The sequence below is a fragment of the Dendropsophus ebraccatus genome, chromosome 6, assembly GCF_027789765.1.
Source record: "Dendropsophus ebraccatus isolate aDenEbr1 chromosome 6, aDenEbr1.pat, whole genome shotgun sequence".
NCBI lineage: Eukaryota > Metazoa > Chordata > Amphibia > Anura > Hylidae > Dendropsophus > Dendropsophus ebraccatus.
The window spans coordinates 77,269,418-77,374,944 of NC_091459.1; the positions used below are offsets into that span (position 1 = coordinate 77,269,418).

Below are 105,527 nucleotides of genomic sequence, written 5' to 3' on the forward strand. Positions count from 1 at the left end.
AATGATATCATATAGATACAGAACCTGATCCACAACAGACTAAAGATGGGGTTTCCACAGGTCCCACTAGACTATATTAATTATGTAACCGACGGCTGATGATTGTAGTATAAAATAATAAAGTATTTGCTTACCTCACCTCCTTCCCTTTAATCTCGGGCCTTTTCCCATCTCTGCAGCTGCAGCTCAGCCTTCTGTTCCTGTCTGGTTCAGTCTCTGCACTGACAGGCCACTCAACCAATCAATGGTCAAGACAGGGCCGCAACCAGTGATTGGCTGAGCAGCCTGTCAGTGTAGAGACTTGACCAGACAGGAAAAGAAGGCTGGGCTGCAGCCTCAGGGACCAGGGAAAGCCTGAGGACACTGGGTAACATGGTAAAGTAAGTAAATATTATTTTACACTAAAGGCCCTTGCTGACCTTTAGTCGGCCCATGTAGTTGCTCAGTAAACGAGGGCTGATCTAGCAGATCGTTTATACTTTATGATCGGGTCGTGTAATAGGACCCTTAGGATAGTAGAAAAAGGAAAGGTTTCAAGCACCAAGTGGTTAGTAGTGTTGTTAATGTATATCTGCTATAAATCCCGGTCACTTCTAGGTAAGCCCCTGGCGCCATCCTTGTTTGTGTAGTAGATTGGATGACTAAGAAGCTTGGCACAGCGGGAGCAGTCAGGAATCAGTGTAGTCCCCCACAGGCTGGAGAGATTATATTTGAGTGCTATCTGGGAAATTGAACACATACAGTAGGGAATATAAGGACTCACTCTTAAATGATTGAAATGAGAAATTGTAGATTATACTTACTTTTTCTTTCACTAACAATTCAAATCACCAGGTAATATACAGATGAAAATCTCCTCTGCTGGGTAGGTTATATTGCTTCTCACAAACAGTCTGTGAACCTGAGTCTTAATAAAGTGTTACAAATCATCCTGGGTATAAAACTCATCATGACTGCTCTTGTATCTGACTCATTCATCATTGTAACAAGGTTCTTGTCAACCTTTACGTTATGTTTTATATGACAATAAATGTGTATACATCTGGCCTGTTTGGTTGACTTCAATATTCATTTTTAGGACAGCTGGTAAATAGTGTACATAAATAAAGAAAACGACTTCCAAACCTTTGGCAACCTGTGACTACCTGTGCTATATAACAGCATGTCTGCTCTTTCCTTACAATCCCTGCTGATCTATCAATATTCTTGTTTTTGAGAAGACGACTGTATTTTTCCATCATCCTTTATCTACTAGTCCCTGCAAGAGACTTTACAGCAATAATGCCTTAATGTCTTACCTCACAGTATAGATCTATCTATTAAGAAGATGATTTCCTAAATGTATAGGTTCTGTTAGGTTTTCTGCACACTATATAATACACAATGCGAGATTATTATTCTCTGAATCATCCCAGAGTGGCAAAATTGTACAAATCATTTGCACAAGCCCAGTTTTGAGCAAAACTATTATGCAACCCCTAACAATATCTGCACCTAAGGAACCTTGCACAAAAAGGTGGGGCATTTTTGCCACTATACGCTGACGCAGAGGATAGAAAAAAACCCCTCTCAAAACTAACAGAACTTACTTTGATGTCCTCTCATGGAGATGTTACTTGAAACATTGTACAATATATGGCCAGCTTTAAAACATTAAAGAGGATGTACCACCAGGTACATCCTCTTTAACCCCTTGCCTCTAAAGCCTGTTTTGGCCTTAATGACCAGGCTCATTTTTCAAATTCTGACCTGTCTCACTTTATGCGCTCATAGCTCAGTGATGCTGTAACGTATGCTAGCGATTCTGAGATTGTTTTTTCGTCACATATGGCACTTTATATTAGTAGCAAAATTTGGTCACTACTTTGTGTATTTTTTGTGAAAAACATCAAAATATCATGAAAAATTTGAAAATTTTGCATTTTATGAACTTCTGAAATTCTCTGCTTCTAAAAAAGCAAGTCATAGCACATAAATTAGTTGCTAAATCACATTATCAATATGTCCTCTTTATTCTGGCATAATTTTGGAAACATATTTTACTTTTTTAGGGTGTTATGGGGCTTAGAAAATTTATTAGCAAATTATCACATTTTGTGAAAATTTCCAAAACTGATTTTTTTTAGGGACCAGTTCTTTTTTTAAATGGATTTAGAAGGCTTGTATACTGGAAACCCCCATAAGTGACCCCATTTTGGAAACTAGACACCTTAAAGAATTAATCTAGGGGAATAATGAGCATTTTAACCCTACAGGGGCTGGAGGAAAGTATTCACAATTAGGCCGTAAAAAAATCGAAAATTTAAATTTTCAAATAATATAAACGTTTAGAATATAGTTTCTCATTTTCAAAAGGAAAATGAGAAAAAAAGCATGCCAAAATTTGTAACGAAGGTTCTCCTGAATACAACGGTACCCCAGATGTGGGCGTAAACCACTGTATGGGCACACAGCCGGTCTCAGAAGGGAATTAGCCAATTAGCTTTTTTAATGCAGATTTTGCTGAAGAAGTTTCTGAGCGCCAGGTGCGTTTGCAGAGCCCCTGTAGTGTCCGCAGAATAGAATCCCCCCAAAAGTCACCCAATTTTCGAAAGTACACCCCTCAAAGAATTCATCTTTGGGTAGGATGAGCACTTTGACCCCACAGGTATTAGAGGAAAGTATTCAGAATTAGACAGTAATAATTAAAAACACGAATTTTTCCAATAATATGTTTGTTTAGTTTGAAATTTCTCAATTTCACGAGGAACAAGAGAAAAAAAGTACCCCAAAATTTGTAACGCAGGTTCTCCTGAATACAACGGTATCCCATATGTGGGCGTAAACCACTGTATGGCCACACAGCCGGGCTCAGAAGGGAAGGAGCGCCAATTAGCTTTTTCAATGCAGATTTTTCTGAAGAAGTTTCTGAGCGCCAGGAGCGTTTGCAGCGCCCCTGTTGTGTCCGCAGATGAGAAACCCCCCAAAAGTCACCCCATTTTGGAAAGTACACCCCTCAAGGAATTCATCTTTGGGTGTGGTGACCATTTTGACCCCACAGGTATTAGAGGAAAGTATTCAAAATAAGACAGTAAAATTGAAAAACTAGAATTTTTCCAATAATATGTTCGTTTAGTTTGAAATTTCTCAATTTCACTAGGAACAGGGGAGAAGCTGCATGCCAAAATCTGTAACGCAGGTTCTCCTGAGTAGAATGGTACCCCATATGTGGGCATAAACCACTGTATGGGCACCCAGCCGGGCTCAGAAGGGAAGGAGCGCCAATTAGCATTTTCAGTGCAGATTTTTCCGAAGAAGTTTCTGAGCGCCAGGTGCGTTTGCAGCGCCCTTGTAGTGTCAGCAGAATAGAACCCCTACAAAAGTCACCCCATTTAGGAAAGTACACCCCTCAAAGAATTCATCTTGGGGTGTGGTGACCATTTTGACCCCACAGGTATTAGAGGAAAGTATTTAAAAGTAGAGAGTAAAAAAGAAAAACTAAAATTTTTCCAATAATATGTTTGTTTAGTTTGAAATTTCTCAATTTCACGAGGAACAGGAGAGAAAATGTACCCAAAAATTTATAATGCAGGTTCTCATGAGTAGAACGGTACCCCATATGTGGGCATAAACCACTCTATGGGCACACAGCAGGGATCAGAAGGAAGGGAGCGCCAATTAGCATTTTCAGTACAGATTTTGCTGAAGAAGTTTCTGAGCGCCAGGTGCAATTTTTAGTGCCCCTGTAGTGCCAGCGGAGTAAAATCCCGCCATAAGTCATCCCATTTTGGAAAGTACACCCCTCAAAGAATTCATCTTGGGGTGTGGTGACCATTTTGACCCCACAGGTATTAGAGGAAAGTATTCAAAAGTAGACAGTAAAAATGAAAAACTCGAATTTTTCCAGTAATATGTTCCTTTACTTGGAAATTTCTAAATTTCACGAGGAACAGGAAAGAAAATGTACCCCAAAATCTGTAACGCAGGTTCTCCTGAATAGAACGGTACCCCATATGTGGGCATAAACCACTGTATGGGCACACAGCCGGGCTCAGAAGGAAGGGAGCACCAATTTACTGGAGCAAAACCGCAGCTAGAAACAGTTATTAGAATAGCGCAGTTACTAAAATACAATAAAAAAATTAGATTACAGGTAATGTGGGGTGGTTACGGGTAATCTGGAGGTGGTTACGGGTAATCTGCGGTGGTTACAGACAATCTGGGGTGGCTACAGGTAACCTGCTGTGGTTTTGGCCAACGTGGGGTGGTTACGGACAATTTGGGTTGGTTACGGATAAACTGAAGTGCTTATATGTAATTTGGGTTGGTTACGGCAATCTGGAGGGGGTCTTTGGCAATTTGGGGTGGTTAGAGGCAGTGTGCGGTGGTTAGAGGCAACGTGCGGCCGTCAGTGGCAACGTGCGGCCGTCAGTGGCAACGTGAGGCCGTCAGTGGCAGCGTGCGGCCGTCAGTGGCAACGTGCGGTGGTTACGTGTAATCTGGCGTGATTACGGGCAACCTGGGGCGATTAGGGGCAACGTGCAGTGGTTACGGGTAATCTGGTGTGATTACAGGCAACCTGGGGCGGTTAGGGGCAACGTGCGGTGGTTACGTGCAATCTGGCGTGATTACGGGCAACGTGCGGTGGTTACGGGCAATGTGCGGTGGTTACGGGCAACATGCGGTGGTTACGAGCAACGTGCGGTGGTTAAGTGTAATCTGGCGTGATTACGGGCAACCTGGGGTGGTTACGGGTAATCTGTTGTGATTACATGCAACCTGGGGTGGTTAGAGGCAACGTGCGGCCGTCAGTGGCAACGTGCGGCCGTCAGTGGCAACATGCGGCCGTCAGTGGCAACGTGCGGTGGTTATGTGTAATCTGGTGTGATTACGGGCAACCTGGGGCGATTAGGGGCAACGAGCAGTGGTTACGGGTAATCTGGTGTGATTACAGGCAACCTGGGGCGGTTAGGGGCAACGTGCGGTGGTTACGTGCAATCTGGCGTGATTACGGGCAATGTGCGGTGGTTACGGGCAATGTGCGGTGGTTACGGACAACGTGCGGTGGTTACTGGCAACGTGCGGTGGTTAAGTGTAATCTGGCGTGATTACGGGCAACCTGGGGTGGTTACGGGTAATCTGTTGTGATTACATGCAACCTGGAGTGGTTAGGGGCAACGTGCGGTGGTTAGGGGCAACGTGTGGTTGTTACGGGAAATCTGGCATGATTACGGGCAACGTGCGGTGGTTACGGGCAACGTGCGGTGGTTACGGGCAATATGCGGTTGTTACGGGCAACGTGCGGTGGTTACGGGCAATGTGCGGTTGTTACGGGCAACGTGCGGTGGTTACGTGCAATCTGGCGTGATTTTGGCCAACCTGGGGCGGTTATGGGCAACGTGCGGTGGTTACGGGTAATCTGGGGGGGTTAGGGGTAATTTGGGAGTAAACTGCAATTATTACTATAATAAAAAGTGTGTGTTTTATTTTTTTGTGTGTTTTTCACTTTTTGTACTTTATCCAGTCATTTTCACTGTAATACTATGATTACTGTGATATTTTCTATCACAGTAATCATAGTTTAGTGACAGAGACCAAATTGGTCTCTGTCACTTTACATTTTCAGAGCTGGATGCTTCTGGCGCGCATGCGCACATCAGAAGCAGCCAGGACACCGAAGAGGAAGGAGCTCCAGGATCAGGTAACGTATAATGGGAAGGGGGGGTGACACCCCCCAGCAGGAAGTGTCCTGACTCACACAGACCTGATTACTGTCGTCACCGTCACCAAGCTCTTCTCTCAGCTCCTTCTCCTGTTACACTAGCCTCCCCCTCCCCTGCCTTGTCAGGTGACAGGCTTGCTCAGCTCCTATTGTCTGAACAACTGCAAGCCATCACTTGTCACATGTCACTTGCTTATCTTCCCTCAGACTGACTCCAGCACTTAGGCAGCTCCCCCCTCCCCTCATAACCTCTCTCCTGCTGCCGTGGACTCAGTGAAGGAGTCATGTCACTAGAGAAGATAAGCTGAGCAAGCTGAGTCACCTGACAAGGCAGGGGAGGGGAGGGGGAGGCTAGTGTAACAGAAGAAGGAGCTGAGAGAAGAGCTTGGTGACGGTGACGACAGTAATCAGGTCTGTGTGAGTCAGGACACTTCCTGCTGGGGGGTGGAGGGGGGAAAAGACAGGGAAGGGAGGCAGATAGGTGATTGAAGCATATTACAGAGTTATATAACTTTGTAATGTGCTTCAATTACTGGGAAAAAGTTTTTCATGGCACTTGTCCTTTAAGGACAGGGACAATTGTCACTTTTGCATTTTCGTTTTTTCCTCCTCTCCTTCTAAGACCAATAACGCTTTCATTTTTCCACCAACTGGGCCATGTGAGGGCTTGTTTTTTTCAGGAGTAGGTGTACTTTGTAATGGAATCTTTCAATCTGCCATTAAATGAATGAAGGAACCCACAAAATATCATTTATGGGGTGAACTTGGGTCAAAAAATGCGATTCAGCTAATTTTGGGGGGCTTCCACGTTTACATAATCCACTTTGCGGTAAAACTGGCATTTTTCCTTTATTCTATAGGTCCATCTGAACATGGTGATATGCAGGTTTACTAGGTTTTCTTACGTTGCACTATTTTTATTAGCAGTAAAACTTTTTTTTTAGCAAATAGGCATATTTAAAATGGTCATATTGTGACTCCTATAGCGCATTTATTTTTTCACCTACGGGGTCGTATTGGGTGTAATTTTTTGTGTCATGATCTCTAGTTTTTATTAGTAACATTTTTTTCTAGATCAAATGTATTGATCGCTTTTTATTAAATTTTTTATACATAAAATGTCATTAAAAAAGCAATCTCTGCGTATTTTTACCGCTCTTTTTCCACGCCGTTCACTGTGCGGGAAAAGTTATATTTTATTTTAATAGATCGGACGATTACGCACGCTACAGTGTATAATATGTTTATTACCTTTATTACTTTTTATGTGTTTTATGTATGCAATGGGAAGGGGGGGTGATTTACACTTTTATTGGGGGAGGGGCTTCGGGGCACTTTGTAAAACTTTTATTTATTTATTTTTTTATACTTTTATAGTTCCCTTAGGGAACTATCACTTACATATATTAGATCAGTAACACTGATCCCTGCTATGCCATAGCATTGCAGGGATCAGTGTTATCTGTGATCTTCTGAATCAGAGAACCGATCCGAGGACTGCACGGAGGTAAGGAGAAGACCTCCGGCAGTCAGTAAAAGCGATCGGGACCCCCGCAGACACGCTGCGGGGGTCCCGGTCGTTAAGTGACCAGAGATGCTCTGGTCACTTATACTTAAATGCTGTGGTCTCGGCGCGATCGCGGCGTTAAAGGGGTTAATGGCAGGCTGCCGCGCGATCCAGGCAGCCCGCCATTGAGGGTAAGGGCCTGGCTGCAGATAGCAGCCGGCCCTCAACCGTTATGGGGCGGGCTCAGCTCGTGAGCCCGCTCCATAGCCCGGGACCGCACCAGGGCGTACATTTACGTCCTCCTGCGTTAAGTCCCAGGCAGTGAGGGCGTAAATGTACGCCCATTATCGTTGAGGAGTTAAATACTTATTTCATGCAAGAAAATGCTGAATAATTATTCACAAATCATACATGGGATTTTCTGCAATTTATTTTGTGTGCAGGACGGGTGCCTTTCTACAGTTCACCTCCGGTAGCAGAGAAGCTAGAATCATCTGTAGCTTTCTTGCTCTACCCAGCAGAAAAGAAAAAACCCAAACCTGACAAGATTCTCTTTGAGTCAACAGCAGTGTGTTACCTTCCTTATCATCTGTTCAAATATTGTCTGTAATGGTTTAGAAACAATGGTCAGTCAAGTAAAACATTCTCATGGAGGAGGCTGCAGGTTAGAGCGCAACAACCTGATCCTGCTAACAGTGGCTTACAGACAACCCACTCCTTGGCGTATATGCTATTTCTCTGTGTTTCTCTGACTGTGTGGTTCTACCGCTGTGTTGTTATTTTGTTAAAACAAAAACTCATGTCTAAAGATCCAAACATTTTATTTTGTAGCTGTTGCCGCGATCCTGTGTGGTTTTGATGTAAAAAATTTGGAGGAATCATGGATTAACAGAAAACATATCAGTAGTGTAAATGGACCCTAAATATGTGTGCAGAGGCATCCAGTACAGATGGTGCTGCTGGTTAGACTTCAGGCAATTACAGACCCAAATTAACAGGGGTACTCTAGCAAAAAAAATTCTTTCAAATCAACTGGTGCCAGAAAGAGCTAGAGAGTTGTAATTTACATCTTTTAAAAAAAAAAATTAGGTCCTTCACAACTTATCAGCTGCTGTATATTCTACAGGAAGCGATGCATCCTTTCCAGTCTGGAAAGCAGGAGAGGATTTCTATGGGCATTTGCTACTGCTCTTGACAGTTCCTATCATAGAAAAAGGTGGCAGCAGAGAGCAATGTGTCAGAATAGAAAGAATACACCTCTTCCTGCAGGACATGCAACAGCTGATACATACTGGAAGACTTTAGATTTTTTAATAGAAGTAAATTACAAATCTCTGGCTCTTTCTGATACCAGTTAATGTAAAAGATTGTTTTCCTCTGGAGTAACACTTTAATCTAAATGCATTGGGCATTTGGGTATTAGGATATTAGTTTTTCCTATCTGTAGACATTATTCCCTAAAAACAGAATAAGGGGCTACAACTGGGGGGGGGAGGGACCAATCATGAGACCCTGAGAACAGGGACAAATCTGAGTATGACAGAGAACACAGAGTACATCACGCATGTGCAGCCTGCATTACATTCATTGTCCATCCTCTATGGGGCCATTGAATGTTGCCAAGTGTTGTAGTCCACAATGTTCAGTGGCATCAGAGCACAAGAACAGAGAGCTGATGATGCACACAAAGCTCTGCACTCTGTTCATTCTGGGAACAATTTTATACAAATTGTCTGGATTGGTGAGGGTGCAATGATGTACACTGTCATCTTGTTTTCTGGTCTGGGTTTGAGCAGGAGTCACCTGTCTGAACTTTTGCTGTGAAAGTCAGGTCTGACTTTGCCGGGGAGTTTAAGCAGCTCGGGCGGCAGCATGGTACATTTACTAAGCCTCACCACATCATAGAAATCAGAAAGAAGCTGAAGGGCACTCACCATAAAATCTTCAAACTTTATTGTAGATAAATTAAAAGTGCATTCACAATGAAGCAAACGCCTGGACACAGCGTGACAGCTGTTTCACACACGTGAGTGTACTTCTACAGACATTTACTCAGCTTGCAGCAGGGTAAGAGTTTGCTGAGGAGTCTTTGCAACTTGTGATGGAGATTTCCTTCCGGCCCTTAGAGACTTCCTGCCAGTTGAAGGAGTTTTCTTTAGCGACATTGTTAAAGGGGAACTCCGGGTAGAGGGAAAAAAATCAAACTTCTGCAGAAGCATATAACAATACTTACCTATCTATCCCAGTTTTGAAACTACCAAAAATCCATTTGTTTTGGGGGGATTTGCTCTGTTTTGTGTTTTTCTGTATTTCCTGGTTGAGAGGATGTACTCAGTACTACAGGTTCCAGAATGCAATGCTTTCCCTAAGCTGTTCCATCACAGCCCCCCACCCTGCCCATTCCCCACCCAAAGCTGTTGCAGAACATCTAGGCTGTGTTCACACATTGCAGTTTCATTGTGTTACTGAATTATTTGAAGTACTTTATAATTTCATTGTGGTCCCACCCGCACAGCGCACTGTATTCTCTACCTGTAATACCACACAGCACACAGTTACTACCTGTAACACCACACAGCACGCTGTATTCTCTACCTGTAACCCCACACAGCACACTGTATTCTCTACCTGTAACACCACACTGCACACTGTATCCTCTACCTGTAACACCACACAGCACACTGTATTCTCTACCTGTAACACCCGCACAGTGCACTGTATTCTCTACCTGTAACACCACACAGCACACTGTATTCTCTAACTGCAACACCACACAGCACACTGTATTCTCTATCTGTAACATCACACAGCACGCTGTATTCTCTACCTGTAACACCACACAGCACACTGTATTCTCTTCCTGCAACACCACACAGCGCGCTGTATTCTCTACCTGTAACACCACACAGCACACTGTATTCTCTATCTGTAACACCACACAGCACACTGTATTCTCTAACTGCAACACCACACAGCACACTGTATTCTCTATCTGTAACATCACACAGCACACTGTATTCTCTACCTGTAACACCACACAGCACACTGTATTCTCTACCTGTAACACCACACAGCACACTATATTCTCTACCTGTAACACCACACAGCACGCTGTATTCTCTACCTGTAACACCACATAGCACGCTGTATTCTCTACCTGTAACACCACACAGCACTCTGTATTCTCTACCTGTAACATCACACAGCACACTGTATTCTCTACCTGTAACATCACACAGCACACTGTATTCTCTACCTGTAACACCACACAGCACGCTGTATTCTCTACCTGTAACACCACACAGCACTGTATTCTCTACCTGTAACACCACACAGCACACTGTATTCTCTACCTGTAATGCTGATATAGGAATAAAGCAAAGAACTTTTTAAATAATTTTTTTTTCTTTTCATCTCCACGCACATATTATGATCAAGCATCTTTTATCTTTGAAGTTGATTCCCACAATAAGGAAATTATCCGATATTATCTTACATGGGATATACTGTTTATGCCTTGTTTTTTGTGCAGGTGGGATTGGCAGTGCTGGCTCTGATCCTCTCTGCTGTTTAGCATTATTTATTTGTCTTACTGCATAATTTTTGTGCAGATGCTGCAGTACTGCAATGACACTCCAACATGTGTGAACCCAGCCCTAATTTCTCTGTAGACTTTTGCACAATCAGCAAAGTTGAAACACCTGCTTCTGGCCAGTCTGACATGGCCTGCCCCCTGTCTGCATCATCAGCCTGTGCCTAGCAAACACACACAATGTGAGACAGAGGCATGGAATATTTGTCTCCTAAGGGGGGAGAACAGTGGGAGCAGAAGACAATGTGGATCCGCACAGAGGCCATATTTTTTCACTTCCAGGATTTCTATCAGCTACCACTGTGGCAGAACCGTCCAGATACGGTAATACATTGTATAGACACATCTATATAACTTTTAATGTACTTTTAATAGAAAACAAGTTTTTCTTATCCAGAGTTCCCCTTTAACCACAATTTGCTAAGTTTAGATCCTGAACATTCAATGGCTGGCTTAGAAGCCAAGTCCCGGAGTGGCTTTAAGCCTCCACTAGACTGGTTTTTAATGTTCTTCTTAGTGTGTCTAAAGAATCCCACTAAAGTCAGAAAAGTCTGCCATCCCTCTTCAAGAGTCATGACTGAAAACTAATATGTGCCCGAAAACCTCTAAACCAGTGTTTCTCAACCTTTCCACCTCGGGGCACTCCTTGGAGAAACCTTTTAGCTCAGGACACCCCTACCAAATCATGTTCTAAAAAATACAAAAAAGCACCATTTAGTGACTTACAGGTGACATCCTTTTTGATCTGAGTTGTTTACCTTTTCTTCTCTGTCTGGCCCAGACTACCATGATGATTTCCTCCAGCTACAATTCATCTATTTAGAATCTGCTAGACAAATATCTTAGGCTCTGCACAGTTCCTGTGCCTACATTTTTTTCTCTTTAAAGGAGAAGTCCGGCGAAAATTTTAATTTAAGTATTGTATTGCCCCCCAAAAGTTATGGGAGCTGTGGGAGTTGGGTCGTGACGCCATTTTATCCAGGAAGTGAAGCCTTGATGCAGTAGTAAGTGCAGGGAAAAAAGCACTTTATAAGCATTTCCCGTAATAAGTGTATTTTGGTGATTTGTATAACTTTTCGGGGGCAATACAATACTTTAATAACAATTTTTTGTCGGACGTCTCCTTTAATGTTTAGCCTGCTCACCCTGCTTTACAGTAAACGGCCGTAACATTAATGTGAATGGTGCATCATTAGAAGATGTGCCGCTGCAGTTTCTAGGGATGCTTAAAGTGACAGTGTCACAATCCAACCAGGATCCCGCGGGACCCCAGTTGGAAACTGCACCAAACTGAAGCAAGCTTTTGTACCCTGCCAGATAGGCGCATGTCTACAAAGCCTATTTCATGGCTCCGTGGTCATGCAGCCAGGGCTAGCAATGTTTGTGCAAATCTTTCCTATTACCATCTGTTAGCTGCACATCCACCATTATAGAAATGTGCAACCCATGGCGGATTTTTTCACAGCCATGTTCACATAATGTATTTTTTGATTAAGTTTGCAACAATGGCCATTGTTTAATCACAGTCGCCAATCGCATTAGCCCCTATGGAATCCTGGCCGAAGTGTATACACACAGTATACACTCCGGCCAGGATTCCATGTGGCCTCACAGAAAATTCAGATGCATATTTTGTGCAGCCTCTATTCATTGAACAGTGGCCGCACAAAATAGACTGCGCAGACAATGTAAAGTACAGCTCCCATCTGTACTTTACATTGTCTGCAATGGCTAATTGGAGTGTGTTCACACCTGAATGTGCCCATATTCCAATTAAAAAGAGGTTAACCCAGCCAGTACAGGCCGTGTTGAACATCTCGGTCGTTCTGTGGTGCAGCTGTGTCACAGAACAGCCATTGTTTTACCCTATCTGAAAATAGCCTGAACAAGCAGCCAAAGAAGCAAGCATTTAATAGCATCATGGATCACTACAATCAGAATAGATTAGTTCTGATAAGAACTGAGAATAGAGAACAGTGTATTTATTATACAATCTTCTGATAATGGCTAATAATAGAGAATAAAGGTAAACAAGTGCTGTATACATCAAACAAGGTTGAGACCTTTATAAAAATCTTCCCAGACACCCAATAATAATACTGTATGTCAAATGGCTCGGGCATTTTGATGCCTATAAAGGACAGACTGTTATAATGGCTGATAACAGAGAAAAACACTGAGCAAGTGCTGTGTACATCCAGTAGGGTCTGAACCTTTTCAAAAGCCTTCCCTGTGCTTATGTACCCCTGTGCCAAATTCAGGGTCAAATGGTCTGAGATTCCTATGGAGAAGAGACTGTTAATTACTGATAACAGAGAACAATAGTGAGTAGGTGCTGTATATGTCCGGCAAAGACTGGACCTTTACAAAGATACCCAATGTACCTGCAAAATTTACTTAAGTTAAATCACTCTGGCGTTTGGACGTCTATAGAGGACAGACTGTGAGAACTGCTGATAACAGAGAACAATCTACCAAATTGGAGATGTAAATACTTGCCAGACAAACAGTTGAGGTGCTTGGATGATGTTTGGTAATAACAGAGAACAACACTGAGCAAGCACTGTATACACCCGGCATAGTCAGACCTTTATGAAAACCTTCCTGGAAACCCATTGTACCTTCTTGCCAAATTTGAAAACAACCAGTTCATGTGTTTGAATGCCTATAGAGGACAGACAAACAGACATTGCCTTTTATAACCTAGATATGTGTCAGCTCCTTAACCCTGTGCTGCCTGCAGTAGACATGCCTGGCCCTCTCTGGAGCACTCTGCTGCTGATGCATTATGCATGTGGGGGAGGTCACGTGACGCAGGTTGAGTGTGAATGATTCAGGAGCTGTATGTACGTGTGCTGCAGACTCCGCCCCCTCCTCAGCTGCCTTGTCCACAGACTGGAGCAGAGATGGAGCCCAGCACAGCCTGCTGATTCCTGGTCCTGGTGAGTGTATAGCCAGTGCTCATCCCTCAGCCCTGTGTGTGGTGGGAGACCATCATTTAACCCTCTCCTCCTGCTCACCCTCTGCATTTCCCATCAGTGCAACCTTCCCTATAGCAGATGCTACTACTACTGTACATGGTGCTGTATACCAGGCTGTGAGCATGTCTGTTCATACAGTCTAGCTGTAATACTAGGGACTGGAAGGGCGTTTACTCTGTATACTGTCTACTTACAGTTCAGTAAGTCCTGAGATCCTTTCCTCCTCCCCCCAGTCCCATGGAGCATGTAAAGGAAAGTGTAACCTACCTGGGGTCATCTAGTCAGCTGCAGAAACCTACACTGGGGTATCAATGTCTTAGTGTAAACTGGAACGGATGCATCTGCAGCGGTGATACAGATATGAGAACAGGAAATGTAAGAATGTCATAGGCATGGATGTAAATCATAGTACTCTGTAATAATAGTGACCTATATTCCAGATAGACAGATATGTACATATTGTAGCATATCATGCTTATATAGTAGAGTTGACGATATATAAACTGCAGTCAATGTGTAATTTATCACTCTAATAAAAAGGATTATTGCTATTAATTTTACCTGGAAGTAAAAGTTCTTTGAAGCCTTCAGTTTAGCCATCAGGATGGTTTTCAGTATGCATATGTGATCATGTACACGTAACAGGTGCCAGGGGATGCTCGCCAGTCTGTTTAGTTACAATCAATAAACCCTGTAACGCCTCAGATATGCAATTTGGTGACTATGGGGTTAATTGAACAATTAGATACATGAGCCAAAACAGGATAAATTGCTATTTTCCTGATCCCAGAGTCATTTTGTACTGAAAAGAGCTCCCCCCATGTGGCATAGAAGTGGTTATTAAGCCTGATACTTAAATGACAAGGCAACATGCTTTCTGCCAGAGGGGGTTAATTTTATTTAACATGGAAATGATTTGTCGGCTTCCATGCACACCTATTTCTAGGAAGACTTGATATTTTATCCGTCTGGTGCAGCTCATAGTATGTCAGTCTATGGGCGTTTTCTGGAGCTCTCCAAGGTCCTGAATTTCCAGCACTTCCTGGTAATAGAGCCAAATGATTTGTATGTCTGTTATAATGGGAAGCCATCCAGTCACAGACACAGACAAGAAAGCTTTAGTGGGTTTTGTTACCCGATTCTCTAATCTTTTAATAAAATACTTCCTGCCTTGTCATTTGACAGAAATTATCTTAGATTGTGGTGATTAGTGTATCAGGACAGTTGCTTTTAACCCTTTCCATCTGTGTATATGTTGATGTTGTCTCACAGCTTTACAATTAGTCATGGTTTATTTGGCAAGCATCCTTTATATAGTCACGCATATAATTCTGTAAGGACTACTGCCTTTGTTAACACGTTGATCAGGCTGAGAGAAATAGCCAGGTAATGTAGACGTGTTTCATGTAGTGAGTAGTGTCTAGAACTAGAGAGCTTTGGCTTCAGTTACACATACAAAAAGCTCTGGCAGACATTAATCTATGCTGATTCTTACAGTCTATACTACACTCCTTTAAGTACAGCAGTTTGGCATTATAATGTATTAAGAGCTCTGTTTTATTACACTCCTTAAGTTAGCTATTCATTTACAATAGATACTAAACCCTCATGGGTTTCACTGCATTATAAAATGAATAAAAACAAAACAGAGTAGTTAGTCATGACATGTTACTTAAAGGGGTTAGCCAACCAAATATGTTTTTTTCATAATCATATTTTTTGAGATAGAAGAGGCAATAGGTGAAACTAATAGATGTAACTAAAACCACAAAGGTTCAACAATGACAGATGAACCACATGTATTAATGCCTTTTAAGGGTCAGATAGATTTGAATTGGATCATGTTAAGGCCTTGTGGTTACATTGCTTTTGCAGGGAACCCCAAAGAAATGATCCTGTTCTCCATTTTAGGCCATTGAAATCCTAAAGGGAACTGTTTAACAAAAAGTATAGAAACAATTTCAGTTTTTGAAGAGTTTGTGTGGGAGGGACAGGAATGTGTAAGGGCCCTATTCCACGGGACGATTATCGTTCAGATTATCGTTAAATCGTTCGAATCTGAACGATAATCGTTCGGTTGAAATGCAGTTAACGATTAACGACCGAACGAGAAATCGTTGATCGTTTAATAAGACCTGGACCTATTTTTATCGTTGCTCGTTCGCAAATCGTTCGCATTGAATAAGACATCGTTCGGTCGTTCTCAATAGATACGAACGCAATAGCGAATAAATAGCGAAGAGAAACGATCGCAATTACGATCATAAGTAACGATTATCGTTCCATGGAAATGAGTGAACGTTTTCAGGTCTTTCGCAATAGCGGTCGTTTGAGATCGTTAATCGTTAACGATTATCCAAACGATAATCGTCCCGTGGAATAGGGCCCTTAGTCTTTTAGCTGAGGCGACATGATAGGTGATAACTTCAACTGCCTTTTGAAAGAAAAGGAGTTCTTTAGGTTGTCCACCAAGGTAGTAATTTAATCTTTAAGGCAATTTAATTTGAGGTTACTTACTTGGCATTACTTGGCATTTACTCATTGGCATTTAATGTTGTTTCTGACTTATATGTATATTGGAGATTTCAGGATGATATAAGTTGGCCACATACATATGATATCTGTCAAAGTGGCAGATTCGACTTACATATATCTAATGTGGGGGCCTTTACTTAGGGCATCCGCTAGACGCTCCTTTGCAATATCATATGGTAGGATTGATAGAGGGTAACCCTGTTTTGCCCCATTTAAAATGACATGAAAGAGAACATACCATTGACCCTGATCCAGGCCATAGAGAGAAAGATTTTACAGAACTTGAAAGATCTAATGCCTATCCATATTAAGACAGAGTCTGTGGATCAAGCTGGATATCTTTTTGGCATAGAGACAAATCACATATTGTATGATGAATCGTTTATTTATATTTACAGAGTTTTGTTTGTGCTGTCCAATGCTTCCCTTTTTCCAATTCTGTATTTTATTGCCATTATAAGTGCAAAAGTACAGCTATAAATTTTTACATTTTTGTATCCAAATGTGCAATGACATAAGGAGAAAGGTAAGGTACAATGCTTCCCTTTTTAAGACCTACTTGGTCCTTGTCTTTTACATTGGGGAGCTGGGGGGCAAATTAATTAGCTGTTCACTTCAACATTGATCAGAAAACGTAGCCAGATAATTAGCTCCTATGTGATGCGTCCTTGTCATCTATTGGTATCGCAGTAAATGTTACCATTCATGTTTGTGGTGTAAGGAAAACCCATCTGAAACAGAATTAATCATTATTGTTACGAACAGTAAAAGCTAAGAAGAAAAATGTGTCATAAGTGAGCTGTAAACCCATCAGGGCCAGGGCATTTCCCTCTTGTGGAGGTTATAAGATCTTCTTCTATTGAAATGTGTTCTGCATGTCATTGGATAGGCCTCTGAGGTTGTAGTGGAACCATTTCTTCAGATCTGTGTTCTGTTTTATCTAATGCCAGCTCGACCAAATAAACAAAAGTTCTGGAGATAGGTAAAGGAAATAACAAGGGTACTGCTGTATTTGCTTGAATACTCATTGAACAAAAGGTGCTGTCGCTACAACATTCTTGTGCCTGGTACTGGAACCCTCTAAGCATATTTCATTTCTCACGATATCTGCTAAGACCTAAATACTAGTTCAATAAAGGGAAATTATTCTTCTCATTTAAGTGCAAATCTTATCCAAGCAAAGACTCTGATGGCATATTGCAAGGATTGATAGCTGGGACCCCCACCACTAAAAGAATTCTGTTATGGAAGTCAACAATATAAGAAAGAGACAATGACATTGGTGGTTCATTCCTTAGAATGTTGTGCCAGATTCCTGGTAACATAAATCTCTTGGGTATATTTAAATTGTGTATTCTGACCCTAGAAATCACATATAGCATGAGATCACAGAATCCTTCAATGTGACCCTCTCACACTTATTTATATCATCTATGAAGATCATGATAATGTTAATATCCACATGAAAAAAACAACTCCAGGTCTTGACCATAACTTCCTTTTTTACACAGCCGATTATTAAAGGGGTAGTGCGGCACTCAGCAATTATTCACAGAATAACACACATTACAAAGTTATGCAACTTAGTAATGTATATTATGTCTGTGAATCGCACCCTTACCGTGTCCCCCCACCCCCGCACGTGTACCCGGAAGTGTGGTGCGATATACATACCTGACGCGTGTCGACCCCCATCTTCTGTCGATGCAATCTTCGGGAGGCCGGCCGACTCGCTGCAGCCGTCCCGCATGCCGCCCCCCCCTCTGCAGGGTCATGAGCTGCTCAGCCGCGATTGGCTGAGCATAACTGAGCGTGTGTCGCGTCATGAGCTGCTCAGCTGCGAGTGGCTGAGCATAACTGTGCTCAGCCAATCGTGGCTGAGCACAGTTATGACGCGGCAGAGGGGGGCCGGCAGGAGTCGGCTGGCCTCCCGAAGATGACGTCTTTGAAGAAGATGGCGGACGGGGTCGGTCGACACGGATCAGGTATGTATAGCACACCACACTTACGGGTACACATGCGGGGGTGCGGGGACACGGGAAGGGGGCGATTCACAGACATAACATACATTAAAAAGTTGTAAAACTTTGTAATGTGTGTTATTCTGTGAATAATTGCTAACGGCGCACTACCCCTAATAATGAGCACTCATGTACCCAATAATCAACCTGTGTAAAAGAGTTGGCAATCAGCCAATGAACAAGCTGATTTGCAAATTGTATCTTTTTTTGTGGCCCTATAAATTAAGTTACGGATAAAACTGTGTAAACAGGGGATGTGTGGCAAATAACAAAGCATATAAATGGCCGCACAATTCAACAAGCCTTGTAAAGGTTCTGCACACCAGTGTCAGTCTCACTGATCAGCACTTATTTGTTGTGTACTATCTGCCTGTGTAAAAAAGGCTTTTATTTTACTGAAAGAGTAGTAGATGACAAATATCCAACAGAGGTGGTTTGTAAATCCCCAGTAACTGAATGTAAACATGCCCGAAATAAACATATGTCTGCCCTGAGATTAAAAAATAATATATAGCAGGCAAGATGGACAATGTGGTTGTTGTTTTTTTGCCAATTTTGATGATTGTTTTTATGATTCTATGGGGGAAATGTATCAAAGGGTGTAAAATTTTATCTGGTGTAAACTGCCAACAACAACCAATCACAGCTATTCTTTTATTTTACCAGAGCTGAAAGCTGAGCTGTGATTGGTTGCTGGGGGCAGTTTCCACCAGTCTATATGTTACACCCATTGATAAATCTCCCCCTATGGTTCTATAATTGTTATGTGTAATCTCAATCACTTACTTTGTGAAATATTCATATTTTTCTGAGTCCAGTAGCCATGTTTTTGCACTGACTTTTCTATCTGTAAGTTCCTTTTTATGTTGCTTAATGGTTTTGTGAATGAATGAGAAAGACTGCAGCATGACTCACCATTCAGGGAGGGACAGGCACCATGGCAGTTTGCCTGGTATTATAATAAGGAGGAAGGCATATCTCCATTTTTCTTTCAACCTATGTTTGTACTGGTGTCATGACCGAATTGGTTTTATAACAGAACCCAGTTAAGACCAATGGATTCCAGTGACTTTCAAGATTTTATCAACATGACAAAATCCCACTAAAACACCTACTGTATGAAGGCCTGTATCATGTACACAGAGTTATGCACTGTATTGCACAGAAAGATTTATTTATTACAGGCTGCCATTGATCACCTTAATGCATCTTCAATATTTGTACCATGTAAAGTGAATATTTATCAAATGTGTATATAATGTGCATATAAAATCATTAGAATACAGAAATGCAATCCCACAAAAGAGTCCCCTAAATGTGTATAATAACTAATCATATGTGTTGTCCCTTGACCAATATCACAGAGGATAAACCATGCAATACAGATCAATAACATAAACAGTGGTATGCCCAGGGATGTAAAAATAATCCATACAGAATACCACCTGAAAACATACAATAAACATGCCAATATCCAAAAGGATGGCCAGTGGGAGACCCTGCAGCCCGATGTACATTTTACCCATTATCTTGTATATAAGAAGCAGAAGCATCAGCGCAATGGCCATTGTGGATTACTGGAACTTACACAGCCACTGCTCACTTGTGCATTGGGATAGACTGTTAATAAACAAGTCCCAAAAACACTTTAAGGGCAAATATGGAATTGGTAGACTAAGTATGTCCCACCTGTCAAATTCTGTATAGCCTTTCACAACCACTGACATAATATCCCTGAACCACAAGCTACCATGTTGACTTTTTTTTTTAAGTTTTGGCTCTATAAAATATATTGGTTAGGATAATGGCCTGCCTGCCAAGATGTGCCAATACACTCTCTTCTAGATAGCCATATACAATATTTTACTATAGTTTCATAGGGGTACTTCATAGTTTTTAAAACAGCTGGTGTCAGAACATTATACAGATTTGTAAGTTACTTATATTTAATAATCTCAATTCTGTCAGTACTTATCAGCTGCTGTATGCTCTGCAAGAAACAGAGCTTCATTCTAGTCTGACAGTGCTCTCTGCTCTTACCCTGACAGGAACTGTCCAGGACAATTGTTACAAGAAGACTAGAGATGAGCGAACCGGGTTCGGGTTCGAGTCCATCCGAACCCGAACGATCGGCATTTGATTAGCGGGGGCTGCTGAACTTGGATAAAATTCTAAGGTTGTTTGGAAAACATGGATACAGCCAATGACTATATCCATGTTTTCCACATAGCCTTAGGGCTTTATCCAACTTCAGCACCACCGCTAATCAAATGCCGAAAGTTCGGGTTCGGATGGACTCGAGCATGCTCGAGGTTTGCTCATCTCTAAAGAAGACCATTTCAATATTTTGCTTTAGTTTGTTAAAGTAGACATTGTGAGTGGTGAACATTAGCTATATATTGTGTTTGTGTGTGCATGTGTGTGCGTGTGTGTATGTATAGAGAGAGAAACAGAGAGATCAAAAGATTCTTCTTTAGTGATCTTTTTTTTTACCTTGTGTTAAGTCTGATAAAAGCCCATTGCATTGACCAGGATACATTTTTAATATACAATGAAAGGTGCTATTGTTTACATAGCAAAAAAATTGACAAAGAATTATGTTCGCTAAAATGTCAAGCTGCAGAAGTAACCTGCTTATTACATAACAGGAGATTTCCATATTCCAACATTTTTGAGTTAGGCTCCATACAGACAGGTGTATGGTAATGGCGTGCTAAACTGTACATATTGGAAAGTTATACTTAGACCCCCCTATGATCCTAGTGAACTAAACTTACAGAGCCTAATATGGTCGTAAGGCCCTATTACATGAAACGATTATTGGCCGTATTCGATCGTTTCAGCCAATAATCGTTCCGTGTAATAGATGGCAATGATCAGCTGACATGAACGATGTTGGCTTATTGTTGCAATCGCTTGTCTTTCAACATTGTTCGCTGCTCGCTGCTGCCGCGTGTAATAGCTGACAGCGCTCGTTTGCTCCTCATAGTCACCCCGTGTAATAGGGGCTTAAGTGTTACTTCCAATATTTAGATATCTTGACAAGCACTCCAACTCTTCAAAAATGGTGGTGTTTATTTACCCAACATGTAGGAATAACCATCAGTTGGGTCTTTATCAAGTCCTTTTATCAAGGTTATTAAAGATAACAAAAAAACACAAAAAAATGAAAATAACGTTTGACACTTGATGCCAGGGTGCTGAGCAAATTATAAGCATTAACCCCTTAAGGTCAAAGCCTATTTTCGTTTTTGCGCTTTTGCTTATTCCATTTTAAGTTTAAAAGTCCATAGCGCTTGCATTTTTTCACCTAGAGACGTATATGAGCGCTTATTTTTTGCTAAACCAATTGTACTTTGCAATGACAGGCATTATTTTTCCATAACATATGCTGCGAAACCGGAAAAAAATGCGCTGTCAAATTGAAAAAAAAAATGAATTTGTTTTGATTTCGGGGAGTTTTGCATTTACGCCGTCCGTCCTATGGTAAAACTGACTTGTTATGCATGTTCCTCAAGTCGTTACGATTACTATGATATATAACATGTATAACTTATATTGTATCGGATGGCCTGTAAAAAATTCAAACCATTGTTAACAAATATACGTTCCTTAAAATCGCTCCATTCCCAGGCTTATAGCGCTTTTATCCTTTGGTCTATGGGGCTGTGTGAGGTGTCAGTTTTTGCGCCATGATGTGTTCTTTCTATCGGTACTTTGATTGCGCATATACGACTTTTTGATAGTTTTTTATTACATTTTTTCTGGATTTGATGCGACCAAAAATGTGCAATTTTGCACTTTGGAATTTTTTTGCGCTGACGCCGTTTACCGTGCGAGATCAGGAATGTGATTAATTAATAGTTCGGGCGATTACGCGCGCGGCGATACTAAATATGTTTATTTATTTATTTATTTATTAATTTATATTTATAAAATGGGAAAAGGGGGGTGATTTGGACTTTTATTAGGGGAGGGGATTTTTTATTAATAAAAACACTTTTTTACTTTTTTTTTTACTGTAACTAGAAGCCCCCCTGGGGGGCTTGTATATACACAGCAATGATCTCTCATAGAGATCAATGCTGTGTATATACACAGCAAAGATCGATTAGATCGGTCATAGATTACTATGGCCTGCTGCAGGCCATAGCAATCTATTGCCGAGCCGGGATCAGCGTCATTCCGACGCTGAGGCCCGGCACGGGCAGAAGAACGGATCTCCCCCCCGCGATCGCATCGTGGGGGGGGAGATCCGTCCCACTAGACACCAGGGACGTGAGGTCTGAAGCCTCTAAGTGCAGCTGTCAGGTTTGACAGCTGCACTTAGAGGCTTAATTAGCTGGCGCGGCAATGGGACCCGCGCCGGCTAATAGAGGCGCTCCCGGATGCACATGTCAGCCGGGATCAGTGCCGTTCAGAGAGGGGTCCCGGCGGGACCCCGCTCTGAACACCCCGAGCGGCACCATGACGTATCAGATACGTCATGGGTCGCTAAGGGGTTAATGCTGCGTTTACACGGAATGATTTTACACGTAGCGATTTTTTTTAATAACGATCAGCGTATAGACGGAACGATATATCGTACGTAAAATTCGTTTTGCGATCGTTTTGCGATCGCTTAAGCCTATCTTGCACATAGGTAATATAGGTGAACGACTGTTTACACGGAACAATCTGCAAATTTTTTGCGAACGATGATTTAAGAACATGTTCAAAGATCAAAATGAACGATTTCTCGTTCGTTGTTCGAGCGTTCGCTGCGTTTACACGTATGATTATCCTTCGGATTCGATCGTTATCGTACAAAATCGCACGATAATCGTTCCGTGTAAACGTAGCATAACATCCAGAATTTAACAAAAACAAGAACACACTGCATGAAAATAGTAATGGGGTACTCTGGCCATTCGCCACTGCAGAACCAGTGCCATCTTCAGGCAGTTTCAGTGGTAGAAAAAAAAAGACCAGCAACCATTAATCTTTTGCAATACAAGAAGATCCAGGAGGTACCTCTGGCACGGTTCAGTCTATGTCTCAAATGTATATATTTGTTTCGCAGTAGACTACACTTTTGGTAAATAGACTGGATACTCCACAGTATACATGCTTTTTACCAGTATCTTGAAATATACCTCAAACATAGGTCCAACATGTGAATGGAGCTGTAGAGACAAAGGAAATCCACCCCCAACCATTAATACAATGGTCAAATTATTTCACCAATTGTTTTCTACAGTATTTTATTTTTGAGCCTTGCATTGCAAGTCTTGCATTGTGGCGAGTTGTATATCGATCTAAGAACAGTGAATCAGCTGCATCAGTTTCCTCTTCTCCAGCAGCCATTGTTTTCTGGTAAGGCTTGTGTAATGCAGATTTAAGTTTTGCCTTTTTATTGCCTTGCTACAACAAGCACAGACAACAGATGCTTAAGGAACAAACAGGGACATTTGCATGACCCAGAAGCCATAGTGACAGTTTTCATTAGTATACAAATACATATTGGCCTAATTGTATTTATCCCCCTCACTCTATTGTCTTCCCTTGTTAAACATTGCTGAAGTAATGTCTTATTGCACAGATATTACGTTCTTTGGTAAACACTGAAATGCATTTTTTATTAGTTGATGTAGATAGGTAAACATTGTGCACCTGCGATTTTATAATCCCTGCGATAGAAATATGATTGGGAAGTCGTCATATTTGGTGAACTCTTGTGTACTAGTGAGTGATGTTTTGTTATCTTTTGAGCATGTTACCGCTGAATACAATGATGCATTCACAAAGTGACTGATGGCAGATGTTAGGAGTAAAGAATAGGTAACCTGAGCCCTTCCCCTCTGTTTGAAATAGTCAGTGTGGGCAAATCTATTCCTTATGTCACCTTTTTATTAATGACATCATTGTGTGGGTAGCACAGGTCTAGGAAATTTCTTTGTCCAGCAAAACACACTTTGTACATTACAAGAGCTTGGTGCTGAAAATGAGTTTAACTATAACCCTAAAAAATAATGTATTATATGTATAAATGGTACCATTAAAACAATCAGCAGATTAGAAGTAAGAAACCTGAAGAAATGTCTCTATAGTACATGGCTTTAATAAATATAGGGGGCTCAACCTGTAAATATATTATCCAACAAAGGGGTGCCACTCAGTGTCTGAATATCACAACCAAGTATTCATAAGAAAAGACAAGATACAAAAGTAGAGTGCACTCCACAACCTCAATATATGCTAAATCACATAATTTTTTTTATTGAATTGTTATATTATTGTTATGATATTCAATAAAAATTTGTCATGTGATTTAGCATATATTGAGTTTGTGGAGTGCACTCTACTTTTGTGTCTTGTCTTTTCTTACGGACCCTCTGTAGTACATGGGGCGCTGAGGATGAAGGAAAGTTTCGTACATACAGATTTTAACATGAAGTAAGCATAAAAATTGCAGCATGTCTCACCAGGTAACGTACAAACAAGCCAACAGTCTTTTGTGCGCACCTGTATGGTAGTCGAGCCATGTAATAGGGTTCCTAAATGAGTGTTGATCTATGGCATTAGATCGGTGTTCCTATTGTGCATGGGTCTGCCCATGTAATACTACCCTAAAGTCCATGGAATCCTTCTTAAGGCCATGTGCAGACTACATAAGAGACCGGCCGTTCTGTCACCCCGTGGGGTCATGGAATGGCCAGTCTCTGAAAAGATCATCACGGCCGGTACTGCAGTACCGGTCAGATGATCTTTAGGGCCGCAGAGTTCTGATGCATCAGTGCGCGCCCGCATTAGAACTCCCAACTGCACACTATGGATGACTAGCCGAAGCCACTAGCTCCATAATGTGCACTGACAGGGTTTTCTGCAGCCGCTATTCACTGAATAGCAGCCGCAGAAAACTGACATGTCAGTTATCTAAGACGCCGCGAGAGATCCCGGCCGGATCATATACTATGTGTATACGCTCCAGCCGGGATTCCATAGAAGACAAAGATTGCAACAAGACAAGAGGATTGCAACAACGGCCTTACTTTTAAGAATATATACGTCGTGTGAACATAGCCTAAGGCTTTAGTTCAACACCAGATGCTATTTATTGAAAATTAAATTAACATTGTGTCCTATGGAATCCTAGCCAGAGTGTATATACTCTGTATACACTCCGGCCGGGATTCCATGTGGCTGCATAGAAAACTGACATATCAGTTTTGTGCAGCCGCTATTCATTGAATAGCGGCCGCACAAAACTGACAGTGCAAACAATGTAAAGTGTGACTCCGGCACACTTTATATTGTCTGCTATGGTCATTTGGAATGCAGGCATTCCAAATCAAAAGAAGCGAAGTTCATCCAGCCTGTACTGCCGTACCGCCAGGCGGATACTTCACTGACAGCGGCCAGTTGTGTCACAGAACGGTCGCTGTCTTACAAAGGGTGAACCCGGCCTCAGGGTGTGTTCACACGTACAGGATCCGCAGCAAATTTGATGGTGCAGATACGCAGCAGATACACAGCAAATTTGATGGCACAGATATAAATGTAACTAAAGAACTGAACACAGCATCAAATCTGTGCCACAAATCTGCTGTGGATCTGCACCATCAAATCTCCTGCGGATCCTGTGCGTGTTAATGCACCTTTTCGGCATTTCCAGGGCAGTTCTACTTCCACAATCAGGTTAACATTTAAATTGAAAACACAGTGCATGTTTTATTTAAAATGTTCAATGTATTCAATGTTGCAAATCATTATGTTGATATGTGCAGGGAAACAAAAAAAAGAGAACGACAATAATTGATATATGTGAGTTGTACCTGTGAGCAGCTGAAGCCTATGTGTGATAATATTATCCTTCCACTTACATTCAACCAAATTGTACAGCAGCTTTGCCCTCCACCACTGGTGTAGCAGTCCACGTTACTGTCTGGTAAATAGGTGACTGATGATGCCATTCGGTATGTGCCTCATCCCTTGTAGAGCACTCGATTGTAAAATGAAGCCAGCCATTTATTTCAGCTCCAAAAATGTACTGTTTTATGACAGTCATTCAATTAAATGGTAAACAATATAATACAGAGAGAAGACTTGTAGGGCATATGGAAAGGGTTAACCTAATAAATCATCTCGTACAAAGCTGTAGTTCAGTTCAGGGTAATGCACAGACAGCGTCTAGCGCATGTAGATGTGCTGCACATTGCTTATGACTTGTTTGCAGAATGATGTGTTGACATCTGATATTGGATTGGTATTGAAGGTGTAATCCTTTGCATTAACAGGGATTTCAAGGGGCCAGGCTAACAGATTACACATCTCAGTCCATGCACCTGTAAAATAATTCAGGTACTTTGTACAGTCTGCTATAATGTTTGTTAAACTTCATATGCATGCACTAGTTCCCAATAATTTCTACTGTGCATCAAAAGTTGAGCGGATGTATTTTAATGCGACCCAAAATGTAAATGTCTTTGTTAAGCTTTCTTTAGAAGGAGAACTGATTATTTTTTTTCATAGGCAATTTGTTCCATCTTCAGTAGTTATAGATTAAGCAGTTACTGTCACAAATCCAGTGTTATTTTTGTATTCAGTTATCTGCATTTTACAGTCTGGTTTGTCTATGACTAATTTTAACATATGGGTAGTATTGTCATCTACACCTACTCATAAATCTATAGATTCTGTCATTCGATTCTAACATTTATTTAGTGCACTGAAAACTGAATGTCACGACCTCTTTTGAGGAAGGTAAACATGCTTTACACCCTTACAAAATGAGAACAAATATCACTGAAAGGGGTAAAACTTTTACTTCTATAATTAAAATAAATATTTTACACAAAACCCCTTGTATCGAAAACTTAAATATGTGACAATCTCCATATGCATCTATATATGAAAGAAATTGGATACTTCTTACCACCTCAGGTATATAGTGAGGGATATAGCAGAAATCTCATCAACTTGAATTCTTGTTCCTGGATCCACTTAGGATATTGCTTGAGTGGTAGGAGGGGGTAGGAGGGGGTAGCCCTTTACAATGGCATACAGAAACCAAGAAATACTTGCCCTTTTGGTATAGATTAGGCATGGGGAACCTTCGTTGATCCGGCTCTTAAAAGAATATATTTCCCATCATGCTTGGACATCCAAAGCTTTGGCAGTCCAGACATGATGGGAATATTACTTTTGCAGCAGTTGGAGGACTGTAGATTCCCCATCCCTGATCTATAGCTTTAGGACTATGTTCATGTTTTTTGAGGTGAAAATATAGGCATATTTTAATCATTATGATGATCAATGATCATGGTCTTTATTTACGTTCGGAATTATCAAAATATGGCCGTAAAGTGTTTGAAGGAACTGAAAATCTGTTAGAGTAAGTCTGGACATAAGCATGGTCTTCAGAAAGAGGTGGTCTTTGGTTTCTACTTTCTGCCTTGGCTTGGGATGAAGCATTAAATATTGCTTTGTAGCATTCCATAGATGTATTTGTAGTGTTCCACTGATCCATTTCAAAAGTGTTGGTAAGTTATTCTAAACATTTTAAGTCAAAATGTTTTATACTGGGATTTGTTTACACTGTGCTTTTAATTTGGAACACACAAAGCTATGGCTGCATGTTTGGTTACCAAAACACTGAAACTGTAGGTACCTTAGGAAAAGATGATAGGCACCACAACAACACCATCCATGAGACATACACAAGCAAGGGGTCCTCTGGGGGACTAATAGCACCAGCCTGCTTAAGTGCAACCCCCATCTGCACTGTGCCAGCCCAAGGAGAGTGGAAAGTCTGGTTTAGACTCCAGACTTCAGCTCCAACCACCACAATGCTCAGGTACTTTCTAATAACCCATCAAGGGTAAACAGCCTCCCCAACCACAGCACCAAAAAGAAGATGCACCACATACCTGCAGAGGAACCAAGAACAGCTGAGCTTACAGCCAATACAAAACTGCCAGTCCCAAGTTACATTGAGGGCACAGAAAGCAGCCAGCTGCCAATTTGCTAGGGCCCATAGTTACTCACAGCTCCTATTGTTTTCTCTGCAAATCACAGTGGTGGCAGTTTACTGAACTTTTGACTTTGATTATGCAAAAAAAAAAACGACAGTGACACTTTAAAGAAGTCCGTACTAGTCGTTGACCCTTACTATCAGGGGTACCCCTCATTACACCATCCAGGAGACATTCATGTAGATGTGTGATGTGTGCAGAAATAAGACATTATCCATTGGTGTAACACCCCTAGAGGTCTGGTAAAAAGACCCCAGCCACGGTGATTGTTATGAACTCTAAGACACCCAAAGACAACCACACCTGTTATCGATAGACTGTAGCATATTTCATTTATGTATCATGTCAGTAAAGGGGCTATACAGGATTAAATAAACAAAACTACAGTTCAGCTCTATTTGCTTCAATGGAGCAGAGCTGCAAGACCAAGCACAGACTGAGGACAAGAGTGGAGCTGTTTTTGAAAGAAATTGGCTATATTATTCTAAGTCTAGAAAACCCCTTTAAGATCTCTACTTTAGGTGCTTTGTCTTATATAGCTAAACATTATCTCATACGTTACTGTACATGTTTCAGTACTTCACCTCATAATAATGCACTTGCTAAATTTTATCACACATAAAAGCTATTTTCCATGCAAAGGTAATTATAGCTGCTCAGCAAATATCTGTCTTTTTGTCCTTTGCACAGAATATGTTATACATAATTAAATCAAGGCTGTGGTTGGTTTCCTGGTTTTCAGAGATTTTATGACCTATATGAGATATTTAATACGTTTATGAATATTGCAGCTTGCTAGAGATGATGTAAATAGCATAGACAGAATATCAAATGACGTATAAATGACAATTATATACATAAGTTGAAAAAATCCAATGGTAATACAGATTGTGACATCCTTCTTTGAGCCAGTGGACGCACTTTATCCATACATTACATAGATGTTGTTTTTTGAATGTCTGTCATATAAGCCTATATTTTACCTGCAGTGGTGGTGGGGGAGTTATGAAGCATGAAGCATTGGTCAGACTCAAAGTGTTTTGCACACTGCACTTCCCCCCATCCTCATAGCTGACTAAGCATAGAATGGCTCTGCAGTTTATAGGGGACTTGAAGAGCAGTCTGGGATCCTCCCTCCCTGAACTGTGGCAGCCACATCCTAAGTAAAGTCTGCTGTACTGTACAATTTACCTAAAAGAAGGTCAAATATCCCCAAAGATATACAGTGGTACCTTGGTTTAAGAGTAACTTGGTTTAAGAACGTTTTGGTTTAAGAGCTCACAGTTTTTCAAAATTGTGACTTGGTTTAAGAGCATTGCTTTGGTTTAAGAGCTCCCTGTACTGGGGGGGGAGCTCGAGTGGAGAAGGGGCATGGTCTGCATAGCGGGGTCTACAGCACTGTACTCTGACCCAGGAAGTCTCCCTCACCTTCCAAATCATAGCAGATCTACTTCAGGCTGGGGCTTACATCAGGGGACAGAACTGTAGGGGTAATCTCTTCATAGCTGTAACCCCTCTCTCCCGGACAGAGAGTTCTGCATGTATGTGCCCACATCTGCCCTGCTCATTCCTTAATGCTCCCTGCAGTCTCTGTCAGCCCTTGTGTTTCACATCCTCTCCATTACTTTACAGTAATTTATAATATCACATATTCTGCTGTTTCTGAATGTTTCTTTCACCTGTTTTACATGTTATTCAGAATAATAAATCATTATTTTTGGGGTGTGGAACCAATTGTCTGCATTTCTATGATTTCTTATGGGAAAATTTGCTTTGGTTTAAGAGTGGATTTGGATTACAAGCAGGGTCCCAGAACGAATTATGCTCGTAATCCAAGGCACCACTTTACTATGGTAAATTAATTCTATTTCATAGGGTAATCAGAGAGATAGTATCCTATATATACCCATGAATGTTTTAAGATGCTTTATTGAGAAATATACGCAAAATGACTAAATAAAAACATATACACACAACCAGACACAATTAAAATCAGACAAAAGAAGTGGGGAATCCCAAAACCCTGTAGATGTAATGGTATTGATTGCGGTCTACTGTATAGGCAGCACCTAAGCTATGAAGCATAAACTTATATTAAATATCAATAGACCATCTCATGCAACAAAGCATTAAGTGCTTGTAATAAATATGTAAATAGTATAAAATAGTGGTAAACAGAAGAGGTTGGTGGGATTTGTCTGGCGCAACCACCCCTATTGGAACACCGGCCACGTTCCCCTGTAACTTCTCTGAATGAGGAGAACTCCTGGCACTGGTGTGAAGTCAAATTCAGGCTTTTATTTGATGCAACGCGTTTCGAGGGTGCAATCCCCTCTTCATCAGGCATAATACAGGTAACAAACAACAATCTTTTATAGTAAAACAGTAATGGATGACCCGGAAGTGCTTTCTGCTCTCTAGTGACCTCTGACATCATCATCCCACATTACACTGATACTAACAAACATTTGGCTAAAAACACATATCTTTCAACCGGAGATTGAATAAAATAAAATAAAAATACACATCCTCATATCATCATCCTCATCCTCAGGATGTGTATTTGTATTTTTATTTTTATTTTTATTTTATTTTATTTTATTCAATCTCCGGTTGAAAGATATGTGTTTTTAGCCAAATGTTTGTTAGTATCAGTGTAATGTGGGATGATGATGTCAGAGGTCACTAGAGAGCAGAAAGCACTTCCGGGTCATCCATTACTGTTTTACTATAAAAGATTGTTGTTTGTTACCTGTATTATGCCTGATGAAGAGGGGATTGCACCCTCGAAACGCGTTGCATCAAATAAAAGCCTGAATTTGACTTCACACCAGTGCCAGGAGTTCTCCTCATTCAGAGAAGTTACAGGGGAACGTGGCCGGTGTTCCAATAGGGGTGGTTGCGCCAGACAAATCCCACCAACCTCTTCTGTTTACCACTATTGTGACTGACACCGAGGATCCACTTTGGAGAATCGGAAGGTGGAAGGCAGCATCCCCCGTTGATCCAGAGCGCTTATTAGAGTCGTGCCTAATTGTGTACGACCCACTCAGGTGAGCGTGCATTTGCACACATATGCATGTTTCTCCAAAGTGTGTTTTGACCTGCACATGCAGCGCCGTTTGTGTGTTTTTTTCTTTGCATGTACAATAGTATAAAATAGTATTTTAATAGTATATATAGTGCCTCACTAGACTATAAATGCAAGTATATCAAAGGTGTCCAAGGGAAGTTGGCATTAGTAGTAATAATCAGCAAGTGTTCTCTCCCAGCACTAGGCAGGCTCTCCACAGCAGTGACTGCAGTAATGCCCCAATTAGTGCCAATAACATTGCCTGAAATTATTGCCAGTCACAGTGCCCTCTACTAATGCAATCAGCCACCGTCCTCCAGTGTAATACTTACCTTACTGCCCTGCTTCTGTGCTGTTCTTTTGATAGGAAGTAAGGAGCTGGAAGATTAATTTGAGTGCCCTATATATCTTCCTGTAGTGTTGGGAACACTAGATCTTGCAGATCAGCGCTGGTTTATAATATTGATTGAGCTTTTATCTGACTGTGTAATAGGACCCGTGGCCAAGGATAAGCCCCATTAAGTAGGCACACCTGAAGTGGTACAGGATTAGAAAAGAATGATCATTCTTAACTGGTTTGTAGTTTGAGATCAGCAGGGTGGTGTTTTATTTATTCGGTAGCAAGTAATATAAAATAAACGTATGAAGATGACTATCACATAAAATGGTTAGTATGGAATATAATGACCACAGGGCCCTTGTGGAAAATGTATTAAAGTAATACATAAATGACTGTATATTGTGAGTTTAAAATAAACAATAGTCCTTCATGCAAAGCACTGTTTAATGAATAAAACACAAACAATTAAAGATGGTATATTGCCACTGTCCCCTAGGAGTGGAAGTTCAGGGCTCCATGATATTCATATATTTTGGCCCAAACTGCAGAAGTATTACAGATAGTAGTGTTCTTATTATTGCACTCAGACCTCTTGTGCCAGTAAGCCTTGCAAAGCAATAGTGCATAATGTAGCGATACTTATTGTAATGGCAAAGTTGTCGGTGTAATCCTTTGGATAAATAGATAGTGCCACAAATGGAGAGTCAGATGCTTGTCTCAGGGGAAGAACAGGACAAACATGTAGCAGGGCTTGAGCCCTTCTCACCTGCTCAGCATCCTGATGGAGTCCAGAGTCCTGTGTCCCTGTCTCCCCATGTTCCCAGATGGTCTGTGAGGTGTGTGGCCTTATTCTGGTGTTTGCTGTTTGCGTACTGCTACCAGTGAAGATGGTGAAGGAGTGCTCCAGACATATTTCCTGCTGTCTGTTTCAGGATAGCTATCAATGGAGAGAATCCTGGGATTTTGAAATTGGAACAGGATAAACTGTGGCATTCAATAGATCTTCTTTAAACTTTGGCATTCACTAGAGCGACTATTTGTAATACTTCTACAATGTGGCGTTTCATTCTTCTCCCATTGGGGAAGCCAGTCTTAAATTAGGCCTCGCCCCCTTTTCCCCCACCAGATCCACTAAAAGGTGCATGCCTCTTAATAAACCTGGCCAGCGCAACAAATCTACACCTGCCTCCAGCATGTGTAGATTTGTATCATGAGCAGCCATAAATCATGATTAATGAGGCGCAGGAGGAGGAGACAGCGCCTCCTCTCTGCATTGCCACACCCCCTACCTTGCCTGTGGATTAGCTGGGCATACGACAGGCGTACACCAGGGGTAAAGGGTTAATCTGCGCCTTCTCTCTGGTGTAAATTCCATACAGATTTTGATGAGGAATCCACATTGCAATTCACACAGAATTTATACCATGTATTATATACATTTATGAAATATTGTTAGCATATGCCATATGTTTTTCTGGAGATCTTTGAGTGCTGATACCTTCTTTCTCCTACAAGAAAAATAAAGCTCCAATAGAGACACACCATAGAAAAAGTATGATACAGAGGCTAAAGAGCATTTGATTGGGTATTGGCCACTAGGGATGAGTGAACCAAACCGTTACGAACTTTGCAAAAAGTTCAGTTTGGTACCGAATCAAACTTTGAGAAAGTTTGTTACGAATCTGGTAAAAATAACAACGGCAACTCAAAATTGTACTTTTTTCACAGAATAGACCAGGATACAAGGGATTATTACTCCTATAATGCCTTGTATCCTGGTTTTCTGTGAATATCAAGATGTGTGACGTCACCCCTGTTAGGGTAAGACCTTAAATTAGTCTCCTCAGATATACCTGGGTGCTGCCTAATCAAAAATTTAATGTGACAGCTGTCTGTGAGTAGTAACCAAGACACATGAAAGCAACTTCAGTATTCAAGCTTATCGAATTTATTAAAAAAAATTAGAAAAAAAAAGTCTTATCAGCTGTCCCATCACTGCACAGTTGTGTAGAAAAATGCTGGCGACTCATTGGGATTCTTGGTGTCCAAGACCGTGCACCCCAGTGCTGATGTCTGGTCCTTTAATTATGGACAAGGGCAGTACATGTCTGTTACTGCCCATTGGGTAAACATTCCCCCAGAAGACCATCAGAAAGTTAGCCCATTCTTGCCACTGTCACCTCCCCGGTGCTTTAGGGGGCCAGTTCTGCAAAAGTTCTGCCTCCACCAGCTTGCAACCATCCACAGCTTTGACTGAAGTACAACCTGCCCCGGTGTCTTACCAATGATGTCAGGCCACCACTCCAAGGCCGAACATCCTCCTCCTCCGTAAATTGTCTGTTCTCAACCATACTGGCCTGGGTGCAATCAGGTACTGCCTCCTCCTCCTACTTCTCAAATAGTCTTTTCTCAATCATACTGGGCTGGGTGCAATCAAGTGCTACTGCCTCCTACTCCTCCGTCAATTGTCTGTTCTCAACCACACTGGGTCCAATACAGTACTATTACTGCTGCTGGTTCCACTGTCAAATGTCTGTTTTCCCCCCTACTGGGTCCAAGGAACTTTGTGTCCTATGTCCCGTGTAATCACTTACACCTTGGCTAATTTTTTTTCACTATCAGACTCCCACTATTGTAGCTGCAATTATTCAGCCGTTATAGAAAGGTTCGTTTTAGGTTCGGTTCGTACAAATCCGAACTTCACGAAAGTTCGCCGGATCAAACCAAACTTTTCAAAAGTTCGCTCATCCCTATTGGCCACATCTACAACCTACAGAATTGTAATATGATTTATTGCAAGGACAATAAACCATTTCCTCTAAGGTTTTAATAACATTGTTATCTCTGCAATCTCTTCCATCTTGTCTGTATTTAGTGCAAATACCCTACCGCTTTGTGTCTCTACAACACTCCTTTTTGTATGCAGTTGTGTGTTACAAGCATTAGCTTTCATAGCATTACATTTCTGCATGTTTCTAATGTTCAGACTTTTGGGGACATGACAAAATAAATGTGATTTGTTCAGTATTTTAATAAAGTTGAAAGACATGATTAGAAATATAAATCTAAAATTCTTTGCACATTCAGCCCTGACTTTGTTGAGCAGGGATTAATTCTGAAGAACCCTGGAAAAAATCAGGCAGATAAATGAATAAAATGGTTAGGAACTGGAGATATATAATTGCTGCTTTTAATATCCATAAGGTCTTGATTTATATGCGCTTCCCAGAGCTGTGAGCTATAGCCTGAATTAAAATTAAAGCAATGGGAGGAGGAGTCAGTAACTTGACCACCAGATCACCAGAAGTAATAAGAAACCAGGGAAATACAATTTGCTTTCCCTACTGCCTGGTTGCACTGGTGACTCAATTTGTGGCTGTCAGAAATCACTACCCCTAAAACCTTTCTAAACTCCGTTTAGTGTACCTCCTAATCATTTGAAAGTGCTCTATGTACAGATTTAGCAGTGCACAATACATATTAATGATTCTAGTATGTAACATTGTTTGAACACAGGGCCATAAATCATCAGGTATCCACATCATATTTCTAAATCAATACCAACTCAATCTGTTGCCATAGATAGTAACGTCATAGACAAACAGTGTCTCAGATATTATGTATTAGCTGGGTATACGTGGTTGATAGCTAGCTTGATTCATTTGTTTAATAATGATGCGTCTGATATAATGGATCACATAAAGGGAATATTTCCACTCATATCTGGTGACCCCAAGCAAATATTTAGCAATACTATCTATTCCTTAAGATTTACTGTATTTTCCAGCGTATAAGACGCCTTTTTAACCCCGAAAAATCTTCTTAGAAGTCAGGGGTCTTGGACACATAGACAATACACAGAGCACAGACATATATACATACAGTACAAAATACACACACATGGACAATACACAGTCACATACATATATACATAGAGTACACAATACACACACATAGACAATATACAGAGCATATACATATTTACATACAGTACACACACACACATAGGCAATACACAGAGCACATACATGTATACATGCAGTACCCAATACACACACATAGACAATGCACAGTCACATACATACATACATATATACATACATACAGTACACACACATACATAGACAATACACAGAGCACATACATATACACATACAGTACAAAGTACACACACATGGAAAATGCACAGTCACATACATATATACATACAACACACAGTACACACATAAACAATACGCAGAGCACATACATACATACATACATACATAAATATATACATACACATAGACAATACACAGATCACATACATATACACATACAGTACACAGTACACACATAGACAATACACAGAGCACATACATATATACATACAGTACACACATACACATAGACAATACACAGAGCACATACATATTTACATACAGTACACATATACACATAGACAATACACAGAGAACATACATATATGCATACAGTACACGGTACACACATATGGACTGTGCACAGTCACATATATACATACATACATACATACAGTACACAGTACACACACATAGACAATACATACTGACACACATACTTTTTGTACACACATACTTGAATGAGGGCCCACAGAATGAAATGAATCTCCTTCTCCAGGACCTGCTCCCAGCTACATTCAAGCATACAGTGCAGGAGGCTGTGTTTGAGGACGCTCAAAGGTGGGGGAGAGGTGCTTCTTGTCTGCCCCGTACAGCGTTCTGCCTGCCTGTCTGTTGTGCGTGTAAGGGGCCATCACTCCATATCAACCTCCCCCCCCCCCCTCCCCCAAGTACCAGGCCCTGTTCCTGCCTAGCCTCCGGTAACACCAGTGTTGCCTGATTAAGAACAGGCAAAGCAGAGGGGGATGGTGTGTGTAGCGTGTGCAGGAAGGCTGGCGCCCCCCATAGCCGTGCGCCTAGGGGCAGCTGCCTCCCCTTGTCCCCCCTCGCTACGTCCCTAGGGGAGGGCTCGTCACCCTATGTGCCATGCCGCTTCCTTTTCGTCCTTCTTGGTTAGCGAGGTAGAGAAGGGGATTTGCAAACAAGAATCATGAATTTTCACCAGTCTGTGATTGGATCAGACCTTGATAAAAGCAGTATAAGGCTATGTTCCCACTTTGTGATAATATCGGGATAGGCCGTCATCTTGTAACATAGGCGGCTGTTAATAATGATCATCAGCCTTATTGCAAAGTGGGAACATAGCCTAATAATGTAATAAGCAACAGTAAAATAGGCATACAACTTGGTTGTAATTTGAATCTAATAATGTGCTACAGTAAAGTCTATAGAAAAAAGTTAGTCTGTGTACTCATTGTAAAAGATATATATATTTGTGTAGTGCCTAGATAGCTGTTTTTCCTTAGACTTTAATGTAGCACGTTATTAGATTCAAAATACAACCATGTTTTATACCTATTATACTGTTGTATTTTGCTTATATTTTACTCAGTGTGTGTGTGAAGATAGCCAAGTGTAAAAAAGTGTGAAAGAGCATGATGAGAAGGTTGTGTGGCCTTAGCAGCATTTTATTTATTACAATATACACTAGAGAGTTAGTGCATATTTTAACTGAAATGTATACTAGCTCAGGAGCTTGTGTAAAATTTAAAGTGCAGCATGCGGGCCAGCCACTGTAGTGGTCAATTTATTATGAGTTGTACACCGTGTGAGACTCTGGTCTTAGTAAAGTCCACTCCATCACCTTCAATAGTTGACGACAGACCCCCCCCCCCCCCCCCCCCCTATATACACGTGTGGCTTCCTTGTCTGTGAATATATTTTTTATGTGGAGTGGCAAGTAAGTCGCTACCAGAAACTTTGAGAAACTTCCCAGAGGGAACAAAAAGATTAGGTTTTCTTTGGCCTAAGGTACATAAGATAATTGGTTTGTCTTGCTGAAATTGATGTGTTCAGCCGAATTTTTTTAATGTGTATGGAAAGCCTTTGCTAGTTAAAATTGCTTCATTTTAACATTTGGATGCTGGGTATCAATCCAAGCTAACAACTTCGACATGAAATTTGTAATCATGCATGTTTGCTGCTACTCCATTCAAAATCTATAGGACTGGTGGGAACAGCCTAGTGCAGCTGTGGCTATATAAAAATGCCTCCCTAGGATATGTTCACACTGAGGAATAGGCGAGGTATAGATGAGGAATTAAAGAGGAAGTTTTCTGCTTGCCTATTTTGCGGAATTCAAGTGAAATTCGATTGGAATTTAAGCTGTATTCAAGCAGAATTCAAGCACCATTGACTTCTATAGGATTTTTTTAGTGCAATACGGCAAGAGAATTGACATTGTCAATTCTTTGGGTGAAAAGCAGATCTGCGGCAGAAAATTCTGCATGCAAAATCCCGCTATGTAAACAACAGAGCAGAAATCCCATTGAACTCAATGGGACATTGCTCTGTTCATATTTTATGGGCAGAATTTCAATCGGAATCTGCGGAAAATTAAGCGCTGATTTCACTTCAATTTCCTCACTGATTCCTCATTGTGAACACACCCCTAGGCTATGTTCACACAATGTTGTTTTTAAGTAAAGAACGGACGCTCATTGCAATGGAATCAATGTCCTTTCTTTACTGCAGGCATTGCATTGAAGTCAATGGCACTTTGCATTGAAGTGAATGGTTAATTGATTTGCGGGCACACCCAATGGTGCCTGCAAGTCAATTGTAAAAAAATACCTTCTTGCAGCTGATACAGAGGTATCGGCTGCAGGAACGTGCTGAATGCTGCCCAGTGGCCGGCAGTTTAACAGCATCTGTTGCTATGCAATGGACGCTGTTAAACTCTGTCTAAACATAGCCTTATTGTGTCATCTGGTTAAAGAAGAACCTTAGCAATCAAAATCCCCCTTCTATTGGACACTAGTGTCCCAGTGGGTGCTAAACATATGGTGGGAAACAGCTTGAAACTCATAGTCTTCTTATGAAGTTGTATATATAATATGAGGAAAGCAAAGCATTTGGTTCATTTTCTGAAATGGGTTTTCACTGTGAATTTAATACTGTTAGTTGGCCAGCTATTATATAATACTATAGTGTTTACATCATGTGAGTAGCTGGATAATGCAGAGAGAACATTTATCCCTGAACATCAGCTTATGCACAGTCACATAGTCCAGCTGGTGTGTAGGAGTGCTGTCTCCCTACATAGAACTGTTTAATATAAAACAATCTGATGATCAGAGGACTGAGCACCTTTGCTTTTTATTAATGTTTATTGCTTCTGTTATCTGTTATCCCTCACGCTTATGGCTGTCAGCCTAAATACATTTTGGCTGGCATCATATAACCTAATATTTCTTCTAGTTCTCTATTCTAATGCATCCATTCCTTTGGATGACCACATTACACAAAGCCATACAGTAGATATGTATATTTGTTGTATTGGAAAGGAAAGTGGACAAAACAAAGGCACAGGCGCCTCAAGGCACCAGAGGCACAAATGAATAAGTAAAAAGTGGTGATGTGCTCACCTTGTAGCCACTTGGGTTTGTAGCATACCATCCTAAATAGGGTATATATCACAGAGGGATCCTCAATCGTGGGCTGGAATATCAGGACTGCAAGCTGGTGGTACCTTATTGGCGGGATGCTCCCATACTGGGGGCCCGCAAACCATAAATGTGAAAGGAAAAAAAGGAAAAGGTATACACAGAGACCAGTGCTGTCACTGAATGAATTCGCCTTTTTTGCACTTTTTTGTTCTGAGGAAGGGAGAATGCTCTCCCGAAACATGTCATCTCTGTGCCACAAATAAAACAAGCGTCCTTTATCTCCACATCAACTTGAAGAGGCGAATTCATTCAGTGACAGCGCTGGTCCCTGTGTTTATATATATATGTGTTATATGCCATATTCCCACAACAAGAAAATACTTAACATACTCTAACATGAACATAAAAATAAAATTTTATTAACATTTTTACAGGGCAAGAAGCCAAACATTGTGGTAGAAATTAGAAAAAGACATCTGCATTACAATTGTCATTTAACAAAAAATTCAGCTTGATTTTCAACCTTAGGATGTGTTCTCACATTTTGGTGTTGAACAGTATTTTTTTGTTTTTTGTTTTTACTACATCTTATACAGCATGCCTCCTACAGTCTACACAAGCTTATAACATTTACACAAGGATTAGACTAGCCTGCTTATTCTCTGACCCAATTACCTGCAGATCCTGGTCAAACCACATAACTTAGTTTTGTTTTTTTGAATGGTGAATAATTGCTTCAGAAAATACACAGACTCTTCTAAGAAAGTTACAATCTCAGAGTGCAGAAGCTGCATGTTTCTTTTAGAATTTTTGCTATATCCTGTACATAAATGTAATGCTGTTTTTGACCAAAACTTAAGATTTGAACTGATTCCAATTTTCTTTGTATGGACAAAAAAAAAAAAAAGAAAAAATAATAATAATAATAATAACGTTTAAGGTTTTCCACAAGCAAGAAGTAGTGCACAAACGATATGCAGCCAGTCATCGAAGCAAAATGTGCAAAAGATGCAAAACGAAAATACTTAATGTGACATGCACTTTAAATTAGCCATTAATCTCTGTAGGAAAGCAACATGCTGCGTATCTTACCCTAGATTATACCCTAAATTAGTTAAACGGTTTTACGACCAATTTTACTTATTGGAAAAGGGAATAAATTGTAATCTGTCCCTTTCCCATAGCTTTTTTCTCTAATCGTCTTCGCCCCTATTTCCCCAGGCATCCTTTGTTTCTGCTTTTTGGATTAGTGTTTGCTTATTTACATAAAGAACTTCCAGGTCACAGGGGTCAGCAGTGACATCACAGTTCTGCAAGCCTATAGCTCCACTCCTCTCTGAATCTAGCTCAACCCACTCTACCCATAGGCAGGGAAATGTCTGTCTTCCTACAAGTGTCTGAACCTTTCAGCTGCTGTAGGACTTTAACCCCTTAACGACATCGGGAGTATATTTACGCCCTGATGCCGGTAAGGACGTTCAGAGCGGGGCCGCGCGGCGACCCCGCTCTGAACCGCGGCGGTCCCGGGTGCCGCTTCTAGCCCGGGACCGTAGGTATTAGCGGGCACGGTCCGATCGCCGTGCCCGCTAATACAGTAATCAGATGCAGCTGTCAAACATGACAGCTGCATCCGATTACCGGACGCAGCACTTCCCTGGTGTCTAGTGGCGGAGATCGCTCCCCCGGGATGTTATCCCGGAGGAGCGATCTCCGTTTCTGAAGCCGGCCGGGGACCGCTCCAAGATGGCGCCGTCCCTGGCTCGGCACTCGTTTACTTCCGGCTGCAGCAGCCGAAAGCAAACGAGTGCCGATCTCATAGATCTATGCAGCATATCTATGCTGCAGAGATCTCTATGAGAGATCAAAGCACTTATACTAGAAGTCCCCCAGGGGGGCTTCTAGTATAAGTGTAAAAGTTAAAAAAAAAATGTTGTTAATAGTAAAAAGCCCCCTCCCCTAATAAAAGTCTGAATCACCCCCCTTTTTCCCAGGTTATAAATAAAAGTAAATAAATAAATAAATAAATAAACAAACATGTTTGCTATCGCCGCGTGCGTAATTGCCCGAACTATTATTTAATCACATTCCTGATCTCGCACGGTAAATGGCGTCAGCGCAAAAAAATCCCAAAGTGCAAAATTGCGCATTTTTGGTCGCATCAAATCCAGAAAAATTGTAATAAAAAGCGATCAAAAAGTCATATATGTGCAATCAAGATACCGATACAAAGAACACATCATGGCGCAAAAAATGACACCTCACACAGCCCCATAGACCAAAGGATAAAAGCGCTATAAGCCTGGGAATGGAGCGGTTTTAAATGACGTATATTTGTTGACAATGGTTTAAATTTTTTACAGGCCATCAGATGCAATATAAGTTATACATGTTACATGTCGTTTTAATCATAACAACTTGAGGAACATATATAACAAGTCAGCATGAATAGAAGGAATAATGGAGTGCACTCACCGGAATAATCTTCATGGCTTTATTTTCTCAAAAAGAAAAACATATTGGACCTAGTGCATACACGGACAGGGTGAACGCTAGGAGACAAACAGGGCGGTGACAGGCTGTTTCGCGCGTAACCGCGCTTCTACGGAGAGGTCCGTAGAAGCGCGGTTACGCGCGAAACAGCCTGTCACCGCCCTGTTTGTCTCCTAGCGTTCACCCTGTCCGTGTATGCACTAGGTCCAATATGTTTTTCTTTTTGAGAAAATAAAGCCATGAAGATTATTCCGGTGAGTGCACTCCATTATTCCTTCTATTCATGCTGATACTACTGTGACTGTCTTATGCTTTCGGGAGTTTTTTTGCACCACCTTATTGGAATATTGCAGCAGCAGATCGTTTCTGCCTATTATATTTCCTGTATGCCGTCTTTTATTCAGCAGTCTATAGTGCCGCCCGCCTCTGGTTTTTGTTTTATATATAACAAGTCAGTTTTACCCCAGGGCGAATGGCGTAAAAACACATTTCCCCCAAATAAGCAAAATGCTTTTTTTTTTTTCAATTTCACCACACTTTGAATTTTTTCTGGTTTCGCAGTGTACTTTATGCAAACATTTAGCCTGTCATTGCAAAGTACAATTAGTGACGCAAAAAATAAGGGCTCATGTGGGTTTCTAGGTGGAAAAATGTAAGTGCTATGGCCTTTTAAGCACAAGGAGGAAAAAACTAAAACGCAAAAATCAAAATTGGCTCTGTCCTTAAGGGGTTAAACCCCAGCACACATGTACATGAAAGGGAACATGACATCATAGTAAATAAAGAAAACACAGGCAGAGAGCCTGAGAACACTATAAGTGCTCTAAATTAAAAATGAAAGTGTATATACAGTAGAACATACAAGATCAATGCAATGCTAGTTTATTGAAAAATCCCCTTTAATTGTTGCAGGCTTGTGTACTTCTAACTAGAGATATATGACAAAACAGTCAACTGGGCATTACTAGATGGGGTAGAGTTGTTTGTGTAGAGACCCACCCCCAACTGGTAACTTCCTGTTATTCACCCATACATATCCAGTATAAGTAACAGGGGAACTGTACATGACAGGGTTAAAGAAAATTATCCACAATGGTAATTTCCTGAGGAATATGTATATGTCTATGTATTTAATTATTATATAGAAGACCTGATGTTAAAGAGGATGTACCGCCAGGTACATCCTCTTTAATCCGACACAGGAATAGAACAGCGCCGTCACAGGCAAGCCTATGCCACAGTCCGTTTTTTAATTTGCGACCCGGATCCCGTGTACGGTGCCGTTGTATCCACGGGTCTTGGGACGGTGCTCAAGAACTGGAGGCAGGCTGGCCTGCCCCCAGTGGGAGGGAATTCTCTCCCCTGTATGACACAGCTCCATTGATTCTAAAGGAGCCGCGTCATACAGGGGAGGGAATTCCCTCTCACTGCGGGCAGGCCAGTCTGCCTCCAGTGCTTGAGCACCGGCCCGGGACCCGTGGATACAACAGCGCCGTACAGGGGAACCGGGCCGTGGATCGAAAAACGGACCCCGGCACGAGCTTGCCCAAGTTCTATCCCTGTGTCAGATTAAAGAGGATGTACCTGGTGGTACATCCTCTTTAAAAAAAATTGTAATAAATTACCTGAATAGTTGTAGCACATACTGTATAATATTTTAAATTTGCCCCTTTTGCCTCTATGTGTCCATCTTGCTTACAGCAGAACAGGGACACACATCTACTGTTTTTTTTTTGTTTCCCCTCATCCTTAAAGGGGTGGTGTCATGAAGCAAAAAATATATAATCGCATATGTAAGATATATGTGTGTGAGTGTGTGTGTGTTGTGTATTCTGTTTTTAGTAAAGAAGCTTACATCACTGTACCATGTCTCTTCCCTGTGCATCTGACTACTTCTTGTTTTCCTCTCTAAACTGTAATCCCGCTGTTGCCATGCAGACACTTTTCCACAATCCCTCTTGCTGCATGTGAAGTGAAAACCAACTGCCAGTACTAATGGGACAGATCAGGGACATAATATTTACTGGGGTAATAACTACAGGGGCAAAACATTTACTGGGTTACTAACTACAGGGGCCTAACATTTACAGGGGCATAACATTTAATGGTGTACTAACTACAGGGGCATAACATTTACTGGGGTACTAACTATAGGGGCATAACATTTACTGGGGTACTAACTACCGTGGCATAACATTTAAAGGGGCATAACATTTACTCGAGTACTAACTATAGGGGCATAACATTTACTGGGGTGCTAACTACCAGGGCATAACATTTTCTGGGGTACTAAGTACCAGGGCATAACATTTACTGGGGTACTAACTACCAGGGCATAACATTTACTGGGGTACTAACTATAGGGTCATAACATTTACTGGGGTACTAACTATCGGGGCATAACATTTTCTGGGGTACTAACTACCGGGGAATAACATTAACTGGGGGACTAACTGCAGGGGCCTAACATTTACAGGTGGCTACCTACAGTGGTTCATAGAATGGTATATTTATCTGTCATACAGTTGATTGCAGATTGCCCCTGTATTTTGAGGCACATAACCATTTAAATAAACTGTATAGTACATTTATCTCCTGATAGTACTGCAATAATGGGCTGGAACGGTTTCTGCTTTAGCATACAATGCAGACAACACAAAAAAATAATAAAACTAAATAGGAAATTAAAATTAAAAAGGCCATGGACCCTTTTAATTTTTGTTTTGTACATTTTTGCAACAGGTTTTCAGCTTAGTTTCTCTTATCCGGCCACCTTTTTTCACATATAGTGCTGGCTGCAGTAAACTTGAAGCAGTCTAATGGTTGATTTATGGCCAGATCAAAGGTCACAATTTTCATAATCAATAGCCAACATAATGCCCCTTTCTCCGACATCTGTTCTGCAGCTTTTAGATGAAGCTTTACACACTCCCTCCTCTGCCTGAATTTTCACTAAAAGAGGTTATGCAAGCTTATAAAAACATGGCCACCTTCCTTCAGTAATACCACAACTCTTGAGTTTGGATGGAGTTTTGCAGCTCAGTTCCATTGAATTGAATTGAGCTGAATTGCAATACCACACACAGCCTGAAGACATTGGTGGTGCTGTTGTTTTTTTTCTTTCAAGAAAGTAGCTGTGTTTTTTTGAAGCCTAAAAAAAACCCTTTATTATAGATTAGAACAAGTAAAGAATTGACCACCTCAACCCAACTTCTAGTATCAGATACTTTCTTAAAGGTTGTGTAGTTAGGATTGAGCCAAAATGTGTCTGATATTGTGCTGTATTCTGGCAAATATAGAAAACTCAGTTTTATGGTGTAATTTAATAAATGCATAATTTAATCCCAACAAGCTACCTGTAGGCATAATGCCAAGGATCGCAGTATTGCAAGAAACTACAGACAACCATTTTTTTTCCAAATAAATCAATAACCCATTTGCCTCCTTCAGAAAATGTGTTCTTTCGTTAAAGTGAACGAGGTTATAAATCTGTTTTACCATTACAGTTTCATTTGGCTGCTTGTCGTAATTCCGCTTTCATTTTTCACACAGGTCCGTAGTTCACTTTAAACATTTGAATTGCTATAAACTTGAAATATATGAATGTTCCCTGCAAATCCATATATTTTTTTTATATTCAAAGCACAGATGGACTCAAATAATTTGCTAGAGATACATTGACTAGAACTTCAATTAACTATGGTGATTTGCAAGATGACTGGCTAGAAAGAATTATGGACACCATTCAGTTAGGCTTGGAAGTTTTTCAGTAATTGTGGTGGCTTCATAACACAACATGACAGTTTTTAAATAGAATAGGTAACAAATGATCACTACAGCTTCAAAACTGTATTCTGATTCAATGAGAAACTAAACTACATCTTGCTAGATATTTAAAATAACAAACTCCAGTATACTTACCTCTTAAAGAATTTATTAAAAAAAAAAGAAAAAAGAAAATGACTCTCTACAAGCCAGATGGGAATACCCTCATAAGCACATAATTACACCTCGGGATCGCCTCTTTACACTGGAGAATAAATAGATTTTTCTATGTTATGGAAGCACAGATAGATATATGAAAGGTTCCATGTGCCTTATTGACCTAACAGCTATCTAAGGCTATGTTCACACAACGTGTGAGACCGGCCGTTCCGTGACCCCGGCCGGATCACCGAACGGCCAGTCTCTGCACAGATCATCCCGGCTGATACTACAGTACCGGCCGGATGATCTTCATGGCCATAGTGTTCTGATGCAGGCGCATCAGTGCGCGCCCGCATCTGAACTTGCCACTGCACACAATGAAGTAAGCGGCTGGAGCCGCTCGCTTCATTGTGTGAACTGACAGGTCTTTCTACGGCCGCAATTCACTGAATTGCGGCCGCAGAAAACTGACATGTCAGTTTTTTGCAGTGCCGCATGAGATCCCGCCCGGAGCATATACGGTGTGTATATGCTCCGTCCGGGATCCCATTGAAGAATAGGCAATGTTCCACATTGCATAAAGTACGGCCGTTGTTGCCAATGCCAGCAACGGCCGTACTTTTACGTAGTGTGAACATAGCCTAACAGTGTCAGCAGTTTAGAAACTGAATTGCAGCTGACATTCACTTTACGCCTCTTTGCTCATACTGTACATGCACAGTTTTAAAGAATCCATTCTTACTATCTTGATTCGGAAAAAAGTTGCTGAAAAGTAAAACTTAAAATATAATGAATCCTGGTAAACTTGGCATAAGCCATAGGAGCTGAAGCCCAATTGTGTCACATTGTACAACATCTGCTACTGACATGAGATAAGTATTTATTTAGCTAGAGCAACTGTTGCTTTGGGCAAGAAAATCTTGGAGATGGTGTGCTTTTGTCATTCTGTTTTTCACGTATTCATCGGAATTAAAATGTCATTTTAACCACTCTGTAGCGGTTTCTTGACCATTCTGGAGGTCAGATGACATGTGACAGCAACCTTTACCAGTCATTCTTGTTGAAAGACTGTGGCTTGACAGCATAAGGATAAACCTTTCTATTAAATTATAATGAAAGATACATTTAGGAATTACAGAAAAAGCATTGAAACAAGTAGGTAATTAAACCAACCTTGTGTGCATGGTCTGTATGGCCTATTGTAAATACAATTATTCTACAGTATTATATGTATTTCCCTTCCTCTCATTTACGCTGCTCTGATGTGCCAAAACCTAATTACTCTTATTCTACGTTAATTAACCGTTTTGGTTTCTGCATTATTTTAGTCCCTCAATTACGTACATCTGTAGAAACTGCAGCTGCAATTTACAGCTTTGTCTCGGTTATTAAGTTCAGCGCTAGACGCCATGGCATGAAAAGGAAATGACGGACTGATAATTGCGTCAATGGCTGTATTTGACTTGTAGCACGCCATGGATACACTGATATTATATGGGCATCTAATTGATTTCTATTAATTTTTTACTAATTATTTCCATTGAAAAAAGAAGTCAGTAGACTGCATAGACAGCATTATATGGGTTATCCAGGATTAGAAAAACATAAGTTGCTTTCTTACAAAAACAGCTTGCTTTGTACGAAGCAAGACTGATCTGCACTTGTATTCCTCAGGCTGCCTGCTCCGTGAGGGAAGATACCGCCCGGGGACCGCCTCGAAAATCCCTGGGAAACATGGATACAGCCAAGCCCAAATAGGTTTTGCTTTCGTAAGAATGAAAAACAAATCTTGTTTGCTCATCTCTACCCAAAATAGACGACAAACTACAATGTTGTGCATGTATGTAAGGTAGTATCTGAGCATGCAAAATGCAACACGAACATAGCATTAAAGTGTACCTGTCCTTGTGAAAAAAAAAAACTTTTGACATGTCACAGATACATGACAAAAAATTTGATTCGTCCGGGTCTCAGTGTTCAGCCCTGTACTGGTCGGGAGAATGAGCCAGGAGAAGACATAGACAAGCACAGTCCTCGCCTGTCTCCATGTCACATGATGAGTTGGAGCCCAACACTTTTGTTCTTACACAGAGAGGGGAGTGGACATGCTGTAGCACAGTCTTCTCGCTCGGTACGGGTCCGAACACTCAGACCTGGAACGATCAAAACTTTTAGCATGTCTCTGTGACACATCAAAAGGTTTTTATAACAACGGTGAAACTTTAAGTAGTAAACTCACAGTGAGCTATTTTTGGGGTATCTACAGAATTGCCCTTTTCATCTCCTTTGGCATACATGGGACAGGTTATTATTATCATTTATATAATGCATATGCATTTTCTTAGCAATGATAATCAATGGCAGATGGATTGAACAGTACATATTTGCATATATTGGCCGTGCATACAATTGGATCCTTCCGAAAAAGGACAAAAAATGTTCACTTACCCTTTAAGCAAAGAACATGGGGTAAACAGTGGCAGCTCTGTAAATTATCAAATGGCTGTAAAATTAAAAGAAGGGCCTTGGGCATGTAATGTACCTAGAGTGCACTGTTTGAGTATAGTGTCCATTTGTATCAAATTAAGTGTTGTCATTTGTGTTAGACTGTTAATTGATTATCTTTTTTCGAGCATCTGCCCATTGAAGATGTGTAAGCTCTAAGATACTGTTAAACATCTTTTTATTGTTTTGGTAAACTACATCTTGCCTGGGGAGTTCCTGCCTAGTTCATTCGGCTAGTGAAGCAGTGAGGGCTTAGAAAGAGGCCCCTATAGCTTATGATGGAGGCATATTAAAGATATTAGAGATGGCTCCATACATAAGAGTGGCTGAAGGTGTGTCATGTGATGGGGGGACAAGGGGAAACATAGAGCAGGACCAAATGGTCAGTTCACTTTTAGTCCATTCTGTAACAGAATGGGATACTTCAGAGAATTTTTTTTTTTTTTTTTAAATCAACTGCTTTCCAAACTTTTACAGATATGTAAATCACTTCTATTAAAAAAAAACAAAAAAACAATCCTTCCAATACTTATGTATGTCCTGCAGAAAGTGGTGTATTCTTCCCAGTCTGGAATTGTTCTTTCTGCTGCCACCTCTGTCCATGACAGGAACTATCCAGAGCAGAAAGGGATCAAGATTTGCTACTGCTCTGGACAGTTCCTGTCACAGACAGAGGTCGCAGCAGGGAGCACCAGGTCAGACTGGAAAGAATACACCACTTCCTGCAGGGCACACAGCAGCTGATAAGTACTAAACAACTCCAGTTTTCTGTTGTTTTTTTTTTTTTTTTAATAGAAGGAATTTATAACTTTCGGAATTTGAAAATAGTTTTTCTCTGGAGTATATCTTTAAGAACCGCTAAGCTTACTGCAACACTGATAGTAAAGCTGACTTTAAGGGTATGTGTACACTATGGAATCTCAGAGGATCACCCTTTCTGGATACCGCCACTCGCCCCTGCCCGCGGACGCGAGCATCTCCGCTGGTCCCATAAGCTTCATTCTATGGTTTGCCAGATTGCCATCCACCTAAAGAATGAACCCACTAATTCTTCGGGGCGGGCAGCGGAATCTGGCAAACCATAGAATGAAGCCTATGGGACCAGCAGAGATGTGCGCGTCCGTGTGTGTCCGTGTGCAGAAACCGCAGTGGGTGATTCGCCAGGATTCCGTAGTGTGCACATACCCTTAAGGAGAACTGTTCCAGTGTCTGTTGCCCATTCTTGCTGGGTGGCCACTGTTTTATCCCTCACCTATCACACACACGTGCAGTTATAGCAGGAATAGCTGATCTGAAGGATAAACTGCAGCTCTTATGCATGAAATCCCTGGGAAGGGATAGAAAATTCTGTTAAACATTATTATTTGCGTTCCTAAATGGATACCGGACAGACTGTGATGGATGTAATTTATAGCATATAGCCACAGCCTGTACATTCTCCAACAGATCAAAGTCTGTAATTTCAGGCAATATAAATGAGAACAAAAATCAATAACTACAAATCTTTAAGCATTTCCAGTCCCAATGATCTCTCCTAATCAATGACCATTTAATACCACTATAAGACCTAAGCAAGCAATAAATAGGCAGAAATTTGAAGGGTCCCATATTTGTGCAAGCAATGCTCAATTTCCAGAGCCCAGAAACACTAGCTGTGTTTAGTAAATCAAAGGAAAATTGAAATGAGATTATTAGTGTGTGACCAAGAGATTGCATACACATTAACCTCTTAATGGCCAAAGTATTCTGATCCTGAGTGACCAGACATGTTTTAGGGATTTTGTGCATGTGGTGGCTTTCTTACATGTACGGCAGCTTTATTACTGTTCTATAAAATCTTTTTGTTTAATTTTATAAAGCATAATGTGTACAAAAAAATAACATTTTATTGTTCTTTATTTTAACCCCTTGCCTCTTCAGCCTGTTTTGCCCGGGGCCTATTTTTCAAATCTGACCTGTCTCTCTTTATGTAGTTATAACTCTGTGATACTTTTAAACATCACGGTTATTCATTGTTTTTTCGTGACATATTCCTCCTTATGTTTGTGGTATACTTTGGTTGATACACTCTGTGTTTTTTTGTAAAAAACACAACATTTGCGCAAAAATTAGAAAAATTTACAATCCTTTATATTCAAAATTCTCTTTTCCTGAGAAAAATTGTTATGTCACATGAACTAATTATTACTGCAACATCTACAACATGTCTACTTTATGGTGACGTCATTTGGTGAACATCCTTTTATTTTTTAAAATTTTAGAGGGCTTCGAAATTTTGCAGCGATTTCTAACATTTTAGGAAAATTTCAAATCCTGATTTTATTAGGGACCAGTTCAGTTCTGAAGTGGATTTGTGGGGTCTGTATGTTAGTTACCCCCATAAATCCTTCAACTGTAAAAACTGCACCCCTCAAAGTATTCAAAGTAGCATTTCATAAGTGTATTAACACTTTAGGTGTTTTGCAGAAATTTAAGCAAGTTGGAGGGGAAATTTTAATTTTTTTGGAAGATATTTTATTTTAATCAATTTTTTTCCCCTCTAACACAGCAAATACTAAATGAGAAATGGAACTCAATATTTATTTCCCATGTTTCAATGTTTCTAGAAATCTCCCATATGTGGCCGCAGTGCGTCACCTGACTCAACCACAGGCCGCAGACATGACAGAAGCTTTGTGTATTTTTGGGGTCTTATTTCAGGTTATTTATAGCAATTATATCATGTCACGGGGAGGAGATCGGGGAGGGGGGCCAAGGGGGAAGCACGGGGAGAAAGATCCCGGCGGGGGGGGGCACACAGATCCGGGAAAGAAGGGGGTGGAGCATGGGGAGGAGGATGGAGGGGGAAACGATCCGGGGGGGGGGGGGGGGGGTTGTGGAGGAACGGGCCGGGGGGGTATACATGCATTGGCGGTGGGAGGAGGTAACATGCCGCAGCCTCCTTCCGCCGTCCGATCGGTGGGAGGCCACAAATCTCATAGACTCTGCAGTCGCATCGATTGCGGCGTCTATGGGGCTAACTGCCCAGGTGGGAGCGCGGCTTCCCTCCGAGCAGTGGCAGCAGGAGGAGGCTGTGTGACACAGCCTCCTCCTGCTGCCCGATATCACTTAGGGATAGCGGGGGGGAAGGGGGGGGGCAGGAAAAGCATGACGTTTGGGAAACGTTATGTTGCAGGAACTACCTGCTTTACATGACGTTTCCCAAACGTCATTTTGCAGCAAGGGGTTAACGTTTCAAATAAAGAATAAAATATACACACAGCAAATACTAAATGAGAAATGGAACTCAATATTTATTTCCCATGTTTCAATGTTTCTAGAAATCTCCCATATGTGGCCGCAGTGCGTCACCTGACTCAACCACAGGCCGCAGACATGACAGAAGCTTTGTGTATTTTGGGGGTCTTATTTCAGGTTATTTATAGCAATTATATCATGTCACAGGGAGGAGATCGGGGAGGGGGGCCAAGGGGGAAGCACGGGGAGAAAGATCCTGGCGGGGGGGGGCACACAGATCCGGGAAAGAAGGGGGTGGAGCATGGGGAGGAGGATGGAGGGGGAAACGATCCGGGGGGGGCGGGGGTTGTGGAGGAACGGGCCGGAGGGTATACATGCATTGGCGGTGGGAGGAGGTAACATGCTGCAGCCTCCTTCCGCCATCCGATCGGTGGGAGGCCACAAATCTCCTCATAGACTCTGCAGTTGCATCGATTGCGGCGTCTATGGGGCTAACTGCCCAGGTGGGAGCACGGCTTCCCTCCGAGCAGTGGCAGCAGGAGGAGGCTGTGTGACACAGCCTCCTCCTGCTGCCCGATATCACTTAGGGATAGCGGGGGGGGGGGCAGGGAAAGCATGACGTTTGGGAAACGTCATGTTGCAGGAACTACCTGCTTTACATGACGTTTCCCAAACGTCATTTTGCAGCAAGGGGTTAACGTTTCAAATAAAGAATAAAATATAGGTTTCCTATTTTGTTTCAGTGATTTTGATGATAATAATATGTATAGTCTCACATTAACAGGCTGGCTGTGGCAAGGATTTTTTTTCATATAATATTTCATTGAATATTATAGAAATTTGGTCATGCAGAGGTCATATTGTTGGCCATTTCTCCCTCATATTTTATGTTTCTTTAACATTAGGGATGAGCGAATTTACAGTGTTAGCGAAGCACTTTGCTAAGCTTGGCTGTCGGCTTGTCAACCGGCTGCCTTTGAACTATGTGCATCTCCACTCGGGGTGTCTGGAAAAGCTGGATACAGATTATGGCTGAGCTTACTAAAGTGCTCTGCTTTACTAGCACTGTAAATTTGCTTATCCCTACACGACACCCTTAAGGTATAAATATGTTTCTAAAAAATTATTTAAGTCTGCAGATTTTTGCCATTGATATTAATGGAATATGTCAGCTGCAATTCATGTTCCAAACTGCTGACACTGTTAGATAGCTGTTTGGGCTAGGAGACACATATCAGTCTGTGCTTGCATAATAGTAAAATAGTAAAATGTTTAAAATTCGAAGAGGCTTTCCCAAGCTCTTGAAGTGCAGCAATCTGTAACAGCATTGCCTTACTCCCCCTTCCATACCCGACCATTCCTGGGACTTTCAGGTGTCAATCAAGCAGGGAGGTGGGCAAGATGAGATGTTCCAGCTTGCAGGTTTTCTGTAGCATGGGAAAGCCTCTTTGACTCTTTATACCAGAGAATAAAAAATAGATGCTAATTGTTCCATTTTTACATTAAATGTGAGCGTTTATTGTAAGGTAAGGTGAGGAATTTGAAGTGGAATCCACATTTAATTTCCTGCAGTTTCTGATTGAAATTCCACCCGTAATATATGAACAGAGCACTGTCCCTGTTAGGAATGTGACTTTGCGCTCCTCAGTCCGTGTCGGGCGGCCGAGGAAGCGCTGATTTTATGTCTGCTGTTGCACTGAATATTGTGTCTGAATTGTGTTTCACTTCTCAGCCACACCTGCCTTGCCTGTCAGACTTCTGGCAGTGCAGGGGTTACTGCACTGCTAGATCTGTTCAGCTGAGCTTGGTGCTGGGATCAGGGCTGCTCCAATCAGCTGCTGGACCTAGTCTCTTATCCTGGATAAAAAGCAGCCAGCTCCTCACTTCCCTGCTGGCTATTAGTTCACACTAGTCCCAGCTCCCATGCTCCTTTCCCAGCGTTCCCTGTCCCAATACCTTGCTATTGCTCTGCCCGTGTTCTGACCTCTTGCTTGACATTTGACTATCCCCTCTCCTTCTGATTTTGTACTGCGTTGTCTGTTTGGTTTTGACCCTGCTAGTTGACTATCCTCCATTGTGTTTTGTTTGTCTGTCTACGTTTTGTGTATTCACCTACGCAGTGTAGGGACCGACTCCGTGGTTGTCCGCGACCGTTTAGGGTCGTCCGTGGCAAGTAGGTAGGGGCATTGGTTGGGGCAATTCCACTGTCTTGTCCGTGTCTCCCCAGCCTGACAGTCCCATTGTGTTTAATGGGATTTACACACAGAGGAATTTTCGCACAGAATTTTCCACTGTCCAAAGAATTGACATCAGCGGAGTGTGTGATGCTCTGTGAAGCATTTTACTGGGAAGCTATGTTCCTGGCATCCATGTGGATGTTCGTTTGACTCATACCACCTACCAAAACCTTGTTGCAGAACAAGAATGACTCTTTACACCAACAGCCTCCTTCAGCAGGATAACCCATCCTACCATACTGATCAGAAATGGTATGAAGAACATGATAAATCAAACACCCCAAATCTCAGTTTGATCAAGCATCTGTGGGATGTGCCAAAAACCTGAATGGTTTTATTAGATTAACCCTTCAGAGTGGTAAAGTGATTTTTGGACCACGTAACAGCACTGTGTACATACAGTAGTAGGAAGTAACACTGGTAGGGACAACTGCACAAATTAGAGGGAAGCCTTGGTTTACTAATCAGGCAACGCATGAACCCTCTGAAGGAGGAAAGGCACCATCTACGCAATATTAGGCAGATTTATTTCATGTCATGTAATGCTTTAAGTGTCAATTTAATGTTTATCCATATAACAATTTAAGAAGCAAACCAAAACCATACATTGTGTTTGACTACTACTATTAAAAATAAGTAATGATAAAACTGTATTTGTAAATTCATTTGGGCCATTAACGCATGACATGTGAAAATGTATTGTTCATGTTTATTGGCGAGTATTAGCCTTTGCTTGCTATTATTGAGGTTTATTACACATATTTTTCATGTCTGAGAAGAAGAATGGTCATTTAATGCATAGAGGACAGCAGTGAGTAATAAGAAGGATAAATTGTGTTTAATAAACAATAGTTAATGAGTGATTGGGCATGCGAGATGTAATCCTGGTCCCCTGGGCTCCCAACAGAACATTTTGAATTCCCATGGTATATTCTTGATAGAAACTTAAGCTGGTTAATTATTTAGCACATATGACTCTAGGATGCTTTCTTATGTTCCCAGCCAAACCTATTTTATTATCATTTGTTCTAGTTTTCAATTGTTTTTACCTGCAGAAGCCAGGAAGCCAAAGTCGCATTACAAACCCACTTTCTATGCATATTGGTTTTTTCTTCTGGCATTGTATTCTCCAGTTCTTCATTATAAATCCTAGAGTCACATGATAAATAAATCACATGACTTATAATTGGGAAAAAAAGGCAGTGATATAACAGCAGCAAAAAGTTGTCTATACTAATATATATTAAATTTAATAAACAGCAACATTTTTTTCAATCCTTAAGAAATGTCATGCAAAATTTGTGTCAGATATAAACTCTATACTTCCATTATCTCAGCTGAATTTCACAGTATACAGTATACATACAGTATAATGTTAGGGCTAGGTTCACATTGCATTTGTGTTTGTTTTCTACTCTATGTATTTATGTTAAACAGATGCTAATAACAGATTTTGCTATATACCATATGGATGCAGAATTGAGTACTGAATCACATTATAACATTTAACATACTGCAGAATATACCTGTTATACTGTACACGATAGCATAGAACACTACACTATACATGAAAAAGTAATAAAATGGAAACCGCTGAAACACAGAAAAAGGGAAACAATCTGTCTGTGTTACAACATAGAAGTCAATGTTTATATTTACATTTCTATCAGTTACAAGAAGATGTAAATGAATGCTACACATAAACAAAAACACAGTGTGAACTAATGTCCCTATTACACAGAGCAATAATCTGCCGAGTCTGGCAGATTCAGCAGATTATCGCTCCGTTAATAAAGATAACGATCAGCCAAAAAGACGATCAGTGGTTGACCGTTGTTGTATAAACCTGCTTAAAAAATGATAATAATCATAATAATTTGGTGTTTTCCATATTGATGGTCTGTATAATTATCAGATCGGCTGGGGGGGGGGGTCATCTTTGCACCCCCAATGGTTAGCTGATTGTCTCTTTTTATTATTACCAGCCACAGTTCAGTACATTTGGAAGTGGTTGTGCCTGGTACTGCAGAGGATCCAGCTCAATCACATGTAAGCTGCAGTACCGAACAGAGCCACTGGCACCATAATTGTGTAATTGATGACCTATCCTAAGATTAGGCCATCAGTTTTAAGGTTAGGAAAAAAAAAAAAAAAACGTTTTAATGTTGTGCTAAGATTGTAAATGAATTGCACATGTATACCTATAACCATAATTCTGGTATTTTGAGTTTGTGAAAGGTCTAAAAGGCCTATTGTTTGTGGTAAGTATATTGTGAGTGCATGAGATGGAGTAGTTGAGAGCAGTCAGGAGAAACAACATAAGCAGGGATAATACAGATAACAGCATAGAATGTAGCAGACACTAAGCTTCTGATAGTGAGCTTTAGCCAAAAGAAGAGGGGGAGGCTCAATAATCCCTTTCAGGAAAGCTGCTTTCAGGATGGAGGATCCTAAGAAGACCGAAAAATGCCTTTATATCCATACAGCAAATTTGTTATTTATTCTTTTAAATCTGTCTTATGTATATATACCATTCATTGCTGTATTTCCTTTAGTTACCCTACTGTTCCTTCCCGGAAATGCAACTCAGAGTCTTTGTTTTTTATATGCAAAGTAATAATATATTTATTCCTCAAAGTACTTATTTCTAACTATGTAATTGTATGTGTTCTTTTACAGATTTCTTTGTATCTAGCTGAATAGAAGAACATATGTGATATCATGAGTTATTGTCTTGATGCAAGCCTAGTGCAACTCAACTGAAACTCTATAAAACTGAATGTGGGGAGAAACTGCAGAAACCTGTATTTTAGCATTCTTCACACTTTTTGTAAAAGATTCCGTAAATCATGAGTGGTTTCTTTTCTTATCTGGATCCAAGACGGATTCCTTGGGGGGCCACATGGCATGCAATCAATGCAAGAGTTTTACGCACCAAACCAGTAGAGTCCATGCTGGAAGGAACAGCAGGAACATCATCTCATGGAACCAAACTGGCTCGAGTACTGACTACTGTGGACCTGGTTTCACTTGGTGTGGGCAGCTGTGTTGGCACTGGGATGTATGTGGTCTCTGGACTAGTTGCTAAGGAAATGGCAGGACCAGGAGTCATTGTGTCCTTCATAATTGCAGCAGTGGCCTCTATATTATCTGGTGAGTTGTTAACTCTTATTTTCTTTGGCAGATTAGATTTTTGTTGTAAGATAAAAATATTTTATTTATTTATTTATTTATTTATTTATTTGTGTCAAAAACACTAGGAAGAACTTACTGTAGAGAGTAAAATTATAATATATGCAATTTTATAATAATAGGTATAGGTAATAATATTAACATCAGTAATAGCATTGTCTGCCATTCAGCTACTTTAAGGTTATTAAACTTTTACTTACCTTATAATTTTACTTATTAACAATACTGTACTTTTTTTATATTTTTATCATGCTTTCTTATAGTCTTCATTTTATTACAATTTTAAAATATATTTTTCCCAAATCCAGGCTACTCAGTATAACCATAGAACCAAATACATGGGACAACTGGAATATTTCCTATAATATAACACATGCAATTATACAAATAACTTTGTACAAAAGTAAACCATTCCTCTAACCACTTGTATGACTTTACACAGTCAAGTCACATTATTATGGTCACTGCTTCCTTTCAATGTCAGCCGTGAAGTCATGTATCATGACCTGACCTGTTGGGTATATAAGGTGTTTAAACACATATCTCTCGTTGGTGTCATGGGTAAAATGCACCTCACTGCACCCCGTCTAATGAAGTTACTTCGTCAGAAAAGGCTTCTATTTTCATGTCAGCATAGGAAATAGAGGTTCACTGATTGAAAAAGGGTCACCTTCTCCAATTTTTCTGCTTTATCAAACAGATAGACGTTGGCATGTCTGGTGAGAAACCTTAATAAATAAATAACCCCACAACTATCGCTGGAAGAACACAAGCTGGTAATGGCAGCACTATGGTCTGGGGAATGGTTTTGGGCCATTCTCTGGGCCCATACATCCATGTAGAAGGTGCTGTTAACTTATTCAGGTGCACATCTATCCTTGCAGACTATGCACACCCATACATGCTGATTGTCTTCCTTGTGGTGGATGGGATCTTCCAGCAAGACAATGCGACATGTCACATGGCTAAAAAAGTCTGATATTGGTTGAAAGACCATGACCAAGACTTCCAAGTACTACCCTGGTCCCGGATTTCCCTAGACTTGAACCCAGTTGAGCATCTGTGCTACCATTTGGATGTTTGATCTATGGATCTTCCCTCATGCACCCTCCAGCAGCTGTGGGATGCACTGTGGTTATAATAATGTGAATTGACTGTATATAAACCCCTAATAGCACGCATCTTCTATTCAGAAGCATTCACTAAGTGATGTGGGAACGGATGTTATTTCAAAACCACATCGGAGAAGCCCCCTGGGCCACACCAGGTTTTTACCTTCACTACACTACTGCCAGCCAGCCCTTAATCATGTTACTACCACTGCAAAGTATAGCATACTGCCGTGTTTTTAAGTAAAGGTGATTCTTATTTTTACTTTTTTTTTTTTGAGATTGCAATTTCCTGGAAGAAAATTCTATCACATTGTTTTATTGTCCATAAATCTCAGCATCAGGTCTCAAGAAACAGAAAAGATGCTTCAATAAGCTGATGCATCTGCTGGGTGCATAGGTCTCTTGCATTAAAGCGAATAAGATTTACATATAATAAGATTTATATATAACCCTGTCGGCGCCACTCTGGATAATCAATTGGTGTGGAGCTTTTTTTAATCTGCCGCCTGGTTTCTGTTATATTTGCCAGTAATCTGATATGCTAATGAGGGCCGTTGCCCCGGCGCGACCAATTCAAAGATATCTCTCCCTTTCCCCGTGATGTACTCCTCTTCTTCTCATTGAGGTATGCCTCAAGTCTCTCTCACAGCCGCACCTCCTGTCCGGCCTGTCATTGCAGGGATGCTCTGATGACAGTGCTGGAAATCAGGGCACAATGACCGTGGGCATCCCTGCTCTGATGATGGCGCTAAAGATCCCAGGCAATGAAAGCCGGGTAGGATGCAGAGCTGTGAGAGAGACTTGAAGGCATGCCTGAATAATGGCCCTATTCCACGGGCCGTCTAGAGGAGCAAACGAGCGCTCCTCATTCCCCGCTTGCTGCCGCCGCTATTCGGCGCGGCTGCAGCGAGCGGGTGAGTGCGATCGCTGATCGTCCGGGCAGCCCATAGGATGCAGCAGCGTCTGCTGCCGATGCTCCTACTCAATGGAGCGACGGCAGCAGATCATTGCTGAATCAGTCGCTTGTTTTCTAACATGTTGAAAAACAAGTGACTGCAACGATCAGCCGACATGAACGATGTCGGCTGATCGTTGCACTCTATTCCACGGGAAGATTATCAACCGTAGCAGCCAATACTGCCGATATTCGTTCCGTGGAATAGGGCCTTAAGAAGAGGAGGCCAACGCCATGGTGAGGGGGAGTGATATTTTAGAATTGATCAAGCCAGGCCGACCTCCAGAGCACAACAGCCCTCATTAGCATATTGGATTACAGGAAAACTTAACAGGAACCAGGCAGCAGATTCAAAAAAGATCCACACCCGCTGATTGACTGCAGTGGCGCAGACAGGATGGTATGTAAATATTATTATTGGCCATGAGGTGGTACAAAACACACAGACACTACATTTAGTGTTCATAAGTAACATAACACTATATATGTCTGTGACATAGTTATCAGTTAATTTAATTAGACATATAGCAACCAATCAAAGCTATATGAAAAACTGACTGTTCACTTGCGGCCATTTATATCCTAATCCTTGACTGGAGCCATTGTAACAAGATAATCATGTTATTCCTCTCACCTGTCCATGGCTCTAATGTTATAGCTGGTCTATATTATGTAATTAGGTTGACAGTATTATTTTTGTATCCATTCTGTTAGGACAGTACCCCAGAATAATCCAAGGTCTATCTGTATTTGTTTTCAGCATGTTCTGTCTTTTCCTTGTCTGTCAGTCTTTCACATTGTCACCTTAGGATATCAGTGTCAAATGTCTCATTAAATATGAAATAGATTCTAGAGTTGAGGTCGTAGGCATTCTTAATGGGGAGTGAATACCTCTCAGTAATAAAATGGAAGGTCAACGCTCGGGTCTGTTTTTACTGTGACCATGTCATAGGCAGGAATCAACACACAGCAAAAGCAATAAACATTAGAGACAAAAGTGGCCGCGAAATGGTCATTTCTTGTTGCAGCAGCATCAGTAGATTGTTGTCACAAAAAAAGGGATGGTTTACTTGGCATTGTCCCAATAATAGCATATGCAGCACTATACATGGTCAGTGTTGGGATAAAGTACTATGGGTTTACCCTGAGTAAAGCCCACCCTTTGCCTCCAATACAGTGCTGCTAGGATCTAAGGGTCCTATTGGACTAACCAATTTTTTAATTATCATTTTTAATTAATGATAAACGATCACAAACCACATTGTTTATTAACCTGAAATCGTTCACAATATTACACAGAAGGATAGTCGTTAGTTATGATCGTTATAACTCTACACAGTAGGTTTTCTCTATGTGGAACCTGGTGGTTAACTATGATCGTTACTAGGATCGTTTACTCCATCTGATTCCAGCAAGAGTGAATGATGTTCAATTACAATGATGTTCAATTACAGTGAACGAATGTGGAATTACAGCGAACCAATGTGAAATTTCAGCAAACGATTACTGATGATTTTAGGGTAAGATTGAAATCAACGATCAATGACACAAAAACTATTTTTTGATCATTGCCTGCAATTACACAGGACATTTATCGTCTGGGGAGCTCATAGGAGATATCGTCGGTCTGCTACCGCCACTCCTATTACACAGAGACACAGCAGCAGATCATTGCTCGGCTGATTGCTTGTATTTCAGCCCGTTGACAAGACATCATGCTTGTCGGGTGATTGTTGTCTTCTATTAAACAAAGCGATTATCGGCCATAGCGGGCAATAATCGCTTTGTGTAATAGGGCCTCATCAGGTATACGAAAGGCAATATTTCTAGTAATACTACTATACAAGGGACAATTAATATAACCACATATTACCAACAATGACTGAATATATTGATGCCAAATAATACCTTCACACCATAGCCACCATACTATTACTAAAGAAAAACACAATGTACACAGCAAGATATTTTTTTCCCCATACTATACCAGCTCACTATAACAGGTGCTCTGCAGACCGTATAAGAGATTACAATACAGTTACATCCATTTACTCACAGGTGACATATTCTCAGATTGGAGGCATTCAATGTTCATTTCCATTTGGCACAGACTATCATGAAGAGGTCTTCCAGTCACAACTCCTCCCTGATGAATTTGACACACAAACATCTTAGGCAGGGGTGTCAAACTCAGGCCCTCCAGCTGTTTTAAAACTACAATTCCCATCATGCCTGGACAGCCAAAGCTAAAGCTTTGGCTGTCCAGGCATGATGGGAATTGTAGTTTTAAAACAGCTGGAGGGCCTGAGTTTGACACATCTGATCTTGGGCTTCTCCCTTTTCCAGCACTATCCCCACCTCCATTTAAAATCCCCTAGTCCTTGGCACCCCCAATGGTATATATCCCCCAAAATTAATAGCGTGCCACGCTGAGTACCACGTCTCCTCCCTGGTGTAAGCCTGCCAGTGCACGTAGGGCATGGTGCGGCAAAGATTTGCCAAAAAGATTCTAGGGCAGTTTAAACCAACTGAAAAATTACAGAATGATATGCGAACTGCATACATATAAAAAGAAACCTGCAGCCAGAGAACAAATATATTAATAATATGGAAAGCAAATCAAAAGAAAAGCTTCCAGGGCATTGTAAACTCAGAGCACACATTTACATGATATGTAGCAACATTATTTTATATATTTTATAACTAATCTAATATTTCATTAAATAGAATGCGAACTTTCACCAATCACTTTCATGCTGCCTAAAACACCAGTGATCAGGGCTATCTCTGGCAACTTCTTCCCACATCACTGACCTTGATTGATAGATCACCCCCTGTTTGGGTATAGGGAGATATCCATCAATCAAGCTCTTTAGGCCATGTAGATACCACCAGGGACCTGCCCAATGACTTATGGTTCCAGCAGCATCAAAGTGATAACAGGTTCCTTTAATAAGATATAGAGTTTGTTCCATCCATATATCTGTAGAAATATAATAGATCGAGCTGTGTATTCCTCAGAGAGGGATTACTGATCCAGCATTTCTCTTCACCTGCTGCACTTCGAGGGGCAGGGTACATGAGTAAGAGGGCTCTTCCTCTTGAAGCATGTCAAAAGCTGCATCTCTACCTGGCTTAGGTGACATTTGCAAAGTTTAACATTATTTCTAACAGAAGATGCAGTCATAAAGCAAGTAATAGGATTTCAACATACAGTGAAATGAATGTGGCTCCTTATGGTAACAACCAGTTTTGCAATGGCTAGATTAAGTTCTGGAGTTCAAGGGAGCCCAGGTGTTCACCTGTAACAGACTTAGAAAATTTTAATAGTCACCAGATGTTGAAAAAAACAACTTTAGAACATCATGGCCCACATTTATCAAAGGGTATAAAATATACACTGGTGTAAACTGTCCACGACAACCAATCACAGCTCAGCTTTCATTTTACCAGATCTGAAAGCTGAGCCATGATTGGTTGCTGTGGGCAGTTTACACAAGTGTAAATTTTTATACTCTTTGATAAATCTCCCCCCAAGTGTATTTTTATATAATTCATTATGTGGTTTCTACAGGTTTTATTTGGCAAAGTTCAAGCATCAACGATCAAATTGTGTGGCCTATACCCCGTATTCTCAATCTGTACAATGTGTTTTTGATATGCTGTGCACTATGAATTTGCTCAGCAGCTTACATATGACTAATATATGGTCATACCCTTAGAACTAGTTATTTGAGCACTACATATGCTGAGTTTTAGGTGTTTATGTATTTGGAGGTGATCTCAATAATCTTGGCAATAATAGCTGTAGACATTCTAACGTAGTAAACTATGTTTCTGCTGACTATGCAGTTGTAATAGTCAAGAATTTCTTTTCCTTTACTTGACCCTCAAGGCTTAATGTTAGGAAGTCGCTAAAGCTAAGCAAAACATTTATGTTCTAATTTTTCCAGACAAGGTGTCAAGACTATGCTGAGCTTACATGAAATTACATATGGCAGCTGGACACATCAGAATTCCTTATTACATTACTTACGTGAAATATAAATACTCATGCGTTGGTTATTAAATCACCTGTATCAGGTTTTAGAAAGACATCAGTAATTGACATCAGCATTGCATCTATATATAATACATGAGGCTGTGGATGTGCCATGGCATCAAATTCATATAGATCACTTGCCCACACTGTTGGTAAATATGACACTGGCTTCGGGATAGATTGCAAAGCAGGTTATAGAAAACTAGAATCTCTTCAGACAGCTTTGTACTGTATTTTTTACATTTCTCTTACTGTCTTCAGCTTCAGGTTATTACACTTAAACACGTCAGATTAAAAGATGAAATTTTAAATGTTTTCGAAATGAAAAGATATAAGGGTATATTTACTATTCAGTCTAAAACATGCAATTCTGGAATGCCCCAGGACGGATTTCTTCTAATCACTACCTGCCTGAACACTGCACTGCACTGCAGTGTTCAGTCAGGTGATGAATAGGAGAAATGCTGCCCGGGGTCATTCCTAATGGTAAAGAGGGCGGGGAGGAGGGATGGAGGGGTCGTGCAAGCCTAATGCACAGACAATCTAGGCCACACCAATTTGCCACAGGACAATAACTGCATCACCTGCCGAACGGATTCCAGGACAGATCATGGATTAAAAGCAGTTATGTGAAGGTACAAGCGGTTTGGGAGGACGCAAGATTGTGGTTACAGAGTCACTTTAAGTGTTTGCGTTATGAGCTTTCCTAACATACATGCTAAACCATACCCTAAAAAGTGACTATTGTCAGCTGCCAGAGTAGGAAGGAGACTGATTCTGTCCAGAGCCCGTGGGCAGCACATGGAGGTATAACATGATGGGTTTTTTATGCTAGAAACACTGCATATAACTTTAGAACAGCTATTAAAGGCCTTTCAGAATGTTTGCTAAAAAAAATGGTTGATGAGTTGACCCCTGTAATAATTTGTTATTGCCTTATGATGGGAAACATAACAATCAAAACAATTCTTTATTAAATCATAAAATAACATAAATTGCAAAAACATCCAAAATGTCAACTTTGGAGCACCTCACCTGAATGACTCCTTTGTAACTCACTTTCCTGTATAATATGAGTTAAGTTTGTTAGTTTAGCTCATATTCCTGATCAGGTTAAAACAGGAGGGATCTTCGAGATTTTTTTTATAAAATATACTTTTATTGTAGCACTCCATGAAGATTACATAGTAGTTAAATGTCGCAATGAACTTTGTTTATCCTATGTGCCCTGTCATGTTAGAGGTTAGGTCTTCCCCAATCCCTGTAAGGGTATATTCACACGAACGGGCTCGCAGCGAGATTCTCGCTGCGAGCCCGGCAGGTCCTGGCAGTTCCCATACACTACATACTTGCTGCGGTCTAAATGACCGCAGCGAGTATGTAGTTATACCGCCCTTAACCTCTTCTGCTCCCGCCCGGCTCCCCCGCTGTAAGCATACTTTACCTGTCCTTGCTGCACAGGTCCGGCGTCCTGCTCTCCTGTCCGGCCAATTAGTGTGTTGCCCAGCCGCAGCCACTGATTGGCCGGGCGGGAGAGCAGGACGCCGGACCCGTGCAGCAAGGACAGGTAAAGTATGCTTACAGCGGGGGAGCCGGGCAGGAGCAGAAGGGGTTAAGGGCGGCAGAATTACATACTCGCTGCAGTCGTTTAGACCGCAGCAAGTATGTAGTGTATGGGAACTGCCAGGACCTGCCGGGCTCGCAGCGAGAATCTCGCTGCGAGCCCGTTCGTGTGAATATACCCTATAACATAACATAGACATACTGCAAATAAGGGCATGTTGTACTGTGTATAGGAAAATGATACATTTTGACAACCATGAAGATCAAAAGAGTTAAATTCAATATAACAGATTCATGACTTGTATTATATGTATAATATTTAGGCCATGTTCACACACAGGATTGTAATCAATTTTTGGGTCAGTATGTTTATCCAAAGCCAGGAGTGGAACTGACAGAAAAACTATAATGTAAAGATCTGTACCTGTTATGTGTTTCTGACAGACTCCTGGTTTTGGTTAAAGGAAAACTATCAGCAGGTTAGTGCAGGTTAGTTCCTGGTAACTGCTGAACTCCTCTTACCGTCTCCAGTAGGAGCTTGTTAGGAGCATCAGAGGTGTGAATTTTGTGAATACTGCCTCTCCATTCATGCCTCACCAACAACTAGGGGGCGAACTCACAGTTTAAAGGGGTTGTCCGGCGAAAAAAAATTATTCACAGAATAACACACATTACAAAGTTATACAAAGTTATACAGTCTGTGAATGGCCCCCTTCCCCGTGTTTCCCCCCACCCACGCTAGACCCGGAAGTGTGGTGCATTATACTCACCGCATGTCGTGTCGTCCACGGTCTCCGATCGTCAGCAGTGACGTCTTCTTCGGGAGCTTGGCGGATCTTCCCGAGTGCCGGCCACCCTCTGCAGCGTCATCCGAAGCTCAGCCGCGATTGGCTGAGCATAACTGTGCTCAGCCAATCGCGGCTGAGCGGCTGATGACGCGGCCACGTCATCAGCTGCTCAGCCGCGATTGGCTGAGCACAGTTATGCTCAGCCAATCGCGGCTGAGCTTCGGATGACGCTGCAGAGGGCGGCCGGCACTCGGGAAGATCCGCCAAGCTCCCGAAGAAGACGTCACTGCTGAGGATCGGAGACCGTGGTCGGCACGCGACAGGTAATGTATAGCGCACCACACTTCCGGGTACACGGGTGGGGGTGGTGGGACACGGGGAAGGGGGCCATTCACAGACATAACATACATTACAAAGTTGTATAACTTTGTAATGTGTGTTATTCTGTGAATAATTTTTTTTCGCCGGACAACCCCTTTAAGGCGCTCTGATATAGAATATTCAGAATCCATTTTATCCAGACATGTAGCACCAAAATTGGAACAGTGAATCCAATAATCCTAATAAAATGTAACATTAGTGACCTTATGAACAATGATCTCATGGTGTAATAAATGACTTTAATACATTAACATTAAACTGTGCAGTACTGCGAAAGAGCGAGATAAAAGAAGAATTACATTAAATGGCAGAGGTGGAATTTCACCTGCTTCTACTTCAATGAGTTTCCTAGAGCAGAAACTGGATATTCACCCGGAAATATATCTCCAAGACAATAAGGTGAACTTGAAAAAATACAGAAAATCAGCTTTTTTTTCATTTGCAGTTTATAATTTATTCAGAAATGGTCATTATTGTTAGGAGTTATTCCCAGGGATCCCTAATTTTTTATGTTTTTAAATTTGCATTACAGTAGAGATGAGGATGTCCAGAAGAAGGAGGCAGTCCCAGGAAAATGAGTAGAGATTACGAGCGCTGTGCGGCATCAGAAGACACGTGTGGTGTCCAGATCAAGCAGAAGCCATAGTAGATTAATACCAGCTTTATTTAAATATAGACAACACATTGTCCGTATTTAAATGTCCCTTGTTGTCTGTATTTGTTGAAACGTGTTGTCTGTAGGTAAAGCAAATGTACCACTAGGTACATCGCTTTGTGCTATTTACATGAACAGACCAGCGCCGGCAGTGCTCTATTCCTCCTCACCAGCCAGGTATGAAGCACTGGAGGCGGACCAGGCAGTCCCCATTGTGACAAAACCCCCTCCCCTCTGTAACGCAGCTCTATTAGAATCTATGGAGCCGCATCACAAATGCGAGATAGTCACACTGGGAGCCAGCGGACCCGCCCCCGATGCGCCAAGCCAGGCTGGTGCTCAGGAATGGGCTGGTCTTTTCGTGTAAAAAAAGATGTACCTAGTGGTATATTTGCTTTAAATAACGTCTATTAATATACTACATCTTCTGCTTGATCTCAACATTGCACCTGTCTTCTGATGCCTCACAGAGCTCAAAATCTCCATTAATTTTGCTGGGACCTCATCCCTCCCTGGACATCCTCATCTCTGTAGAATTACCAGTCATCCGAATAAGTGAGGGGCAGCAGTCGGCTAATATCATCACAAAGTTTCTGGTGTGCTGTGCCATAAAGAGGTTTTTCCCAGCAAAATTTATTGATAGGGTACAAACACACACACCGTATACGCAGCAAATACGCAGCAAATACGCAGCAGATCTGCAGCAGATTTGATGGTGCAGATTTGATGCTGTGTTCAGTTATTTAGATCTAATCTGCTGTGTATCTGCTGCGTAGCTGCTGCGTATTTGCTGCGTATCGCAGCAGTAAATACGCTGTGTATACGGTGTGTGTGTTTGTAGCCATAATCCTCAAGATGTCAAATCGGCAAAGTGTTGACACCTGGCACCCTGCTAACCTGCTATTTACCCCTGCACCAATCTGATATTGATGACTTATCCCGAAGGATAAAAGGGGACAGGCAGGGCTGGCATAGAGGAGGTAAGGCATTAGTGATTACATGGACCGGTGTACCCACTGGGTGCTTGCAGCTCATTTTTTGTCTTTAGTGACATCTTACCAGCCCTCTTCTGCTGGGATAATAATGATGGGGAGGCCAGTCTTACACAGGGGTATTATGAATACATTTTTGCACCTTTATTATGACCTCAATTCCTGGCCTGACTGTGGGTCAAATTACCTAAAATGACGCATGGTGGTCGGGGCTTGCAGCTTTAATATAGATGTAAAAATGTATGCCCATGTGAAATTGGCATGAGGGAGGAACCATTGACTACCTATTACCATGAATGGCCATAGCCAGCTGTTGATATACAGTTGGGCATAGGGTATCAGAACAGTTGTACCCAGCCCTGAGTCTTTATGTCTTGTCCTGATAATATATTGTAATGTGTATAGTTTTTTTCTTTATGTATCAGTGCTGGTTGTTCTACATAACATAACATTACACACTTTAAGCTGTGGAATACCAGCAATTTATTCAAACAACATGTTTTGTGTTTTAGTCCAGTCTTTATTGTTTAAGAACCTAAAGCATTTTTACTTGAAAATAAAAACTGTAAGTTCAGCTGTGGGAGCTGAGCATCCATGGACACACACTGAATTGATAATGCCAGAAACTGCGTAGAAGTAAGACATGAAGATATCTGCGCTCCTATTGCCACCTGTGTCATCACATCTGTTTCTAGGCAACCTCATGCACTATATAGATGTGGAAAATCCCAATTTTTGTCTGGCAGAGGCAACGTAATGACAACAGAAGACGACATTACTGCCTTATTGACCTCACCGAGAATGAGAATAATCAGATTAAGACTTGACTGATCTAGACCAAGCGGATGCAGTCTCTAGCTGCTCGCTCTTACAGAACTATAAGTCCCAACAATTCCTTGTGGCAGCTGTCTGTCAGAAAATGATGATGGAAAATACATCTGCAAGAGGGTGGTGAGGGTGGCTTTACACAATAATAATTCTTGGAACAGTAAGTGTTATGCATGGTATGGGAATACTCGGTATGTGACAGAAAGGCTAGTCCATATATCTGTACATTTGTCTCTCCAAAAAATATTATTCAGTGCTGCAGGTATATACTCATGTTCACAGTACTGGGCCAGGTTCACACAATGTAAGACACCAGACGTTCGGTGACGACTATAGTGCGACAAAAGTGGGACGACTTACAGGTGGCTATCTGCTATAGGGGGCTACTCACAGGGGACCATCTATTATTTTAGGGCTAGGGGTTATCTACTATAGGGGGCAGCAGCTCAGGGGACTATCTTCCATAGGGGGCTGTACAGGTTTATATGGTACTACATAGGGGTCCATCTTCTATAGGGGGCTTCACATGGGCCATCTTCTCGTCGCCTGTGGGGGGAAAGTGGGGGGCAGTTGGGGGGCTAGGTTGGGTGGACAGCCCAGGGCACATTTAGTCCACCCCTAGTGTTGGGGTTACTAACAAACAGTAGCAGTTAAGTGGGTCATATCAAGGGAGCTTACATTACAAACTCAGCCCTGATAATAGCAGTATTCTACTAATAATCCAATAATGATGAAGACAAGCTGCTAGACTAAAAGGATGGGGGGATAGGGTGATTACATTCAGGAGACAGGACTATGTAAATTGCAGGAAACCTACTGTTTTCAAGTGACAACTACCCATAACTTTATGGGTGCTAAGTGATAAGTTGGAATCGTTCTTTTACCTTTCAGGTACAGCATGGATCCTCTGGGAGTGGCAGACAGGCTGGCGATTCATGTACACGGTTCATGCTCTCTCTGCATACCACTAGCTAAGTCCTGCCCACAATTTTCCTGTGTTCCATCTTTGTCTATCTGCTGCTAGAGATGGAATTTCTCTAACAACAGCCAGCACATAGCAGTTTTCAGGGAAGTGAGAAATTTAGTGGCCAAGATTTTGGGGCCTTTTTTTCTGGGGTAAAGAGTCATGTTTCGTGAACTAAGAGATTTACAAATATGTTAGGAATCACATAGATGTCCCAGGTCTGAGAAGGTTGGCAAAATTCAAACTTTGGTCCAAATAGTGCTATACATTTTAAACTGGCCGCAGTCAGCTTTTTTCAGCCACGGCAGAACACATACAGAATAGGCAACACTGTGCACATAAATTAGGCAGCCTGCCCACTAACTGAACATTACAGCTTCCCTAGCTGTCCTTTCTAAACCTACTGTTCTATATCACCAGCACTGGTCTCACCAAGACTTCTTGGCTGCGCCTCCTACAGGCCTAGCGTTGCTTGTGTCCTCCCACTCTAGGAGTCTTCACCTGGGAAGCTGTGAAGTCTTTAATTTAGCTTCACCATGTGGATTTCTAAGGGTCCTTTTAAACACAAAAAGAAATGTAGAGGAGACTGCCCATCCAAAGAATCTTCACTTTAATCACACCAGTGCAACGTTTCGGCTATAGAAGCAGCCTTTCTCAGTGAGGCTGCTTCTATAGCCAAAACGTTGCACTGGTGTGATTAAAGTGAAGATTTTTTGGAGGGGCAGTCTCCTCTACATTTCTTTGGATCTCTATACGGACCTAGGTCCGGTCTGGTGAGACATGCACCCATGCCTAACTGGTGCTGCTCAGACTTTTTTTCGTGGACTTTACACACACAGATATCTGATTTTCTGACAGATTTTTAAAGTCAAAGCCAGGAACAGACAAGTCAATTTTTGGGGGCAGACTGTGGAATCTGCCGACAAATATCATTGAGTCTGTGGAATGAGCAGAGCTTCAAGCAGGGGCAGCCCGGTGGAATATTCCGTAGTGTACACGTATTCTAACACTACCTATTACACCAAGCGATAATTGGTCGTAACGACCAATAATCAGCCGAATATAGACAATGATTGTTTGGTGTAATAGGGCCTTAAGTCACCTCAGCTCTTGGGCTAGAGTTAAGTATATGGACCAAAAGTTGCCCCTGAACCACAGTCTTCATTCCAGTGGCATAAAATTGCCTCTTCAAACTGCACAATGCCAATACACACACAGAGATATATATAACCAAATGTAGACAAGAGGACGGCACTCCAATAGTGTAAAGTGAAGGTTTATTCACCCAATCACAAACAGCGACGTTTCGACTCTAATATGAGTCTTTGTGTGTGTGTGTGTAAAGCAACTTATTACATGTGCATTAAAATATTAAAGTACATTTAATATATGCATTTGGATTGCATGGTTTACTGTAACATTCTTACATTAAGGCTATGTTCACACTACGGATGAGACCGGCCGTTCCTTGACTCCGGCTGGGTCACGGAACGGCCGGTCTCAGCCCGGATCATCACGGCCGGTACTTAAGTACCGGCCGGATGATCTTTCCTCTGTGGAGCTCTAATGCGGGCGCATCAGCACGCGCCCGCATCAGAGTTTTCCATAGCACAGAGTGAAGCAAGCGGCCGGAGCCGCTCGCTTCACTGTGTGAACTGCCAGGTCCTTCTGCGGACAGAATTCATTGAATTCCGTCCGCAAATATTGGACCTGTCAGTTGTTTGCGGCGCCGCATGGGAACCGGCCGGAGCGTATACGATGTGTGTACGCTCCGGCCGGGATCCCATAGCAAACAACGTTATGTTCCACCCCGCAAATCTACGGCTGTAATTCTGCGGCGAGAACTACGGCCGTAGATTTACGTAGTGTGAACATAGCCTAAAGCTGTTCCCACTACGGGATCATAGTGTGGGCAGCGGCCATCTCGTAATATTGACTGCCACAAAAAATTAAGATGAACATTGTTTGTGGCCGTTAATATAACGAGACAGACGCCTTGCCTTGCTATGATCCCATAGTGGGAAATAGCATTATGATGATATCCAATGTAATTTATCATCAATTATGTTGGACAAAAACCACCTCTGTCTGTGAAAGTCTAAATTCTGCCAAATTACCGTTAATGAGAACATTTCTGCTGAGTAAAATTGTTATAAATCCATGTTACATGGAGACATTTTCTCATTATCATTAACCCTTTTCTATCCCAGTGGCATTGGGTATTATATACTTTAAGCAGCTTTCAGATTAAATTAAGCCATGGTTGGTCAGAATACAACATCATGATGTAAAAAAAAAGCTGTTCATCTAGTTGATTGCAATCACTCAATGACTCTCAGACTCTGTTCAAGAAGAATTAGACATTGCGTATGCTTTGCACCAATTTGTTGTAACAGCATTTACTCTATGCCAAGTTCACTTTTCTTCTGTACAGAGATTAAATTTATTCTGGGCTCTTCTGCCAAGATCCAAATTGGAAAATGAAGAAGAGTAGCTCCATATGGATGCTTTGTGGTGTGCGCATTCATTGCTATAACATAATAAATCCTAATTGCCCACTGTCATTTCTACATATTAGTCCTCATCAGCTTTTCTGTTTTGAATGCTCAGATTTATTCTCACAATTTCTTTGGGTGGTAAATTATCCCTAGAGGGGAATTCTGCTCAAAAATAAGTTTTGATATGTTGCTGCCCATGGTAATAAGATAACAAACAGAGTATTCTTACCTTTCTGCGCCCTCTGTGGTCAGCCGAGCTCACCCTCAGACGAGTCAGGGGCCTATTCCACTGGTGCAATAATCGGCCAAATCAGCCCCATTCGGCCTGATTCGGCCGATTATCGCTCGGTGGAATAGAGAAAACGATCAGCCGATGATGATCATCGGCTGATCGTTTATTTAGGGCCAGACCTAAAATCATAGGTCCCCCACCACGCATCGCTACAGTGGAATAGCGGTGCGCGGCGGGCAGCGGGCGACTGCCGATTTAAGAAACGCAGCATACATTACCTGCAGGGCTTCTCCTCTGTTCTGTCTTCCTCCCCGGTTTCCGCTCGCAGCATCAGTAGCTCCGGAGCGGCCTGACTGAGCAGTCAGACCGCTCAGCCAATCAATGGCCTGGACCGCCGTGGCCAGTAATTGGTTGAGCGGTCTGACAGCTCAGTCAGGCCACACGGAAGCTGATGCTGTGCTGCGGGACCCGGGGAGGAAGACGGAATGCAGGAGAAGCCCAGACAGGTATTGTATGGTGCAAGGGCTGCAAGGACATTGGTAACAATGTCCCTGCAGCCCTCACTTAACGATCTTCGGGGCCATGGAATAGGCCCAGTAAATGAGCGCTAATCTAGAAGAACGGCGCTCGTTTACATAGTCGCTCGGCCCGTGGAATAGGGCCCTTAGACTCGGAAGTGGAGGCGGGATTGTCTCAGCTGAGACCCAGAGAGGCCTTAGTAGAACACCGGGGGAGAGCGGAAAGGTAAAAATATGCTGTTTGTTATGTTATCCCCATGGGCAGCAGCATATCAAAACTTATTTTTGAGTGGAATACCCCTTTCAAATAGACTGTGCTTAATGACACCTTTATTTATCATGATGTGACAAATGTACATATTGTTTACGTTCACAATGTGTGACACCTATACATTGCCTATTATTATAGCACAGTAGATAGCATATAATAAACTATAATACTCTTTGGATAAGGAGTAGGCTGATTATGCAGACATGTCTGTCAGCAGATAGCCAGAAGTTTCAGCCCCTTAGTAAGTTGTATTGGAGAAATTAGTTTGTAAACGAAAATAGCACAAATATAACATAAACGTAATAGTGAATAAATGTTGATTAACATTATTGTATAATCCTGGCACTAGGGAATTACAACAGTACAAAGGCCACCCCAATGAGTGATGTACCTTCCATAGGGGCAGACCCCGCTATTGCTATGGAGCCCTTTGATAATGAATTTCAGAGATTTGCTGTGGGACCTTATGACATTTGCCACTCTGTGGCATTGCTCAGTCTGCCCCTGTGTTTAAATAGAATGGTAGTATTGTTTTTGTAAGCTTTACATTGTTTACTATAATTCCTAAATCAATAATGTTATGCTTCAAAGTATATCTGCAATTACTAACCACTTTCCATAAATCAATAGTACAAGCTAAAAGGTAAGAAACATTGTAATATACCTTATTAGACAAAATTTATTTTTTTCCACTTACTCTTAGCTTATTATTTTTGCTATTTCACTTTCTGTTTTAGGCTATGTTCACATTACGTGAACACCCGGCCGTTCTGTAACCCCGGCCGGGTCACGAAACGGCCGGTCTCAGCCCGGATCATCCCGGCCAGTACTTAAGTACCGGCAGGGTGATCTTTCCAGCCGCAGAGCTCTAATGTGGGCGAATCAGCGCGCGCCCGCATCAGAGCTTCCCATAGCCCACAGTGAAGCGAGCGGCCGGAGCCGCTCGCTTAACTGTGTGAACTGACAATTCACTGAATTCACTGAATTCACTTACATGTCAGTTTTTTCCAGCGCCGCATGGGATCCCATTCAAAATAAGGCTATGTTCCTCCCCTGAAAACTACGGCCATAGTTCTGCGGCGAGAACTACGGCCGTAGTTTCACGTAGTGTGAACATAGCCTAAGAGTGTTATGAAATAGTGAAGAAAAATGAAGAAAATAAACTAAAAATGTACTTTGTGTGTGTATAAATATATATATATATATATATATATATATATATATGCTGCTTGTATTCTACTACATGGTATGTGCAATTCTTTTCTGCTGGAGCTTCACAAGTCAAAATGTGGTCATTCCAGATCCCCACTAATTATGTTAATTTTTCAGCAGTTTGTATCCTGGGCACAGTAGAACATTAAAGGCGTAATCTGGGATTTAAAGCGTAACTGTCATGTTTTTTTTTATTGCAGAAATCATTGCAGCAGTAGTATAAGCGATTTTGAGAAACTCTGTAATAGGTTTCATCTGCCAAAAAAGCCTCCCTCTGTCCTCAAGAAGCAATCTCCCAGCCTCCCCCCCTGACTTCTTATCTGTGCATTATCAGGCAAACATGTCTTCATTACAGAGAAGCCAGTGAAGACGGTTCTTCTCTCTCCATTGTAAGCCTATGGAGGGGGAGGGGCTGAGGGAGATGAGGGAGCAGGAAGAGGTGACATGAAGGTCAGCTCTTTGTAGACTCTCTGGGCACCTAAAATGCTAAATTCAGGTGTCAGAAAGGTCAGTGCTTATCTATGAACTTACTGAGAGAAGATTGCAGGGTGTTGTGCTGTGCAGGACTGCTCTGTGCTCAGTCATTTCTAACAGCCCCTCCCCTCTCCATAGCCACATAATGGAGACAGAAATCCTGCTTCATTTGATGTGAGGGGGGAGGCTGGGAGATTGCTTTTTCAGTACAGAAGGAAACTCTTTTAATACATAAAACCTATTACAGAGTTTCTTAAAATCGCTTGTACTGTTGATATTTAGGGTATATTCACACGGACGGGCTCGCAGCGAGATTCTCGCTGCGAGCCCGGCAGGTCCTGGCAGTTCCCATACACTACATACTTGCTGCGGTATAAACGACCGCAGCGAGTATGTAATTATACCGCCCTTAACCCCTTCTGCTCCCCCGCTGTAAGCATACTTTACCTGTCCTCGCTGCACGGGTCCGGCGTCCTGCTCTCCCGCCCGGCCAATCAGTGGCTGCGGCTGGGCAACACACTGATTGGCCGGACAGGAGAGCAGGACGCCGGGCCCCCTTGCAGCGAGGACAGGTAATGTATGCTTACAGCGGGGGAGCCGGGCGGGAGCAGAAGGGGTTAAGGGCGGTATAATTACATACTCGCTGCGGTCGTTTAGACCGCAGCAAGTATGTAGTGTATGGGAACTGCCAGGACCTGCCGGGCTCGCAGCGAGAATCTCGCTTTGAGCCCGCCCGTGTGAATATACCCTTAATGTTTTCAGAAAAATTACCCTAAAATGACAGTTACGCTTTAATAAATGATGGCTACGGCCTTGAAGAAACAGCACCACCCCTGTCCTCAGGTTGTATGTGGTACTACAATTCAGCTTCATTCACCTCCGTGGAACTGAGGTGCAAGACTACACCCAAACTGAAGAAAAAGTGCTGTTTCTGGACGACTGTGCAGTAGATAATCACTTCTGTTTCCCCAGCTGGACCTCACCAACAACTAGGGGCCCCTTAACCGCTGAAGCCCATGGCTTAGTTTTTCGAGGTGTTCTAGTATTATCAGAAATTCTCTCTTTTTATATACACAGGGGTGTGTTATGCTGAATTTGGAGTACGTGTTCCCAAAACAACAGGATCTGCTTACACCTACAGCTATGTCACAGTTGGTGAATTTGTGGCATTCTTCATTGGATGGAATTTAATCCTAGAATATCTCATCGGTACAGCGGCTGGAGCAAGCGCCCTGAGTAGCATGTTTGACTCCCTTGCCAATCACACCATCAGCCACTGGATGATTGAGAGTGTGGGGACATTAAATGGATTAGGTAAGGATTTGGCTCTAAATCTATTCAGTTCTGTTGATGAAACCAGGCTTTTACACTATTACACTATTCTTCTATTATCAGACATGTTATTCCCTATCATCAGCATTCAATAAATTGCACGGCATAATACTTGCTTGGCTTACTTTGCAGGTCGAATATAATGTGCTCATTATTCCTAATTGGGAATGGTTCGTTTTCATGTCAGTAATTGGAGAAACATATATAACGTATCAATATATATTATTGCTATAAAAAGAAGACGGCTCATGTTTATCCAGGATAAAACAATTATATGAGGGTAGATTTACTAACCAAAAAGGGGATAGAATTCTGGAGCAAATTGCACTACATTGAATATGCATTTAGGCATCTTTTGCCTTAATATAACACCAATATATTCTGTAGCAATTTATAATACAGAAGATAAATGTACCGACAAATTCAGACATGACAGGGTAACAAACCAGTTAACAATTCAGACAAGAAGAGTAAAGGGCCTGCTCACTAGAGCGTACAATGTATATAAAGGAGCTAAAAGTGTCCGATTTGTACAAAGGCCCAGCCATCCTTTATGAAGAGTAAGGTAGCTCACATAAAGGTAAATGAGCCAGACACCCAATCAATATCTGTTTATGCCATATATAAGTCCATTAGGGCACATGGGGTTTAATGAATACTGTTTTATGAAGCTAGAGGCTTAACGGTGCCTTCACACCTACCGTATCGCAGTAGAAAATCCGCTGCGGATCCGCAGCAGATCCGCAGCAGATTTAACTAAATGAATGAACACAGCATTAAATACGCACTGTCAAATCCGCTGCGGATCCACAGCAGATTTATAAGTGCGGATTTAGTGCTGTGTCCATTCATGTAGTTGAATCCGCTGCGGATCCGCAGCGGATTTTCTACTGCGATACGGTAGGTGTTAAGGCACCCTAAAAGTAAGAAAGAGAGATTAAAGAACTACTCCGGCAATGTAAAGGTTAATGAGTCAAACACCCAGTCACTATCTGTATAGGCACATATATCAAGTCCATAAGAAGCTTAAAAGGAAGAGAGAGATTAAAGATGTACTCCGGCCATGTAAAGTTTTTACCTTACCCTGCTCCTTTGGGGTCCTCCTGTGGTGTCTCTGGGTCACCCGTGGAATGGGCTCACTGCCACTTCCGAGACTTTATCTATGCAGTTACAGCCCTCTCAGCCAATTACTGGTGCAGAGCTGTCTCATCTCAGGCAGTGATTGGCTGAGTGAGTCAGCCTCAAAGTGGCGATGGAAGAGTTCAGCAGGGAGCCTGGAGACACTGCAGGAGGACACAGGGGGGAGTATAGTGAGGTAAAAATAACATGTTTATTATGTTCTACTAGGGGCAGCAATACATAAAAAGTTTTACATAACTGGAGTACCCTTTAAGGAATGTGAAAGGCTTGGCTAAAAAAAATATATTTTTAAAGGCAAAGTTAAAACTATGTCTTTGGAATGACGGTGGGATGTTCTTTTTATGGAATTAGTTGGTGGAACATAAAGCAGGGGTAGGGTGGTAAACAGAAGGAGTATCTTTAGGTAGATGCAGCATTTTGGAAAGTTATTTGTGCCTGAAGGAACTTTGTAAGGGAATCTTCTACTCAGGACAATATGCAGAAGCAAGAGACAGAGGCCCACTGCACCTCCTTTCGCACCATATTTATCATGATTTTACACCTGTTAGCAGTTGTAAATAATGACAAATATCTACGCTAGCTCCGGGGTAGTGTATGAGAGTGGAGAGAAGAAGCTGGCCTAAGCTGCATGGCCTGTAGTTATACTGGCAGCAGCCCTACAAATTATATTAGAAATTATGAGAGATATATTTTAACAAAGTATACCTTTTTCTGTGCAAGGCCCATTTTGAACAAAAGATCTGGGGCTTTTTCCAACTTTCAGCCTTGTTTACAAGTGAACTTGGTGGTTGGGGCTTGGCACAAAGAGAGTGGGGCCTCCAGTTTGAGCCTGCAAGCTGACAGAAATTGCAGCTGCATGGGCAGCCAAAGATGTGTCAGATGTATTGAGATGCATGAAACACCTAAGCCTGTCTGCAGCCATGTAAGATATGTGCTTTCCTTTTGGGGATGATTTGTTTTTTGGATTTGTTACCCAGAAGATGTTCTAAAAGCCAAAAGTCCTCCAAGAGACTGTGCATGTGTGTATCCCTGCAAGCTCTTCTTGGTCCCACTGGGCTTCTCTTGTCTATAGAACACGTGTGTGAGAACCCACAGTGCAGTGGACAATCTAGCTATATTATAAAGTACACTGTAGAGTGGCCACTGCATTGTTTTGCATTGCATTGTACAGAGGTTGGGTCAGCCTGCCATTGAATGTGGCTTATGCTGAAGAATGCACTTCAGACAGATATGGTAAAAAATTTCTTGCACAAGATGTGTACATTGACTTGGCTGCAGTGGGTTACAGCATAGTTTCATCACTGGCAGTCTTTAGACAGAACCAGTTAATTATTTCTAAAATGATATAGCCATCCTTCAATATAAGGCTATGTTAACACTGCGTATGAGTCCGGCCGTAGTGCGAACTGCGAATATACGCACGTAGTTTTGAGGTTGATGCATTCGCTTGAAAGTATACGATATACGCCCGCACAGTGCACACTACGTATGAGCTTACGGCCGGATAGTATACGGCGCTGTGAAAAATGAACAAGACCATTGTTTGAGGACGGAAATGTTCCGTGCCATGGATTTCCATGCGGTCCCGTACGAAGTACTTATTTCAGCCAAATTGAACTTGATTTTTTGATCCAAAAGGTTCTGTGAGTTTTATTGGGCTGGACGAAGATTTCCAAGTAAATGACCTGTTTCAGATCGCTTCGAAACAAGCTAGGGAAGCATAACTGTACTATGGGCGTATGTTCGCGGTTCGTATGCATCCAGACGCATGTTGATTTTTCCCACGCCCGTAGTTTCAGCCGCACATGTACGGCGGCGTATGAAATGCGGCCGGACTCATACGCAGTGTGAACATAGCCTTAATGTGTAAAAGTTTCTATATTACTCATTGTCTCAGACTGTTAGATTAATATTCAGAGCATCTGTGAGTCTCTCACCCGCCTGTTATGTCACCTGTGACATGATAGTGGATGAATGCAATAAAAACATATAATAGAAGCTTACAAAATGCATGCATGGCTTACCTTACAGCAGAGTGCGTATAAATGTGCACATTATAGCACAGAAGATGATACATGTACTTCAGGAAAATGATCTTTGCGAAAGGCTTGAATCACCGATGCATTACTCACCCCTGTGACTCATAGTTAGACGTTCTCCTCTGGCATTGCCATTCTTCACCGTCTGATTGAATGAGCGCACAGCAGTCTACAGAGCATCATACTTTATTTTTGTCATTGTATTGCCATCCATTATAACATTGTACATATTGCATATTCCAGTTGCAATATTTGATTCTTCATTATTATTTCATTTCAGGCAAAGGTGAAGAATCCTATCCCGACCTTCTCGCTCTGGTCATTGCAGTTATTGTAACAATAATTGTTGCCCTGGGAGTAAAGAATTCTGTTGGATTTAATAATGTTCTGAATGTCATTAATTTGGCGGTGTGGGTCTTTATCATGATTGCTGGCCTTTTCTTCGTCAATGGAAAGAACTGGTCAGAAGGGAATTTTCTGCCCTATGGATGGTCAGGGGTAGGTGACTTCAAATCATTTTGTAGCAATTTATGCATTTTTAGACAGAACACATAGAAATAGTAATGGAGGTATTAAACAGGTACATTACTCTCCAATGGTCCTTTAAAGAGCATATTTTACAGCTTAGAAATTGTGTGGGCAGAGCTGCATGAAAGATTACTGGATTGTTTGTGCAGCCCCAAACTTCTATTATTCATAGGCCCCACGTGATCTGGTACACAGAGAGATGTGTGGCCAACAAACATAAATTTTTACACAGCAAAACCCTGCAATCAGCTGGTGAATTTGCTGGCTGATTGCTGGGTCTATTACGCAAGGCAATTGTCACCCTATTTGCCCATGGATCACCCCATGTAATAGTGCTCAAACATAGAAAACAAAGTAAGGCTATGTTCCCACTATGAAATAATCTCAGTATGTGAGATAACTAACTGCACCGTATACATCCAAATGGTAATCCTCACTAAAGGATCTCCACCAAATCCTTCTCAATCCAACATATTATGAAAAAATAGTGAGAATAAACTGGTGTTCAATACACCTGTACCTCTGTATTATTGGATCAGTCAATGAAAGGAATCCACGAACTCGGGCTTTTAGTATATACAATAGAGATTTATTCCTCGGTACCGGTACAAAAGATTCGCTCACAGGCTGTGAAATTCACCCAAGCGTCCACCTGGTGTCCTGCGGATGCTTCGGGGGATGAAGCATGTATGTGTGATCACTTACAGCTGCCTGTAGTGGACACATTTGTAGAATTCACTAATAAACAGTATTAAAGTAACAGGGGTGACTATAGGTACAGTAATGGGGGACAGGGCAGACTATAAGGTAAAGCAACAAGAGACATGAATGGCAGTCAGGTACAGCAACAAGGGACAAGGGGGACAATTAGGTATAGCAACAGGGGAAAGGGAAGACTATTAGATGTAGCAACAGTTGACCGAGGCGACAATCAGGGGAAAGAGGGGTTAATTTGCCTTTGTTATTTGTATTTTCTTACTTTGGGCTGTGGAGATGTTCAGCCCTTTCGGTTCTGATCACTTCCCACACACAACAGAGGAGATCAGAGCAGGGAGAGCTGCTAAAAAAACGTCCACCCTGACACTTATGTATTATCTATCTATTATGACAGACCAATCGCAGCGATCCCTGCTGATGCAAGTAGTGATAGGTCCCTGGCTGGTTGCTGGGACCTGTAACTTGTTGCCGATGTAACTTAAAGTTAAACTGCTACTGCACAATTTTCTTACAGCAACAGTTTAACTCATTCATGCAAGTATGTGGGGTTGCGCTAACATACAGCTCCCCAGACGTACATGTACGTGAATTTTCTTCAAGGTTAAAGTTTTACCCAAACACAGGAACAGTCAGTTGTAGGATAGCAAAATGCTATACTATAGCATATAAAATCTTCAACATGGGAGAAGGCATTTAGAAGTCTTTGGCAGCTTATAGATTATGAATAGACTTCAGGCAATGGTGATCGCACATGTGGGGTACACACTCAATTCATTTCAGGAATGATAGTGTTTTGTTATTCTCTATTCTTTGGATAGGGATAGCACTTTAAGTATCCTATTTATCCTTCAATAGAGCTGTGCGATTCTCCATCATCCACATCACACCATGAACCTTTACCTGCTTATATTTACCTGTGTTTCTTAAATGAGGGATTACCAATAAGAGGTCAAAGGAATACCATACATACCACGCATATTGAGTAAAAACAAGCTAAGTGTCAAGAAAGTAAATTTGGATGTGTGTCTGACATCCATCCAAAAACTGGACAATTTAGGGCATTTCCAAACAATATGTGACAAGGCACCTGTGTCTGTTCACAATCTCTTACTGAGCGATTGCTCTCTAATAAAATTGAAATCTAACTAAAATGAGAATGTATAATTTGCTTATTTTGTCTCTTTATATTCTGTAGGTCCTAAAAGGGGCAGCCACTTGCTTTTATGCATTCATTGGGTTTGACATCATAGCTACTACAGGAGAAGAGGCAAAGAGTCCCAATACCTCTATTCCATATGCCATTACTGCTTCTTTGATCACCTGTCTAACAGCATATGTATCTGTAAGTGTACTTGACTTAAAATTCATATTACAAAGTCATGATATAGTTCCTGCTAAAAGGTGGGTGATTTTTACGTAAATAGCTGAAAGTAGAACTACCAGACCCAATACATGAAATACGTGAAAGATACACAAACGTCAACAGCAAAAATGTTTTGTACTTTTTGCTGATGGAAATGGTTCAAATAAAGAATACTTACCTACCCGAGCACCCACAGTTCTCATTCCAGCACTATTTACTGTAGTTCCCTGTTTATCACCACATACTTTAAGGACAATGCAAATCAGCCTTGGCTGAGACAGGACACTGCAGCAGCCAACTGGTTTAGTAAGCAGTTTCTGTTGAAATCTTCGAAATTGCAACAAACTGTGACAAATGGGGAGCCAGAAAACCCTGCAACAGGAGCGGTGGGGAACAGGGTAGGTGAGTATAAATCATTTTTTTACCATGCCCCCAGCAAAACACAAGCATTTGTAGAATACCTTAACCTGTTAATGAATCAAGCAACTTTATAGAAGTTACCTCTATATAATACTGAAAGAATTGATTTTCACTAATGGAAATCTAGTTTATTATTAAGGATTAGCTATCCACTTGGGTTTTCTGTTGTTCTGCATAGTCAATGATGTAGTGTCAGATCTGCCGCCTACAGGGCATTGGTGCCACCAGAAAGACTTCATTGATTTACATGGGGCCCATGGATGTTCCTGTATCGTGTCAGACAGGTTAGCAGAAAAATAGTGCTGCATGCAAAGCTTTTTTTACCAGGATTGTTGCTTTTTGTTGTGCTGGAATCTGTAATCTGTCAACTAATGGAACATCCAATGCAGATGTGAACTTGGCCTACAGAGTTTTTCCAATTTCAAATATTCTCAGGTAGGCCATCAATATCTGATGAGGTGTCTTACCAAACAATGGCTCCCAGGTGCACACCCTATGCATCAGCTGGAGGCTCCAGCTCAACAAGGTGTACCGAGCAGAGGTTTCTTGTTGATATACATTGCGTGTATCTGGGCGCTGCTGCTTGGCCAGATAGCTGAATGGTGGAGGTGTTGGCTATCAGCAACCTGCTGATTAGATATTGCTGCCCTATTGGGAGGATAGGCCATCAATATGTGAAATTGCAGAACCCCTTTAGAGCATGTCATTTATGTAAACGTTTTATATGTCGTCCAGACATGTCAAAAGCTTCGATCACACTAGGGCTCAGTCCTGAGACCCGCTGCGGATGGGAGTTACTGTATAACTAGACAATGTGTTCAACATTTATATAAAGGACAGTATAGCTTTAAGCTTAAACATTTTCTTATGAGGTTATAGCTAACACATTATCATTAAAATATTTTTTATTTTAGATAATATAGCTCCTGCTGTTTGCTACCATATGCGCTCACAGTTTGTTTTTCAAAGATGGCAACACAAGTCACTGTTCATACAGATATTACTAACAGACATTTCTATCATATATTATAATGTTCAAATTAAAGGTCAGTCAAAGATATGACCTAGTCATGTGGCACTCACACTAATACTAGTTACTAGATGTATGGTTTTCACCCTAGTGCTAAGTTTTAACAATACTATAACAGCACTGGTGAAACTAAGGCTATGTTCACACTGGTGTTCACTGATAAAGCCTGATTTGAGGGGAAGAATAGTGCATCATGCAGTACTGTTACAGTATAACAGAAGCCAATGGACACGTCCAGCACTGTTGCCAAGGTCTTAGTTATATCAGAAATCGTAACAGTGGTGTGAACACAATCTAGCAAACAGTAACAAAGGGTCAAATATTAGTGCTCAAAATCTTTATCAGTGTGATGTTAGGAAATTTAGCACACCGATACATAATCAGGTGTACAATTCTTCATCTAGCTATATCGCTGTTTGTCTTTTTAGGTAAGCGTTATATTGACGTTAATGGTCCCATACAATATGATTGACTCCGAATCACCTCTGATGGAGATGTTTGTAGCACATGGTTTCTATGCTGCTAAATTTATTGTGGCCATTGGATCTGTAGCTGGGCTCACTGTCAGCTTGTTTGGTTCTCTGTTCCCTATGCCCAGAGTGATCTATGCAATGTCTGGGGATGGATTGTTATTCAGGTTAGTATCGCTTATATTAATGTCTGTCAATGTCAATGTCTGATCACTGTGAATCTATTAAAGTGATATGTTTTCTTGTTTGTATTTGTAGGTTTTTATCCCATGTCAGCTCTTACACAGAGACACCAGTTGTGGCATGTATTGTGTCAGGATTTCTCGCAGCCTTGCTGTCTTTACTGGTCAGTTTACGTGATCTTATAGAAATGATGTCTATCGGAACTCTCTTAGCCTACACCCTGGTATCTGTATGTGTCTTGTTACTGCGCTACCAGCCTGAGAGCGACATTGATGGGTTTGTTAAATTTCTTTCCGAAGAACATACCAAGAAAAAAGAAGGAATCATTGCTGACTGTGAGAAAGAGATTTGTTCTCCTATGAGTGATGGAGAGGAATTCAGTGGTCCAGCCACAAACACATGTGGGGCAAAGAATCTGCCATCTCTTGGGGATAATGAAATGCTCATTGGTAAATCTGACAAATCCAACTACAATGTTAACCATCCAAACTATGGAACAGTTGACATGACGTCGGGCATAGAGGCAGATGGGTCTGAAAACATTTACCTTATCAAGCTGAAGAAATTCATAGGTCCACGATACTATACAATGAGAATACGGCTTGGCTTACCTGGAAAAATGGATCGACCAACGCTCACCACTGGTCGTACAGTGACCATCTGTGTCATGCTTCTTTTCATCTTATTATTCATCTTCTGCTCTTTTATAATATTTGGTGCAGATTATGTTTATGACCAAGTGTGGTGGGCCGTCCTGTTGGTTGTTTTGATGGTACTGCTCATCTTCGCGTTGGTTTTTGTTATTCTACAACAACCAGAGAACCCAAAAAAATTGCCTTACATGGCACCCTGTGTCCCATTTGTTCCTGCATTTGCCATGCTAGTCAACATTTACCTTATGCTAAAATTGTCATCCATTACTTGGATCCGCTTTGCTGTCTGGTGCTTTGTGGGTAAGTTGTGAAATCATTAATAATTGAAACCTATATACATATATATATTTTTATTTTCACTATGTTATTAATGTACTACAGCATAACTAAAACACATTAAAGGACAAGTCCGGCCACAGGCATTTTCCTCCGGGGTAGGCAGGAAACATAACAAACAATACTAACTCACCTCCCCCTGTGGCTCTCCAGTGCTAGATTACCACTCCTGCTCCCTGCTGGGCTCCAGGATATCCAGCAAAGCCAACATCACTTCCCGGCTGATCAACAACTCAAGGGAAAATGCCTTCTAACGGTGGTCCCAGAGCCAGTAAGGTGGTGGATCGTGGGCGCGGGGAGAGGTAAGCAATACATGATTGCTATTTTCTCCCCTGCCATCTATCAGAAGTTAGCTGAGGCCGGACCTCTCCTTTAATGTGTAGGAGCCTTAAAGGGGTTTTCCCATGAAGGACGCTGCAGATAGACGATGAGTACCTGCTGGTGGGGGTATGACTGGTCACAAAAACAGGAATTCTATGTTCCTCCTATTGTAAGCAGTGGTGACCATTCACTACAGTACTCATTTTTAAAACTCAAAGGGGGACATTTACTAAGCGTCCGTCCGAGGCGTACGCCAGGGGGAAGGTGCAGATTCGCCCTTCTCCCTGGCGTACGCCTCCCGCCAGTGTACTTGTACGCCGATCTTAATAAATCCCCCCAACATGTCATCACAACTGGTGTTTAGATAATATGACATCATTTACACAGTGGGTGAGGAATAAGGGTTAGAAAGTTTGCACAGGATGAACAATGTTTGCTGACCCTTGAACTAAAGGACATCTTATGATAATAATAATGATAGCAATAATAATATTTACCCTAAATATACAATGAAAATACGAATCCAAATACAAAATAAAACTAATACAATACAGACACATAGGGGGAGATTTTTCAAACTCGTGTAAAGTACAACTGGCTCAGTTGCCCCTAGCAACCAATCAGATTCCACCTTTCATTTTTTTTAAAGACTGTGAGGAATAAAAGGTGGACTCTTTGGAAAATGAAAGTTGGAATCTGATTGGTTGCTAGGGGCAACTAAGACAATTCTACTTTACACCAGTTTGATAAATCTTCCCCCATAGTGAAACCTTTTTTTTTTTTTTTTTTTTTACAAAACAATCTATTTGAAAACACCATCTCTAGCAAAAGCAGATCTTCTGTAAATAATTTTCATTATATGATACATGCACAGACCATTTTTAATGCCATTTTTGCTGGATGTGGTAAACAAACATGCTTTACTGTATATTCGTATAAGGCCCTTGTCCTATAATAATAGTTATAATCTGTATGACAAGGCCTCAACAACAGCAATGTGAAGGGGTTAAGGGCACATTCCCACAAGACAAAAACAATTGCAGACTTTCCCCAGTATAAAGAAAATATTCCCTAAAACATGCAGAATTTTTTTTTATACACAATTGTAGATTTTGCTACAGATCCACCATAATATTGGCAACAGTAAATTTCATTATAGATTTGTTTCAGATTTTGGCTTCCACAGTAAAATTATGCTGCCACATCTCGGGTCAATTTCCGAGCTAATTTCCTTTTGGATGTTTAATCCCAGCAATACAGTGTAGTCCCCACAAGTTTAGGGGGGGGGCTGTACAGTACAATCTGGTATTGGCTGGAACTATACACACTCTCTGACACCCCCTTACAATGAGCAGTGAAATTCTATGCAGGATGTACTACAAATCCCAGCAATACAGTGTCGTCCTCACGAGTTTAGGGGGGGGGGCTGTACGGTACAATCTGGTATTGGCCGAAACTATACACACACTCTCTGACACCCCCTTACAATGAGCAGTGAAGTTTTATGCAGGATGTACTACAAATCCCAGCAATACAGTTTCGTCCCCACGAGTTTAGGGAGGGCTGTACGGTACAATCTGGTATTGGCCGGAACTATACACACACTCTCTCACACCCCCTTACAATGAGCAGTGAAGTTCTATGCAGGATGTACTAGAAATCCCAGCAATCCAATGTAGTACAGCAGGACCACCAGCCCCCAAATCAAAAAAGAGTACACTGAGCACTTCTTATGGGTCTGTATGCAACACCTAATGTCCCCTTTCTGCCAGCAGCCGATCACCACAGTGTGCTGGTGAAATTGTGGTAGCAGCACTGCAAGTCCCAGTCAGCAGTCTGCAGTAATACTATTAAAAAACACTTTTAAGCCCTGAAAAGGGCTGTTTGTTTGTATTGCTAGTATTCCCTGCCTACTGGAACGCTAAATCCTACACTGACACTCTCCCTGACCAGCAGCAGCTCTGTCCCTAATCTCTTCCAGCACACATCTGAAGCGAGTACTGCCGGAGTTTTATATGGCAGGGTCATCTGATCTGGCCAACCAATCGCTGCTATCGACATGTATGGGGCACCACGTGATTGCAGGATTCACCAAAGAGTCTCCTGCATGTTTATTGGCTGAGAAATAGCGCCCAAACTTACAGGAAACAGATGATGAGGTTTTCTCGAGTATCGCGAGATGCTCGTCCGAGTAACGAGTACCATCGAGTACCCTAATACTCGATCCAGTACCAAGCTCGGACGAGCATGCTCGCTCATCACTATTAATAATAGAAGTAATCACTAGTGCATAGACATGTATGTAAGCAGATGGAGCTCAGGTCTGCTAATGTATGTCCCCTCCATAGGGGTCATCCCGGACCTGCACGGCTTGTTGTGTATCGTAAGGTTTCCAAATAGGAAGCACTTCATGGAACACGTATGTGATGGTTGCAGGTGTATCCTCTTCTGTATTCTCTCTAGAGCCTTAGAGCAGATGGCATTTCTACTGAGATCTATATACGAGGAACATTTTTGTGCTGTGTATTTTTCTTTACCAAGCATAGTGTATGAGCTCACGTTGAGCCAAGAATAAAGCACACTGACAAGCTTAAGTTTGTTTTCCTTTTTTTTTTAACCTTGTACCCCATGGAGAACAGGGTACATTGTAAAGGGCATAGAGATTCCCTTTACATCTTTTCCACTGTGTTCACAGGTGTACATAGCAATTAAATATGCAGTTCTGCCAACATTTCATCTCCTTGAGTCTTTGGCTTGCAGCTGTGAATAATGAATTCTGCATATATAATGTTACATAAAAGAGTAATGCACATAAAAGGCAATTAATACATTCTTTTTTCAGTTCCTAAAATTCCCGTCAGATGGGCTGGTTATGAAGACTTATCAGACAGGGCCCATCAGAGCAGATAGTAGCAGTTATAATTGGGCTTTCGCGGGACAGGGCTCACCATGACTCGGACAAGACACAGCCTCATTAAATTTCTATGAAAAGAACTTTGCTCATATACCATCTGGCACTGCTAGACCCGAGGCTTCTCTGCACATCAAGAGATTTCTCTAACACTCATCATGCATATTTAATTTGTGAAGCTGTCAGTGATAAAATAATTTAGCATCCCTATCAACATATTATCTTCCTGATGAGGCCGAATTTCATGATAGGGGTTTGTCATCAACAGTGAAGCATATGTGCACCTAACCAAACTAGTCCCCATCACAATGTAGGTAAACATGAGAAGGGAAAAGGGAAATGGAAGGGTTCTTCGGGTTAATCTGCCCTTGTATTTTCACAGTTCAGAACCTGGATATCTTCCAAGAGCTCATTCATTTAAGATGCATGTAGCAACCGGACACCTAAGGAATTTATTCTCATGTGATAACATCTAGTGACAGACGGCAGAACATGTTGCTCACAATGAAAGTGCCTTTACTAGAACAACAGTCATGACCCATTTAGGTTCTGGGACTCTTTCAGTTACATAATGGCACTGAATGGAATAATTACACAACAGTCAATTGCTTCTCAGGTGGTTGAACAGTATCAGCATCAAATGTATTTCTTTTTACAAAAACAGTGCTACTCAAGTCAACAAGCTTTGTCTTATATTGTAGCTTAGCTTTAAGTGACTGGACAGGTGTGCTGGCAGGGAAGAGCACATAGAAGCTTCATCTCTGGCCTAAACTAGGCTATAACATTGACTAAACTAGTCCCCCCTCCCCCTACTTCCCTGGGCTAGCAAGGACTAAATGGTTTGTTCCAGCCCTCCGAGAAGAGAGGTTTGAACTTGGGGACAAAGAACTTTGTAGTTGCTTCTAGAAGCCTGTGCAGGAAAGCTCATGTAACCTGCTTCTCCACCAGAGGTGGCAGCACAGAGAGTATGAACTGTTACACAATTATACATCTCAGTGTATGTACATATTAGACAGTATAAAGCAATCTAATACATATTAGACTTGTTTACACTCCCAGTACCCATATACTGACAGAGGAGAATGTACCATTAAAGGACAACCTATATTCTGCAGCACCAGGTAGATCGAGCACCTGGATACTGCATGATGGTTTTATTTTAACCCATTTGAAGTTAATAACAATATTCACACTTCAATTATCATTACTAATATTGTATTCTTTTCTTTCTGTGGTTTCACAGGCTTGTTGATATATTTTGGCTACGGCATGTGGAACAGCACCCTAGAAATTAGTGCAAGAGAAGAGGTTCTCCACCAGAGCACTTACCAGAGATATGATGTGGATGACACCTTTTCAGTAGACGATGGCTTCTCCTATCCACCAGAAGAAGAAAAATCCCAGGACTGGGGAAGTGCAGATACAAAAGGGTACTACTATCAGCAGACAGGGGAGGCAAAGGACAGCACCCGGACAAACAGCAAACCCAAAAGTAAAGGAAAACATAAACAAGACTTTGATGCTTTGATTGCCAATGAGGAGTTAGACTACCCAGAATAGGTCACACATTGTGTTTGTGATCCACCTCAACTGTGGCCTAAACAGCAGCAGCTTCCCAGGCCCTATATGGGGGTTCTCTTCTCTCTCATACAGTGTACTGCTTACTAAGTTGTAAACTAGTGTTTAATGTTTTGCTGATTTTCCTTTTCATACATATTTGACCTAAATTATCTTAGTATGTTTTATTTAACTACAAAGAGCATAGTTCAAAACAATACAGAGTACAATGTGTCTTTTTGTTCTTCTGCCTAAAGTAAGCGTTGAAGTAGATGGTTACAGCTGGCAATTCTTCAATGGATTTTTCCTATTTATACAATATTTTTATATTTATAAATAAAGAAACATGCTTTATGTTTTTGGGAAAGAATAGAGAAGATTTAGAGAATGGTGAATCAGGGAGGATTATTGATTCCAAAATAAAGTTATAAAACCAAAGTAAGAGGACATGCTGCAGTGTAAAATATACAGCACAGGATTTCTATTGTACTTGTTTATCATAGGACAGTATGGGGATGGGAATCGTGATGGAAAAGAGTTGTACATGTAGGACATTTATGCAGGAAAGGTACAATCACTAAACGAAGAACTTTGGCAAAGTTACAACTAGCTGGAAAATTCCACTTGTAAAATATAGAATGGGACTGCAATTAGAAAGGAAACAGACCTATCAGAATTTTCATAGACACAGAAATACAACTATGATGTGTAAAACTGTCGTGTTACAGCCAACAATGATATTATTCAATAACTATGTGGCTTGACTAGAAAGACATTTCCATTGTTCTTATGGAAAGTAGATGATTTGGATGTTTAGTTTCTGGCTTTGGGGATACCAGTGTTTGCCCAAGGATACAAGGATGTAGTGCTCAAATAACCTAGCTGGAATAATTGGAGCCTTATGATAAAGATGATGGGTCCCTTACCAGACACTATAGCAATGATGCATTGTTTTTGTAGGCTTTGCTTCTTAACCAGTGCTGTAGCATGCTACGGGTCCATGGGCTTTTGGGCACTACCCTAATGTCCAACTGGTCAGTCTGCCCTTGAGATCAACAGACAAAATAGTAATTATGAATAAGATGCAGTTAAGCCATGTGTGCCAAATAGCTTAGAAGAAGAAAAAAGAATCTATATTGGTTTTTATTCTTACACTATTAACCAACAATTTTATTCAAGGGATGCTGCCTGTACATAGCTGAACATGTAGAGTAGTGGCTAGGCCCGCACAATTATCTGATTAGACTCTGCTGGCTATAAAGGATTCGTGTTCCTCTGTGAGAGGAGTTTTCTAATGTAGATTTCATATAAAAAATAAATAGAAAATAGTTTAAATTATTGATACAAAGAATGCTACCCTCAGGTGTGTAATATAAAATCTATCAATGATCACATTTTAGTTAAGGTGCAGTTTCAGATGGTTGTCGTTCCTTTAACAGAAGTCTTTCCCAAACCAGTATATTTTTTGCCTACTTGGGAAAAGATACTGAAAAGTTAAAGAATGGTTCTGATTGTATATATCCTGTTATAGTTGTAACGCACGCAGCCTAGGAACACAATCGCTGCAGTTTAAGACATGTCCGATATATTTTTACACGACTGAAAGTATTTTTCAGATGTAGTTGCATGTTTCACGTCAAGTTCCTAAATTGTGTGATTTTCTACCTCTGCTTTTACTTCCACTTTTCTTTCAATGTACATATTCCAACATGGAACTTGGCAGTGAATCCACCTCGTCTTATGATGCTTGTGATATCGCTAGAATGTTTATAGATGTTAGAGATTTATAGATTCTTTCCATGTCAATGTTTTGCAGTGTCTTTACTATGCTTTATATCTAATTTCACTATTAAAGACTGGAAGTGTGGAAGGCAAGACAGTGTGCTATGAAAACATTGAATTCTTGCACTAGGTATACTGAGACTAAATATATAAATATGCTGTACACCTGTGTGTATGTGTAACCAGTGCATTCTCTGTATATACCTCTGTGCAACAACATACACATAAGAAATCATTTCAGTGCAGTAGTAAAGTACAGTGTGACATCCACAGTATTTTTTGTGATCATCTCTGGTGATTCTGTATTGTACTTATTGAGAACTTCCGTAAGTAAATGCACTGTCAATAAACTCCTGTTACTCTCTACTATTTAAATGCTATGGACACCTTTCAATGCATTCATTTGACTTATTTTGGTTTAGAATAAATAAGTAGTTTCCAGCCCAACTCTCTCCTCTTCTGAATGATCCTCTATGCTGTCTTAGGGCATGTCCACACTACGGAATCCCGGCAGATCACCCGCCACTAATTCCACAGTTCGCCCCCGCTTCGGCAGATTCCGCTGTCCACCTGAAGAATGAGCATGTGCATTCTATGTTACCAACAGAGTTGCGTGCAGCCACAAGTAGCCGCGAGCGGGGGTGAGCTGTGGAATCTAGAGAGGTACATTTTTTAATAAAGACAAATGGGAAAACTGTTTTTTTTTTAAACCAAAATAAGCAGAACGTAATAAAAAAAAACATGCATTCAAAAGTTTATAACTATATAATAGCAAACTAACCCAGACAATAGATATGTGAAGAGAAATATTTTTTATATATGCCTTAATATATTACAGCATCATTTGTATGTTGTAATGTACAGTAATACACTTAAACCAGAATTCAACACACTACCAGAACATCCAGATTGCCCACCTAAGGCATGTGGCTTTGGTGGGTAAAGAAATGAAGATTCCTACTAGTACATGCTTTCATAGGTCCAAAAAACTCAGTTCACTCCAGTTCACTCCCGCTAATGTAAAATGTAACTTTTATTGCTCCCCCTCTTAAAGTGATTTTAAGATAGGGAGCAATAAAAGTTACGTTTTACAATAATAGGGGTGAGCTAGAGTTAAATTTTTGGGATTTTGGCCCTTTCTGAGTGGAGTTATATATGTCTACCCAGTGTCACACCTTTCAGCACTTTATTTTTGGTTGACTTCCTATTAGGCCACACTAGAATGTAAATGTATCAAGAAAATGCAGCATTAATGTTATAATTGTTTGACTGTATTATTGTTCATGTAACACTGAAAAGATACTTCAAGTTTGGTGGTACTTTGACTCCTTATGCCGTTGCCTAAAACATTGCTATTAGCGCCCACTGCAAATGAGCATAGACCAGGGGCAAAGTACTATAGACTACAATTTATGATAGTCTATAGAGGGCCTATAGGATGCAGGATGCTATAAAGCAATCTATAGCAGCGATGCACAACATTTGGCCCTTATGTGCCTTAGGTTCGGTCCTCAGGGGAAGCCAAACTTTCCAGTATTTTAACCAGTACTGCCAAAATGGACTTGCTTCTAAATGTATGTTTGAGCTTTTTGGTGAAGTTTTCTTGCTACAGTAAATGGAGTATTTATCTTTAACATCTTCCAGAAGTTGCAAAGGGACAAATAGTTTCCACAATTGGCTGTCATCTTTTATTTCTCTTAGAAATAATATATTGCAGAAATATAATGCCATAAAATGTGTACATCTGGCCAGAAATGGTGGCTTTGTTCATGGCCTGTGAGACTTTTGTTGGCGTCCTGCTAATCAGCTATTGGTGATAGACCATCAATTAATTAAGAAGTGACTGGCCCTAAAACATTGACCAACCCTTCAGTGTCACTGTTGTATCCAGTATGGTTGGTATGCATGACATATAATACGCCTGGGGTCACACGGATTATGGTAGCCCTGGCCTTATATGTTTGTTCCACAAAGATTAAAATCTTGTGGGCCTCTCACCTACATGTAAATCAATGTATTTGAATTGACTGCTAATGTTGCACCAGCGACAAAAATGTCCATATAAAAATGGTAGTTTTATAAGTTGCATGTAAATGAAATGTTCATAAGATTGTCACGTGTAAAATCGGTCAATAAGAAATGCAGAAGAAAAGGGAATGAAACAATCTGTCTTTAACAAGTTGTGTAGCAGAAATTACTGTAGCTGTAAACTAAAGTCTGTGTCCTGCACCAGCCCTAGTATTACACAAACCTAAACTATAGGGGGGACTTATTATTCCATGTATAGCAGTTTTAGAAGAGTTGCACATTATGGCTCATGCCATAGTTGCTCTAATTGTATCTCTGCGGCCTCCTGTATAATGCTGCCTTTGCCATGTGCCTCGCTTGACTATAATGTAAATGCATTTCTTCATGCCTTTACTATTAACTTTTTTTTTCCTTTTTAAAGAAAACACAAAAGTGATTTGTAACCATTTTATAGCATGTTCTGCAAATGTAGTTAAGAACTTGAATTATTGTACTTTAGATAGTTACAGAAGAAAACTTTGCATGAAAAGTGGGTCAGGTGGGCATCTTTTGTCATATCACATTCAGCGCCTACATCAGGGAGGATTTTATGAAGTTTACCTCCAGTGAAAGGCTACAATATATGTCAGCACATAGGTATACTGTGGGATATGTAGGTTCTCACTGTAAAAAAAACAACATATACTACATGGTATACTTTGGTATCATTTTTATTATTTTCACTGTATACTATTGTATGGAATAACATAGTCTTAGGAAATAGCTGCTGAATGGCACTGTGCAGGTACAGTATGTAACCTCAATGGCTTGTTGCTTATGAGTGCACAACCCCTGGGTAGCCGAGCTCCAGGCTCCAGTCCCAAGTAATAAAACAATGAAACAGGTGGCACTTCAATATGGTAAAAAAATAAAGGTTTGCTTATTCAACCATCATGCGTGCAACATTTCAATGCCATTATGGAATCTTTCTCAGTCTTGGCTTGAGAAATATTCCATAGTGGGATTGAAATGTTGCATGTGTTATAGTCTTAGTAAAGTTATACCAGCATATACCAGCGCAATAGAGGTAAAAATGAGCCCTGTGGAAACATAAGCTGAGTGTGATGTGAACAAAGCCTTAAAGACTCCATACACTTTTTTCAGTATAGACTGTATTGGGCTCTCCCGACAGATGATGCAGGGGCAGATAGGGGTTAAGCATTCCTGTGTATGGGGAGGATGGGAGAGTACTCATTTTTCGGCCGACGGTTAGTGAAGGTGAGTGCCCACTTTTAGATTTATGTTTTGGAGAACTAAAGCAGACAATTGGGGGATATGTTACTTGTGTAACGATTTGTGCTCATTGTAGACAATTGTATAAAACTCAGAGTTATATTTCTTATTTATTTCATTTGAATAAAATAAAAATTTCCATTTCCCTATAATTAATAAAAGAAAGATCAGGCATGGTTGACTTCAGTATGCCCAATCCATGGGAGAAAAGTAAATAAAAGGGTGCTTGACAACAGCTTAAAGCTGCCCCCCCCCCCCACAACCTTGCAAACACACACACAACCCCCCCCCCCCCCCCCCCCCCCCAAGCCACAGGTACCGCTCATTAGCTGACATCAAGTCCTTTCTCGTTGCTGGGATTAAATTGCTCCTGGTGCCTTCTTTGGGGTAAAAGAATCTAGTACTATAATATTAGTCCCTTCTGCTACATGACACTGTCTATACTACTATGTACACTAATACTATATGGGACCCTAAGAATTCTAATTACATGTCATTATGAAAGCTGTGCTCTGATTACCAGTTTGACCACCAGTTCAGATATTGCTCTCTTGTGTAGACAGGAGGTCAGTCTTCTCTATGTGAAGGAGTCCTTGCTGACTACAGGATTATATCACCATCACCTCTCTCCTAGCATCTTTCACACATCCCTTCCCACAACTTCTTGTTCCTTTGTTTGCCATCTCTGCATAGATTGCTGCTGAAGATGTAATTTTAAGGGAGCAGGAGCACAGTGATATAGTAGGTGAGTTATAAAACAATTAGCTGTAGAGTTATACAAGTCCCCTGATACACATTGTCTATTTCTTCTGTTTGTGTGTGCGCCATTTGTAGAATCTCCTATGTATTCTTTGGGATGCATCTAGTCTCTGCATCTCTCTGTCTCTGCTTGTGAAATTTGACAGTAGAAACCTACCACAAAGAGCAAGCAGATGATACAGAGTCACACAATGTAAGTTTTGTATTAATCACAGCTGTTGTTGCCAATTTGCAAAAACGGCTGTGATTAATACAAAACTTACGTTTTACTGCGGTCAGAGGGAATTCCGGGCCGGAGGGTATACACCTAGTATACGCTCCAGCCGGGATCCCTAGCGGCTTCACGAAAAACTGACATGTCAGTTTTGTGAGGCTGCTATTCATTGAATAACGACTGCACAAGCCTGACAGGTCACACAATGGAGAGTGCGGCTCCAGCTGCACTCTCCATTGTGTTGAATGGTGAAATGGGATGCGGGCATACCAATTCAACAGAAATGAAGATCATCCGGCCGGTACTGCAGTACTGGCCTGGATGACCATCACTGATACCGGCTGTTTTGTGACAGGGCCGGGTCACAGAACGGCCGGTCTCATACAATGTGTAAACCCGGCCTGAGGCTGCGTAACCTAGGAATACATTGGGAAGTTGCTCTATGCAACTGATCTATCACTGGCTGCACATAAAAGTCATAGAAAGAACAGTGTGATGAGACTCCACCCCCTATCTCTGGAAGGCCAGCAGCATCATGGGAAATATAGGACACAATATCAGGGGAGAAAAAGGAATCAAGATGGCAACCTAAAATAGGTATGCGCAAGGCATCCACATGAGGCACTGCATTATTCTTTAACATTAACCTACGGTACATTATATAGGCAATTTGCCAGAGTACTTCCTAAAATAATAACTACACAGTTATGGAAAAAATGATTATAGTGAGCATGATAATCATTTTTCTAAATGAAATGCTGTATCAGTTCATAATGTAACTCCTAGCTACAAATAACTGCAAGATAGGAGACAGGGCCTCCCGCTTGGTCTACGAGGTGCATGTCGCCTACACTAGACCCATTGCTGTAGAATGTAATAGTGCTGGGTATCACACTGGCAATGGTTACCTAGGAGGCCGAGCGAGAGGCTTATTTCCTATTGCACAGTTTATTGTGTCTAGGAGTGGGGGCAATGGCTGCTGCATTCAAGTATCCTGAACTGATAATGCATGTCATTTACAAAAATGGCTCAGGGCTGCACTATAGTCATTTTTTTTTAACTCTCTAGTTATGCTTTAATGCATAATAATTGGACCAATATTATTACTTCACATGGATGACAATAAAGACACATCTGTTTCCATTTAAACAAAAGTATCTCCTTTTTATCCTAATCCTGAAGAAAAGCCTGGTCCAAACAGGAATATTCCCAAAACATGATCTTATAAATCTGCTAAAACTAGGACTTTTAGAAGTCACTTTTAATATATGAAGATCATCTAAGAATCACTGTCATTAGCTAAATGCCAAATGTCTGGTTTGTAAGGAAATTAGTGCAACTAAAACTGATACAGAAACTAATATTACCGTACTGATATCTATAATAGTATCTGTGCTAACAGAGATCCTGTTTCTAAGGAATGGAAAACTTTGCTCTAAATCATATGTAATACATACATACTGTACTTGAGGATTTTTTACTCTGGATGCAACATTTGAAATAAATTCTAGTGGGAAGTCTTTTGGATCATAGCAGAATGTGGAGGTTCCAGTATTACACAATATAGAGTTTGCATTTTCGGCCTAAATCTGGGTCTTGAAACTTGTAATATGGCATTGTACTCTATATTTTGTTCTTAAATGCAAAATCTCCATCAGTGTGAGTTGCATAGATGTAGGAGTCTGGCAGACACAGAGTTTATATCATGTCCGTTGTATTTATTCTAATCTAAAGAGAATGCATAGAGGAAGATAATTTTTTTAATTAGTTCAAATAATTTCACATTTCTGCTCTTAGTATTGAGCTCAACATTTAGAGATTGGCGGATTGTATAAGTCTGTTCTCCAATCTAGCTGTTACCGTAAAAGTTCTGTTTTATATTGGAGTGTCGGCTTGCAAACAATGTTTACTATATTTCTTTCAGTCTGCTCTATATCTGATGTTTTTGTTATTGTTTCTTTGTTTGTTTGTTTTTTTATATGGACTATTTGTTGCGGAGTTTGGCAACTGACAATGCTGTATTTGTTGGATTTGTTACTTTTGTGGATTTAGAGTCCCATTGGTGCATTGGACAATGGGGTTATTGTGTAATCTAAAGAGAGAAACAAAATATATGCCTATATCCTGTACATCATGACGTAACCTTTTTTCAATCTGTGTGTTAAATCTATTGATTTGAAGCAACTATCTGAAAATACCAAAATGTGTATATTTTAATAAATGCATCAAGCTTTTATGTGTGTGTTTTCTGTTACTTTTTTCATTTTCATCAGGGTTTACAAGTAGTTCACCTATGTGGCACAATAGATTGATGCTGTTTTAGACAACTATTACCTTTCTAGCTATTAAAGGAGTAGTCTGACCTTAAGATTTTTTTTTAAATGGTAGGGTACAGGGGGGGAAATAACAAACGGTACCAACTCACCCACTCCCCGTGTCTCTTCAGCGCCGGATTGACGCTTCAGGACCCCTGCTGGGCTCCAGGATCTCCACCAGAACCAACATCACAACCCAGCTGATGGACTGGCATTCAGCGAGTCAGTGACAGGGACGGGATGCCACTCCAGTCACTGATTGGCAGAGCAGGCTGTCATCACAACTTGGAGGAAAATGCCTTCCGTCGGGGGTCCCAGGGTCGGTCAAACAGCTCATTGTTATGCTCTTCCCTACTCCTGACGCCTGTCTCATCCTTGCCGGACTTCTTCTTTAAGGTAGTATGTTAAAGTATCAAAATGGCTAAGACTTCTTAAATGGGTTTAATTTAGGTAGTATGCTTTCACAGATATATAACACACAAGTAAGTTGCAGTGACATCACAAAGTGGTTTAGTCAGGTAAGTTACTGGAATCTTATAATGGTTTCACTCAGTTAAAGGGAGTCTACCTACCTACCTAAGGTGCTGACAGTGTGCTGTAGCTGGCAGTCCGCTAGTGAGCATGGTACCTTTTGGTAATTTGTCTGTGCAGTGGATTATCTGAGGTCTCCTTCTGTAATGAAGTGTTAAAGAGCAGTTGTTTGTGCCAAACTCTGGCACGCCTCCCCATTCCTTCCTTCTCTCTCCTTTTCATGAATAATCAATGCTGCCAGGCCACCTGCTCACTCAGCTGTCAGTCAGTGTCTCTGATTGCAGATCAGTCCTCTGTAGGCAGGTTATGTCTGAAAGAAACAGTCACATATAGTTGAATCAAATGTGTTGGAGCTGTGGTCTAGGGGTCAATCCACTCCTGGTTTTGGTTGTAAAATACTGACGTAAATACTGTGTGGGAACATAGCCTAAAGGGCTATTTTCATCTGCTGTATTCAGCTTAGCATCCCTGCGTCCTGCTCTTGCTTCCTAGGGGGAGGATGCAGCCATGCTGAGCTGAACTGCTGAACATGCTGGGACTGTGTGATGTGTCCTGGTTATCTGTGCAGGACATTTGTCCTGACACTAGCTAGCCAGGGGAGAACGGATGTTTGTGGAAATGCCGGGGAACACCCACCAGCAGGGGGCGGCATCAGAGTGTGCAGCGAGAGAGAGAGAAAGGGGGAGGTAAAGCATGGCTGCCCCCTTTCCCTCTGTCACTGACAGGAGCCTCCTCTCCTCCTGCTGCAGCTAGAGGCCGCTCTGCTGTCTGGCCTGTCAGCTGCCTGTACGGAGGAGCATCCTGCCAGGTTGGATGACCTCTGACCTCCAGCTCTCTCCCACCGGGACCTGCAGAGAGACAGGGACAGCTCCTTCCTCCTGTAAGTACACACTAGCACTGATAGTGTGGGGGAGCGGGATATGCTGGCTGCTAGCTTACAAAGAAGCAGAAGTGTGTGTGTTTTTTATTTCTACAGGAGCTTTGACATTATAGGACTACAACTCCCAATGTGGTCTGTCTGCTGTCTGTGCCCCCCCTCAAACACACAGACAAATCACACTGGGAGTTGTAGTCCCACACAGTCTATATAGAAAGCTGTCCTCTGCAGCTCCTGTAGGACTAAACAAACTCCTCCTTACGCATAATAGTCACCCCTCATACAGTGTTAGAATAATTAGAATTGTCCCATTTTACCTTGCAGTGCTAGACTGGATACATATTCTCTCTCTCTCTCTCTTTCTCTCTCTCTCTCTCTCTCTCTCTCTCTCTCTCTATATATATATATATATATATATATATATATATATATATATATATGCAGTGCCAGACTGGATAGATAGATACTACATGCAGTAGCAGGCTGTATGTGTGTGAATATATATATATATATATATATATATATATATATATATATATGCAGTAGCAGACTGCAGACTGGTAGGCAAGCAGGTCTTGTATGGCGGTGTTATTCAGTCTTGGTATGGGGGTATTATTCAGGTCCGGTAGGATGGTGTTATCCAGTCACAGTATGGCGGTATCAGGTCTGGTATGGTGGTGTTATCCAGTCATAGTATGGCGGTATAGTTCAGGTCTGCTACGTTGGTGTTATCCAGCCACAGTATGGTGGTATTGTTCAGGGCTGGTATGCAGAATTTAATATGCAACCTTGTTTATATTTTAAGCAGTTAAAAACCATGTAGAAAAAAACATTCACACAATGCATGTGGCCGAAACCATGCATCCATTTCTTCCCTAGTAGCCGAGAGGAGGGCCCCGTTAAAAAGTTTTCTAGTTACACCCCTGGCAGGGGTGATGGTTGTGTGGGAGTGATAGATGTGTGGGGGAGGGCTGGGGGTGGTAGTTGTTTGGGGAGCTGCAGTTGGGTGGGGGCTGGGGTGTTAGCTGTTTGGGGGGGCTGGGGATGGTAGTTGTGTGAATGGCTGGGGGGTAGTTGTGTGTATGGGGGGGTGTCGGGTGATGGGTGTTGTCTGGAGGCATGGGAGGCTGAAGGAGCTTTATGTTACCTTAAGGGGGGGGGGGCGCCAAAAAGAGGTTTCACACAGAGCACCATTTACCCTAAGGCCAGCCCTGTGTGCAGTACTCTCACAACAATTAGAGCCATTGGCCCTGCCCAGCATTGTGATGTCCACAGTTACATTACATGATATGCCTAGATGCATGCTCTGTGTAAGCACATCCTTAAATATCATATGACCTAACTGTGGATGTCATAGGGGGAGTAGGGGGTCAATGGCTCTTCTCTGTCAGCCATACTCTTGTTTGTTGTGAGACTATGGCACACAAGCTGACAGCACGACACAAAATGGCGCTGCTGAAACGCAGACCAGGCTGTGACACAAGCATTCATACAAGAACTCAAATACTTCCAGCGCTCAGAGGACAACAAAAAGATAACTCATAAGACATAGAAGGTAATCAATGATATTGCAAAGTTGTATAGGTTCGAGTTCTGGGTGTAGCCCTTTAACTTTAAATTTTTAAACACTGTTATAAAAACTATCCACTACTTGACATGTAGAAATGAGAAATGTCTTACCCGTACAATAACTAATGAGCACATCCTGGTTCTTTACCTCCTGCTGCTTCCACTCCTACAGATAAATATAAAGGAGTGTCACCTGGGCCACCTGACATTTCAGGACAATTTGCACTTTTTTAGGACAATCTTTCTGTATCTCTGAATTGATCTAAGGAGTTTGATTCCTATATACACATTTTATTATAATTGTTACCAAAGTAACTGAAATTATGCATCTCCAATGGCACAAAATTTCAACTTCCTGGAGAGCAGAATTTCCAAGAAGGGCCCATTCACATGGGAGTTGAGCTCTTGTTGCTATGTTTGTGATGGAAAACAGCAGACATTCACCGTCGGGAATATCTCATTACTTAGACACCCCTGTTGTTCTGATGAGCATTGTTGGAATCATTATGTTAGAAACAAAGAAATATCATAGTCACAATTGTCCAATATTCCAAATAGGCCAAATCCCAACCCCAGTTGGAATTTAATTATGTAATAGAAGCTAAGAATCACATATGTTCCACCATAAATAAAATCAACAATGATACATACTAAATAGTAGTCTAGCTAAACACTGTTCCTTTTTATGTCCATACATACAGAAGTAAAGTAAGATCTCACACACTTTTATGTGTCGTATAACATCTATAGTTTGTAGACAGCCTTTCAGAGATGTAAGTATAGGGGTGCAGAATTTGCAGCCATATAGACTTACTTCAGCCTTAAAAGACCTACAACCTCCCACCCCCCCATGAAAAAATACTATAAACTAGAGCAAAAAACTGCTATGTGTGTTAAACACGTATGTGATACTTGCATGACAGATTTTTTTTCTTTGCGATGCATGACAGATTTTAATGTAACAAGAGTGATTTAGGGGAGGACACTTTTACAGTAGAAGCCATTTTACTGGGCTTTTAATGGCCATGTTACAGTTCTAAGATGTTCCAGGCTTACAGGGTTTCAAAGTGATAATACAGCACCCATAGGTGTCTCTCATTTTAATATACAGTGGTGTCTTGGATTACGAGCATAATTCGTTCTGGGACCGTGCTTGTAATCCAAATCCACTCTTAAACCAAAGCAAAACTTCCCATAAGAAATCACTGAAATGCAGACAATTGGTTCCACACCCCAAAAATAATTATTTTTTATTCTGAATAACATGTAAAACAAATGAAACAAACATTTAGCAACAGCTAAATATGTCATAATATAAGTTACTGTACAGTATGGCAATAAGCATGTACAGTAAAATGTATAGTAAGGGCATAAACTTGATAAACAGCTGCTGTTTGTGCATACAGGATGGAGCCCCAGATCCCCATAATGGCGAGGATGGGAAACACAAAGGTTGACAGAGACTGCATGGAGTATGAAGGAATGAGCTGGGTGTAGAGTGAGCACAGTTAAGCAGCACTCTGTGTGGGGAGCTATGCAGAAATTACCACCACAGTCTTGTCCCTTGATGCAAGCCCCAGCCTGAAGTAGATCTGCCATGATTTGGAAGGTGAGGGAGACTTCCTGGGTCAGAGTACAGCGCTGTAGGCAACGCTATGCAGACCATGCCCCTGTCCCACTCGCCCTCCCACCCAGTACAGGGAGCTCCTAAACCAAAGCAATGCTCTTAAAGGGTTTATCCAGCACTACAAAAACATGGCCACTTTTCCCCCTACTGTTGTCTCCAGTTCAGGTGCGGTTTGCAATTAAGCTCCATTTACTTAAATGGAACTGAGTTTCAAAACCCCACCCAAACTGGAGACAACAGTAGGGGGAAAGTAGCCATTTTTTTGTAGCGCTGGATAACCCCTATAAACCAAGAAACTATTTTTAAAAACTGTGAGCTCTTAAACCAAAACGCTCTTAATCCAAGTTACTCTTAAACCAAGGTACCACTGTATTCATAAATCTTTCACATATAGAATCCTGCAAAATATAATAGACACAATCTCTTCAAAAAGCATTCCTGCTACGTTATAGTTTTTTGGGATAATCCCTTGGTTTTATTTAATAAAATTCATATTTAATTCAATTCAATTACAGTGTGTAATGGTTACAGTACTATGTGCTTTTACCTTTATAAATTCAGCTCAATGTAGAAAGCAGAATGCCCATAAAATGATTATTTTGGAAGAATTAGGTATTATATACATTTTAAGTGGACCACTTTCTGTGGAGTTCAAACATCCCCAGTGGAAGACCAGACAACTGCAGGGGATCGGAGGAATATAACATGTTTATTATTCTGACACCATCTCTAGCTATGTTGTGTTTTCCCCAGACAGAGCCTTAAACAGTCGTGATCAGTGCCCAGGTACGTGTTAGTGAATGGCTATGTTCACACTGAGTAAAAAAAAAAAAAAAAGAGAAGACGCGTCTGCTTTTTAAAAATTTTTTAAATGACATCCATTATTACAGCATTTTAATTAAGGTCAGTGAAATGCATACAAGTCAATGGAATGATGACTGCCCAATTAACACAATTTATTAAATGATGGACGCTGTTTGCGTGGACATCTAAATAATGATCATGACAATTATTCACGGATGTCTTTTGCAAACAGCGGACGCAATTCACACACATGTTTTCTTTTTCATCGTCCTATTAAATTCAATGGATTTTTCAATTAACCCCTTCCCGTCAGTAACATGTATATATACTTTCCTACTGCACATACCCCGTGCAGTAGAAATGTATATGCATGTTCCTTACTGAGGGGCTTCTGATGTGTGTGGGAACGCTGCAGTGAGAGCGGTCCCGCACACATCAGTGTGTCTGGAGGTAATGAGAGGCAGCTGCTATCCCACAGCTGCATCTTATTAATCCCTTAAATGCCGCTATCTATAGCATAGTATTTAAGGTACTCAGTGACAGAACAAGCATCTGTCACTGAGTGAACAGATGTAGATGTGTAGTCAACCGATTACAGGACCAAGAGTCGACACCAGAATATAGTAAGCGCAGGAGTATATAAAATTGCACACAGCGGTGCAGCCAGGAATCATCCAGAGGTAGATGGCATAATATATTCTTTATTACAACGCGTTTCGGCCCTATATCGTCTAACATGGGCCTTTATCAAGTATACAGAGCAGACACTACATAAGAAATATATAGGCACATCCTGATGACATCATGTTGGGCTTCCAGGTCAGTGACCTCAGGAAGTCCAAAGAGAGAGGTAAACAAACGAGAGCACATGGTAGACAGAGATAGACAGATATACACACATGGCCGGAGTAAACAAATGTATACACATGGCGGAGATGAACAAATAAATAAATAAATAAATAAATAAATAAATATGAGCACATGGCAGGTACAACAAATGTGTAAACAAAGGGCATTGGCCCATGAGTCCCATGGTATTCCAAAATTATAAGTCTATGAATTCATAACCAGTTCTTGCCAAAAAATCAATAAAGTGAATAAACGAATAAGCGACCATGTGTTTCCACATAAACAGCGGAATTAGGCCGCGCGCACAAATAATGATCGGGCCAGCCGACTCTAAAATGTACATAGTCACTAAATAGCGTAGTTAGTTCAAATGAGCATGATTATGATCATGTGTAAATAAAATTCGTTGCTTACCGTACCAGAGGACAATAACCCCCATCCTAGACTGATAGACAGGACTCCTGAGATGTGGAGGAGCGGAGTAATCTTTCTGGCGTGTGACGTCATCACGTCAACGCATGCTACATTAGTGTAGAGGTACGGTATTCTTGAAAGCTGGAGTAGTATAGTGATAAGTGAAAAAGTTACTTGGTAAAGGTTCTAGTGCAATTTAAAAAGATTTTGTTGTGAACAAGAAGGCATTAGCAAAGTTAGGGCGGCTATGTATATATAAATCTGCTTTTATATAATCTGCTTTTTCATTTTATTTTCTTTATATAATCTGCTTTTATATATACATAGTCGCCCTAACTTTGCTAATGCCTTCTTGTTCACAACAAAATCTTTTTAAATTGCACTAGAACCTTTACCAAGTAACTTTTTCATTTATCACTATACTACTCCAGCTTTCAAGAATACCGTACCTCTACACTAATGTAGCATGCGTTGACGTGATGACGTCACACGCCAGAAAGATTACTCCGCTCCTCCACATCTCAGGAGTCCTGTCTATCAGTCTAGGATGGGGGTTATTGTCCTCTGGTACGGTAAGCAACGAATTTTATTTACACATGATCATAATCATGCTCATTTGAACTAACTACGCTATTTAGTGACTATGTACATTTTAGAGTCGGCTGGCCCGATCATTATTTGTGCGCGCGGCCTAATCCCGCTGTTTATGTGGAAACACATGGTCGCTTATTCGTTTATTCACTTTATTGATTTTTTGGCAAGAACTGGTTATGAATTCATAGACTTATAATTTTGGAATACCATGGGACTCATGGGCCGATGCCCTTTGTTTACACATTTGTTGTACCTGCCATGTGCTCATATTTATTTATTTATTTGTTCATCTCCGCCATGTGTATACATTTGTTTACTCCGGCCATGTGTGTATATCTGTCTATCTCTGTCTACCATGTGCTCTCGTTTGTTTACCTCTCTCTTTGGACTTCCTGAGGTCACTGACCTGGAAGCCCAACATGATGTCATCAGGATGTGCCTATATATTTCTTATGTAGTGTCTGCTCTGTATACTTGATAAAGGCCCATGTTAGACGATATAGGGCCGAAACGCGTTGTAATAAAGAA

The 105,527-nt window shown here is 41.2% G+C and overlaps 1 protein-coding gene across 1 annotated transcript; it reads left to right on the forward strand.

Moving 5' to 3' along the window:
- The first annotated feature begins 13,690 nt into the window (after nt 1-13,690).
- Nucleotides 13,691-92,123, forward strand: SLC7A14 (solute carrier family 7 member 14). Its single transcript, XM_069973817.1, has 8 exons — nt 13,691-13,742; nt 56,367-56,840; nt 75,442-75,678; nt 79,156-79,373; nt 81,316-81,462; nt 83,362-83,570; nt 83,662-84,539; nt 89,051-92,123. The coding sequence occupies exons 2-8, from the start codon at nt 56,537-56,539 to the stop codon at nt 89,365-89,367; spliced, it is 2,310 nt and encodes a 769-aa protein (XP_069829918.1). The 5' UTR covers nt 13,691-13,742; nt 56,367-56,536; the 3' UTR covers nt 89,368-92,123.
- The last annotated feature ends 13,404 nt before the right edge of the window (nt 92,124-105,527 follow it).

Excerpts from the sequence above, each read along its gene's own strand:
- SLC7A14 (XM_069973817.1), top strand. The coding sequence starts at position 56,537 with ATGAGTGGTTTCTTTTCTTATCTGGATCCAAGACGGATTCCTTGGGGG. Across the intron at positions 56,841-75,441 it reads AGTGGCCTCTATATTATCTG|GGGTGTGTTATGCTGAATTT; the intron begins GTGAGTTGTTAA and ends TTATATACACAG. Across the intron at positions 75,679-79,155 it reads GGGGACATTAAATGGATTAG|GCAAAGGTGAAGAATCCTAT; the intron begins GTAAGGATTTGG and ends ATTTCATTTCAG.